Raw genomic sequence first — 144179 nt, forward strand, 5'->3', positions numbered from 1 at the left:
CTATTAGGTATTCGAGGGTTTTGTTGTTTTGGTTAGGGCAACATTAATCTCCACTACTAATATCTCTTTTTATTGTCTTTTTATGCTCTTAAGGGGGTTTGAACTACAACAGTGATTTCAAAACTTTCAAAAATCTTGTAAAAATTACAGTGGGTGAATATTGGTCTCTGAAGTCTGTCCTATAAATTTGAGGTCAAAAATTAACAGAACATGCCCTGGACAAAAATAACAAAAGTTGGGGCAGAGGGGTCACTTTGCACTACAACTCTAATCTAGGTGTGGGTTCTGTACTAATAGTTATTTTTACTGGTATCTATGGGTAATAACATGCTTCTGTGCCAAAAATCATAAAGAGTTACCTAATGATTATTCAGTTATGATTTTCTAAAGTTTAATGCCAAAAAGACACTTATAACTAACTTGCTATTTAAAAAATATCAAACAATAGAACCTGTATTTTTCCTAGGTTTCTCTTAGCACAAGAATAGTTATTCCTAAGGTAGGGGTGTTTTCTCTTTAGGATTATTTTCTTATGACTTTTCAAAGTTTTCTCTGTTTTTCATGAATAATTGTGAGTGCAATTTCCTTTCACTGGACTATGGTTCAATAGATTTTTCTTGTGAACTACATAACTTAGGCATGCTAGGAAAAATATTGTTGCCCCCTGGTTTCCCTTTTTATTCCCCTTTTTCAATTTTCCTAAGTTTGAGCATAAACAAGTTTTAGTGAATAAACCTTCCTTAACCTAGTATACTGGGGTGTTTATTAATTTTAAACAGTGTAACTACTAGGTTAGTGTCTCCACTATTTTTCTTAACCCTGGTCTAACCATATTTCTATTTTCCCCTCTAATATTAAGTTTTGGGCAGTTTTCTTATTTAATTCAAAACTCTAGAAAATATTACAGGAACTATGGGGTTTATTATTTTTGCCTGATAGTTTATATTTCACAAAGTCTGGCAAAATTGGTTTGACTAATTTTGGATGATTATTCTTCAAGTTATGCATTTATTAAGTTCTCTATAATATTTAAAAAAAGTAAATTCGAAATGGAACAAGAATACAGATTTGCGCTGAAGCCCCTAGGTTTTCTCCCCCTTTTCTCTCACAAAACAGCCCTCGGTCTACTATTTGCATGAGTCACTAACCTTGCACAAAACTGAAAGTCGCCTAGAGGGGGGGTGAATAGGGCGAAACTGAAATTTACAAATATAAACACAACTACAAGCCGGGTTAGCGTTAGAAATATAAACGAGTCCGCGAGAGAGGGCGCACAACAAATCCCAAGCGAATAAGCAAGTGAGACACGGAGATTTGTTTTACCGAGGTTCGGTTCTTGCAAACCTACTCCCCGTTGAGGAGGCCACAAAGGCCGGGTCTCTTTCAACCCTTCCCTCTCTCAAACGGTCCCACGGACCGAGTGAGCTTCTCTTCTCAAATCAAAGCCGGGAACAAAACTTCCCCGCAAGGGCCACCACACAATTGGTGCCTCTTGCCTTGATTACAATGAAGTTGTAATCTCAAGAACAAGTGAGAAAGAAAAGAAGCAATCCAAGCGCAAGAGCTCAAATGAACACGGCAAATCACTCTCTCTAATCACTAAAGCCTTTCGTGGAATTGGAGAGGATTTGATCTCTTTTGGTGTGTCTAGAATTGAATGCTAGAGCTCTTGTAGTAGTTGGGAAGTGGAAAACTTGGATGCAATGAATGGTGGGGTGGTTGGGGTATTTATAGCCCCAACCACCAAATGTGGCCGTTGGGAATCCTGTCTGTTCGATGGCGCACCGGACAGTCCGGTGCACACCGGACAGTCCGGTGCCCCATGCCACGTCATCACTGCCGTTGGATTCTGACCGTTGGAGCTTCTGACTTGTGGGCCCGCCTGGGTGTCCGGTGCACACCGGACAGGTACTGTTTGCTGTCCGGTGTGCCAGCATGGGCGATTCTGACTTCTTCGCGCGCAGAGGGCGCATTAAATGCGCGGCAGAGAGCCGTTGGCGCGGAGATGACCGTTGCTCCGGAGTCGCACCGGACAGTCCGGTGCACACCGGACAGTCCGGTGAATTTTAGCGGACTAGCCGTTGGCGCTTCCCGAAGCTGGCGAGTTCCTGAGGCCGACCTCCCTTGGCGCACCGGACACTGTCCGGTGTACACCGGACAGTCCGGTGAATTATAGCCGAGTCGCCCTGGAAATTCCCGAAGGTGGCGAGTTTGAGTTTGAGTCCCCCTGGTGCACCGGACATGTCCGGTGGCACACCGGACAGTCCGGTGCGCCAGACCAGGGGTGCCTTCGGTTGCCCCTTTGCTCCTTTGTTGAATCCAAAACTTGGTCTTTTTATTGGCTGAGTGTGAACCTTCTACACCTGTATAATCTATACACTTGGGCAAACTAGTTAGTCCAATTATTTGTGTTGGGCAATTCAACCACCAAAATTAATTAGGGACTAGGTGTAAGCCTAATTCCCTTTCAATCTCCCCCTTTTTGGTGATTGATGCCAACACAAACCAAAGCAAATATAGAAGTGCATAATTGAACTAGTTTACATAACGTAAGTGTAAAGGTTGCTTGGAATTTAGCCAATATTATTACTTACAAGATATGCATGGATTGTTTCTTATTTATAACATTTTGGACCACGCTTTCACCACATGTTTTGTTTTTGCAAACTCTTTTGTAAATCATTTTCAAAGTTCTTTTGCAAATAGTCAAAGGTAAATGAATAAGATTTTTGCAAAGCATTTTCAAGATTTGAAATTTTTCTCCTTCTGTTTCAAATGCTTTTCCTTTGACTAAACAAAACTCCCCCTAAATTAAATCCTCCTCTTAGTGTTCAAGAGGATTTTGATATATCGTTTTGAAATACTACCTTCTCCCCCTTTTGAACACAATAGGATACCAATTGAAAAATACTTTTGGAAAGTACTAAGTTTTTGAAATTGGTGGTGGTGCGGTCCTTTTGCTTTGGGCTCATTTCTCCCCCTTTTTGGCATGAATCGCCAAAAAACGGAATCATTAGAGCCCTCGAAGTGCTTTCTTCCCCTTTGGTAATGAATAAATGAGTTAAGATTATACCAAAGACGAAGTCCTTTTGCTTGGTGCTCATGTTTTCTCCCCCTAGAACGGAGAGTTGCTTGGAGCGACGGCGAAGGATGAGTTACGTAGTGGAAGCCTTTGTCTTCGCCGAAGACTCCAATTCCCTTTCAATATACCTATGACTTGGTTTGAAATAGACTTGAAAACACATTAGTCATAGCATATAAAAGAGACAGGATTAAAGGTATATAAAAGAGCAATGTGTGCAATCTAGCAAAAGAAATTGCGTGAATCAAGAATATTGAGCTCATGCCTAAGTTTGTTAAAAGATTGTTCATCAAGAGGCTTGGTAAAGATATCGGCTAATTGATCTTTAGTATTAATGTATGAAATCTCGATATCTCCCTTTTGTTGGTGATCCCTCAAAAAGTGATACCGAATGGCTATGTGCTTAGTGCGGCTATGCTCGACGGGATTGTCGGCCATTTTGATTGCACTCTCATTGTCACATAGCAAAGGGACTTTGGTTAATTTGTAACCGTAGTCCCGCAGGGTTTGCCTCATCCAAAGCAATTGCGCGCAACAATGGCCTGCGGCAATGTACTCGGCTTCGGCGGTGGAAAGAGCGACCGAATTTTGCTTCTTTGAAGCCCAAGACACCAAGGATCTTCCCAAGAACTGGCAAGTCCCCGATGTGCTCTTCCTATTGATTTTGCACCCCGCCCAATCGGCATCCGAATATCCAATCAAATCAAATGTGGATCCCCTAGGATACCAAAGCCCAAACTTAGGAGTATAAGCCAAATATCTCAAGATTCATTTTACGGCCGTAAGGTGAGCTTCCTTAGGGTCGGCTTGGAATCTTGCACACATGCATACGGAAAGCATAATATCCGGTCGAGATGCACATAAGTAGAGTAAAGAACCTATCATCGACCGGTATACCTTTTGATCTACGGACTTACCTCCCGTGTCGAGGTCGAGATGCCCATTGGTTCCCATGGGTGTCTTGATGGGCTTGGCATCCTTCAATCCAAACTTGGTTAAGATGTCTTGAGTGTATTTCGTTTGGCTAATGAAGGTGCCTTCTTGGAGTTGCTTTACTTGGAATCCTAGAAAATACTTCAACTCCCCCATCATCGACATCTCGAATTTCTGTGTCATGATCCTACTAAACTCTTCACATGTAGACTCGTTAGTAGACCCAAATATAATATCATCAACATAAATTTGGCATACAAACAAGTCATTTTCAAGAGTTTTAGTAAAGAGTGTAGGATCGGCTTTTCCGACTTTGAATCCATTTGCAATAAGAAAATCTCTAAGGCATTCATACCATGCTCTTGGGGCTTGCTTGAGCCCATAAAGCGCCTTAGAGAGCCTATAGACATGGTTAGGGTACTCACTGTCTTCAAAGCCGGGAGGTTGCTCAACATAGACCTCTTCCTTGATTGGTCCATTGAGGAAGGCACTTTTCACGTCCATTTGATAAAGCTTAAAGCCATGGTAAGTAGCATAGGCCAATAATATGCGAATTGACTCAAGCCTAGCTACGGGTGCATAGGTTTCACCGAAATCCAAACCTTCGACTTGTGAATATCCCTTGGCCACGAGTCGAGCTTTGTTCCTTGTCACCACACCATGCTCATCTTGCTTGTTGCGGAAGACCCATTTGGTTCCTACAACATTTTGGTTAGGACGTGGAACTAAATGCCATACCTCGTTCCTCGTGAAATTGTTGAGCTCCTCTTGCATTGCCACCACCCAATCCGAATCTTGGAGAGCTTCCTCTATCCTGTGTGGCTCAATAGAGGAAACAAAAGAGTAATGTTCACAAAAATGAGCAACCCGAGATCGAGTAGTTACCCCCTTATGAATGTCGCCGAGGATGGTGTCGACGGGGTGATCTCGTTGTATTGCTTGGTGGACTCTTGGGTGTGGCGGCCTTGGTTCTTCCTCATCCTCCTTTTCTTGATCAATTGCATCTCCCCCTTGATCATTGCCATCATCTTGAGGTGGCTCATTTGATTGATCTTCTTCTTCATCAACTTGAGCTTCATCCTCATTTTGAGTTGGTGGAGATGCTTGCATGGAGGAGGATGGTTGATCTTGTGCAATTGGAGGCTCTTCGGATTCCTTAGGACACACATCCCCAATGGACATGTTCCTTAGCGCTATGCATGGAGCCTGTTCTTCACCTATCTCATCAAGATCAACTTGCTCTACTTGAGAGCCGTTAGTTTCGTCAAACACAACGTCACATGAGACTTCAACTAGTCTAGTGGACTTGTTAAAGACCCTATATGCCCTTGTGTTTGAGTCATAACCAAGTAAAAAACCTTCTACAGTTTTAGGAGCAAATTTAGATTTTCTACCTCTTTTAACAAGAATAAAGCATTTGCTACCAAAAACTCTAAAGTATGAAATATTGGGCTTTTTACCAGTTAGGAGTTCATATGATGTCTTCTTGAGGATTCGGTGAAGATATAACCGGTTGATGGCGTAGCAAGCGGTGTTGACCGCCTCCGCCTAAAACCGATCCGAAGTCTTGTATTCATCAAGCATGGTTCTTGCCATGTCCAAAAGAGTTCTATTCTTCCTCTCCACTACACCATTTTGTTGAGGCGTGTAGGGAGAAGAGAACTCATGCTTGATGCCCTCCTCCTCAAGAAAGCCTTCAATTTGAGAGTTCTTGAACTCCGTCCCGTTGTCGCTTCTTATTTTCTTGATCCTTAAGCCGAACTCATTTTGAGCCCGTCTCAAGAATCCCTTTAAGGTCTCTTGGGTTTGAGATTTTTCCTGTAAAAAGAATACCCAAGTGAAGCGAGAATAATCATCCACTATTACAAGACAATACTTACTCCCGCCGATGCTTATGTAAGCAATCGGGCCGAATAGATCCATGTGGAGTAGCTCAAGCGGCCTGTCGGTCGTCATGATGTTCTTGTGTGGATGATGGACTCCAACTTGCTTCCCTGCCTGGCATGCGCTACAAATCCTGTCTTTCTCAAAATGAACATTTGTTAATCCTAAAATGTGCTCTCCCTTTAGAAGCTTATGAAGATTCTTCATCCCAACATGGGCTAGTCGGCGGTGCCAGAGCCAACCCATGTTAGTCTTAGCAATTAAGCATGTGTCGAGCTCAGCTCTATCAAAATCTACTAAGTAAAGCTGACCCTCTAACACACCCTTAAATGCTATTGAATCATCACTTCTTCTAAAGACAGTGACACCTACATCACTAAAAAGACAGTTGTAGCCCATTTGACATAATTGGGAAACAGAAAGCAAGTTGTAATCTAAAGAGTCTACAAGAAAAACATTGGAAATAGAGTGGTCAGGAGATATAGCAACTTTACCCAATCCTTTGATCAAACCTTGATTTCCACCCCCGAATGTGATAGCTCGTTGGGGATCTTGGTTTTTCTCATATGAGGAGAACATCTCTTTCTCCCCTGTCATGTGGTTTGTGCACCCGCTGTCGAGTATCCAACTTGAGCCCCCGGATGCATAAACCTACAAAACAATTTTAGTTCTTGACTTTAGGTACCCAAACTGTTTTGGGTCCTTTGGCATTAGAAACAAGAACTTTGGGTACCCAAACACAAGTCTTTGACCCCTTGTGTTTGCCCCCAACAAACTTGGCAACGACCTTGCCGGATTTGTTAGTCAAAACATATGATGCATCAAAAGTCTTAAATGAAATGGCATGATCATTTGATGCATTAGGATTTTTCTTTCTAGGCAACTTGGCGCGGGTTGGTTGCCTAGAGCTAGATGTCTCACCCTTATACATAAAAGCATGATTAGGGCCAGAGTGAGACTTCCTAGAATGAATTTTCCTAATTTTGTCCTCGGGATAACCGGCAGGGTATAAAATGTAACCCTCGTTATCCTGAGGCATGGGAGCCTTGCCCTTAACAAAATTAGACAATCTTTTAGGAGGGGCACTAATTTTGACATTGTCTCCCCTTTGGAAGCCAATGCCATCCTTAATGCCAGGGCGTCTCCCATTATAAAGCATGCTACGAGCAAATTTAAATTTCTCATTTTCTAAGTTGTGCTCGGCAATTTTAGCATCTAGTTTTGCTATATGATCATTTTGTTGTTTAATTAAAGCCATATGATCCTGAGTAGCATGAATATCAACATCTCTACATCTAGTACAAATAGATACATGCTCAACAATAGATGTAGAGGGTTTGCAAGAATTAAGCTCAACAATCTTAGCATGAAGAATATCATTTTTATCTCTAATATCGGAAATTGTAACTTTGCAAACATCAAAATCTTTAGCCTTAGCAATTAAATCTTCATTCTCTAATCTAAGGCTAGCAAGAGAAACATTCAATTCATCAATCTTAGCAAGCAAGTCAACATTATCATCTCTAAGATTGGGAATTGAAACATTACAAACATGTGAATCAACCTTAGCATTTAAAATAGCATTTTCATTTCTAAGGTTGTCAATCATCTCACGACAAGTGCTTAGCTCACTAGATAGTTTTTGACATTTTTCTACTTCTAGAGCATAAGCATTTTTAACCTTAACATGTTTCTTGTTTTCTTTAATTAGACAATCCTCTTGGGCATCCAAAAGGTCATCCTTTTCATGAATAGCACTAACTAATTCATTTAATTTCTCTTTTTGAGCTATGTTAAGGTTGGCAAAAAGGGAACGCAAATTATCCTCCTCATCACTAGCATTATCATCACTAGAAGATTCATATTTAGTGGAGGAGTTGGATTTAACCTTCTTCTTTTTGCCGTCCTTTGCCATGAGGCACTTGTGGCCGACGTTGGGGAAGAGGAGTCCCTTGGTGACGGCGATGTTGGCGGCGTCCTCGTCGTCGAAGGAGTCGCTTGAGCTTTCGTCGGAATCCCATTCCCGACAAACATGGGCATCGCCGCCCTTCTTCTTGTAGTACCTTTTCTTCTCCTTTCTTCTCCCCTTCTTGTCGTCGCCGCGGTCACTGTCACTAGATATAGGACATTTAGCAATAAAATGACCGGGCTTACCACACTTGTAGCAAACCTTCTTGGAGCGGGACTTGTAGTCCTTCCCCCTCCTTTGCTTGAGGATTTGGCGGAAGCTCTTGATGACTAGCGCCATTTCCTCATTGTCGAGCTTGGAGGCGTCTATTGGTTGTCTACTTGGTGTAGACTCCTCCTTCTTCTCCTCCGTTGCCTTGAATGCAACGGGTTGGGCTTCGGATGGGTCGCCAAGCTCGTTGATTTTCCTCGAGCCTTCTATCATGCACTCAAAACTTACAAAATGCCCGATAACTTCCTCGGGGGTCATTTTAGTATATCTAGGATTACCACGAATCAATTGAACTTGAGTGGGATTAAGAAAAATGAGAGATCTTAAAATAACATTTACCACTTCGTGGTCATCCCACTTCTTGCTCCCGAGGTTGCGCACTTGGTTCACCAAAGTCTTGAGCCGGTTGTACATGTGTTGTGGCTCCTCCCCTTTGCGAAGCCGGAACCGACCGAGCTCCCCCTCGATCGTTTCCCGCTTGGTGATCTTGGTGAGCTCATCTCCTTCGTGCGCGGTTTTGAGCACATCCCAAATCTCCTTAGCGCTTTTCAACCCTTGTACTTTGTTATACTCCTCTCTGCTTAGAGAGGCGAGGAGTATTGTCGTTGCTTGTGAGTTGAAGTGCTCGATTTGGGCCACCTCATCCTCATCATAGTTCTCATCCCCTACCGACGGTACCTGTGCACCAAACTCAACAACATCCCATATACTTTTGTGGAGCGAGATTAGATGAAATCGCATTAAATCGCTCCACCTAGCGTAATCTTTACCATCAAAAGTTGGTGGTTTGCCTAATGGGACGGAAAGTAAAGGAGTATGTTTGGAAATGCGAGGGTAGCATAGGGGAATCTTACTATACTTCTTGCCCTCTTGGCGCTTAGAAGTGACGGAGGGCGCGTCGGAGTAGGAGGTTGATGTTGATGAAGTGTCGGTCTCGTAGTAGACCACCTTCCTCATTCTTTTGTGCTTGTCCCCTCTCCGATGCGGCTTGTGAGAAGAAGATTTTTCCTTCTTCTCTTTGTGGTGAGAAGAGGAAGACTTTTTCTCCTTCCGTTTGGAGGAGTCCTTCTTCTTCTCCTTCCTCTTGGTGTGGGACTCTTCCGATGAAGTGCTCCCTTGGCTTGTAGTGGGCTTTTCGCCGGTCTCCATCTCCTTCTTGGCGTGATCTCCCGACATCACTTCGAGCGGTTAGGCTCTAATGAAGCACCGGGCTCTGATACCAATTGAAAGTCGCCTAGAGGGGGGGTGAATAGGGCGAAACTGAAATCTACAAATATAAACACAACTACAAGCCGGGTTAGCGTTAGAAATATAAACGAGTCCGCGAGAGAGGGCGCACAACAAATCCCAAGCGAATAAGCAAGTGAGACACGGAGATTTGTTTTACCGAGGTTCGGTTCTTGCAAACCTACTCCCCATTGAGGAGGCCACAAAGGCCGGGTCTCTTTCAACCCTTCCCTCTCTCAAACGGTCCCACGGACCGAGTGAGCTTCTCTTCTCAAATCAAAGCCGGGAACAAAACTTCCCCGCAAGGGCCACCACACAATTGGTGCCTCTTGCCTTGATTACAATGAAGTTGTAATCTCAAGAACAAGTGAGAAAGAAAAGAAGCAATCCAAGCGCAAGAGCTCAAATGAACACGGCAAATCACTCTCTCTAATCACTAAAGCCTTTCGTGGAATTGGAGAGGATTTGATCTCTTTTGGTGTGTCTAGAATTGAATGCTAGAGCTCTTGTAGTAGTTGGGAAGTGGAAAACTTGGATGCAATGAATGGTGGGGTGGTTGGGGTATTTATAGCCCCAACCACCAAATGTGGCCGTTGGGAATCCTGTCTGTTTGATGGCGCACCGGACAGTCCGGTGCACACCGGACAGTCCGGTGCCCCATGCCACGTCATCACTGCCGTTGGATTCTGACCGTTGGAGCTTCTGACTTGTGGGCCCGCCTGGGTGTCCGGTGCACACCGGACAGGTACTGTTTGCTGTCCGGTGTGCCAGCATGGGCGATTCTGACTTCTTCGCGCGCAGAGGGCGCATTAAATGCACGGCAGAGAGCCGTTGGCGCGGAGATGACCGTTGCTCCGGAGTCGCACCGGACAGTCCGGTGCACACCGGACAGTCCGGTGAATTTTAGCGGACTAGCCGTTGGCGCTTCCCGAAGCTGGCGAGTTCCTGAGGCCGACCTCCCTTGGCGCACCGGACACTGTCCGGTGTACACCGGACAGTCCGGTGAATTATAGCCGAGTCGCTCTGGAAATTCCCGAAGGTGGCGAGTTTGAGTTTGAGTCCCCCTGGTGCACCGGACATGTCCGGTGGCACACCGGACAGTCCGGTGCGCCAGACCAGGGGTGCCTTCGGTTGCCCCTTTGCTCCTTTGTTGAATCCAAAACTTGGTCTTTTTATTGGCTGAGTGTGAACCTTTTACACCTGTATAATCTATACACTTGGGCAAACTAGTTAGTCCAATTATTTGTGTTGGGCAATTCAACCACCAAAATTAATTAGGGACTAGGTGTAAGCCTAATTCCCTTTCAAAAACCCCCTGAACTTAATCTAAATCTAACCTGCGATCCCTAGCTAGCTGAAACAGTACCCGTGGTAAAAATCACGGCGGCGAGGCTTACCGGCGGCAGTAGAGCTCCGGCGGGGTGGTCAGTGGCGTCGGGGAGGTCACGGCGGTCACGTCGGTGTGCGGGTCGGTGTGTGAGGTGGTCGGAGCTGCCCTGGCCATGAGCGCAGGCGGTGGAGGTCGTCGGTGGCTCCTGCTCCGACCAAACCACGGCGGTAGGGTTCAATTAAAGTGCACGAGGAGCTCCACGGGGTGATGTAGAGGCCATGCGCGCAACGAATTGAGAAATGGTGCAGAGGGTTACCCGGTCCACGTGCTCCGGCGGGTTCACGAACTCCAGCGAGCGCGATTACACTATTCCGGTGGGGCTGGTCCTCGGCTCAAGCTCGGGCAAGCTTCATGGCCTCCCGGGAAAGCTATCCGAGGGCTTGGATCGAGCGGAGGTGGGCGGGAAAGGGGTTGGCCATGGTGGTTGCCCTCGGGCGGCTCTGGCGGAACGCGGGGAGGTCGCCGGAGCTGCGGGCGAGCTCGGGAGAGTTAGGCGTGGTACAGAGGAGGCAACGGGGAAGATGGTCGTGCACTAGAATGGGCTTTATAGCCGCGGCGCGGGTGTGGGCACGGGGCGGCCGAGGGCGCATGGGGGTTCGCGTGCGGGCGTGCTCTGGACGCGCCCCCAAGTGTCAGCCCACGTCGAACACGTGGGGGTTTACTTCTGCCAGGGTTCAACGGCCGATTTGATCGACTTAGCGTGCAGATCTTAGCAAAATCCCCGTGTACAGTCTCTTCTCTACACCAAATCCTACCTTTCGATGTGAGTTCCAAGCAAAGATATGGTCGGGGTAGAGAGATATGGGGGTGAGAAGTTGGCTCTATCCGAGCTGTCCACACCGAGACAAAAGCCATGCCAAGTCGTGTCAAATGGCTTAGGGTTGGGTTCAAACTTTTCCAGGGTGTTCTAGGTGTCTTTGGGCGCCATTTTGTCAATTGGGCCATAAGGTTTTGAGGTTGGGAACAAGGTGAACATGTTTGATCTTTGAAAGAGGGTCAGTTTTGAACTTGAGAAAAACATGATTTTTCTTTTATGTTCTTCTCTTTGGTGACCTTTTTGGGGGTTTTCTGGAATCTTTTTGGGGTCACTCTCTTTTCATTTTTTGTAGGGTATTAAGTGTACTACAACTTTTATAACTAGTCCAAGTCAAGACAATGTGATTTACATAGACTTTTTGCCATAATCCCCTCTAGGGCTCCATTTGCCTATAAGGGATTTGAATTAGGGTTTGAGTAATTCTCTTCTCTTTAGTGCATGATAAGGCCAAGGCATGACTTCTAAGATGGGTTACACCTACTTAGGACCTTGATCCCCAAGTTTGGTGTCTTTTGCTCAAACTAAACCACATGTGATGATGGGTTCAATAGTGTAGTCTTGAGTGAAAACCCTAAGTAACACCTGGGGTGTTACAGCCCTCCCCCCTTAAAGGAATCTCGTCCCGAGATTTTTTGTAGGGTCCTTCAGAGGGGGTACCAAAAAGGTGTGCTAGGGTGTTGCATTTTCATCTATCCAAGTTTCTCTAGTTAACTGCTCTTCGAATGTCATTCTCTTTGCAACTTCAGAAGGAAGCCCTTTTAAAACCATTTTCCAAGTTTACATTACCTTTAACATCTAAGTTTTTCTTATATTTAGTTTCAAAGGGCAAGTGGGGTGGGGTTTTGGATTACGTACCGATTCCTTTGGGCAGAAAGTCGGGGAAGCAAGAACGTAGAAAATCCTCAGTCTCCCACGTAGCCTCTTCCACTGAATGGTGACTCCACTGAACCTTATACATTCTGATCAACCTTGCCCATGTTGATCTCTCCTTTTGATCCAATACCTTGACGGGGTGCTCTTGATAGGATAAGTCTGGTTCTATCTCCAATTCTGGTTCAGGTAGTACTTCCGTGGGTAAGCGGACACACTTTCGCAGCTGAGATACGTGGAACACGTCATGAACTGCTGACATATGGGGTGGAAACTTCAATTGATATGCCACAGGTCCACAAATCTCTATGATGTCATAGGGCCCAATGAAACGAGGAGCTAACTTGCCTTTGAGTCCAAATCTCTGAACACCTTTGGTGGGTGACACCTTAAGATAGACATGGTCTCCCACTTCAAACTGTAAAGGCTTCCTCCTCTTGTCATGATAGCACTTTTGCCTGGCCTGAGCAGCTTCTAAGTTCTTCTTAATGACTCTGACTTTCTCCTCTGCTTCAAGTACCAGGTTAGGTCCAAATATTTCCCTCTCTCCCGCTTGAGACCAATTCAGCGGTGTCCTACACCTTCTCCCATACAAGGCCTCAAAAGGTGCCATCTTTAGGCTGGACTGGTAACTGTTATTATAGGAGAACTCTGCCAACGAAAGACACTTGTCCCAATCCTTACCATAGTGTAGCACACATGCCCTCAACATGTCTTCCAAAATCTAATTTACTCTTTCTGTCTGACCATCTGTTTGAGGTTGGTATGCTGAGCTTCTTATTACATGGGTCCCAAGTGATTCTTGCAATTGCTCCCAGAAACGTGCCACGAATGGTGCTCCCCTGTCAGATACAATAGTCCTTGGTATTCTGTGCAAGCGAACTATCTGGTCGATATAAATTTCTGCATACTTCTCCGCCCTGTGGGTGGTATGCACTGGCAAGAAATGAGCCGTCTTAGTCAATCTATCCACAATGACCCAAATAGGATCGTGGTGTCGGGAGGTATTGGGCAATCCCACAATGAAATCCATGCAAATATCCTCCCATTTCTAAGACGGTATGGGAAGGGGCTGTAAGGTGCCTGCTACCTTTAAATGACTGGCCTTGACTCTCTGGCAAGTGTCGCATTCAGATATATACTTAGCAATTTCCCTCTTCATTCTGGTCCACCAGTACAAAGACCTGAGATCATGATACATCTTGTTACTGCCGGGGTGCATGGAAAATTTGGAAAGGTGAGCTTCATCCAATATTTTCTTTCTGAGCTCGGGGTTCTTGGGAACAACCAATCGGTCTCCAAACCATAGAATCCCTTTGCTGTCCTGACGGAAGCATTTGTATTTATCCACCTTCTGTTCTATCATTTCCTTAATGACTTGGATACCCTTGTCACCAATCTGTGCCATGAATATTTGCTCATGTAAGGTGGGCTCCACTGAAATATAACTTAAAGCACCGGAGGAAACAACTTCTATGTTCAGTCTGCACAACTCATCACATAGGGTGGTGATTTTTGTATCCATATTCATACAATTGCACTGGGCTTTCCTGCTTAAGGCATCTGCTACAACATTGGCTTTGCTAGTATGGTAATGCACCTCCAAATCATAGTCCTTGATTAATTCTAACCATCTTCTCTGCCTCATATTAAGATCAGCCTGAGTGGAGATATATTTGAGACTCTTATGATCAGTGTAAATATTACAATGAGCTCCCATCAAGTAATGTCTCCAAATCTTGAGAGCGTGAACCACGGCTGCTAACTCCAGATCATGTGTGGGGTAGTTTTTCTCATGGGGTATGAGTGCTCGGGAGGCATAAGCAATGACTCTGTTGTCTTGCATCAAGACACATCCCAATCCAGTACCGGAAGCATCGCAATATACCTCAAAGGGTTTGGTGTTGTCAGGCTGAGCTAGCACGGGTGCTGTTGTCAAATGTTGCCTTAGTGTATGAAAGGCATCCTCACACTTCTGGCTCCATTCATACTTGACTCCTTTCTTCAACAATTCAGTCATTGGCTTGGCAATCCTGGAGAAATCCAGAATAAATCATCGATAATACCCTACCAATCCCAGAAAACTCCGAATTTGCCGTACAATGGTAGGAGGTTTCCAATTCATCACTTCTTGTACCTTCTCAGGATCAACTGATACTCCATCCTGAGAAATGGTGTGACCCAGAAATTTAATCTCCCTCAGCCAGAATTCACATTTGGACAATTTAGCATACAACTGATGGTCGTGCAGTCTCTGAAGTACGGTATGCAAATGTTTAGTATGCTCGGCTTCATTCTTGGAATACACCAGAATGTCATCAATGAAGACCACCACAAACTTGTCCAGCTCTGGCATAAAGACTAAATTCATCAAATACATGAAGTAAGCCGGGGCATTGGTCAGCCCAAAAGACATCACCAAATACTCATAAAGCCCATATCTGGTAGAGAAAGCCATCTTGGGAATATCGCTAGCCCTGATCTTGATCTGATGGTAGCCCGAGCGAAGGTCTATCTTGGAGAATACTTTGGCTCCCACCAACTGATCAAACAATACATCAATGCGGGGCAATGGATACTTGTTCTTGATGGTCACCGCATTGAGAGGGCGATAATCAACACATAATCTCAAACTCTCATCTTTCTTCTTCACAAATAAGGCGGGACATCCCCATGGTGAAGTACTTGGGCGAATAAACCCCTTGTCCAACAACTCTTGCAGCTGCTTTTTCAACTCCGCCAATTCTGCTGGAGGCATCCTATAGGGTCTCTTGGATATGGGGGCAGTTCCGGGTTGTAATTCAATTGCGAACTCTATATCTCTGTCGGGTGGCATTCCTGGTAATTCATCCGGCGAAACATCTGGGTAGTCACAGACCACTGGGATTTTCTCAACAGGCGACTCTATCATAGTGAAAGAACAGGATCGGGTACAACCCTGATCGGGCAAATATAACGTGGTTTCACCACAAGTAGGCGAGTGCACCTCAATGGCCCTAGCTGCAATATCAATTACTTCTTGATGTCTTGTTAACCAGTCAGTTCCCAATATGATATCCACGCTATCCATACCCAAAATGAGGAGGGTGGTTTTAATTATCAGACTACCAAACTTTATAGGCACATGCATGTTGATTTGATAGGTGGCAACCCTGCCTCATGGTGTTGAAATGGTAACACCCCCATTGGTGTGGTGAAAAGGTAACTGGCACTTGGCACTAAATTTGGCACTGATAAAACTGTGTGATGCACCAAAATCAAAAAGAATAATTGCAGGATAATTCAAAACTGAAAAGATACCAGTCATGACGGGTGCTCCCTCCGGAATGTCAGCCATGGTAGTGAAGTTTAGCCTGCCTTGCCTTACTTGCACCTTCTGCCTCTTGCCTTGATTCTGATTGGAATTCTGCCCCTGCCTCTGTTGGTTTCTAGGTCAATTCTTGGCATAGTGCCCTGTGTTACCACAAGTAAAACACTTATTGTCATTGGCCTGACGGTACTGCTGCTGCTGTGGCTGATTGTTCCTCTGAATTGGGGGCTGAGAGCGGTTGGGTGCCTGCTGCTGCTGATGTGGTCGGATCACCCAACGTCCTTGCTGCTGCTGAGGTCCCCTGTTCTGAGTGTCAGATACAATCCGGAAGCGCTGTGGCTGAGCTGATGATCCTGCCACAGGGGTTTTCCTCTTCTTTTCTGCCTGACGGGCGGTGATACAATCCTCCTGAGAAATGGCCATGTTGACTAACTCATTGTAACTGTTGGCCCTGACGGTGTTGAGACGGTCGCGGAGCTTAGTGCTGAGCCCCCTCCTGAACCCGTCCCTCTTCTTCTCATCAGTATTTGCATGATATCCGGCATACTGGCACAGGTCGTTAAAGGCCTGAGCATACTGTAACACTGTCTGATTCCCCTGAGTAAGTGCCAAAAACTCATTGAGCTTGCGATCCATAATGCCTGCTGGTATATGATGCCCCCTGAAAGCTGCTTTGAACTCTCTCCATTCCACCTCATGGTCAACTGGCTGCATAGCAAGGAAGTGGTCCCACCATGTCCGCGCGGGTCCGCGAAGCTGCTGGGTGGCGAACCTGACCTTAGTCACATCTGAACAAACTCCGTTGAGTAGTGGGAATTTGGATTCCACTACCCTAAGCGATACATCAGCATCCAGCGGATCCTCTGCCCAAGTGAACAACGAAGGCTGCGGAGGAACTCCTGATACATGGCTGCTGCTGGATGACGCTGATGATCACCACCACCATAATGCTGGGGTGGCGGCTGACGCTGAGCCAACTATCGCAGAATCTCGTTCTGTTGAGCCATCAGTTCTTGCAGGGTAGGAGGCGGTGGCGGAGGAATGCGTTCATTCTGTCCACGACGCGCTCTTCCTACCATCTGAAAAACCAAGAATGCTCTCAATATCACATTTCTGATGTCAGGGTTCATACGTGGCAAAAGATTTGAAAGGGTAAAACCAATAATTCCTTGCATAATTCATAAAATGATTCCACATGGCATAAAACTTTCCTTCATAAATTAAAACTGACATCATTCATCATCCATACTTCCAAAAGAGTTTGCTAAGGTTACATCAGTGGCCCAAAAGACTCAACTCTGTCTAGCCTAGTACCCCAAGGGTGCAAAAGCTAAGCTAGCCTCGAGGAGTTCTACCGCCACACACTGCTAACCCTATCCCGGCGACCTAGTGAGCAAACGAGGTAACGCTCGACTCGGGGGAAGGTGGTCTCCCTGAGCCAGCAGAGTCCAAATTGGAGGCAGGCTCCGGCTCCTCTCCTCCCTTGATGTCGACATCCTCGTTGGCCTCCATGTCCTGGATCTCCTGGTGGTGCATATCCAAATGTTGGTTAGCTTCCGCAAGTTGTTGCTGAGTGTTGATGAGCTGATCCTCGAGAACATCAATGGTGTTCTCCCTGGTTCCCACTAGCTCCTCAAGCTCCTGGATCTCGTTGGACATCTGTTCCACCTATAGGTCCTTTTCCACCATCTCAGTGGACAGGTCTACCACAAGTTCCTCTCTGTTATCCAAGGTAATCTTGGTAGCTTCCAACAATGCCATCAGATGAGACATTGCCTCTCCTCTCCTCACCTGCAGACGATATAGAGCATCCATGCATCGCACCGTTAAGTGCGCAGTCTGCCCTGGGTAAAGAGCCCATATATCCTTGGCATGCTCCACTCAGTCCTTCCGCATTGGGTCGTCCTCCTTTTCAGCGGGGAGCAAGCCAATGGGGTGAGTAGACAGCTCCAAGGGGTGAAAACCACAAAAGGTAGTTAGCCCGTGGAGAGCAATCGCCTCGATAGTATCCTCAGCCCGGTATCCGAAAGACTCGGAGTCCAACGAACGCCAGCCTAGCTGTAAGGGATGAGGCTCTAGGGTCATCCTCACCCTACAGCAGGGCACTCAGTGCTTCTCAAACAGCTGCACCGTGTACTGGGGAGGCGTCGTATAACCGGCTCCCTTAAGCACCTCCCACAAGATACGGGGAAAACCCTCTCGTGCAAGTCCGTCCGTGTGGGACTGTGCGTTCCCTCCTTCCGAGGATCCGTGAGAAGTCATCTGTGTATGGTTAAGCGTAAGTATAAAAAAAAGAATTAAAAATAAAAAGGGATCAAAACTCGGCCTCTCTATGGCTACGACAATGTCACTGAGGGTACTTAATTTGTCATTATCATGTATTAAAAATTCTTACCTAATTATTAATAGTTTAGTAAGGATGCATGCATGTTCGTCCTAAACGACCTCACTTCAACCTAGAGGGAATAGGGAAGAACTCCCATCCCTCATAGTAGCCTGTAGGGCTTACTCAGATAGCCACCTAGCTACCCCTCTATCATCCTAAGGCTTCACGTCCTAGGTCTATCCTTATCGTCCTGACGATCTATCCAACATTTGTTTCTATCAAGTTTTACTTTTGAAAAGGATGGTATTTATAGTTTATTGATTCCTCTGTGGTGGTATGAGCTCCGATACCAGCTGTGGCGGAACCGCCTGAATTATTCCAACTTAAGTGCCTAAGTCCTGCCCTAGAGGCTAGACCACACTTAAATAGGAATAACCCGTCAGTCCCTCGGATCTAGTCCGACGAGGCCACTAACAGGATCAGTACCACATACTCACTCGATGATGAGGCACAGAGCAAATACAATAAAGCATAAAGCCATACATTAAGGAGTATCAAATTTATTACATCATCATCATCGGAGTTTTAGCAAAAGTAGTGATCATTGTTCGGAATGCAGCGGAATAAAACTAACGATAAATGGAGGGATGGGGAAGCCTGTCTCATGACTCCTCATGCTCCTCCTCAGCCGAGGTAGGGTGCCACTCAACTGTCCAACCCGGTGGCAAGATGGACGGCCAAGTCACTCCAGCAACCATGTCCTCCAGAGAACCTGTAAAAATTATGCCACAAGCAAGGCTGAGTATATTAATACTCAGCTAGACTTACCCGGTGTGAGGAGTCTACTCCTCTACCTCTAGACAAGCAGCTGTTTGGCTGAGGGGTTTGCTTGCCAAAAGCACTAGCTAAGTCTAAAAATCAAGTTTTAGCTTTTTCAAGTTTTAGTGTGACTCTCTTAAGACTAAATGTGTACCTATCTAATCATACATGGTATCAAACATTTAGCAATCAACAACTTTTGCCAAGTCATCACATTTCCACTTGTTACTCAATGTAGCGGCATGGATCAAGCAGTCTCATTAGCTGCGAGAAGCAGACAATTCAAATCGAGTTTCAACCTTGCAAGGTAAACCTAAACACACGACGTGGCGAGGCACTCCGTCCCCACACATATCAACCGTCCCCATCAATTCCCTGGCAACAGATCAGGGCTCACCGCCTTGGCGTACAATTCCTCACTGACCCCAACTGCCGTCGTGCAGTGACCGCACTTGTACCCACCATAACCGAAATGGGAGACCACGTCTCAAGTTGCGTGAGGGGTAAAGTCTGCGGGCAGGTTCACTCAGGTACTAGGCTTACCGATTTACCATATTTCTCGTCATATGTTTAGTACGTTCAAACGCTTGACACACGGTACCACACCTTAATCCTTATTCAAATTTCCATCTCGTAGACAACGTATCCCCATGGATCGTTGTCCACAGACCATCATCATTATGACATACAAATAGATACAACCAATTCCTAACCTCGCGCGAGTGCTAGAAAAATCACTCGACTTCTACCGAGATCCCTAATTAGCAAAGCAGCTACTCGACCTAGCATACTAGTATCCATCTTAAAAGGAATCCTGAGTTCATGCAACTACGGTTTCAGGCAACTCCTACACTTAAGTGCACAGTACAAACCTACAAACATTAAGTGCAGTAAAATAGCATATATAACGGTTATGCATAAAACCGGGGCTTGCCTTCCAAAGCTGGGGCAGGCAGATCCTCGATGGCAGGTTCTGGTGCTGGATCTTGGGCTACCTCCTGAGCATCTCCTTGCTTCGGCACGAGGATGTACTCTCCGTCCGCGAGGTTGCAATCTATCGAATGCAATGAATAAGAATATGTATGCTATGATATGCAGGATTTAGTAACCATTATGCTTAGTGAAGAAAAACTAAGTTAGTTGATAACTTAGGGTTTCCTTGTTATCAGAAGCTCTTAGTGGTTTATGCTTATCAATTTAGGTCTGAGGTTTTTCTTAGAGGTAAACTTAGTGGATTAAGATTTGGATTGCCCTGTAAAGGTTCTATTAGGTATTCGAGGGTTTTATTGTTTTGGTTAGGGCAACATTAATCTCCACTACTAATATCTCTTTTTATTGTCTTTTTATGCTCTTAAGGGGGTTTGAACTACAACAGTGATTTCAAAAATTTCAAAAATCTTGTAAAAATTACAGTGGGTGAATATTGGTCTCTGAAGTTTGTCCTATAAATTTGAGGTCAAAAATTAACAGAACATGCCCTGGACAAAAATAACAAAAGTTGGGATAGAGGGTCACTTTGCACTACAACTCTGATCTAGGTGTGGGTTCTGTACTAAGAGTTATTTTTGCTGGTATCTATGGGTAATAACATGCTTCTGTGCCAAAAATCATAAAGAGTTACCTAGTGATTATTTAGTTATGATTTTCTAAAGTTTAATGCCAAAAAGACACTTATAACTAACTTGCTATTTGAAAAATATCAAACAACAGAACTTGTATTTTTCCTAGGTTCCTCTTAGCACAAGGATAGTCATTCCTAAGGTAGGGGTGTTTTATTTTTAGGATTATTTTCTTATGACTTTTCAAAGTTTTCTCTGTTTTTCATGAATAATTGTGAGTGCAATTTCCTTTCACTGGACTATGGTTCAATAGATTTTTCTTGTGAACTACATAACTTAGGCATGCTAGGAAAAATATGGTTGCCCCCTCGTTTCCCTTTTTAATCCCCTATTTTAATTTTCCTAAGTTTGAGCATAAACAAGTTTTAGTGAATAAACCTTCCTTAACCTTGTATACTGGGTGTTTATTAATTTTGAACAGTGTAACTACTAGGTTAGTGTCTCCACTATTTTTCTTAACCCTGGTCTAACAATATTCCTATTTTTCCCTCTAATATTAAGTTTTGGGCAGTTTTCTTATTTAATTCAAAACTCTAGAAAATATTACAGGAACTATAGGGTTTATTATTTTTGCCTGATAGTTTATATTTCACAAAGCCTGGCAAAATTGGTTTGACTAATTTTGGATGATTATTCTTCAAGTTATGCATTTATTAAGTTCTCTCCAATATTTAAAAGAAAAGTAAATTCGAAATGGAAAAGAAATACAGATTTGCGCTGAAGCCCCTGGGTTTTCTCCCCCTTTTCTCTCACAAAACAGCCCTCGGTCTACTATTTGCATGAGTCACTGACCTTGCACAAAACCCCCTGGACTTAATCTAAATCTAACCCGCGATCCCTGGCTAGCTAAAACAGTACCCGTGGTAAAAATCACGGCGGCGAGGCTTACCGGCGGCAGTAGAGCTCCGGCGGGGTGGTCAGTGGCGTCGGGGAGGTCACGGTGGTCACGTCGGTGTGCGGGTCGGTGTCTGAGGTGGTCGGAGCTGCCCTGGCCACGATCGCAGGCGGCGGAGGTCGTCGGCGGCTCCTGCTCCGGCCAAACCACGGTGGTAGGGTTCAATTAAAGTGCACGAGGAGCTCCACGGGGTGATGTAGAGGCCATGCGCGCAACGAATTGAGAAATGGTGCAGAGGGTTACCCGGTCCACGTGCTCCGGCGGGTTCATGAACTCCGGCGAGCGCGATTACACTATTCCGGTGGGCTGGTCCTCGGCTCAAGCTCGGGCAAGCTTCACGGCCTCCCGGGAAAGCTATCCGAGGGCTTAGATCGAGTGGAGGTGGGAGGGAAAGGGATTGGCCACGGTGGTTGCCCTCGGGCGGCTCTAGCGGAACGCGGGGAGGTCGCCGGAGCTGCGAGCGAGCTCGGGAGAGTTAGACGTGGTACAGAGGAGGCAATGGGGAAGATGGTGAAAGGGAAATGTGCCTTTGGGTCATTTCTAAGTATTTTGGTGATTTAGTGTCCAACACAAGTGCCTAAGTGTAAAATGGTGGACAAAGTACAAATCAAGGATAAAGGTTTGTTTCTCAGACTTAGTACATTGTTTTAGAGACTAATGTACTGTGTCTAAGTGCTGGAAACAGGAAAAATCGAATTGGAAATGAGATGGCTTTGCTCAGCCAAGAATCTGCTCAGTCTGGGAGCACCAGACTGTCCGGTGGTGCACCGGACAATGTCCGGTGCGCCAGGCTGGCTCGAGCAAACTGGCCGCTCTCGGGAATTCACCGGCGACGTACGACTATAATTCACCGGACTATCCGGTGTGCACCGGACTGTCCGGTGAGCCAACGGTCGGCCGGGCCAACGGTCGGCCGCGCGATCTGCGCAGGACACGTGGCCAAGTTAACGGCTAGAAGGGGGCACCGGACTGTCCGGTGTGCACCGGACATGTCCGGTGCGCCAACGGCTCCAAGTCTGCCAACGGTCGACTTCGCCATTTAAGGAAAGAAATCTGGCACCGGACTGTCCGGTGCGCCAGACGACAGAAGGCAAGAATTGCCTTCCCAGATTGCTCTCAACGGCTCCTAGCTGCCTTGGGGCTATAAAAGGGACCCCTAGGCGCATGGAGGAGTACACCAAGCATTCCTACAACATTCCTAAGCACCAAGACATCGATTCCGCGCCTTTGATTCTTTGCGATAGCAATTAGAGCTCTAGTTGAGTAGTGAACTCTTTGAGTTGTGTTGTGAGCTCTCTTTGCGACTTGTGTGCGTGGTGTTGCTGTGATTTCTTGTCTTGAGTGCGTTGCTAATCCCTCCCTTGCTTCGTGCTTCTTTGTGAATTTCAAGTGTAAGGGCGAGAGGCTCCAAGTTGTGGAGATTCCTCGCAAACGGGATTGAGAAAAAGCAAGCAAAACACCGTGGTATTCAAGTGGGTCTTTGGACCGCTTGAGAGGGGTTGATTGCAACCCTCGTCCGTTGGGACGCCACAACGTGGAGTAGGCAAGCGTTGGTCTTGGCCGAACCACGGGATAACCACCGTGCCATCTCTGTGATTGATTTCTTGTGGTTATTGTGTTTTAACTCCTCTCTAGCCACTTGTCAATTATTGTGCTAACGATTAACCAAGTTTTGTGGCTTAAGTTTTCAAGTTTCACAGGATCACCTATTCACCCCCCTCTAGGTGCTCTCAATTGGTATCAGAGCCGTTCTCTTCAAGAAAGGGACTAACCGCCCGAAGAGATGGATCCTAAGGGGAAGGGAATCGTGATCAACGACAAGGAGAAGGAGTCCTTCGTCAACGAGCCAAAGGATGACAAGTCCAACGACTCGGGCTCGGGCCACAGACGCAAAGATGGGAAGAAGAAGAAGAAGACAAGACGCATCAAGGAGATCGTCTACTACAACGACAGCGATGAGTCTACTTCCTCCCAAAAGGACGACGACCACAACAACTACGAGAGAAGGAAACCGGTCAATTCGAACTTTTCTTTTGACTACTCTCGTATTCCTCAAAGTGCAAATGCTCATTTATTATCTATTCCACTTGGTAAACCTCCTCATTTTGATGGAGAGGACTACGGATTTTGGAGTCACAAAATGCGTAGTCACTTGTTTTCTCTCCATCCTAGTATATGGGAGATTGTAGAGAGTGGAATGCACTTTGATAGTTCGGATAGTCCCATTTTCATTAATGAGCAAATTCATAAGAATGCACAAGCTACTACTGTTCTTCTAGCTTCATTGTGCAGGGATGAATATCACAAAGTGAGTGGCTTGGATAACGCCAAGCAGATCTGGGACACCCTCAAGATTTCACATGAGGGGAACGACGTCACCTTGCTCACCAAGATGGAGTTGGTGGAAGGCGAGCTTGGACGATTCGCGATGATAAGGGGCGAGGAGCCGACACAAACATACAACCGGCTCAAGACCCTTATCAACAAAATAAGGAGCTACGGAAGCACGCGATGGACGGACCACGACGTCGTCCGATTGATGCTAAGGTCCTTTACCGTTCTTGATCCTCATTTGGTGAATAACATTCGTGAGAATCCCAGGTACACCAAAATGTCACCCGAAGAAGTCCTTGGAAAATTCGTAAGCGGGCGAATGATGATCAAGGAAGCGAGGTACGTGGACGACACTCTAAACGGTCCAATCAATGAGCCTCAACCCGTTGCTCTCAAGGCAACAAGGAGCAAGGAGGCGTTACCCAGCAAGGTAGCACAAATTGAGGCCGCCAGACTTAATGATGAAGAGATGGCCCTCATCATCAAGAGATTCAAGACGACGCTTAAGGGTCGCAAGGGACAGCCAAGCAAGACCAAAGCCAAGGGGAAGCGCTCATGCTTCAAATGCGGTAAGATTGGTCATTTCATTGCTAACTGTCCCGATAATGAAAGTGACCAGGAACAAGGGAGCAAGAGGGAAAAGAAGAAAAATTACAAGAAGGCCAAGGGCGAGGCACATCTAGGAAAGGAGTGGGACTCGGATTGCTCCTCCTCCGACTCCGACAATGAAGGACTCGCCGCCACCGCCTTCAACAAGTCATCCCTCTTCCCCAACAAGCGTCACACATGCCTTATGGCAAGGGAGAAGAAGGTATGTAGTCGAAACTCTACTTATGCTTCTTCAAGTGAGGACGAATCTAGTGATGAGGATGAAATAGATTATTCATGTTTATTTAAGGGCCTAGATAGAACCAAGGTAGATAAAATTAATGAATTAATTGATGCCTTGAATGATAAGAATAGGCTTTTAGAAAAACAAGAAGATTTGTTGTATGAAGAACATGACAAATTTGTAGAAGCACAAAAATCTCATGCTTTAGAAGTTAAAAGAAATGAAATGCTTTCTTGTGAATTATCTTCTTGCCATGAGACGATTTCTAGCTTAAGGAGCATTAATGATGATTTGAATGCTAAGATAGAAATAGCTAGTAAATCAACAACTTGTGTAGAAAATGTTGGTATTTGCAATAGATGTAAAGACTTTGATATTGATGCTTGTAGTGAACACATAGCTTCTATTGCAAAGTTAAATGATGAAATGGCTAGTCTTAATGCCCAACTTAAGGCTAGCAAAAGTGATTTTGATAAACTAAAATTTGCTAGGGATGCCTACACGATTGGTAGACACCCCTCAATTAAGGATGGGCTTGGCTTCAAGAAGGAAGCCAAGAACTTAACAAGCCATAAGGCTCCCATCTCCGCTAAGGAGAAAGGGAAGGCCCCTATGGCGAGTAATGCCAAAAAGAACCATGCCTTCATGTACCATGATAGAAAATTTTCTAGAAATGTTCATGATGATAGGAGTTGTAATGCTTATAATGCCTTTAACTCTCATGCCATGTTTGCTTCTAGTTCTTCCTATATGCATGGTAGAAATATGTTTAGAAAAAATGTTGTTCATCATATACCTAGGAGAAATGTTGTCAATATTTCTAGGAAAGTTAATGAACCTTCTACAATTTATCATGCTTGTGATGCTTCATTTGCAATTTGTAGAAAGGATAGAAAGGTGATTGCTAGGAAATTAGGGGCAAAATGCAAGGGAGATAAAACCTGCATTTGGGTCCCTAAGACAATTGTGACTAACCTTGTAGGACCCAACAAGAGTTGGGTACCTAAGTCCCAAGCCTAAATTTGCCTTGCAGGTTTATGCATCCGGGGGTTCAAGCTGGATTATCGACAGCGGATGCACAAACCATATGACGAGGGAGAAGAAGATGTTCACCTCCTATGTCAAGAATAAGGATTCCCAAGATTCAATCATATTCGGTGATGGGAACCAAGGCAAGGTGAAAGGTTTAGGCAAGATTGCAATATCCAATGAGCACTCTATCTCTAATGTGTTTTTAGTTGAGTCTCGTGGATATAATTTACTATCTGTCAGTCAATTATGTAATATGGGATATAATTGTCTATTTACAAATGTAGATGTATCTGTCTTTAGAAGAAGTGATGGTTCACTAGCTTTTAAGGGTGTATTAGACGACAAACTTTACTTAGTTGACTTTGCAAAAGAAGAGGCCGGTCTAGATGCATGCTTAATTGCTAAGACTAGCATGGGCTGACTGTGGCATCGTCGCTTAGCTCATGTGGGGATGAAGAACCTTCACAAGCTTCTAAAGGGAGAACACGTGATAGGTTTAACTAACGTGCAATTCGAAAAAGATAGACCTTGTGCAGCTTGTCAAGCAGGTAAACAAGTGGGAGGAGCACATCACAGCAAGAATGTGATGACCACTTCAAGACCTCTGGAGCTGCTGCATATGGACCTCTTCGGACCCGTCGCCTATCTGAGCATAGGAGGAAGTAAGTATGGTCTAGTTATTGTTGATGACTTTTCCCGCTTCACTTGGGTGTTCTTTTTGCAGAATAAGTCTGAAACCCAAGGGACCCTCAAGCGCTTCCTCAGGAGAGCTCAAAATGAGTTTGAGCTCAAGGTGAAGAAGATAAGGAGCGACAACGGGTCCGAATTCAAGAATCTTCAAGTGGAGGAGTTTCTTGAGGAGGAGGGGATCAAGCACGAGTTCTCCGCTCCCTACACACCTCAGCAAAATGGTGTGGTAGAGAGGAAGAACAGGACGCTCATCAATATGGCGAGGACGATGCTTGGAGAGTTCAAGACCCCCGAGCGTTTTTGGTCAGAAGCTGTGAACACGGCTTGCCACGCCATCAACAGGGTCTACCTTCACCGCCTCCTCAAGAAGACGTCGTATGAGCTTCTAACCGGTAACAAACCCAATGTATCTTACTTTCGTGTATTTGGGAGCAAATGCTACATTCTAGTGAAGAAGGGTAGAAATTCTAAGTTTGCTCCCAAAGCTGTAGAAGGGTTTTTGTTAGGTTATGACTCAAATACAAAGGCGTATAGGGTCTTCAACAAATCATCGGGTTTGGTTGAAGTCTCTAGCGACGTTGTATTTGATGAGACTAATGGCTCTCCAAGAGAGCAAGTTTTTGATCTTGATGATGTAGATGAAGAAGATGTTCCGACGGCCGCTATACGAACCATGGCGATTGGTGATGTACGACCACAGGAACAAAAGGAGCAAGATCAACCTTCTTCCTCAACTATGGTGCATCCCCCAACTCAAGACGATGAACAGGTTCATCAACAGGAGGCGTGTGATCAAGGGGGAGCACAAGATGATCATGTGATGGAGGAAGAAACGCAACCGGCACCTCCAACCAAGTTCGAGCGATGATTCAAAGGGATCATCCCGTCGATCAAATTCTGGGTGATATTAGCAAGGGAGTAACTACTCGATCTCGATTAGTTAATTTTTGTGAGCATTACTCCTTTGTCTCTTCTATTGAGCCTTTTAGGGTAGAAGAGGCCTTGCTGGATCCGGACTGGGTGTTGGCCATGCAAGAGGAGCTCAACAACTTCAAGAGAAATGAAGTTTGGACGCTGGTGCCTCGTCCTAAGCAAAATGTTGTGGGAACCAAGTGGGTGTTCCGCAACAAACAAGACGAGCACGGGGTGGTGACAAGGAACAAGGCTCGACTTGTGGCAAAAGGTTATGCCCAAGTCGCAGGTTTGGACTTTGAGGAGACTTTTGCTCCTGTGGCTAGGCTAGAGTCCATTCGTATTTTGCTAGCATATGCCGCTCACCATTCTTTCAGGTTGTTCCAAATGGATGTGAAGAGCGCTTTCCTCAACGGGCCAATCAAGGAGGAGGTGTACGTGGAGCAACCTCCTGGCTTCGAGGATGAACGGTACCCCGACCACGTGTGTAAGCTCTCTAAGGCGCTCTATGGACTTAAGCAAGCCCCAAGAGCATGGTATGAATGCCTTAGAGATTTCTTAATCGCTAATGCTTTCAAGGTTGGGAAAGCCGATCCAACTCTGTTCACTAAGACTTGTGATGGTGATCTTTTTGTATGCCAAATTTATGTCGATGACATAATATTTGGTTCTACTAATAAAAAGTCTTGTGAAGAGTTTAGCAGGGTAATGACGCAGAAATTCGAGATGTCGATGATGGGCGAGTTGAACTACTTCCTTGGGTTCCAAGTGAAGCAACTCAAGGAGGGCACCTTCATCTCTCAAACGAAGTACACGCAAGACTTGCTAAAGCGGTTTGGGATGAAGGACGCCAAGCCCGCAAAGACTCCGATGGGAACCAACGGACACACCGACCTCAACAAAGGAGGTAAGTCCGTTGATCAAAAAGCATACCGGTCAATGATAGGATCGTTACTTTACTTATGTGCTAGTAGACCGGATATTATGCTTAGCGTATGCATGTGTGCTAGATTTCAATCCGATCCTAAGGAGTGTCACTTAGTGGCGGTGAAGCGAATTCTTAGATATTTAGTTGCTACGCCTTGCTTCGGGATTTGGTATCCAAAGGGGTCTACCTTTGACTTAATCGGATATTCAGATTCCGACTATGCTGGATGTAAGGTCGATAGGAAGAGTACATCGGGGACGTGCCAATTCTTAGGAAGGTCCCTGGTGTCATGGAACTCTAAGAAACAAACTTCTGTTGCCCTATCCACCGCTGAGGCCGAGTATGTTGCCGCAGGACAGTGTTGCGCGCAACTACTTTGGATGAGGCAAACCCTCAGGGACTTTGGCTACAATCTGAGCAAAGTCCCACTCCTATGTGACAATGAGAGTGCTATCCGCATGGCGGAAAATCCTGTTGAGCACAGCCGCACAAAGCACATAGACATCCGGCATCACTTTTTGAGAGACCACCAGCAAAAGGGAGATATCGAAGTGTTTCATGTTAGCACCGAGAACCAGCTAGCCGATATCTTTACCAAACCTCTAGATGAGAAGACCTTTTGTAGGTTGCGTAGCGAGCTAAATGTCTTAGATTCGCGGAACTTGGATTGATTTATAGCATACATGTGTTTATGCCCTTGATCATGTTCCTTATGCATTTTGTTGCTTAATAATGGTGCTCAAGTTGTACAAACACTCCCTGGACCTCACAAGTCCGTTGCAAAGTGATGCACATGTTTAGGGGGAGATGTGTTACAACTTGACCCTTTGAGACTAACCATGTGATTGAGTTTGCTTGTTTTAGTCTCAAAGGAGGTTTGAAAGGGAAAAGGTGGACTTGGACCATGAAAGACTTCCACTGCACTCCAATGAGAGGGTAACTTATTCCAAGTTCATCTCATGTACTCTTATTGCCTTTATATTCTTATTGAAGATTTTGGTGAGGCAATGGGGTTCTAGGGCCCAAATTGATCCTATTTTGGTGCTTGATGCCAAAGGGGGAGAAAATAAAGGCCAAAGCAATAAATGGATCAGCTACCACTTGAGAATTTTGAAAATAGTAGAATAGAGTTTGTGGTTTGTCAAAACTCTTTTATTGTCTCTTTTCTCAAAAGTTGGCTTCTTGTGGGGAGAAATGTTGATTATTGGTAAAAGGGAAGTTTTTGAAATCTTGAATCAATTTCTCTTGGAATGACTCTCTTTATGTCTTAACATGTGTGTTTAACTTAGAAATTTGAGTTTGAATTTGCAAAATCAAACCAAGTGGTGGCAAAGAGTGATCCATATATGTCAAATTTGAATCAAAACAATTTGAGTTCTTATTTGGATTGATTTTGTAGTTGTTCTACTTGCTTTATATTGTGTTGGCATAAATCACCAAAAAGGGGGAGATTGAAAGGGAAATGTGCCTTTGGGTCATTTCTAAGTATTTTGGTGATTTAGTGTCCAACACAAGTGCCTAAGTGTAAAATGGTGGACAAAGTACAAATCAAGGATAAAGGTATGTTTCTCAAACTTAGTACATTGTTTTAGAGACTAATGTATTGTGTCTAAGTGCTGGAAACAGGAAATATCGAATTGGAAATGAGCTGGCTTTGCTCAGCCAAGAATCTGCTCAGTTTGAGAGCACCGGACTGTCCGGTGGTGCACCGGACAGTGTCCGGTGCGCTAGGCTGGCTCGAGCAAACTGGCCGCTCTCGGGAATTCACCGGCGACGTACGGCTATAATTCACCGGACTGTCCGGTGTGCACCGGACTGTCCGGTGAGCCAACGATCGGCCGGGCCAACGGTCGGCCGCGCGATCTGCGCAGGACACGTGGCCAAGTTAACGACTAGAATGGGGCACCGGACTGTCCGGTGTGCACCGGACATGTCCGGTGCGCCAACGGCTCCAAGTCTGCCAACGGTCGACTTCGCCATTTAAGGAAAGAAATCTGGCACCGGACTGTCCGGTGCGCCAGACGACAGAAGGCAAGAATTGCCTTTCCAGATTGCTCTCAACGGCTCCTAGCTGCCTTGGGGCTATAAAAGGGACCCCTAGGCGCATGGAGGAGTACACCAAGCATTCCTACAACATTCCTAAGCACCAAGACATTGATTTCGCGCCTTTGATTCTTTGCGATAGCAATTAGAGCTCTAGTTGAGTAGTGAACTCTTTGAGTTGTGTTGTGAGCTCTCTTTGCGACTTGTGTGCGTGGTGTTGCTGTGATTTCTTGTCTTGAGTGCGTTGCTAATCCCTCCCTTGCTCCGTGCTTCTTTGTGAATTTCAAGTGTAAGGGCGAGAGGCTCCAAGTTGTGGAGATTCCTCGCAAACGGGATTGAGAAAAAGCAAGCAAAACACCGTGGTATTCAAGTGGGTCTTTGGACCGCTTGAGAGGGGTTGATTGCAACCCTCGTCCGTTGGGACGCCACAACGTGGAGTAGGCAAGCGTTGGTCTTGGCCGAACCACGGGATAATCACCGTGCCATCTCTGTGATTGATTTCTTGTGGTTATTGTGTTTTGACTCCTCTCTAGCCACTTGGCAATTATTGTGCTAACGATTAACCAAGTTTTGTGGCTTAAGTTTTCAAGTTTCACAGGATCACCTATTCACCCCCCCTCTAGGTGCTCTCAGATGGTCGTGCACTAGGGTGGGCTTTGTAGCCGCGGCGCGGGTGTGGGCACGGGGCGACCGAGGGCGCGTGGGGGTTCACGTGCGGGCGTGCTCTGGACGCGCCCCGAGTGTCAGCCCATGTCGAACACGTGGGGGTTTACTTCTGCCAAGGTTCAACGGCTGATTTGGTCGACTTAGCGTGCAGATCTTAGCAAAACCCCCATGTACGGTCTCTTCTCTGCACCAAATCCTACCTTTTCGATGTGAGTTCCAAGCAAAGATATGGTCGGGGTAGAGAGATATGGGGGTGAGAAGTTGGCTCTATCCGAGCTGTCCACACCGAGACAAAAGCCATGCCAAGTTGTGTCAAATGGCTTAGGGTTGGGTTCAAACTTTTCCAGGGTGTTCTAGGGGTCTTTGGGCGCCATTTTGTCAATTGGGCCATAAGGTTTTGAGGTTGGGAACAAGGTGAACATGTTTGATCTTTGAAAGAGGGTCGGTTTTGAACTTGAGAAAAACCTGTTTTTTCTTTTATGTTCTTCTCTTTGGTGACCTTTTTGGGGTTTTTCTGAAATCTTTTTAGGGTCACTCTCTTTCCATTTTTTGTAGGGTATTAAGTGTACAACTTTTATAACTAGTCCAAGTCAAGACAATGTGATTTACACAAACTTTTTACCATAATCCCCTCTAGGGCTCCATTTGCCTATAAGGGATTTGAATTAGGGTTTGAGTCATTCTCTTCTCTTTAGTGCATGATAAGGCCAAGGCATGACTTCTAAGATGGGTTACACCTACTTAGGATCTTGATCCCCAAGTTTGGTGTCTTTTGCTCAAACTAAACCACATGTGATGATGGGTTCAATAGTCTAGTCTTGAGTGAAAACCCTAAGTAACACCTGGGGTGTTACATAGATCTTGCCCCTCAGGAGGGGTAAAGATCATAGGATTGTCATAGGGTTGGCAGGCCACCCCAGGATGGATCTAGACGACGTAGAGTCGAATAGGGATGGAGGTGGATATGCGGAAGGCTACAACTAGAACTACGCTACATCTACTCCTAGGATAGGAAAAGTAAATAAAATAATTGGTTCGATTGGATTGTGTTCGGGGGTTCTCAATCGTCTGTACCCCTTTATATTTATAGAGGAGGAGGTCTGGACCTGTTCCTAAGAGATAGCCAACAACTCCCACGTGATTAGATGGATAACCACGCACGTGATAAGGATAATCACCCGAGTTAATCTAATCTCGGGGCACTCGGACTGTTCGAGCCCAAGGGCCGGATCGTTCGCTCATTTTGGTGCTCAACATATGCCCCCCTGTCTTTTGGTGGAGCTTGGCAAACCAAAAGCACTAGCGAAAACCTCGAAAACAATTGACTTCATGAGCTACTTTGTTCCCGAAGTAAGGACTCAGCTCGATGCAAGTCATCGGCTCTTGCGATCAGATAATATAAGTACTTGATGAAACTTTAATGCACAGAGGTCGTTTCGAATTGCATCCTCTTCGGCCATGTTTTCCTGATCAACCTGTCAATAGGCAAAACTTGTGGTGCCCCCAGCCCAAATAAGCAAACGGATTGGGCCAGTAAAACGAATTCATCGCCGTACCACCCCACACATGAGTAGGACAACACATCGGCAATGGATAGAACGGGAAGCACCATGCTATCCCCGGAGGAGGCTGACTAGGCGATCTTAGTTGTGCTACCTTTTAGGTCGTTTTAGTCGGCTTTTGCTTTCGCACAAATCGCCTTTTTGACTTCGTTGGTTTTATTGGCCGGTTGTGTGGAACGGCCTTCTTCATATATTTGGCAAGCAACTGGTCAAAAGTAGGGCCGACTCTACTGAGTCATCCAGACGTCTTAGCAGTGTTTTGCTTCCTAACACTTGTTTTGGAACGTTGTGGTCCGATGGTCTGAGGTTGCTGCTTCTGACCTTCTGCAGACTGTCCGACCATCATAGCCGGACTGTCCGCTCCTATCTCGGATTGTCCGACCTTAGTACCCGGACCATCCGTCGTACGCAGGACAGGCGACCGTGATCGGGTGTCCGATCGTGCTTGCCCCCCGAGCATCCATCCTACCCTTTGGATGGGGACATAAACTTAGCGCGATGATTAGAAAGGATTCATTGGCCGTACCAGACACTGAGAGCAAAGATGTCTATTGAACTATAAAGCTTGCTCCCAAGGACAAACATAATAATAGCCAACTCAATTATGCATAAGTTCGAGTATTGGTTGTACTAAAAATGAATCATTTACTTGAAGTTATTTTGTCAATATTGATTATGCAGTTTGCAATTAAACAATAACCGAATAGTGATAAGCAAATATTATAAGCATGTTCATCTCATGAATAAACATGACCGAAGCAAATTGTAGCAAGAATCATTACTACCAATAACTGAAATACTTCGGCTTTATGTAAGCAGCAGCATATCACAACTATCCATATGCATAATAATTCAGTTGCACTCCTCCATAATATAAAGACGCATATGGAGCAAAATGATGCCATAAAGGATAACCGAACATACCTTGGGACGACATATATGGCATAGCTGAAGAATATGGACGATGCAATGACCAATAGCTTTGTTGAGCTGGGGCAAACCTTTCACCCAAATGTCTTGTACTTGCTTTCTTTCTTGTGTTTGCCTTTGCTCCACTTCTTCCAAAAGCATCATCCTTACCTGGATCTTGAGAACTCCCATTAGATGTCCACGTCATGCCTCCCATCTCCAGCTCTTGTGCACTGAGTTTTTCTAGCCTCTTGTGCCAGATTGATAACCCGAGTGGGCTTCTCGGTTGTTTGGGCACATTGGGCTTCTCAAGTTCAGATTTAGTGCCTGGACTATCACTAGCTGATTTCTCTATTGTTTGGGTACTGCTAGCTGAAGTATCTAATACTTCCTCCGGCTCTGTAATGCATGAATTTAGATCTGAACTTTTGCCTTTTCTATTATCCTTCTTCGCTACATAAACTTGCTTGACCATTTGATCCTTATTTTGAGCTCTAGACCGATTCTTATAAATAAAACGGTCTTTGTCGTATGATCGTTCCTCAAAATCAGAATTAAAATGAGATGAATATTCTATGTTATGTGGTCTAAAATATGAAGAACAATAAGCATTTGAATCATACCAGACCCAAGATGGATAAGGATGAAAGTACGAAGGAGCTGAACCATATTGCATTAGTATTGGCGGCCCAAAAGGAGGATATGTTGCTGATGCATGAAACTCTTCTCCTCCCCAATCCTGATTTCTAGATTTACGCTTCGGAGGTGATTTTGATGGCTTCAAAGGTGCTCTAGATGGCTTAGCAATGCCAGTTTGATCAACATCCTTTGCCTTAATTTGCTCATGATATTTAGCCAGAAGTTGCTCAAAAGTAACCTTTGCCTTTTACCCTTTTGTTTATCATGACCTTCACCTCCAAATCATTTACATTTTGGCATACCTGGTGCACCATGCCCCATGGCGCATCCGGTCTTATTAGCCTTTCTTTTGCCCGGAGCCTTCCGAGTAACCACCACATGTGTTAGATGTGGTGCACGAGGGTCACCAATGATAATATTTTTCCTTTGTCTTTATCGGTCGAATATGGCCGAACCAAGACTTTCTTGTCCACTGGTCCTAATGTGTCGACAGGGACAGATTGTCTGTCAATCTTCATTTTTTGAAATGTCAAACGGCCTTCATCTACAGCCGATTGTATTTGTCGACGGAAGATATTACAATCATTAGTGTTATGAAGAAAGGAACCATACCATTTACAATATACACACTTTTTCAATTCCTCTAGCGGAGGAATTGTGTGCGACAATTTAATGTTGTCATTCTTAAAAAGTTCATCAAATATTTTATCACACTTAGCAACATTAAATGTGAACTTAACTTTCCCTTTTTGTGCCGAATGCAGGGGAGAGCGAGCAGCAGATTTGGCCTTAGCAGGCCAAACAAGCTTAGTGACCTGTATTTTTTCTGGCTTTGCAGGGGCTGAAAGGCATTCCGCCTCATTCACGGGTGATGGCATGCTGCGACTATGGTGCGCTTCAGGTGTGGTGGGGCATGAAGATTGTGCCTGACGCGAAGTGTTCTGGTCCATGTATGTACACCCGGACAGTCCGATCTTGGTGATCGAACGAGCCGTAGAGGGACCAGACGGTCTAGTATTGTATCTGGACCGTCCGGTCGTGCAGGGCTTTGCCTGCGAGGCTTGTGGTAGGCTCGGTGCGACTCTGGACTGTCTGACGTAAGGTGTCGGATGGTCTGTGATCGTGTGTGGATTGTCCGGCCGTGCCCAGAGCCGATCTACCATGCAGTAAGGCTGGTGACAACATTTTCCTCGGATATGAATTCATCGACATACCATAATATAGTTGGGACTGAGAAGCCTCATTTGTCGCCGATGTTTTTGACGCAGTTATTTTAGTGACCAATTTATGTGACAAAAAATCTAGTGTATGAGTATTTTCTAATGCATGCGTCATATTCTCTATAGCCTCCATTATAATTTTAATCTGATTATCAAAAGAAATTTTAATAGATTGAATATCGGCTAATGGCGTGGTGTTACTTACAATGGGGAGCTGATGCAGCAAGGCTGACAGTGAATCGTACTTTACTTCCCTCTTCTTGACGACCTTCTGGTGGTGATCTACCTTGAAGTGCGAGAAGTACCACTTTTTCGCCACCTTGCTTATCTGAGTCTGTTGTCATTGGAATTTCCTCATCCAGCCTTTTCATGTGGTCTTCTAATTTCTTATCCTCATCGGCCGGCATGTTAGTCAGCCTTGTGTTAATGTCTAGGACGAAATTGTTGTGATCTTTGGGATTGGCTGTCGGTGTTTTGGGTCCGACCTCACACCCGGGGTTGCCCCTCAAGGTGTTTTAGGAGTAGGACGGTGTCGCCGACTGTAGCTAAATGGTTCGTGCCCGATGCACGAAGAACAATGGACAATGTTTACAGGTTCGGGCCGCTTTGAGATGCGTAACACCCTACGTCCTGGCGAGTATGCTTTGTGTAATGGGTTACAAGGTAGCTCTCACAAAGAGTTGAGGTGGGTGGTGGAGTAATGGGATCGATCGTTCTGAAGGGGTGCCCCCTAGGCCTTATATATTCGACCGTGAGGCAATACATGTGGATATGCACCTAAAAGACAGTGAACCGTTTTTGTCTATCTTCCTATGATTCTACCGACTTATCCTCGCCTGGTTACGTCGTACGGGGCTCCAGCGCGGGAAAGTCGGATCTTCTGTTGCGGCCGTTTGCTCAACGTTGTGGGGCCATCCGGGCTTGCACCAACCCGACCTTATGTCGATCTGCTTCTCTGGTCGCTCCTCCCCAGGCCCATGAAGGAGTGACCTTACAATTTATTGGGCCCTTGGGCCTTTCATGAGGTCTTTTATCCTTCCAGTGGACCCGGGGGATATCTGTCCCCCACAAGCCCCCGATCTTCGGGCTGATTTTGAGATAATCAGCCCAAAGATCCTAGGTCCAGCTTGCAGTCTTTGTTTATGACGAGAAGTGCTTTCCAAGCAGTTTGGCAAAAATGATTTTTTACCGTCTCCTCCTGCTTTGATTACTCGTGGACTGGAGCCTTGTTTCATGCTTGTGCCTTAGAAGTCGGCATTTCATATTGTAGGACCCTGAACTTCATTGGGTGCACCGGAGGTGCCCCTAATGGGTGTAGCCCCCGAGCTTCGAGTGGATTTTGGAAAATAATCCACTCGAAGGTCTTCATCAGAAATCTTGCCTTCAGTTTTGTCTTATGCCTTGGAAACTGGCGTTGCTTTCTCTCGAAATGGTGATTTATTGGGTGCACCGGAGGTGCACCCAATGGGTGTAACCCCCGAGCTTCGAGTGGGTTTTTGAAGATAATCCGCTCAAAGGTCTTCATTTCATGTCTTTTTACTGAGAGTAACCCTTTCTTTTTCCGAATGCCTTAGAGGTCAGCATTATGTCATCAATATTATGCTTTAGAGGTCAGCATACATTTTGTCTTTTGCAGTCGAGTTCGCGATCCGCCCATATCTTGCTAGGTGGTGTAATTTACTTGCTCTGCGACTGATTGGACATTTGATGGATGTTCTCTGGCTAGTTTTCACGTCGCTTCTGTCGGTCAGATTTTGTACCTCATCGGCTATATTTCGCTTTCCTCTGATCCTTACTGATATCTCATTTTTGTCTTGAGGTATTCATTGCATGCCCTGCACGGATGTGACAGTTTTGAAAAATATACTGATAATTCCTGGGCGTCCCCCCAATGGGTGTGGGCAAGGGACGGCTTGGTACGCTGAGTGTTTTAGCCGACTGCTTCTGAGTAGTAATGTGATGTGACGGCGGGTGTAATCATATCAGCCGCGTTGTTGACTGGAGTCCCAATGGGTGTTGCGTTGCGTGAAACGGCGTCAGCCGCCTGACGTGTCTTCAGACGGGTTGAAGTGTGTATTGAATGCTTCGCGACTGTTCAGTGACCGTGGTTGGAGTTGAGCGGTTGCCTTCTTCTTCTATAAATAGTGCCTTTGCCTCTCTGGTTTTTTCACATCTCTTGCTGTTCTATGCTGCTTGCTTTCTTCCTCTCCTTGCATTTCCACCATGGGCAAGAACAACAAACGCAAGCGCGAGCCGACTCCTCCATCAGAGGACTTTGGCGACTCGGAATACTCAGAGGAGGAGTTCTCCTCTAAGTCCGAGGGGTCTCCGGCTCCCGTCTCTCCCCCAGCGTCGTCCGATGACTCGGACGACTCTCAGGGGATTGCCGCGGAGGTCTGGACTTACATCCGGGCCGTCGAGCACTCCGGGCTCGAGGGCTCGGATGAGTCGGAGTACTCCTCGAACGAGGAGGACTCATCCGAGGAGGACGGCGAAGGTGACGACGACGACGACGACGACGACAACGGAGGCGACGGCAGCGATGACGGTGACGGCGGCAGCAGGGGCAGCAACGGCGGCAGTAGGAGCGGCAACGGCGGCAGCAGGGGCGGCGACGGCGGCAGCAGTAGGGGCAGCGGCGGCGGCGGCGGCAGCAAGGGCAGCAACAAGGCCAGTGGCTAAATGCCACTGGTTTTTAGATATTAGTATAGATTAGAAGTAGTATAGTGAAATAATGTAGTAATATTAGTAGTGTAGAGTAGTATAGTGTAGCGTAGTAGTAGTAGTAGGGGAGTATCAACTCATAATGAGTTGATTTGTAAGTATTGTTACTTCCCTTAATGAAAAATGACTTTGTCTCCTCCTGCGCCAATTACTTTGCTTCATAGTAAATTGATCTCTTGTTTTGTGAAGTTGATTCATTCGGAATAGTATCTAAATAACTCGGGCATCATATCGCCGCCTCAGGGGTGATGGCCGAGCTATTATTGTCGACCTTTATGCATTTGAAATAGAGTCCGAGTGACGACGAAATCATGTCAGCGCCGGAATGACTGTTGACCACGTCGACGATCTTAGAGGTGACAGCCGAGTGACTCGTGATGACGCCAGCGTTTTTTAGAGATAGCCGCCGAGCGACTGAGGACATCGTCGGCGCTTTAGAGATAGCCGCCGAGCGACTGAAGACATCGTCGGCACTTTAGAGATAAATGCCGAACGACTGGAGGTAACGTTAGCGTTTTAGAAATAACAGCCGAGTTAGAACGGGTTGTGTCGGCCACTTTGAGGATAATAGCCGAGTGATGATGTGGCCCGCCGGGGTTTTAGATGTAACCGCCAAGCGACTGAGGACATCGTCGGCGCTTTAGAGATAGCCGCCGAGCGACTGGTGATAACATCGGCGTTTTAGAAATAACAGACGAGTTAGAACGGGTTGTGTCGGCCACTTTGAGGATAATAGCCGAGTGATGATGTGGCCCGCCGGGGTTTTAGAAGTTACCGCCGAGTGACAACGTGGCACGCCGGTGTTTTTAGAAGTAACTGCCGGGTGCTGACTGGGCGCTTTTGGAAACGGTATCTGACTTCGGGAATATCCCGTATGCACTGCGCTTTTCAGCCGCCTCTGCTTTCCGTGCCCTAGTTCTTGCTTTCCTGCCTCCAGATCCTCTCTACAATTCAGCTCCCGCTTTGTTCGCCAGTAGAGTTGAGATGGCGCCCAAGCGAAAGGCCTCGAGTTCATCCGCTGTGGTGATTCCCCCCATCGATCCCAACAGCCAGTTGCCTTTCGCAGGTAACCATATGTCTGTTGTTTCCGAGCCTGACCTTCTCCACCTCGTATCCATCGGGGTCCTTCCCCCGAGGGAGCTTTGTTCTTAACAGATTTGCCGTGGGGTCACTGTCCCGACAGAGGATACCCATGAATCCGTAATTTATGTTCCTTTTCTTCTCCGCGGTCTCGGTCTTCCCATTTCTCCCTTTTTCCGCGGCCTTCTTGATTTCTATCGTCTTAATTTGACCCATCTGAATCCCAATTCCATTCTGCAAGTTTCCATTTATGTTCATCTGTGCGAAGCTTTTCTTGGCGTCCTGCCACATTTTGGATTGTGGAAGTATCAGTATCACTGTCGCCCTGGAATGGCCGGGGGCAGCATCAGCTGGTTGGGGGTGCTAGTTTAGAGATGCGCCGTGGGAGGAATTCTGATTATCTTGAAATCCCTCTCAAGGACAGTATTAAGGGATGGCGCTTGGAGTGGTTTATCGTTGAAACCCACGGAAATTCTCTCCCCCCTCGCTCGGGGAGACAGCCGGACGTTCGTACTCCGAGTTGGACCGAGTCCCCCATAGATCAGGAGGTGGCTGAGGCTGGGGCTTTGCTAGCTGAAGTTGGACTGCTGAAGGAGAGGGGTCTGACTGCAGAGGCTACGGTTGCTGATTTTGTTTTCAAGAACATTCAGCCGTTGAAGGACAGGGCTTACCCGGCTTATCTGTACCGAGGCCTAGCTGACTCAACTCGGGTTACCAACAGAAAAATTCCCTCCATAGACTTGGTGAACCGACTTGAAATGATTCTTAGAGGCAAGGTATCAAATGTTGGTGCTCCAGTGGCATACTCGGCCTGGAACCTGCCTCCTTCCAAAGCCTTCACTCATTTTGTTTCGAATCCACCTGTTGCTGATGGCAGTTTGGGCCTTAGAGTGCGACCCTCTGCTGAAGAAGTTAACGCTTTGGTTGCCTCGCTCGGGGAAATTCCTGATGAAGAGCGGCAAGTCCATTTTGAGGTACCTTTGGATCCTAGTGACGCAGAAATAAGTGCTATGCTTGATTTGCTGGCTGAGGACTCTTCTGATGTTGCTCCTGCTGGGACGTTGGTGGTGGCACCTCCCCTAGAAACTGATACAACCTTGGATATTCAGAAGCCCGTCAGTGCTCGCCCGAGACGCCCTTCCCGAGCCAATCAACTTGATCCTCCTGCTGAAGAGCAGAAAAAGAAAAAGAGACGTCTCCGGCGAGTATCTAGTTTGGATCGGGATGTTGGTCCTTCGGTTCCTGCTGCTGAAGAAGTGCTTGTTCCTGAATTTACTGATGCTGACCCCAATGGGGGTGCTCCACCTGCTGCTGACCCCAATGGAGGTGCTCCACCTGTTGCTGACCCCAATGGGTGTGCTCCATCTGCTGCTGACCCCATGGGTGTGTTGTCTGTGTTGCCGATGAAAATGACGGGGAGGAAGAAGATGAGGTCCCTTTGACTCGGAAGAACAGTCGGCAGTATGTCGCCAGTGGGGAAAGTAGTGGAGTTCCTTCTCCTGCTCTATCTGCCCTCATTGGTCTACAAGAGTTGTCCCTGGCAAACTTTGATCAGACTCTTGAAGATATGGTTCCAGAAGACCTGCTGTCAGAGCCAGCGGATGATGGTGTGATGGAGGTTTGTGCTGATGTGCTCGACGCCGGGTTGGGATCATCCCGGGCAGCGTCCCGCGCCTCATCAACCTTAGAGCGCGGTCTCGAGGGTCAGGAAACTGACTTGGATCGTCTTGCTCCCATGGAAGTAATTGAGGGACCCTCAGCCTTAGAGGCGGCTACTGCGGAGAACTTGGTCCTCAAGGATGGTGTTGACACTTGCCCAGCCCCCGAGGATGTTGCCGGGGATGACTCGGCTCGGGTGGGAAACGCAAGCCACTACCCAGCCCCCGAGGGTACTGCCGGAGATGATCCGGCTCAAGTGGGTAGCGCAAACTATAGCCCAGCCCCCGAGGGTGTCCGAGCGGGGTCTCTCTCTTGTACTTCCATGGATGTTCACGCAGGATCTTCTCCGCGCTCTGGTTGCATGGTGGTAGCCCAAGCTTTGGGCCAGGGAGTCGCTTTAGAGGCTAGCGCTCCCGTTGACCAAGTTTTGGGCTCTGTTGATGGTACCGAGTTGGTCCCTGCTAGTTCATTGCAAGCTGCTTTGGGTGGCGACCTTACGCCAGGTCGTCAATTGATTTCTCACGATTTGGGAGTCCCTTCGTTCTTCTCCAATCTCTAGGTATTGTGGTATATTCTGGCCTGACTTTTACACCATACGAACTGCTGCCAACACGCTCATATGTTCTCCATATCAGGCATTGGTGGACGGAATGGCTAGTCAGCTGAGGTTGCAAGGTGCTTCTGTTCCAGAAGGAGCTTCATCTCTGGCACGTTGGAATCCGGTGTGGCTCCAACATCGTGTCTCTGATTTGGAGGCGACGAATGCTGCTTAATACTCTTTTGCTTCTCTTTGTCTACCTTATTGAACTGCTTTACATTTTGACTCTTTTTGCTTGATTGTCTCTCGCTAGATATGGCTCGGCAGATTTCCATTCTTGAAGAAAAACATTCTCAAGGTCAGGCTGAACTGGTCCAGCGGTGTTCTGATTTTGAGGAAAAGTATTCTCAAAGCCAGACTGAATTGGTCCAGGTCTCTGCTGCTCTAAATGACGCTAAAATGCTGAATTCTGCTCTTCGCGCTCAGCTTGATTATGAAAAGGTGACTTATGAAATTGTGCCTTGTATTACTGTGTTCTTATTGCCCGCTTGATGTTTGAAGGAGTTGATTCTTGTTTACAGGAAGAAAAAGTGCCCTTGTCGCTTCTCGCGACAATCTTGACAGACTGTATCGTGATTCTAGCAACTCGTTGACCATCCTGGAGAGAAGTCATCGCTTTACCATGGAGGAGTTAGACAATCATCGTTGTAAGCTGCAGGAATCCACGGATGATGTGATCCGTCTCAGGCAGTTGATATCGGCTAAGGATGCTGCTATCAAAGAACTTCGTGCTTCCAAAAAATCCATCGCTCAGGAGCTAGAGACCGCTCAATTGGCTGCCAAAGTTGCTGAAGAAACTTCCATTACTCTGAGAGCTCAGCGTGACAGAGCCATGGATACAGCCATTCGCGCGGGGCGAATTTTGATGAGGAGACCCGGCGTGGTTGTTCCTGAAGACATAAGGGCTGACGTGAACGCTGCTCCTGATTCCTCAAGTCGCCCTTCTTCGTCGGTTGCTCCTGAGAAAGATATTGCGAAATAGAGAAACATTTTGCGTGCTTTGAGCGCGCGGTTAGCATGATCGAATATTTGTTAGAGGACACCGGTTCAGCATTCGAATGATATTGTTACTCTCTTATTGTTTCGGAATTCGACAGTACGTAAATTTGCAGTAGTAAAGTGCTATGTGATGGTTTTGGAACTTGCTTATGGGATATAGAAGTCACCCCTATATGAGTATTCGTAAGCACGCGAAATCGTCTTAAGTCATTGCTGACTTGAATCGATCGCTTTTGTTAGTAGGGCATAGTGGTCACCCCGAGTTAAGTAAACGCGAGCACGTTGTACCGCCTTAAGTCGTTGCCGACTTAAGCCGATTGCCCCGTTGGCAGGGCATAGTGGTCACCCCGGGTTTAGTAAGCGTGAGCATGTTGCACCGCCTTAAGCCATTGCTGACTTAAGCCGATTGCTCCGTTAGCAGGGCATAGTGGTCACCCCGGGTTTAGTAAGCGTGAGCATGTTGCACCGCCTTAAGCCATTGCCGACTTAAGCCGATTGCTCCGTTAGCAGGGCATAGTGGTCACCCCGAGTTAAGTAAGTGCGAGCATGTTGGACCGCCTTAAGCCATTGCCGACTTAAGCCGATTGCTTCGTTAGTAGGGCATAGTGGTCACCCCGAGTTAAGTAAGTGTGAGCATGTTGCACCGCCTTAAGCCATTGCCGACTTAAGCCGATTGCTCCGTTAGCAGGGCATAGTGGTCACCCCGAGTTTAAGTAAGCGCGAGCATGTTGCACCGCCTTAAGTCGTTGCCGACTTAAGCCGATTGCTCCGTTAGCAGGGCATAGTGGTCACCCCGAGTTTAGTAAGCGCGAGCATGTTGCACCGCCTTAAGTCGTTGCCGACTTAAGCCGATTGCTCCGTTAGGTAGGGCATAGTGGTCACCCCGAGTTAAGTAAGAATGCAAGTCAATCGTGGACAAACTGAGTATCTTTGAAGCCTTTTTTATTGATGACATATTTCCCATTTTACAGAGTACATCGTCATCCCGATAGCTTTTGAAATACAGCTAGGGATAAAACTTCCTGAGGTGTTCTATATTCCAAGAGTTCCCAATTTCTGTGTCGTCCATTTGAGTGAGACGATATGATCCCGGCCGAGTGACTTCTGCTACTATGAATGGTCCTTCCCATAAGGGCGATAAGTTGTGTCGTCCCTCCCCCGTTAGAATTCGGCGGAGGACGAGATCTCCTACTGAAAAGGATCATTGTCGCACGGCCTTGTCGTGATAGCGTCTCAGGGTCTGTTGGTACCGTGCCGATTGAATTACTGCGTTTAGCCGCTCTTCTTCGAGTACATCAACATCTTCCAGCCTAGTTGCTTCGGCCTCTGCTATGCTTTCAAAGATCAGCCTCGGCGCCCCAAACTTGAGATCAGCAGGTAGTACTGCCTCTGACCTGTAGACCATGAAGAAAGGAGTGTTTCCATGCAGAGCTCGACTAGGTTGGGTTCTTAGGCTCCAAACGACGTAAGGCAATTCCCTTATCCACTTTCCTGCGAACTTCTCATTTTTGTCGAAGACTTTTTTCCTGAGTGCCTCCAATATCATCCCGTTAGCTCGTTCAACCTGCCCGTTGGCTCTCGGGTGTGCTACCAAAGCATACTTGATCTGAATGCTTTTTTGCTCGCAAAAATCGAAGAACTCTGAACTTGTGAAGTTAGACCCCAAGTCGGTTATGATACTATTCGGTATTCCAAACCTGAATATTATGTCTTGTATGAATTCCACGGCTTTAGCTGAGGTTAAAGAAGCAATGGGTTTGAACTCTATCCATTTAGTGAATTTGTCGATTGCTACCAACACGTGAGTGTATCCTCCTTGAGCTTTCTTGAAAGGTCCAATCATATCTAGCCCCCAGCATGCAAAGGGCCAAGTCACCGGTATGGTCTGCAGTTGCTGTGCTGGTAGATGTTGTTGTTTCGACAAGTACTGGCAAGCTTCACACCTCTGAACTAACTCGGCGGCATCACTTTTTGCCGTTGGCCAATAGAATCCCGACCTGAAGACCTTCCCGACTAGTGTCCTGGACGCTGCATGTATTCCACATTGTCCAGCATGAACCTCCTCCAGAAGTTGCATCTCGGTAGACGATAGAATGCATTTCATGAAGATGCCTGACGCGCCCCTTCTGTATAGTGTCTCCCCAATGAGTGTGTAGTGAGCCGACTGTCTGGCGATACGCTCGGCTGCATTTTTATCGTCTGGCTCCTCTTCATTCTTTATATATCTGATGATCGGCCTTCTCCAGTCATCAGAGCTTGACTCTGGTTGATTCACGATATTACACTCTTCTGCCTGATCCATTGAGATGCTTGGTTGTGGTATTTCTTGTACAAAGACTCCGGGTGGGACCTGAGTTCGACTGGATCCTAGCTTGGACAATACATTGGCTGCCGTGTTTCGATCTCTTTCTACATGATGAAATTCCAGGCCTTCAAATTTATCTTCTAGTTTTCGGACGGCAGTGCAATATTTTCCCATTGAATCATTCGAACAGTCCCATTCTTTGTTTATCTGGCTTATGACTACCAAAGAATCTCCGTATACCATTAGTCTCTTGATGCCTAATGATATGGCGATGTTTAGTCCATGGATTAGAGCTTCATACTCGGCTGCATTGTTGGAGGCTGGAAATAACAACTGGAGGGCATACTTGAGGTGCTCGCCTCTAGGTGCGATGAAGAGAATTCCCGCGCCTGCCCCCTGCAGCTTCAGCGAGCCATCAAAATACATTCGCCATACTTCTGCAGTTTCTGGGTTTTCTGGTACTTGTTGTTCAGTCCATTCTGATACAAAGTCAACCAATGCTTGGGTTTTAATGGAAGTGCGAGGTCGAAATTCGATGTCATGAGATCCCATTTCGCAGGCCCACTTGGCTATTCGGCCAATGGCTTCCTTGTGGTGTAGACGGCCAACCAGCCTCCTGGATCCTGCTTAGTTTCATATTTGTCGACATTGGATACCGTGAAGTTAGGGGGCCACTGAATGGCCCTAAGGCGTGGAGTAAGGGCTGTCACTCCACACGTGTCCTCCTGTCGTCGAGGATGATGTCTGTCCCGGGGAGGGGAGTAATCGTTGTGGTTCCTCGACCGACCCCGGGTAGTACCGCCAGTCGAAGCCGTTGCTGACTCGGTTCTGGTTGCCTGACTCTGAGCTGGGACGCCGTGATCCCTGTCGTACTCCTCCCGACGGCGGATCTCGTTCTCATGCCGTCGTTCACGCGAAGCGTTGATGGAGCTTCGCGCGTCCCGGCGACTGTTGATGGCGTGTTGTAGATCGTTCGGCGGGTGAGCGAGCGGTAGAAGATGGTTGGCTGCCTGGGTGAACAGTCGTCGATAGCCCTCGGCGTCGGGAGTCCAAGAAAGTCCATCAGCTATCCGAGCTAGTACCCCTCCGACTTCACTCGGCGTGTTCATGGCTCGGGCGAAGTCGGGATTCAGGTTGCGCCCGAAGAGTGGATTTTCCCGACGCTGCCTTGCGTCCTCCTCGGCTTGCTCCTGAGCTCGTCGGTGGTCACGTCGGCGGGAATTCCTTCGTTCTCTGAAGACGCGTTCCTCCGGAGTTTCTCCTATCTCCGAGACCTCGTCCCGCGAAACAGGTTGTTCCGGATCCCGTTCTCCGGCCTCATGATGTCGCCGAATGTTTCAGCGCCGGTTTCTCCGCCGGCGGGATTCCCGCTGAGGTGGTTCTTCTCCAGGTGCGGTCGGCTCGTCGTCGGAGACGGGGGGCGACTCCACTCTCCCGATGAAGAGGATGTCGAGGTAGAATGGTGCGGCGGTCGTGGCGATCTTCTTCCCGTTCTCCTTTGAGGGCGGAGGAACGAAAAGAACGACTTGCTTCCTCCCGGTCTCTTTCTTCCTTGCGATCTGTGTCCATTCTTTCGTCGGGGAAGTAGACAATGGAGTTCTCGGGGTCAGCGGGCTCTCGGCCCCTGGCTTGCCGAGGGCGATCTTTTTTCGGAGCGCTGGAGGTCGCGCTTTTTCCTTCCTCACCCTGATATTCTCGGAGCGTGTTGGAGTGGACTTCTTCTTTGGCAGATCGGCGATGCGGTGTAGAGTTCCCTCTTCATCTGCTATGGATGAGATCGTTCCAAAGCAGAATACGGATCCGGGACGGAGGGTGATCTTGCGGTGGAAGGTGACAGCCATTGAGCTAGCTTGGATCGGCGACACACCCCCTACCTGGCGCGCCAGCTGTCGGTGTTTTGGGTCCGACCGCACACCCGGGGTTGCCCCTCAAGGTGTTTTAGGAGTAGGACGGTGTTGCCGACTGTAGCTAAATGGTTCGTGCCCGATGCACGAAGAACAATGGACAATGTTTACAGGTTCGGGCCGCTTTGAGATGCGTAACACCCTACGTCCTGGCGAGTATGCTTTGTGTAATGGGTTACAAGGTAGCTCTCACAAAGAGTTGAGGTGGGTGGCGGAGTAATGGGATCGATCGTTCTGAAGGGGTGCCCCTTAGGCCTTATATATTCGACCGTGAGGCAATACATGTGGATATGCACCTAAAAGACAGTGAACCGTTTTTGTCTATCTTCCTATGATTCTGCCGACTTATCCTCGCCTGGTTACGTCGTACGGGGCTCCAGCGCGGGAAAGTCGGATCTTCTGTTGCGGCCGTTTGCTCAACGCTGTGGGGCCATCCGGGCTTGCACCAACCCGGCCTTATGTCGATCTGCTTCTCTGGTCGCTCCTCCCCAGGCCCATGAAGGAGTGACCTTACGATTTATTGGGCCCTTGGGCCTTTCGTGAGGTCTTTTATCCTTCCAGTGGACCCGGGGGATATCTGTCCCCCACATTAGCCATTGCGACCGATCTGATAGGTCTGATTTAATAGATCTGATCTAACGGATCGGATTTGATAGATCCGATTTTTCGTTCCCCAGCGGAGTCGCCAAAAGTATGTTGGTGCCTTTTTGATCACCAAACACTATAATGAACCGCCTGGCGGTACTTGGCACCTTTAGATGATGTAGGGTAAAATAAAGTGGTTATCCTAAATGTGGGACAATACCTCTATGATGGTCACCACCTATTTGGGACCAAACAGCAATGAACCCTAGGGCCTTCTCGTGATGAGCAATACCTTGGGTTCGGCTCCGCGAGGTGAACAGTGGTGGCGGTCTGCGACGGGTCGCCGAGTCGTCTGTAGTGCTCGCTGCGGAGGCGCGGACGGTCCGTGACTCTAGGCCGAACGGTCTGCAACCTGGCGGCAGAAGCGGCGCCTTCACTGCGCGCAGTCCGGACGGTCCGAGCTCTGGGTCGTACGGTCCGCGATGGCGCAGGGTCGTCTTCTTCTCCTGGTATGACCTAGATCTCGTCCCCTGGGGGAGAGACCTTAGGGTGCTCCGGGTCAGCAGGTCACCCGGGGCGTCTCCAGATGACGCAGAGTCGCCTAGAAATTAAGAGATCAATTCGAGGAAGAGATCTTGATTGAAGTAGACGAAGTAGATCTTGCCCCTCAGGAGGGGTAAAGATCATAGGGTTGTCCTGGGGTCGGCAGACCACCTCAGGATTGATGTAGACGACGTAGAGTCGAATAGGGGTGGAGGTGGATATGCAGAAGGCTACAACTAGAAGTACGCTACATCTACTCCTAGGATAGGAAAAATAAATAAAGTAATTGATTCGATTGGATTGTGTTCGGGGGTTCTCGATCGGCCATACCCCTTTATATTTATAGGGGAGGAGGTCTGGACCTGTTCCTAAGAGATAGCCAACAATTCACACGTGATTAGATGGATAACCACGCACGAGATAAGGATAATCACCCGAGTTAATCTAATCACGGGGCACGCGGACTGTTCGGGCCCAAGGGCCGGACTGTTTGGGCCCAAGGGCCGGACCGTCCGCTCATTTTGGTGCTTAACAATATCTTAATCAAACATAGACTATTTAACTCATATGAGTCAGAGACATAAAAAAACATGAAGTATTTAATATTTTAATCTTTAGTTTATTACGTACTATTATTTTTAATAAAACCAACTAAAACTCTCATGGTAGTGCATAAACAGACTAACTATAGGCGAGCGAATTGCTATAAAACATCAAAGAGCGGTTAGTGCTCGGTGGTGGATTAGATTAGATTAGAAAAGACAATACATCATGAAACATCGTTACCTTTTAGTAAAACTAATATGGTATCATTTTTATTTATTCTTTATATATTAGACGACTATTTATTCTTTATATATTGGACGACCTGTGAGAGTGAGACCCTACAAGATATCTGAGCTTCATGTGTTCATCCATATCTTCTAAAACTTTTCCCCATCAATAGTTCCATTTAGGGATCCACAGTTGCATGTAGGGGTGGTGATATTATTGGGGTTTTCATCTTCCAAAAGTCCTCACAAATACAGCTAACTATTTGTTTTTAGCATACTATTAAGTATTACAGGAGCTTCGTTACTAGGAAAGCTTCGACATAATTCAAGGGAAGTACGACGAAGCAAGCTTCGTCACGATGAAGCAGGAAGGCAACGAAGAGAGAAGGTGTCGTTTAAGTTATTAAATACAAATGACAATGTTGTCTATGTGACATTGTAAACCTTGTATATAATTGTTAAGGGTATCAATGTAATAATGTACGAAGTTGTGCGATTGCCAATAAATAGATGAACAGTACCCCCGTATTGTTCACGCTGGATTGTAATCGCACTCGCACCATTACCTTCAAGCAAACCGAAGGTATCGATGTAATACTAACTTTGATAATATCAATACATTCATTATGAAGTAAATATGTGATATAATATAACATTCGTAATTATGTTTTTAGATCTATGAATGATGAGGACTTATCATTTATGACCTTTGTCTATGATTCATTATACCCAGATTATTCCAGCTTAAGTGTCTAAGTCTCGCCTTAGAGGCAACGACACACTTAAACGGAATAAACTATCAATCCCTTAGATCTAGCCCGATAAAGCCACTTACTAAGGATCGATTACCACTAGCTCACTCGAAGGTGAGGCACAGAGAAATACAATAAAGCATAACACCACAAAATTAAGAAGTATCAAAAGTGATTACATTATCAGAGTTTCAAAAGCAGTAACCATAGTTTTAAATGCAGCGGAAATAACTAACAGAGAAAACCGAGTAACATGGCGAAGCCTGGCCACACTACTCCTCCTGGTCCTCTCCTGCGGAAGCAATAACCCACTCGACCGTCTATCCCGGTGGCAAGGATGAAGGCCAAGTCACACCAGCAACCATTCATCCAAAGGAGTACCTGTAAATTCCACTTATTACTCAATGCAGTACAATGGATCAAGCAGTCTCATTAGCTGCGAGAAGTAGACGATTCGAATCGAGTTTTAACCTTGCAAGGTAAACCTAAACACACGACATGTCAGGGCACTCCGTCCCCACACATGTCAACCGTCTCCATCGATTCCCTGGCAATAGAACAGGGCTCACGGCCTTGGCATACAATGCTCCAATGACCCCGACCGCCGTCGTGCAGTGACTGCGCTTGTACCCACCATATCTAGAATGGGAGACTCCGTCTCAGGTCCAATGAGGAGTAAAGTCTGCGGGCAGGTTCAATCAGGTACTAGGCTTATCGGTTACCATATTTCTCGACATGTGTTTAGTACGTTCAAATGCTTGACACAGGTATCCGCACATTAATCCTTATTCCAATTTCGTCTCGTAGACAACGCATCCCCATGGATCCGTGTCCACAAACCATCATCATTCCGTTATCAAAATGGATACAACCAATTCTTACCTCGCGCGAGTGCTAGAAAAATCACTCAACTTCTACTGAGATCCTAAGTTAGCATAGGAGCTACTCGACTTAGCATACTAGTATCAATCTCAAAAGGAATCCTGAGTTCATGCAACTAGGGTTTCAAGCAATTCCTACACTTAAGTGCACTGTACAAGCCTACAAACATTAAGTGCAGTAAAATTGCATATATAACGGTTATGCATAAAACTGGTGCTTGCCTAGATTCCAACACACGTTAGTGTTCGCTAGATGACACTCGCTTGGCGAGCATCTCCTATCTTGGCCTTTGTTCGATCCATCCATCTTCAAGTTGTCGACCGACTTTGCCTTGTGGTCGGCTCCACTTTACATCCTTCATTGCACACGATCAACATCTCTTGGTCCTAAATGAGATGCAAGATGCGTATGTATGAACAAGATGGAAAATAGCACAAGACACTCCAAGGCACACGGTAGCGAACTAAACATTAAATCGTAAGACACCGAAAACAACCACACGATAGCATTAGCTATCTACACGTCATCGGGCACACGTAATCAATACCACTGGAAAGACGACGACATTTCCTATAATTAACCAACACAAACACAACATCACACGTACAAGCATTTACCACATTCACTTTAATCATTTATTAGTTACTCTATTATTAAACTACTTAAGCACACGTACATTCACTGCGACTTCTAAACGTCATACAGACAAACTTAGTTTAATAGGGAATAATCACTAAATCGGGTTCTACTATCGTTCACAATATTCTAATACAAGAACAAACTCAAGAGAACACGCAGAAGGTGGTAGCCTAATCATAATGTCTTTTATACTAGCCTAATGAGGTTGGTTATTTAGTAATATTAGATTAGCAGCGCAAGTATTAACTACTTCACAGTATTAACGTTGATCGAGGCTAATTCACTTACTAGACTTCAATAATTCAATTTACTACCGCACTAGTTACTTATATATCTCCAATCATATAATCTACTAATATAGGGATCATGAGATAACACTATCATTGTTACTTGTGTTAAACCAAAACCAAAACGAGGAAGCAGTCGACTCAAGACAAACACAACAGAGTAGAGCAATCCACTACAATCAACAAGTTTTAGGACAACAACATAGAAGTTACTTATTTTAATCATAACTCACAATATATTCATCCAAAAATAGTGATCGAATACTTTTTGGAAAGTTTAAGAAATGCTCTTCAACTTTGGTATTGTCATCACAATATGACTAGACACTTAGCAAGGTTAAATCGTGATAAATGACAGCTCTGTCCATATTTGGACAGATTGAGACTAGCGACTTCAAAAATTCATAACCAAAGATTTATGCATCCAAAACAAATGATCCAAGACTTTATAGAAAGCTAATGAAATTGTCTACAAATCATTTATGAACATCTCAGGTTGATTTCATATGTATCAAGGGTAAAAGACACTATGAAGGCCTTGCTGTCCAGGTTTGGACAGATTCCGGCTCCATACTTCAATCAGCTAAAACTTGATCTTTAGACCACCAAAAAGGGTGATCCAAGACTTTTCAGAAAGATTAGAAAACACACTATACAACTATTATAATCAACAAGAAGTAGTTCAATTTTTAATCAACCCAAACAATACAGTTTTCGAAATTTGTCCAGATAGTGGACAAAACACGACATTCATTTTGTAAAATTCATAATTCTTCAACTATTAGGACTACAATAATAAAATTTTAACACAAGCAAGATAAGAAAGTTATCTACAACTTTCTTATGATCATCAAGAACTGATTCTAATATTAACTTAAGCAAACATTGCAACCTTCGAAATCTGTACATAAATTGGACAGATTCAGGTACTAGACTTGTGAAAAGCATAACTTTCTTAAGTTACCAGCTTTTAGGGATTTTAGATGAAGCCAATGACTGCTCAAGTACTATTTTAATGCACATAGGATCACGAGGAGTATTTGCAGGCATACGTTCGAAGGTTCCTACGTCTCAGAGCTCAGGCGCCAACGGTGCCAATTGAGATTGTTATTGAAGCCATGATCAAGGGACTTCGTCTAGGACCAACAACACAATATTTTGCCAGAAAGCCCCCACAAACCCTGGAGAAGCTTCTACAGAAGATGGATGAGTACATCAGAGCCGATAATGATTTCCGACAAAGAAGGGAAGAAGCTTACATATATTCTGAGATGACCAGGGGCTTCAGAGGAAGACTCCACCCAAGGCATGTTAGGACGATACACAATCCCAGCTAAAGTGAAGACAGAGGCAATCACAACCAAGGGCTTCAACATAGCTCCCAATGAACCGGGACGCAGCAAAGCTCCTTCAGACCACCAGGCCCAAGAGGCAGAGGGGGACGAAGCTTCGGAGGAAGATTTAATTCACAATCAAGAAGGTTGTTCTGTTTGTTCTGTGGAGAGGATAAGGGGCACACAACTAGAACCTGCCAAGTTACAATACAGAAGCAAAAGGAGATAGCTGAGGCCGAAGCACGACAAAATCAACCGAAACAAGTCCTGCATACTGCTTCGTGTTATTCCCCATACATTCCAGAGTATGTGGGCAATCAACAGCCATTTTCACAGTTTTAGTAGCTTCAGCAAACCACTCTCCAGCTGCATGGGCCTTGCCACAACCACTGGTCATGGCTCCAACTTCGTCCCAAACCAACAGCCTGAAGGGCAGCGCCAAGTTCAGCAACAACGTGATGCAAGAGAAGGATCCAAAGCTCGGACAATTAATAGCATTGTTCCAGAGTCGAGACACATTTACTGAAGCCATAGAGGGGCTAGGTTAAAAACTTTCATATACACCTATTGTAATTTTTATTTCTCTCGATTTCATGTTCTTGTCTTAGAGACAATTTGAGACGGTACAACCTTCGACATGTTTTTAATAAATCTGTGGTTACACCATCGAGGGTAACAGTAAGGGTGAAAATCTCTAAAGTCGTTCCTACGGAGATGCAGAGCTAAAATACCACCTAAGTAAAAGGTGAAGAAGCTCCAAAGTAATTTCTAAGGGGATACAGAGCTTAGCTCCAAAGTCGTTCCTACGGGAATGTATAGCTAAAATACCACCTAAGTAAAAGGTGAAGAAGCTCCAAAGTCATTCCTACAGGGATGCAGAGCTTAAATGCCACCTAAGTAAAAGGTGAAGAGACTCTGTTGGGGACTTGTTCTCAAATGCTAAGAGTTAAGAACAAGGCAACATAAAAAGTGTTAAATATTAAAGTCCTTCGTCTTTCAAGACATTATGTCCCTTCGGATATAATGAATTCCAGACGAAGGTTGTGAAGGAAAAACCTTCGTAAGCACCATAAATGATAAGGAAGAATTTATATACGAAATACGAAAATAATATAAACATTATCATCAACTTATTTTTATTCGCATTATCATATTCAAAATAACAAATTATAAATGTACCTTCGGTTTGATGAAAAGTAAGGGTACAGGCGTGATGCAAAAAGTGAATGCCAAGTCAGCGTGAACAGTACGAGAGTACTGTTCATCTATTTATAGGCAAGGGACGCAGCCCATGTAGAATTACATTCATGCCCTTTACATTTATCAATAACTCTATAGTAATTCTTTGGGGACTAATTTGCCTTTTCATCTTTAAGTCGGTTCCCCTTCTCTGCTGTCATGCCGAAGCTTTTCTGCGCACAGCTTCGTGATTTCCTTATCCTTCGTCATAATCATCTTTCGACTCGCTCAGGCTTCGTCCTGACCATGCTCTTGTATACTCATGACCCGATTCCGAAGGTACCTGTTCACATATTTCACTTGGAAAACATTGTCAACTCATGTTTTTGAGGACCTTCGGAAGCTGAAGGCCCCCAACAGTAGCCCCTCGCAATATTAATTTATTAGTGATAAATTCATATTGCGATATGGACGAAGGCCTTAAGTCGAAGGTCCGAAAAAACACCTTCCCTTTGCTAGAATAGCAACAATCATCGACAAGCGGGACCCTCCAGTTTTTAACGCACTAGGTGTATAAATAAGGGTTCACCACGAGTTCATTTGGCACGCTTTCTTGCCATCTGCTCCTGCTCACTCGACTTTTAGCCCTTGCGCAATAACACTTGCTTGGCTTTTTAAATTTTTAAGCTTCGATTTCGAGAGCACTTTCTCAACATTTTCGAAGATGTCTGAAGATAAGAAAGTTGTTGCTGAATCGAAGCTGAGCCTTTCTGAGGAGATGCATCTCGGTTTTCTTCAATCAATAGCAAAGACAAATACAGAGAAGATTACTAAGGAGATTTTAGAGGGTTTATCTGAAGACACTGGTGACAGTAACAGTTATGATGTGGATAGTGGTGGTGAAGATTCCGAAGATCGACCTTGGCGACCAAGCCATGCGGTTTTTGGGAAATCAAGTATTAAACAGAGCCATCTTGTCAATATGAGGGGTAGATATTTTCGAGACTTGTCTATTGTGAGGGCTGACGAAGGAGAGAAAACTTGTCCGACTCCCGAAGAGAATGAAGTCGTGATATTCCGAAGCTTCTTAAAGGCTGGACTGCGGTTTCCCTTGAGCAGTTTTGTTGTGGAAGTACTGAAGATATTTGAAATTTGCCTTCATCAAATTACTCCCGAAGCAATCATAAGGATGGGCATCTTCGTCTAGGCCGTGAGGAGCCAAGGTTTAGAACCAAATGCAAAAAGTTTCTGCAACATACATGAGCTATTGTATGAGACAAAACCCTGGGGTAAAGAGCAGTACCACAACAATTTTGGCTGCTACAGCTTCGGTGCCCGATCTAGGTCAAGCTGTCTCGTGCCAACCTTTCGAAAGAGATGGCCCGGCGACTGGATGACGGAATGGTTTTATGTGAAGAATGATTTGAAAACATGGGAAGATATTAAAGATATCATTATGCGCCCTATCTGGCAACGCTTCGGCCTCCGGAGGCCGAAAGTGGAAATGGATGAAGCAGCCGAAGAATGCAGAGAGCCTTTGGCGCAGTTTGCTCTTTTATTGGGACAAGGGATTTAATGCAAGAACACATTGCCTTCAGAGTATGGCCACTTGCAGAAAAGTGGGAAATGCCGAAGGAAACAGTCAAGGAACCTGACGAAGGTGGGCTAGTTAGGCTAAAATATACATTCAAATACGGAGATAAGTTCGTTGAGCCAGATGATGACTGGCTGAAAAGTATTGAGGCCATAAGTGATGAACTGCTTGGATCACACTCGAAGGCCGGAGATACTGCACTATCAGCGGCCTTCGGAGGTCGAAAGAAGAAAAGACTCAACCGAGTATTTGATGCAATTGGGTTTGTCTACCCCGACTACCGTTACCCAGCACGAGGTCAGAAAAGGAAAAATACTGCTTCAGCGAAGGAAGTTGCTTCAGCCGCTCCTAGTGAGCCAGGGCCGGAGAGGAAAAAGATAAAGGTTCTTACGCACCGGCCACGCTATATTGAACCGGCCACAGTGCCTGAATATGTCGGTGAAACCTCTTCGGCCACCGAAGCCAAGGAGCCGAGCCCCCTACCGAATGTTGAAGAGCCAGTCATAATGCCGAAAATGAAGAAAATAGAAGAACCGAAGGCTACAGAAACAAGGATATATGAAATTTTAAATCCTTCAGCAAAAATTGAAGCACCAAAAAGCCAAAAGGGTCCAGCAATGACCCCCAAAAGAAAAAGGATGGTTAATGTGCTGGATGTTTTGGAGACGATAAAGTCTTCAAGCACGACTCCGAAGAAAATTGTTGAAACTTCCGAAGTGCATATTGAAGCCTTTGGTGCCGAAGCTTCAAAGCACCAATCTGAGTCTGAAGCTGGGCCTTCAGAGCCCACCAAGGTGAAATCCTTGGAAGCCGAAGAAACAGAAATAGCAGAAGAAATTTTGGCTGAAGAAACTGGCACTGCCGCCCCCGAAGCATCTTCCGAAGCCTTCGATTATATTTTACGACATGCTTCGGGGAAAAAGTTGACTGAAAAAGAAAAGCAAGAGGCCCAATTTTACGCCAAAAAACTGAAATATCCAAAGGGGCGTTGATATTCAACGGCAGCGGAGAAGAAGACTTCTTGTATTGTCTCCCTGACAGCAAGGAGATTTCTGTCTGTCGGGAGATGAGCAAGAGCTTCGGATTCCCAACACTAGAAGACGGGCTCTCGGTGTTGTCGAAAAACGAGCTGGTCGACAGCTTGGCGTACAATAGCTTAAAGGTGCAAAAATGAGGTCTTTGTATTATTTATTGAAACCAAAATTTTTCATCTGTTTAGACTTATTGAAACCAAACTTTTTGCAGGGCCTCATACTTAGCAATGCCCTCAGGGCTCAAAAATATGCTAAAGACGAAGGGTGTGTTATGGCCCTGAGCAACCTTCGTTCCGAAGTAATTGAACTATGGAACGAAGGTCTCGAAAAAGATAAAATATTATATTCATTGGTAAATAGAATAAAAGAAGACAAAGCTACTTTCAAAGCTCAAGCTGAGGCTCAGAAGCGTGAAATTGAAGATCTTCGAAAACAACTAGCCAGAGCTAAAGAGGAGCGCACACTTGAAGAAACAAAACGAGAATCCAGTGAACAATGGGCAAATCATTTGGAGAAAAATGTTGAAGAGCTTCGTGCATCTAAGAAAAGATGCTATGAAAAATCTATGGAATGTGTTAAGACAATAAAAACCAGCTTCGCCAGCGTTGGCGCATTTTCAAGTGAGGAAAACTTCATAAGGGGTGACCCCGAAGGCCCAATTGGATGGATCAGCCACGAAGCTGAAGCTTTTGAAGAAATTTTAAATAGTCGAGGAGACATATGCGCCTTTTCGGGTGCCAGGGGGATTGCTACCATTTTGGAGAGGAAAGGCTGTGACCATGTGAAATTCTTAGCACAATCCGAAGCCGCCTTATCCTCTGAAGATATAAAAGACCCTTCGGCCGAAGCGAGCTTGGTCGGTGGAAAGTTTTTCACCGACATCTGGGACAATGGCGGTCGAGAAATGGCCCAGGAAATTATTCGAAAAAGCGAGAAAGGAATTCATGACGCTAGAAAAGTAGCAGAGGCCGCTGAAAAAAGTGCGGATCCCGAAGGGCAAATAGGTATTGACTAGTGGTTTTCGGCTTTTTGTTGTAATTTTTGATTTCGGACTTGTTTACGTTTTGTAATAAAGTCGTACTTTCTCCTCCCTCAGAGCCTACCGAGCCATCGGCGGACCCCCACACGAAGGGGGACGATGAAATTAGAAAAATGGCCGAAGCCATCATGGATAAAGTTGTTGATTAGCTACTAAACGAAGCTGCAGAAGTAGTTCTAAGGGAAGATTAGATGCTACTGTAAAAACATTTAGAATGTAATGTTTGTTGAGAAACATGTGTAATATTTTGTAACTTTGAATGTAATATATTAGCTTTTTATGGTTCTATTCTTTACGATGCATGAAACTGCATATACATACCGTTTTTGAGCCTTCGGCGAAAAAACACCTTCTCTTCTTTTCATGCTTCGTAAATAATATCCGTGTTCTCATAAAATCAGTAACCAATCCTCATAAAATCAATAATCAATAGATCTTTTCATTTCAGAGTTTGACGAAGGTATAATTCCTCAATAGCTATTTTTTGTGCCATGTCACTATTTCTTCGAAACAATCTTCGAATATCAATACTGAGACCCCTTTCTTGCGTTGTTGATGCAATATGATGTATGATGTTATGCTTATGCAAATGATGTAATGATGTGATGTTATGCAAAATGATATTTGCCGAAGATCGACGTTTTTTCACTGCAAGCCTCCCTTAGGAGCTTCTTCGCCTTTTACTTCAGTGGAATCAGCGTTTATTTTTCGCTGTAAGCCTCCCTTAGGAGCTTCTTCGCCTTTTACTTTCAGCGGAATCAGCGTTTATTTTCCGCTGTAAGCCTCCCTTAGGAGCTTCTTCGCCTTTTACTTTCAACGGAATCAGCGTTTATTTTTCGCTGTAAGCTCTGCATTCCCTTCGGAACGACTTTTGAGCAGAAAACTTACGCTGCGCTCCCTTAGGAACGACTTTTTGCTGCTTCGAAGAAATTATACTGGGTTCCTTAGAACAAATTTTTATTAATTCGAAGGTCCTCCTTGCCACCATAGATTCTTATGCTTCGGCAATTTAAGCCTATGGAGAAGATATATTTTCATTATGGTAAAAAGCGAAACTGTTACAAGAGATTGAAAACGACAAAAAGCACTTAATCTTCCCATAATTGTTCCTTATTAAAAAGAAAATAATATTGAATGCGAAAAGCTGCTGTCGGGGTAGGATATTTATCAGTAAATATGCTTCGACTCTGGCACAGTACTATTGACTGTGCGAGCTTCGGACTCTTCTCTGAAGTCCCGTTGGAGGTGAGTGTGCTGACTCCCTTCTGGCTGCTGGCCTCGTTGCGTTGGTGGTGGAGGTGGAGGCTGTTGCCAAGATGCCTGAGGTTGGCTTGCCGAAGCAACAAAAGCTGCAGGGTGGTTGCCTACATACTCTGGAATGTAAGGCGAAGGGTACGAAGCAGTATGCATGACTTGCTTCGGCTGACTCTGTTGTGCTGCAGCTTCTGCTATCTCTTTTTGCTTCTGGATGGTAACATGGCACATCCTGGTGGTGTGGCCCTTGTCCTCACCATAGAACAGTCAATAAATTTTCCTGGGCTGATCCCCAAACCTTCCTCCGAAGCCCCTGGCGCCTCTGCCCCTTGGAGCTGGCGGCCGGAAAGAGCTTTGCTGCTGCCCCGAAGCTTGCGAGGAATACTGTGGCCTCTATTGTTGGCTTCCTCTGTCATCACTCTGAGTAGAGTTGTGAATTGACCTGACGTGCCTCGGGTGGATTCTTCCTCTGAAGCCCCTGGTCATTTCAGAGAACCTGTATGCTTCTTCCCTTCTTTGGCGGAAGTCATTGTCAGCTCGAATATACTCATCCATCTTCTGGAGCAGCTTCTCCAAAGTTTGAGGGGGTTACCTGGCAAAATATTGAGCTGAAGGTCCCGGTCGAAGCCCCTTAATCATGGCCTCAATGACAATTTCATTGGGCACCGTTGGTGCTTGTGCCCTCATACGCAAGAACCTTCGGACATACGCTTGAAGGTATTCTTCGTGGTCCTGGGTGCACTAGAACAAAGCTTGAGCAGTGACCGGCTTCGTTTGAAATCCTTGGAAACTGGTTATCAGCATGTCCTTCAGTTTCTGCCATGAGGTGATTGTCCCTGGCCGAAGAGAGGAGTACCAGGTTTGCGCAACACTCCTGACAGCCATGACGAAAGACTTTGCCATGGCTGCAGTATTGCCACCATACGAAGATATGGTTGCTTCATAACTCATCAAGAATTGCTTCGGGTCTGAATGTCCGTCGTACATGGGGAGCTGGGGTGGCTTGTAATATTGGGGCCAAGGTGTAGCCTGCAGTTCTGTTGACAGAGGAGAGGTATCATCAAAAGCAAAATTTCCATGATGGAAATCTTCATACCAGTCGTCCTCATTGTAGAATCCCTCCTGATGAAGCTCTCTGTGCGGAGGCCTTCGGTTCTGCTCATCTTGAGCAAGATGACGAACTTCTTTAGAGGCTTCGTCTATCTGCCTTTGTAGGTCAGCTAGACGAGCCATCTTTTCCTTCTTCCGTTGGACCTGCTGATGGAGCATCTCCAAGTTTTGGATTTCTTGATCCAAGTCGTCTTCCTGAGGCGTTGGGCTGGTGGCCTTCCTCTTCTGGCTTCGGGCCTCCCGAAGAGAGAGAGTCTCCCGGTTGGTATCCAGTGATTGCAGAGCTGCAGCCCCTGTTGCTGAAGCTTTCTTCGGCGGCATGACGAAGGTTGCTTCTTGCCGAAGGTGTTCAAAACTCAAAAAAATGGAAGTGAGTTCACCGGAGGTGGGCGCCAATGTTGGGGACTTGTTCTCAAATGCTAAGTGTTAAGAACAAGGCAACATAAAAAGTGTTAAATATTAAAGTCCTTCGTCTTTCAAGACATTATGTCCCTTCGTATATAATGAATTCCAGACGAAGGTTGTGAAGGAAAAACCTTCATAAGCACCATAAATGATAGGAAAAGGAAGAATTTATATATGAAATACGAAAAATAATATAAACATTATCATCAACTTATTTTTATTTGCATTATCATATTCAAAATAACAAATTATAAATGTACCTTCGGTTTAATGAAAAGTAAGGGTACAGGCATGATGCAAAAAGCGAATGCCAAGCCAGCGTGAACAGTACGGGAGTACTGTTCATCTATTTATAGGCAAGGGGCGCAGCCCATGTAGAATTACATTCATGCCCTTTACATTTATCAATAACTCTATAGTAATTCTTTGGGGACTAATTTGCCTTTTCATCTTTAAGTCAGTTCCCCTTCTCTGCTGTCATGCTGAAGCTTTTCTGCGCACAGCTTCATGATTTCCTTATCCTTCGTCATAATCATCTTTCGTCTCGCTCAGGCTTCGTCCAGACCATGCTCTTGTATACTCGTGACTCGATTCCGAAGGTACCTGTTCACATATTTCACTTGGAAAACATTGTCAAATCATGTTTTTGAGGACCTTCGGAAGCCGAAGGCCCCCAATAGACTCCAAAGTCGTTCCTAAGGGGATGCAGAGTCTTACTATTACGAAGTATTTTTTTATTTTTGTTGCATCATATCATCGCATCATCCTGCATCATAACACTGTATCATTCATCATCTTGCATCATTCAAAACAGTGGAAAAGAAGGGAAGTTGATCCTTCGCCAACAATGGTTAACCTATGAAGCTAAGGATGCTGCAACTTTACCCGTTGTTATCAAACGGTAAAGAATTCCTCATACAAGATATACAGCAAGGACTTTGGGACTAATATTGTTACTTCGGCAACATTATTCCTTATGCAAGACCTATGGCAAGACCGTCGAGTTTGATAAATGCCGCTTCGGCGAAAAAGGGATTTTTCTTTATGAAGCGTGAAAAGAAGGGAAGGTGTTTTTTCACCTTTGGCTCAAAACGGTACGTATGACAATTTCACGCTACACAAAGAAATATATTACATCATGATACACATAGTTTGCAATTGTTCATTACATAAAAAATAGCATACACAATTCTGCAGATGTTTTTATACATAGTATAGTCATCCTCCTTCAGAATTCTTTCAGTAGCTTCGTTTAGATGTCTATTTACAGCTTCATCAATTGCTGCATTCGCTACTCTGATTTCATCAAGAGTACCCTTCAGGGCTGGATCAACGTCAGGGTTGTATGGCTCTGGAGGAGGAGACTGTTCAGCTACACCAAAATATAAGCTTTTGTCAAACACGAAACTAATATACTTACTAAGCTAAAATATGAAAAACGTACTATGGCGGAACCACCCAGATTATTCTAGCTTAAGTGCTCAAGTCTCGCCTTGAAGGCAACGACACACTTAAATCGAAATAACTTGTCAATTCCTCGGATCTCGTCCGATAAAGCCACTCACCAAGGATCGAGTACCATTAGATCACACGATGATGAGACTCAGAGAGAATGCAATAAATATGAACCACAATTTAAAGTACTTAAATTATTACATAATCAGAGTTTTGATCAAAGATAACATTGTTCTTAACGTTGCAGCTGATGATAATTAACGTTAGTAAAGGGAAATAGGGTAAGGCCTGGCCCAATACTCCTCATGATCCTCTCCTACCGAGGCGGCATCCCACTCGATCGTCCAACCCGGTGGTAGGGTGGCTGGCCAAGTCACACCATCAACCATGTCTTGTAGTGAACCTATAAAAAATGATGCCACAAGCAAGGCTGAGTATACTAATACTCAGGTAGACTTACTCGGTATGAGGAGTCTACTCCTCTACCTCTAGACCATGAAGTTGTTTGGCTGAGAGGTTTGGTTTGCCAAAAGCACTAGCTAAGTCTAAAACAAGTTTTAACTTTTCAAGTTCTATAATATTCTTTAAAACTAGGTTTGCTCCTTTCTAAGTGAGAGCACCTAGAGGGGGGGTGAATAGGTGATCCTGTGAAACTTGAAACTTAATCCACAAAAACTTGATTAGGCATTAGTACAATGATGCCAAGTGGCTAGAGAGGAGTCTCAACAAAACACAATAACCACAAGAGATCAATCACAGAGATGGCACAGTGGTTTATCCCGTGGTTCGGCCAAGACCAACGCTTGCCTACTCCACGTTGTGGCGTCCCAACGGACGAGGGTTGCAATCAACCCCTCTCAAGCGGTCCAAAGACCCACTTGAATACCACGGTGTTTTGCTTGCTTTACTATATCCCGTTTGCGAGGAATCTCCACACTTTGGAGCCTCTCGCCCTTACACTTGAAATTCACAAAGAAGCACGGAGTAAGGGAGGGATGAGCAACTCACACAAGACACAAAGATCACAGCAAATACGCACACACAAGACCCAGACTTGAGCTCAAGAGACTATCACAAGTTTCACACTAGAACGGAGCTCAAATCACTAAGAATGTCGAACAAGTGCGCAAGAATGGAGTGTGAGTGATCAACAATGCTCAAAGGATGCTTGGTGTTCTCCTCCATGCGCCTAGGGGTCCCTTTTTTAGCCCCAAGGCAGCTAGGAGCCGTTGGATGCATTCCAGGAAGGCAATTCTTGCCTTCTGTCGCCTGGCGCACCGGACAGTCCGGTGCACCACCGGACACTGTCCGGTGCGGATTTCCTTCCTTATTTGGTGAAGCCGACCGTTGGCAGCCTTGGAGCCGTTGGCGCACCGGACACTGTCCGGTGCACACCGGACAGTCCGGTGCCCCCTACTAGCCGTTGGCTCGGCCACGTGTCCCGCGTGAATCGCGCGGCCGACCGTTGGCTCACCGGACAGTCCGGTGAATTATAGTCGTACGCCGTTAATTATTTCCCGAGAACAGCAAGTTCGCCTGAGCCAGCCTGGCGCACCGGACACTGTCCGGTGCACCACCGAACAGTCCGGTGCACCCAGACTGAGCAGACTTTGGCTGAACAAAGCCATCTCTTTTCCAATTTGATTTCTCCTGTTTCCAGCACTTAGACACAATACATCAGTCCATAAAACAATGTACTAAGTCTAGAAACATACCTTTTTACTTGATTTGTACTTTGTCCACCATTTGACACTTAGGCACTTGTGTTGGACACTAAATCACCAAAACACTTAGAAATGGCCCAAGGGCACATTTCCCTTTCAATCTCCCCCTTTTTGGTGATTTATGCCAACACAACATAAAGCAAGTAGAACAAGTACAAAATCAATTTAAATAAGAACTCAAATTTGTTTTGAATCAGATTTGGCATATATGGATCATTCTTTGTCACCACTTGGTTTGTTTTTGCAAATCAAACTCAATTTCCTATCTCTAAGTCAAACACACATGTTGAAACATAAAGAGAGATATTTCACGAGAAATTGATCAAGGATTCAAAAACTCCCCCTTTTCCCATAATTAAGCCTTCTCCCCGCAAGAGACCAATTTTTGACAATAAGATGCAAACAAGAGTATTTTGACAAACAAAAAACTCTAACTCTACTTTTTCAAAAATGCTCAAGTCAAGTGGTAGCTGATCCATTTATTACTTTGGCCTTATTTTCTCCCCCTTTGGCATCAAGCACCAAAACAGGATCAATTTTGGCCCTTTAACCCCATTGCCTCACCAAAATCGTCAACTAAGAGTAAAAAAGGCAATAAGAGTATAAAGATGAACTTGGAAAAAGTTACTCTTTCATCGGAGTGCAGTGGAAGTCTTGCATGGTCCAAGTCCACCTTTTCCCTTTCAAACCTCCTTTGAGACTAAATTAAGCAAACTCAAGCACACAGTTAGTCTCAAAGGGTCAAGTTGTAGCACATCTCCCCCTAAATTTGTGCATCACTTGCAAATGGACTTGTAAGGTCCGGGGAGTGCTTGTACAACTTGAGCACCATAAGTAAACAACAAAATGCATAGGGAACATGATCAAAGGCATAAACACATGTATGCTATAAATCAATCCAAGTTCTGCGAATCTAAGACATTTAGCTCACTACACAACTTGCAAAAGGTCTGCTCATCTAAAGGCTTGGTAAAGATATCGGCTAGCTGGTTCTCGGAGCTAACATGAAACACTTCGATATCTCCCTTTTGCTGGTGGTCTCTCAAAAAGTGATGCCGGATGTCTATGTGCTTTGTGCGGCTGTGTTCAACAGGATTATCCGCCATGCGGATAGCACTCTCATTATCACATAGGAGTGGGACTTTGCTCAAATTGTAGCCAAAGTCCCTGAGGGTTTTCTCATCCAAAGTAGTTGCGCACAACACTGTCCTGCGGCAACATACTCGGCCTCAGCGGTGGATAGAGCAACGGAAGTTTGTTTCTTAGAACTCCATAACACCAGGGACCTTCCTAAGAATTGGCATGTCCCCAATGTACTCTTCCTATCGACCTTACATCCAGCATAATCAGAGTCTGAATATCCAATTAAGTCAAAGGTAGACCCCTTTGGATACCAGATCTCGAAGCAAGGCGTAGCGACTAAATATCTAAGAATTCGCTTCACAGCCACTAAGTGACACTCCCTTGGATCGGATTGAAATCTAGCACACATGCATACACTAAGCATAATATCCGGTCTACTAGCACATAAATAAAGTAAAGACCCTATCATAGACCGGTATGCCTTTTGATCGACGGACTTACCTCCTTTGTTGAGGTCGGTGTGTCCGTCGGTTCCCATTGGTGTCTTTGCGGGCTTGGCGTCCTTCATCCCAAACCTCTTGATCAAATCTTGTGTGTACTTCGTTTGGGAGATGAAGGTCCCATCCTTGAGTTGCTTTACTTGGAACCCAAGGAAGTAGCTTAACTCGCCCATCATCGACATCTCGAACTTTTGAGTCATCACCCTGCTAAACTCTTCACAAGACTTTTGATTAGTAGAACCAAATATTATGTCATCGACATAAATTTGGCATACAAAAAGATCACCATCACATGTCTTAGTGAAAAGAGTTGGATCGGCTTTCCCGACCTTGAAAGCATTAGCAATTAGAAAGTCTCTAAGGCATTCATACCATGCTCTTGGGGCTTGCTTAAGTCCATAGAGCGCCTTAGAGAGCTTACACACGTGGTCGGGGTACCGTTCATCCTTGAAGCCAGGGGGTTGCTCTACGTACACCTCCTCCTTGATTGGCCCGTTGAGGAAAGCGCTCTTCACATCCATTTGGAACAACCTGAAAGAATGGTGAGCGGCATATGCTAGCAAGATACGAATGGACTCTAGCCTAGCTACAGGAGCAAAAGTCTCCTCAAAGTCCAAACCTGCGACTTGGGCATAACCTTTTGCCACAAGTCGAGCCTTGTTCCTTGTCACCACCCCGTGCTCGTCTTGTTTGTTGCGGAACACCCATTTGGTTCCCACAACATTTTGCTTGGGACGAGGCACATATGTCCAAACTTCATTCCTCTTGAAGTTGTTGAGCTCCTCTTGCATGGCCAACACCTAGTCCGGATCTAGCAAGGCCTCTTCTACCCTGAAAGGCTCAATAGAAGAGACGAAGGAGTAATGCTCACAAAAATTAACTAATCGAGACCGAGTAGTTACTCCCTTGCTAATGTCACCCAAAATCTGGTCGACGGGATGATCCCTTTGAATCATCGCTCGAACTTGGGTTGAAGGTGCCTGTTGTGCTTCTTCCTCCATTACTTGATCATCTTGTGCTCCCCCTTGATCACTTGCCTCCTCTTGATGAACCTGTTCATTATCTTGAGTTGGGGGCTGCACCATTGTTGAGGAAGAAGGTTGATCTTACTCCTTTTGTTCCTGTGGCCGCACATCTCCAATCGCCATGGTGCGTATTGCGGCAGGTTGAACATCTTCTTCATCTACATCATCAAAATCAACAACTTGCTCTCTTGGAGAGCCATTAGTCTCATCAAATACAACGTCGCTAGAGACTTCAACCAAACCCGATGATTTGTTGAAGACTCCATATGCCTTTGTATTTGAGTCATAACCTAACAAAAACCCTTCTACCGCTTTGGGAGCAAATTTGGAATTCCTACCCTTCTTTACTAGAATGTAGCATTTACTCCCAAAAACTCGGAAATACGAAACATTGGGTTTGTTACCAGTTAGTAGCTCATACGAAGTCTTCTTGAGGAGGCGATGAAGATACACCCGGTTGATGGCGTGGCAAGCCGTGTTCACGGCTTCCGACCAAAAGCGCTCGAGGGTCTTGAACTCTCCAAGCATTGTCCTCGCCATATCGATTAGCGTCCTGTTCTTCCTCTCTACCACACCATTTTGTTGTGGTGTGTAGGTAGCGGAGAACTCGTGCTTGATCCCTTCCTCCTCAAGATACTCCTCCACTTGAAGGTTCTTGAACTCGGACCCATTGTCGCTCTGTATCTTCTTCACCTTGAGCTCAAACTCGTTTTGAGCTCTCCTTAGGAAGCGCTTGAGGGTCCCTTGGGTTTCAGATTTATCCTGCAAAAAGAATACCCAAGTGAAGCGGGAAAAGTCATCAACAATAACTAGACCATACTTACTTCCTCCTATGCTCAGATAGGCGACGGGTCCGAAGAGGTCCATATGTAGCAGCTCCAGGGGTCTTGATGTGGTCATCACATTTTTGCTGTGATGCGCTCCTCCCACTTGTTTACCTGCTTGACAAGCTGCATAAGGTCTATCTTTTTCGAAATGCACGTTAGTTAACCCTATCACGTGTTCTCCCTTTAGAAGCTTGTGAAGGTTCTTCATCCCCACATGTGCTAAGCGGCGATGCCACAGCCAGCCCATGCTAGTCTTAGCAATTAAGCATGCATCTAGACCGACCTCCTCTTTTGCAAAATCAACTAAATAAAGTTTGTCGTCTAATACACCCTTAAAAGCTAATGACCCATCACTTCTTCTAAAGACAGACACATCTACATTAGTGAATAGACAATTATATCCCATATTGCATAATTGACTAACAGATAACAAATTATATCCAAGAGACTCAACTAAAAACACATTAGAAATAGAGTGCTCGGATGAAATAGCAATCTTCCCTAACCCTTTTACCTTGCCTTGATTCCCATCACCAAATATTATTGAATCTTGGGAATCCTTGTTTTTTACGTAGGAGGTGAACATCTTCTTCTCCCCCATCATATGGTTTGTGCATCCGCTGTCGATAATCTAGCTTGAACCCCCGGATGCATAAACCTGCAAGGCAAATTTAGGCTTGGGTCTTAGGTACCCAACTCTTGTTGGGTCCTACAAGGTTAGTCACAATTGTCTTAGGGACCCAAATGCAAGTTTTATCTCCCTTGCATCTTGCCCCTAACTTCCTAGCAATCACCTTCTTATTCTTTCTACAAATGGCAAATGACGCATTGCAAACATGATATATTGTAGAAGGTTCATCAACTTTCCTAGGAACATTATCAACATTTCTCCTAGGCATATGAACAACATATCTCCTAGACATATCTCTACCATGCATATAGGTAGAACTAGAAGCAAACATGGCATGAGAGTCAAAAGCATCATAAGCATTACAACTCCTATAAGACTGTCTTCTATCATGGTACATAAAAGCATGGTTCTTTTTAGCACTACTAGCCATAGGGGCCTTCCCTTTCTCCTTGGCGGAGATGAGAGCCTTATGGCTTGTTAAGTCCTTGGCTTCCCTCTTGAAGCCAAGTCCATCCTTAATTGAGGGGTGTCTACCAATCGTGTAGACATCCCTTGCAAATTTTAGCTTGTCAAATTCATTCTTGCTAGTCTTAAGTTGGTCATTAAGACTAGCCAATTCATCATTCAATTTGGAAATTGAAGCTAGGTGTTCACTACAAGCATCAATGTCAAAATCTTTACACATATTGCAAATCATAACATATTCTACACAAGAGTTAGATTTACTAGCTATTTCTAGCTTAGCATTCAAATCATCATTTATGCTCCTTAAGCTAGAAATTGTCTCATGGCAAGAAGATAGTTCACAAGAAATCATTTCATTTCTTTTAACTTCTAAAGCATGAGATTTTTGTGCCTCTACAAATTTGTCATGCTCTTCATATAAAAGGTCCTCTTGTTTCTCTAAAAGTCTATCCTTTTCATTCAAGGCATCAATCAATTCATTAATCTTATCTATTTTAGTTCTATCCAATCCCTTGAACAAACTAGAGTAATCTATTTCTTCATCACTGGATTCATCATCACTAGAAGAATCATAAGTGGCATTGTTTCGAGTACATACCTTCTTCTCCTTCGCCATGAGGCATGTGTGGCGCTCGTTGGGGAAGAGGGATGACTTGTTGAAGGCGGTGGCGGCAAGTCCTTCATTGTCGGAGTCGGATGATGAACAATCCGAGTCCCACTCCTTGCCAAGGTGTGCCTCGCCCTTAGCCTTTTTGTATGCCTTCTTCTTCTCCCTCTTGTTCCCCTGTTCCTGGTCACTATTATTATCGGGGCAGTTAGCGATAAAATGACCAATCTTACCACACTTGAAGCATGAGTGCTTCCCCTTTGTCTTGGTCTTGCTTGGCTGCCCCTTGTGACCCTTTAGCGCCGTCTTGAAGCGCTTGATGATGAGAGCCATCTCTTCATCATTTAGCCCTACCGCCTCAACTTGTGCCACCTTGCTATGTAGCGCCTCCTTGCTTCTTGTTGCCTTGAGAGCAAAGGGTTGAGGCTCATTGATTGGACCATTCAATGCGTCGTCCACGTATCTCGCCTCCTTGATCATCATTCGCCCGCTCACGAACTTCCCAAGAACTTCTTCGGGCGACATCTTGGTGTACCTAGGATTTTCATGAATATTGTTCACCAGATGTGGATCAAGTACAGTAAAGGACCTTAGCATTAGGCGAACGACGTCGTGGTCCGTCCATCGCGTGCTTCTGTAGCTCCTTATTTTGTTGATGAGGGTCTTGAGCCGGTTGTATGTTTGGGTTGGCTCCTCGCCCCTTATCATTGCAAATCTCTCGAGCTCGCCCTCTACTAACTCCATCTTGGTGAGCAAGGTGATGTCGTTCCCCTCATGAGAGATCTTGAGGGTGTCCCAGATCTTCTTGGCATTGTCCAAGCCGCTCACCTTATGATACTCGTCCCTGCACAAAGAGGCTAACAACACAGTAGTAGCTTGTGCATTTTTATGAATCTGTACATTAATAAATACAGGACTATCCGAGCTATCAAATTTCATTCCATTCTCAACAATCTCCCATATACTTGGATGGAGAGAGAACAGGTGACTACGCATTTTGTGACTCCAAAATCCATAGTCCTCCCCATCAAAGTGTGGAGGTTTGCCAAGAGGGATGGAAAGCAAATGTGCATTTGAGCTATGCGGAATACGAGAGTAATCGAAAGAAAAGTTCGAATTAACCGTCTTTCTTTTGTCATAGTCGTTGTCATCGTTGTCCTTTTGGGAAGAAGAGGACTCATCGCTGTCGTCGTAGTAGACGATCTCCTTGATGCGCCTTGTCTTCTTCTTCTTCCCATCTCTTCGTTTGTGGCTCGAGCCTGAGTCGGTAAGCTTGTCATCTTTTGGCTCGTTGACGAAGGACTCCTCCTTATCATTGATCACGATTCCCTTGCCCTTAGGATCCATCTCTTCGGGCGATTAGTCCCTTACTTGAAGAGAACGGCTCTGATACCAATTGAGAGCACCTAGAGGGGGGGGTGAATAGGTGATCCTGTGAAACTTGAAACTTAATCCACAAAAACTTGATTAGGCGTTAGCACAATGATGCCAAGTGGCTAGAGAGGAGTCTCAACAAAACACAATAACCACAAGAGATCAATCACAGAGATGGCACAGTGTTTTATCCCGTGGTTCGGCCAAGACCAACGCTTGCCTACTCCACGTTGTGGCGTCCCAATGGACGAGGGTTGCAATCAACCCCTCTCAAGTGGTCCAAAGACCCACTTGAATACCACGGTGTTTTGCTTGCTTTACTATATCCCGTTTGCGAGGAATCTCCACACTTTGGAGCCTCTCGCCCTTACACTTGAAATTCACAAAGAAGCACGGAGTAAGGGAGGGATGAGAAACTCACACAAGACACAAAGATCACAGCAAATACGCACACACAAGACCCAAACTTGAGCTCAAGAGACTATCACAAGTTTCACACTAGAACGGAGCTCAAATCACTAAGAATGTCGAACATGTCCGCAAGAATGGAGTGTGAGTGATCAACAATGCTCAAAGGATGCTTGGTGTTCTCCTCCATGCGCCTAGGGGTCCCTTTTATAGCCCCAAGGCAGCTAGGAGCCGTTGGATGCATTCTAGGAAGGCAATTCTTTCCTTCTGTCGCCTGGCGCACCGGACAGTCCGGTGCACCACCGGACACTGTCCGGTGCGGATTTCCTTCCTTATTTGGCGAAGCCGATCGTTGGTAGCCTTGGAGCCGTTGGCGCACCGGACACTGTCCAGTGCACACCGGACAGTCCGGTGCCCCCTACTAGCCGTTGGCTCGACCATGTGTCCCGCGTGAATCACGCGGCCGACCGTTGGCTCACCGGACAGTCCGGTGCACACCGGACAGTCCGGTGAATTATAGTCGTACGCCGTTAATTATTTCCCGAGAACAGCAAGTTCGCCTGAGCCAGCCTGGCGCACCGGACACTGTCCGGTGCACCCAGACTGAGCAGACTTTGGCTGAACAAAGCCATCTCTTTTCCAATTTGATTTCTCCTGTTTCCAGCACTTAGACACAATACATCAGTCCATAAAACAATGTACTAAGTCTAGAAACATACCTTTTTACTTGATTTGTACTTTGTCCACCATTTGACACTTAGGCACTTGTGTTGGACACTAAATCACCAAAACACTTAGAAATGGCCCAAGGGCACATTTCCCTTTCACTAAGCATACATGGTAACAACCATTTAGTGCAATCAACACATTTTCTCAAGAAACCTCATTTCACTTCTTACTCGATGTAGCAGCATGGATCAAGCAGTCTCATTAGCTGCGAGAAGGAGACGATTCGAATCGAATTTTAACCTTGCAAGGGAAACCTAAACACACAACATGTAGGAGCACTCTATCCCCACACACATCAACTGTCCCCATCGATCCCCCGTTCACGGCCAAGGCTCACCGCCTTGGCATGCAATGCCCCACTGACCCCGGCTACCGTCGTGCAGTGGCTGCACTTGCACCGACCATAACTAGCATGGGAGACCACGTCTCAGGACAAGTGAGGAGGAAAGTCCGTGCCCGGCTTCACTCAGGTACTATGCTTACCGGTTACCATATTTCCCGACATGTGTTTAATACGTTCAAACACTTGACACACAGTACCACACATTAATCCTTATTCCAATTTCCGTCTCGTAGACAGGGCATACCCATGGATTCGTGTCCACAGACAAATCATAATCCTGGTATCAAGTGGATACACCCAATTCCTGACCTCGCGCGAGTGCTAGAAAAATCACTCAACTTCTAGTGAGATCCTGAATTAGTATATAGAAGCTACTCAACCTAGCATACTAGTATCCATATCAATAGGAAACTGAGTTCATGCAACTAGAGTTTCAAGCAATTCCTACACTTAAGTGCACAATACAAGCCTACAAACAATTAAGTGTAGTAAAATAGCATATATAAACGGTTATGCATAAAACCGGAGCTTGCCTTTAGATGCGGGTGTGGCGGAAAGTTCCCCAGCGATAGGCTCAGGAGCTGGTTCCTGGGCTTCTTCCTACTGAGCCTCTTGCTCTTGGATCAACACGTACTCACCGTCCGCGAGATTGCAATCTAATGAATGCAATGCATAAGAATGTGTAATACCCTGATTTTGGGGGTATAAAATTTCTTCTCTAAATGCCTACCAAATTCAGGTGTTACCTCTTGTTTCTCTCTAGACTCCCTCTCTCTCTCTTCCTTTTGATTAGAATTATGTTAATTAGGTGAGGGATCAACTATTTATTTTTATCAAAACCAATGTGAGTCATAAAATGTTGCATCATGCTGAGCCTAAAATATTCTTTTGTTTCATGCACATGTTTGAATTAGTTTGAATTTGAATTTGATTTGAATCCCGTAAGAGAAAATAAAAGGAAAATCCATTAGAAATTCCAGAAAATAGATAACTTCATTTCAACCCGTTCAGCCTAGTCCGGCCTAGCTAGCCACCAGCGTGCGTGCCCGTGTAACACCTTGAATTTGGGGGTATAAAATTTCTTCTCTAAATTCCTACCAAATTCAGGTGTTACCTCTTGTCTCTCTCTAGACTTCTTCTATCTTCCTTTTGATTAGAGTTATGTTAATTAGGTGAGGGATTAACTATTTATTTTGTTAAAACCTATGTGAGTCATGAAATGTTGCATCATGCAGAGCCTAAATTATTCTTTTGTTTGATGCACATGTTTAAATTGGTTTGAATTTGATTTGAAATCCATAGAGAAAATAAAAAGAAAAGCAATTAGAAATTCGGAGAAAATAGAAAAACGGAATTCGGCCCATTAAGCCAGCCCCGCCTAGCCAGGCTGCACGCCTGCGTCGCCTGACAGGTGGGTCCCACCTGTCAGCGACAACCCGTGCCCACGCACTCTTTCCCTCTCTCCCTCCCTCTACTCGGTGGGGTCGACCTGTCGGCGCCGTTTCCCTTGCGTGCGCGCACCCACTGCCTCTCTGCTCTGCGGGTCCGCCTCGTCAGCGCCACAAACCATTCGCCCGTGCGATCGCTCTCTCTCGCTGTGTGGTGGGCCAGCCCTGTCAGCTCCGTCTTCTCCGCAACCGTCGTTGACCCGCGTCCGTGTGTTCGCTGTGGAGATCGCCCACGTGTGCTAGCTCCCTTTTGAGCCCCACCCGCACCCGCTCTCTCTCCCTTGCCTCATGTTGCGCACTCTCACGCTCTCTCGCGCTCTGCCATCGCCGCCCAGAGCTCCATCCCGAGGTGAAGAACTCGCACCCGTGTCCATTTTATCTTAATTTCGCCCTGCTTTAGCTATTTTCAGCCTCACCAAAGTTTGGCCGCGCCGGTTCGCCGCGCTCGCACGAAGACCGGTCGATTTAGCCTCGCGTCGTGCCCCTGCGTCGGTCAGTGGAGTTTCCCTTACCCTGCCGAAGCCAAGTCCAGGCCTTAGCACGCCCGAGACCCTCTGCCCGTGGCCAGGATTCCTCGCTGGAATCATTCCGAGCCGCCCGGAACAGCTTCCTCCACCGTTATCCCATCTCCGGTCCTGTTCTCACGGCCGGAGTCCCACCAATGAGTTCGTCGGACCTTCCTAGCCCGTTCCAGCCCTCACCGGCGACCCCAGATCCCCTGGCCTCCGCGTCTACCTTGTCTTCGACGACTTCGCCACCGTGGAGAGGTAACGCCGGTCACCGAGGTACAAACCTCCGCGCACCCCATCGCAACCATCTGTCCCAGATCCGACAGTTTGGATCTACGGAAATCAGCCATGTCTGCGCGCTCTGCCCCTAGGCCCTGCCTGTCAGTGCATGCGCCCCCTGGCTCTGGGCCCAACTGGTCAGTCCGTTCTCGCTTCCCAGTCGTTGACCGCCCTGGCCTGCTTGTCAGCGCTCGCCCGCGCTCGCGCTCGCGCTCAGATCTAATCATGGTCGTTCGTTCGGGATCGTGCGGTCGAGATCAGCCGATACCCCTTCGCGCGTTAGATTTTCTACAAAGCCCCTCGAGTTTCTGAGATTCAACCCGTTGTCCCTTAGTTTTGCGTGCAGTGTAACACCCTAGTGTTACTCAGGGTTTTTCCCTCAGTACCCAACTGGTGACCATTATCACATGTGATTTTAATTGGACAAGAGACACCCAAATTTAAGGAACTAAAAACCCAAGTTAAGTCTCTTCATCTCGAGAACCATACTTTAACACCATCATATACCTCAAGTGGGGAAAATATTCAAAACTCTAAAACCACCCTAATTGAGCCATTGGGAACCAACAAGGAATCTAATGAAAAGGATATGAAAAACATAAAATCAGGTTTTGGACCAAATAACAAGTTTGTAGCACACTAAATAATCTACAAAACATAGTAAGAAAGTCTACCAAAAAGGAGCTTGTAACATCCTCAAATCAGCCATTTAAGTAGAAACTTCAAATAAAATTTAGAAAATTCAGAATTCTAGAATATGACCTCTTCATAAAGATCGATCATGTTCTCTAATTTCCAAAACTCAAATATGCATGGTCCAAATATCAAAGTGGCGTAAAATTACCTTGAACACGCCCTAGCAAAGTTTGAAACAAATCTCAGCCGTTTGACAAGATCTTGGCATGGATTTACCTCAGGACGCAGCAGCCAGACACTCAAGACTTGGTGACGCGACAACTCTCTGTACACGACCGAAAACCTCTCGACTTCCACATGAAAACGACAAAGCAACGTCGGGAGAACATATATTGTATAGTGATCTTGCCCATATATGCGAAGATATGGAGCCTATGAACGCTTAAACGCGGGCAGAAGCAAAGCGCCACGTGCTCGGTGCCTTGCGAGGCCGACCGAGCGCATATTGGCCGCGGCAGCGCGCGCCCCCCGCGCGCGGTCGTCCCACCCTGTGCGCTTGCACCTTGCCCCCGCCTATAAGTGCCGCAAGGCCTTAGCCGTGTTCCCTCGCACACCCAAACCCCGCTCGAGCCAGTGGTCACCGGAGTTCACCGCGAGAGGCAAGCGCCACCGCCCGCCACTACTGCTCGAGCACGGCCGATGTAGCCAGCCTCTTCCGTAGACCCCTAGCCTCGCCCAAGCCCTTGGACAGCTTCCCTGAGAGGCCATGAAGCTTTTCCAAGCTTGAGCCAAGACCCTGCCCCGCCGGAGCAGCGAGCGCAACCTCGTCGGACTTCGGCCGCCCGCCACCGCACGTAGACCGGGCTACCAAGTGAGCCATTTGCAAATTCCTTGCGCCTACAACCTCCCAGACTTATCGTGAAGCTCCCCAACTCACTGTATTGAACTATTCCGTCGTGGTTAGGCCGAATCACTTGCCGCCGACGAGCTCCCCCGCCTGCGCGCGAGGTCCGACCATCTCCGACACCGACTCACACACCGACGTGACCGCCGTGACCTCCCCGACGTCATCGACCACTTCACTGGAGCTAAATCGCCGACGTTAAATCTCGCCGACGTGATCTTTGCCTCGGTCACTGTTCTGTCCAGCCAGGGACCGCGGGATAGATTTAGGATAACCCTAGGGGGTTTTCTGCAATGTCAGTGACTCAGTTGAATAGTAGACCGAGGACTAGTCTGTAAGGAAAAAAGGGAAAATACACCAAGGACCCAAGTGCAAGATGCTTTTTCCTTTCCCTTTTTGAATATTAAGTTATTTAAATTTGCAGTAACCTTGATAAATGTATAACTTGAGGATTGTTCATCCAAAATTTGTCAAACCAATTTTGCTAGGCTTTGCATAATGTAATCTGTCAAATAAAAATAGTAAACCCCATGTTTTCTGTACTAATTTTTAGAGTTTTGAATTAAATTAGAAAACTGCCCAAACCATAATAATACAGAGAAAAATAGAAATACTTCTATGCTGGACTTGAGAAAAATTGTGGAGACACTCACCTAGTAGATACATCGTTTAAAAATAATAAACACCACAATATACAAGACTAAGTCAGATACATCCATTAAAAACTATTTCTACCCAAACTTTAGGAAAATGAAAAAAGGATAGAAAATGGAAACTAGAGGGTGACCATATTTTTCCTAGTATGCCTAAGTGATATAGATCATAGGAAAATATATGGAACCCTGGTCTAGTGCTAATCTAAGGTTATAGTTTTATTTAGGCATTAAGAAGTCAATAAAGGTCATGATTAAAAATATAAGGGCACATGCAATAATGGCAAAAAAATTCAGTAGACCCCTGACCACTAATATACCACTGCAAAAATGATAAACACCCCAAACCATCACAGTGAGTTAAACAAATAGAACTTGGATTTGGCCAATATTTCAAATAAATCAAAAGAAAGGCTAAAAATGGGAAACAATGAGCAACCCAATTTTTACCCAAGTACTTATGATCTACCAAAGATAAATATAAGACTAAGGTAAAAATATGATGTAATACACCTCACCCCCTACCCCATGAAAAAGACCATATATTCTAAGAAATTTTACAACCCCTTCCTTATGAGCAAAGTTAACCAACTTAAAGAATGATTGCTCTTGCGCAAAGAAGAAGAGAGGAAAAATTGAGAAATCTGTTGTTAGACATTTTTCAAATATAGTAGTATTAGAAACCACCACTAAGCCCTAAAGCTTTGGAAAATCCCCATAAAATAACTAGTAGGTATATTTGGCTAAAATTTGGCATAAGGTCATAATATTATACCTAGATACCAGCAAAAATAACCCTTAAGATAAAACCCACACCTAGAAGAGAGTTGTAGTTCAAGCACCCCCTCTGCCCTAAATTTTTAATATTTTTGTGCAGAGAAAACCAGTCCAATTCTAGGCCTCAATTTTTGAGACTGAAATATATACACCAGTGAGAGGCCACTGTAATTTTTACAGAATTTTTGGAAATTTTTGAAACTATGTTGTAGTTCAAACCTACTCTAAAAAGCATAAGTAGGAAAGGGAAAAAGAGAGAATTAATAGAAGTGACAAATCTTAACCATAATAACTTCAGCAAAGACCTTGTTAAAATTTTCACTAAGACATTAATGGGTAGTGGAGTACTAAATTAATCCAACCTCCAGATCTTGGCCACACCCAATTCTAAATGGGGAAGTATACCACTAAAACCTCCAGTACCACTAAAACCTCCAGTAGTAAGATTAAGCTTTATCTTATTGATTTAAACACTTCACCATGCATCATAATTACTAAATTACATATCATGGCATACATGTATCTTATTCATTGCATTTATTAGAGTGCAACCTCGCTGACAGAGAGTACGTGCTCATTCCTGAGCAAGGAGCTGTCCAAGAGGAAGTCCAGGAGCCAGCCCAAGAGCCTGCCACCGAGGATCTTCCCGCAGCTTCAGCTTTTGAAGGCAAGCCCCGGTTTTATGCATAACCATTGTACATACTACTTTACTACACTTAATGTTTGTAGGTTTGTAATGTGCACTTAAGTATAGGAGTTGCTTGAAACCCTTAGTTGCATGAACTCAGGATTCCTTTTTGAGATGGATACTAGTATGCTAGGTCAAGTAGCTGCTTTGCTAATTAGGGATCTCGGTAGAAGTCGAGTGATTTTTCTAGCACTCGCGCGAGGTCAGGAATTGATTGTATTCATCTTGTTAACGGGATCTATGATGGTCTATGGACTTGGATCCAGGGTGGATGCCTTGTGTGTAAGACGAAAATGGAATTAAGGATTAATGTGTGGATACATGTGTCAAGCGTTTGAAAGTACTAAACACATGTCGGGAAATATGGTAACCGGTAAGCCTAGTACCTGAGTGAAGCCGGGCGCGGACTTTATCCCTCACTTGTCCTGAGACTGGGTCTCCCATGCTAGCTATGGTGGGTGCAAGTGAAGCCACTGCACGGTGGCAGCCGGGGTCAGTGGGGCATTGCATACCAAGGCGGTGAGCCCTGGCCGTGAACGGGGAATCGATAGGGATGATTGATATGTGTGGGGACGGAGTGCCCCTACATGTCGTGTGTTTAGGTTTACCTTGCAAGGTTAAAACTCGATTCGAATCGTCTGCTTCTCGCAGCTGATGAGACTGCTTGACCCCTTGTGCTGCATCGAGTAAAAAGTGAAATGAGGTTTTACTTGAGATAACATGTTGATTGTACTAAATGATTGTTACCATGTCTACTTAGAGAAGAGCAAACCTAGCTTAATTAAATATGCTAGAACTGGAAAAGCTAAAATTGTTTTTAGACTCAGCTAGTGCTTTTGGCAAACCAAACCCCTCAGCCAAACAACTTCATGGTCTAGAGGTAGAGGAGTAGACTCCTCACACCGGGTAAGTCTAGCTGAGTATTAGTATACTCAGCCTTGCTTGTGGCATATTTTTTTTCAGATACGCTACACGATATGGTTGATGGTGTGACTTGGCCTTCCACCCTACCACCGGGTTGGACGGTCGAGTGGGATGCTACCTCGATAGGAGAGGACCAGGAGGAGTAGTGCGCTAGGCCTTGCCCTATTCCTCAGTATCGACATTATCGATTATCCGCTGCAGTTTAATTACGAACTTGTTATCTTTTATTAAAACTCCGATTTATGTAATAACTCTAGTACCTTAATTTGTGGTTTCATGTTTATTGTATTCTCTCTGTGCCTCACCTTCGTGTGAGCTAGTGGTATTCGATCCTTGGTAAGTGGCTTTATCAGACTAGATCTGAGGGACTGACATGTTATTCCGATTTAAGTGTGTTGCTGCCTCTAAGGCATGACTCAGGCACTTAAGCTGGATTAATTCGGGTGGTTCTGCCACAACTGGTATCGGAGCGAGTACAATTACAGAGGAATCAATAAGTCATGAATGCCAACTTTTCAAAAGTAAAATTTGCTTAGAAACCAGTGTTGGATCGTTAGGACTAGAACGCTAGACCTAGGACGTAAGGCCTTAAGAATAGTTGGGAAAGTAGGTGGCTATATAAGTAGGCCATATAGGCCAACCTTAGAATAGTAGGGATGCCCTAGAAGCACCCCTTTGATCGATGAGAAGACGTTCTTTGCCGCATGCATGCATTATAAAACATGAAGAAATTAGAAGCTAAGGAAAAAATGCATCTAATTATGAACTTAACAAGCATTGTTAATAATGAATAACGAAATGGGTTGGAGTAGATAAATCTAATTTAACCCACCTTCTTTTAACAACCCGGGCACACGTTTCTCCTTACCACTACCATGACACTTACATCTAACCCTCTTTTCACAGATGACTTCACCCACCCCCATCAATGGAGGAGAGACTCGTTTCAATTTTGACTACCTTCCCCACGAGGGTTTTCCCTCCATCTTGTGGGAGGTGCTCTGCTCCGCCGGTTACCCTACACCCCCTCTGTATACGGTGTAGCTATACGAGGAGCATCGGGTGCCACGTTGCAGGGTTTGGCTAACCCTGGAGTCTCACCCTCTTCAGCCGGGATGGTGTTCTCTTGACTCCGAGACTGTCGTGTTCAGGACGGACGACACCACTCAGGCCGCAGCGCTAAAAGCCCTGACAACCTTATGCGGATATCATCCCCTGGAGATGATGATGCACCCACTGGGACTCTTCCCCGCTGAGAAAAGGGATGACCCCATGTGGTGCAACCGAGTGAGTCACGTGAAGGACGTGTGGGCTATGCATCCCGACCAAGTTGGGAGGATCACTGTTCAGTGTATGAGTGTAATACCTAAATAGTGAGAGTAATAGAATGTACAATACTTGGGAAATATAGAAGGTTCATTCGACTAGTTGTATTGTTATTCTCATTTTTGCATATTTCAAATCATGGGGTTACTTTGACTACCAACAATTACATTAAATAAAGAAATTTGTGCGTCATGTTGGAGTTCATTTGTTTGTGCATTGACAATACTAATAACAGTAATACAAATACATTAATGATGAGAATTATGGTTAAACCTAATTTAGAATTCTAGAATTTGGAAATAAATTGGAAAAAGAAAAGAGGAGAAAGAAAGGAAAACCTATATGCAATGTGAAGAAAAATATATAAATAAGTACAAAATTCATACTGGCATTTTTGATTTGTACATTTAATCTAAGTACAGAAATCCACAACAGAATTCAGATTCAAATTTGAGTTAAAAAATAATAAAAACAAAACAAAACAAGAAAACGGAAAAGAATAAAAAAGAAGAGATGCACTTCGGCTGGGCCGAAACCTAGCTACAGCGGCCCATCTGAATTGCCTTCTCGCGCGCACGCCAGCCCAGCGTCTGCAGCGTGGCGCGTCTCGGCATCCAGGCACTGCCATAGGGGGCCCGCTCGTCAGCCGATTGGTTCATCCTCTGCCGACGTCCGTGGATGGAGCTGAGGATCGTGGCGAGCGGTAGTTTTGGATTCGGTTGAATCCTTCCGATTCCGCGTATAAAACCTGTCGCGGTCTGCTCAGCCAACTACCGGCCGCAAATTCGCCACCACTTAGCGCAGTTGGAGCCCTAATTGACCGCCGTGAGTACCGTGGGGGAAAAATCAGGGCAGCCCATGCATCGTCATTGCGGCTCACGGTGGGGTAGCTGGAGGAGCTCGCCTGGGTGCGCCGTGTGTAATCGAGACCTTCACGGGCGGAATTGGTGGTCTGAGCACGACGAATTCCTCACTGGAGTTCTTTCTTCGAGCACTTCCGCGGGCCGCCGTGGCCGCCTCGCCCAGATCATCTTCTCCGTGTAGTATCCGTCTAAGTTGAATCGTGGTTTTCCCCTCGTAGAGTAGCGCTGAATCGTTTGGTGAATGGCGTGCGGGGGTGAGGAGTCGGGAGCGCCGGCAATGGCGCTGCGGCGGTGCTGCGCCGCCGGGTTTGGGCAGACGCGAACGGTGGATCTAGGAATGGAAATCGGGATTAAACGAACCACATCACATTTTGTGGGATGAATCCTGGACGTCGATTGAGGGATGGATGGCGCTGTCGCTTTGGGGTGCTCCACCGTTTATCCCTAATCCAACCGCTGCGAGCCGCGTACCGATTCAGATGAAGAACGAGTTAATCTATGCTGTCCAGAACTAATCCAACGGACAGAGGCGGCCGATACCCCCTTCGCTGGCCACGTTTTGCACATAAGAGCCTCTGTTGTTATAAAATAAACCCGCCGTCCACCCGAGGGAAGCCTGACTCTTAGGGATTGTTATGAATCAGACCCCGGACTTCTCTGTTTTCATGAGCGCGATCCAACCAGAAAGTTAACCAAGAAATATACTTAAGAAATGAGTTTTTAATATAAAAACAATTCCTAGAACTTCTTTAAATCATAGAAAATTCATATGAAGTCCAAATTGATCCATTCCAGTTCCTATAATTTTGTAATAATGTTGTTTATCACATAATGTCTATGTTATGACATGAAAGCCATATTAAAATTAATATCCTAATTAATGTTTTATCCAACACTTAAAACTTTATAAATTCATAACTTCTTCGTTTTAATTTCGATTTGACTCGTTTCAGTTGCGTTAGTTTCGTATAAGTATTTACTACGCATTAACAACATTGATTATACTATGTCTCATTCTTTTATAATTAGACTTTATTTAACTTATGTTGGTTAGTCTTATTAATCTACTTATCATTATAATATACTAGAATATGATATAAGGTCAATTTATAATTAAGATTAAAAGTTGAGATAATTATTTATAGAATAACCTCTCATACGATTCATATTAACCAATTTATAATATAATTTAATATTTTAATCACACACATCTTCTATAAAATCATAACTCCTTAATCGTAACTCCGATTTTAGTAGTTCTCGTTCCCACGATCTCGTAGCAACGCGTAGATCATTATTATTGAGTATGTTCTTATGTTTGGTGTGATGTTAATTTTGTTTGTACCATGTGTGTTTGTATTGCTACGACTAGCAGTGCGGTCACAAGGATCTAAAGAATTACCCTGGTAACTGGAATCTCAAGTGCCAGGCAAGTTGTGCCCTTGATCCACTTTTGTTACCCAATAATGTTATTTATTATCACTTATTCACGCTTAGGTTTAATTTTGATGGGACCCAATAGGTCACCCTAGTCTGTTTATCCATTTTACCTTGTTTACCCCTGAATCATTTGGGTAGTTTTTGCTATTGCTTTATATGGTTTTGGGTTAATATTTCATTATATCCATGTTCCAATTATTTTGTTATTTTATTTATGTTCATGTCAAGATCATTAATTTTAATTGGAACATGGAGCTTAACTTGAGAAACACGTGCCACCACAAGGGTGGAATGGGACGCCCTTGGCTGACTAATTAGGAAAGCTAGTGGAAGACTACCTTACCCGAAAGGGGCAAGGGCAGTAGGGGAGTTGCATGCAGGGAGGTTCTCGGGTTGATTTTGCTGCGATGGCGGTCACACGAGAGATTCTTGCAAGTGCTCTTCCCATAAACTGTAGCGGGTTTTTGGAAGCTAGTGGAACTTTGTAAAGGCCTCGTAGTGGATCCCTAGCCATTCACCTCGGAAGTGTCTAAGGGCCTTGCAAACCCTAGCGACATGGGATACACGACTTGTGGGTACAGGGTACAACCTCTACAGAGTGTAAAACTGGTATACTAGCCGAGCTCACGGTCATGAGCAGCTCAGGACTCTCGCATAATTAAATATGGAACCTAAACTCAATTTGTCATTTGCATTTGCATGAGATTTATTATTAATTTTGTTCTCTTATTTATTATGGTTTGGTATTCACTTACATTTAGTAACTGCTAATAAAATTTGACCAACTTATAAAAGCAATGTTCAGCTTCAACCTTTATTTTGTTGATCAGCCTTACACTTCACATGAACTCCCACCTTTGGTGAGATCATGCCACATTATTACCCACAACTTGTTGAGCGATGAACATGTGTGAGCTCACCCTTGCTGTCTCACACCCCCCACAAGAGATGATCAGGTGGTTCAAGAGGCCACACAACGAGGATTCGATTCGATCTAGGTGACGTCTCGCAGTTGACTTTTTGGCGCCAAGGATGGATTTTAGATCCTTTTATATTTATCTTTTATTTTTGTAAGACTTTCGCTATGTAATAATTACTCTGATTATTGTGACATTTATCTCTATACACTCTGTTATTATATATGTTGTCCTATTTGGCGCATGTATGAGATGCACCCGGCTTTGTTCCTTAAATCCGGGTGTGACAATGAGCGCACTGTATCTCGCCTACAGGCCCTGCAGAGCGACGCCATGGCACACCTCACTGATCTCGCTCAGACTACTAAGATCACTCTCAACAGTCGAGAGGACTTCGTGGTCGACTTGTCTTCAGAATTGATGGAAAAGACCTACAGGTGGAACAGTTGAGCCAGCGCATCACGACTCTAGAGCAGTAGGTGGAAATCCGGGATAACACCTTCGATATCCTGGAGATCCAGCTCCATGATGTGTAGTTGGAACTTGAAGAAGCCAACGACCACCTAGAGATGCACCACCATGACATGGAGGCAAAAGAGGCAGGCAGCGAGGGAGAGGAGGATCCCGAGGAATTAGAGCCAGCTCCCGGTCCGAATGTGACTCCCTCCAGAGTGCCCCTTCACCTGCATCTAGTGTTGCCGCTACCACTCAGGGTTGATGGGTTTGTTTGACATATTAGGAGGACAGGAACCCACACGAGCTTAGTTTTGGTATCAGATGTTGGACTAGGCTTATGGGTGAATCCCCCTAAAATGTTGTAACCCAGGGAAGACTTTAGTGAGCAATGAAATGAATGCATTCATGTTATCCTCGTTTGGTTCAATATTATGTTATGTCATTTTTCTCCATATGATATAAAGAATATTGCTCGGAATCGTGAATCGAGGTAACAATGGCGAAAATTTCTGTTTTCATATGGCAGCTAGGCAGTGTCGCGGGCAGAACGAGCAGGTTCCCTCGCTACCTCCTCTAGCTCCCACGATACAAGAGCTAATGGCTCAGCAGAATGAGATTCTGTGACAGCTGGTGCAGCGCCAGCCCCACCCTCAGCAGTATGGTGGAGGCCAGCAGCAACGTCCTCCGGCCGCGGCAACGTACCAGAAGTTCTTGAGCACGCAACCCCCTTTGTTCACCAAGGCAGAGGACCCACTGGACGCCGATGTGTGGCTAAGGGTTGTGGAGTCCAAGTTCCCACTCCTCACGGGAACTTGCCCTGATGACGCAAAGACCCGCTTCGCCGCACAGCAGCTTCGTGGACCTGCTAGGACATGGTGGGACCATTTCCGCGCCATGTTACCCGCTGACCATGTGGTGGCATGGGAAGAGTTCAAGACGACTTTCAGGGGACACCATATTCCAGCATGGATTTTGGATCGCAAGCTCAATGAGTTCTTGGCATTGACTCAGGGAACCCGCACTGTGTTGTAGTATGCCCAGGCCTTCAAGGACCTGTGCCAATATGCGGGTTATCATGCAGATTCAGATGAGAAGAAGAGAGACCGTTTCCGCAGAGGACTCAACACCAAGCTTCATGAGCGCCTCAACACTGTTCGTGCGGACAGCTTCAATGAACTGGTCAACCTTGCCATATCACATGAAGACTATATTGTAGCTCACCGGGCAGAGAAGAAGAGGAAGGCACCAATGTCAGGATCTTCAGCTGCACCCCAGAGGTTCCAGATTGTCTTCAACAATCAGAGCAGAGGATTCCAGCATCAAGCAGGAAGATGGGTCATCAGGCCGCCGCAGCAATAGCAAGCACCCAACTGTTTCCCCGTTCCCGCTCCAAGGAATAATCAGCCTCAGCAGCAGCAGCAGTTCCACCAAGGGAATGGAAACAAATGCTTCACGTGTGGCAATACAGGCCACTATGCCAAGAATTGCCCGCGGAATCAGCCAAGGCAGATGCCAGCACCCAACCAAGACAAAGGGAGGAAGCAGAAAGTGCAAGTCAGGCAAGGAAAGCTCAACTTCACTACTCTAGAGGAGCTACCTGAAGGAGCGCCCATCGTGACTAGTACTTTTACCGTTTTTAATCAACCAGCGTCGATTCTGTTTGACTCTGGTGCATCGCATAGCTTCATTAGCCAGAAGTTCAGTGTCAAATGTCAACTGCCTTTCTATCATACCCAAGGGTCTTTCATGATAGCAACGCCTGGGTGCAAAATTGCAACAAACCAACTAAACCGCATTATACCTATCCAGCTGGGAAGCAAGGTGTGCAAGACCACCCTCCTCATTTTGGGGATGGATAATGTGGATATCATTTTGGGCACTGATTGGATGACCCAGCACCAAGTAGTGCTAGATGTCGCCAACCACATCGTCGAAGTCCATTCCCCTACCTGTGGAAAGTTCACCTTATATCTGCCCAGCCAAGAAACCACTCGGTCATGTACTTTTTCCATGATAGAGCTACCCTTGAAGAAGATTCCAGTTGTCTGCGAGTATGCAGATGTTTTTCCTGACGAGTTGCTAGGAATGCCGCCGGATCGGGATATCGAATTCGCCATTGAATTGCAACTAGGAACGCCGCCTATCTCCAAGAGGCCCTACCAAATGCCACCCGCCGAGCTGGCAGAATTGAAGAAATGGCTGCAAGAATTGCTGGACAAGGGTTTCATCCGCCCAAGTACTTCACCTTGGGGATGTCCGGCCTTGTTCGTGAAGAAGAAGGATGAAAGCTTGAGATTATGCATAGATTACCGCCAACTCAATGCGGTGACTGTCAAAAACAAGTATCCTTTGCCTTGTATTGATGTTCTTTTCGACCAATTGGTTGGAGCTAAGGTGTTTTCCAAAATAGACCTTCGCTTCGGCTATCATCAGATCAAGATACGAGCTAGTGATATTCCAAAGACTGCCTTCTCAACTAGATATGGGTTGTATGAGTATCTGGTGATGTCGTTTGGGTTAACGAATGCACCCGCATACTTCATGTACCTAATGAATTCAGTCTTCATGCCTAAACTGGACAAAATTGTGGTGGTCTTCATCGATGATAGCTTGGTGTACTCAAGAAACGAGGAAGAGCATGTTGGTCATTTTCATGTAGTGCCCAAACGTCTAAGAGAACACCGCCTTTATACCAATTTGTCAAAGTGTGATTTCTGGCTAAAGGAGATTAAATTCTTGGGTCACACTATCTCTCAAAAAGGAATAGCAGTTGATCCAGATAAGGTGCCAGAAGTAATGAACTGGAAGCCACCCACAACTGTTCGCCAGATTCAGAGTTTTCTGAGATTGGCCGGGTATTATCGACGATTCATTCCAAACTTCTCCCAAATTGCGAAGCCCATGACAGAATTGTTAAAGAAGGGAGCAAAATTTGAATGGGGTCAGAAGTGTGAAGATGCCTTTCACACCTTGAGGCAACATCTGACCACAACACCTGTGTTAGCGCAGCCTGACAACAACAAGCTGTTTGATGTGTATTGTGATGCCTCTGGCACTGGACTGGGATGTGTTTTGATGCAAGACAACCGAGTCATTGCCTATGCATCTAGGGCACTCAGACCTCATGAGCAATATTATCCTACTCATGATTTAGAGTTCGCAGTCGTGGTTCATGCATTGAAAATATGGAGGCACTACTTGATGGGAACCCACTGCAACATCTATACAGATCATAAGAGCCTCAAGTACATCTTTACTCAGGTTGATCTCAACATGAGGCAGAGAAGATGGTTAGAATTGATCAAGGACTACGACTTGGAAGTACACTACCACCCGGGGAAAGCCAAAGTGGTAGCTGATGCCTTGAGTCGAAAGTCACAATGCAACTGTATGGTGATGGATTCTCGCATCAATACTCTGTGTGATGAGTTGAGTAAGATGAGGATCGAAGTGATTCCTTCTGGTACCTTGTCTCACATCTCCGTCGAGCCAACCTTGTTAGGTCAAATTATTATGGCCCAACTCGGTGACATGGGAGTGCAAATCATCAAAGAGAATCTTAATCAGAAAGTGGAGAAGTATAAGTGCTTTCGCCAAGATAGCAAGGGGATACTATGGTTTGAAGACAGGTTGATGGTTCCTAAAAATAGAGACCTCAAGAAGAGACACTTGGATGAGGCTCACCTCTCCAAATTCTCCAAGCACCCGAGAAGCACCAAGATGTACCATGATTTGAAGCCCCTGTATTGGTGGACCAGGATGAAAAGGGAGATAGCCAAGTATGTATCGGAATGTGACACCTGTCAGAGGATAAAGGCAAGCCACTTAAAGTCAGCTGGTGCCTTACAACCCCTATCGATACCTTCATGGAAATGGGATGACATCAGCATGGATTTCATTGTGGGTCTGCCCAACACCTCTCGACATCATGATTCAATCTGGGTCACTGTGGACCGATTGACGAAAGTGGCACATTTTCTTCCAGTGCACACCACTGATAAGGCTCATAAGTATGCAGAGTTGTACATTGACCGAATTGTGTGTTTGCACGAATTACCCCAGACAATTGTCTCTGACTGAGGAGCCCAATTCGTAGCTAGATTTTGGGAGCAATTGCAAGAGTCTTTGGGAACCAAGCTGGTAAGAAGTTCAGCTTACCACCCCCAGACTGATGGTCAGACCGAAAGGGTAAATCAGATTCTTGAAGATATGCTAAGGGCTTGTGCAATCGATTACGACAAGAACTGGGATAAGTGCCTCTCTTTGGCAGAGTTTGCTTATAACAACAGTTATCAATCCAGTCTGAAGATGGCACCTTTTGAAGCCTTATATGGAAGGAGGTGTCAAACACCCCTCAACTGGTCACAGCCCGGTGAAAGAGAAATCTTTGGGCCCGACCTGGTGTCGGAAGCCAAAAGAAAAGTCAAAATGATCCGAAGGAACCTAGAAGCTGCTGAGGCTAGGCAAAAGAGTTACCACGACAAGAGAAGGAAACCCCTACAGTTTGAAGTGGGAGATTTCGTATATATGAAAGTGAAAGTGCATTCATCCCTTTTGTGAGTTTTGGTGATTTGGATAACAACACATTTAAAGGTCTAACGAGTTTGCTAAGTGTTGAACAGGAAATTTAGTATGATGAACATACTTGAATAGTGTATAATGATCAGGAACAAAGGTTCAACACGAGGTTAAATAACCAATGAGACAATGCAAATGGATATAATATGATCTCTATATTGGTTTGAATATATGGACAAGACCTGAGAAATCACTACATACATATGATCAGAATAGAGGATGAAGTGATTAAGAGGATTGGTCAAGCCAAAGTGAATAAAATATGAGGAATCGTGAATTGGCTTGACCATATTTACTATCAGTCCATATATGCTTCTATGAGAATCAAACTATTGCTTGATTGATCTTAACGGTTATATCTAGAAGACATTCAAGCAAGGTTCACAATATTGAAGAAATGATTCTCTCAATGGATGCTCAATATGATGTGACTCAAGAATGGCTTGATAGGGTGAAGATAGCAAGGAAAGAGCTTCGAGGAACTAAGCGAAGGTGAAGGCCAAGCGACGGCTTGTGGACCGAGGTACCATGGCTAAGGTGAAGAAGAGAGTACTTGCACTAAGTCGATGAACTAATCAGCTATGAAGAGTTATAACATGTTGATGCATCAGTACGGTGACTTGAAGCCATGATTTGAACTCATATATGGTGATATGGTACAAGTCACAGGGTTTGATTTGTGTTTGCTTCAAAAGGTGAGACAAAGATGTTTGTGATCCTTATGAAGCAACGCCATGGAGAAATCACACATGAGACACCAATGACTCAAGGAGTTTACTTAATTATATTTTATTTAACTTGAGTATAGGAATCGTTGTACTATCAAGGGGGATCTAAAAAGAAGGTTGGTGTTTGCCAAAGCTCAAGCCTCTATATTCAAAAGCTATTTTTTGAAAATACAAAATCTCTTTAAAATTCTATGGTTGACCGTGGTTAGGTTTGAAAACCTGGAGTGTTCTTGTTGAAAAGCAGCTAAGCTTCTTCAGCTGCAGCTGAGCTTTTCAGCTGAACTAAACTTCAACTGAGTTGAGCTTCTTCAGCTGAGCTTTCTCAACTCCAGTTGAACTTCAACTTCAACTGGGGTCCAGGCAAGTTCAACCGGGGTCCAGGCAGGTTCAACCGGGGTCTAGGGCAAGTTCAACCGGGGTCCAGAGAGGTTCAACCGGGGTCCAGGAAAAGTTCAATCGGGGTCCTGAGATGTTCAACCGAGGTCCAAGGAAAGTTCAACCGGGTTTTTTTCCAAGACCTCATTGGTCAAAACCGGTTGAACCGGCCCTAGGGGCAGTTCAACCGGTGTCAGGGTCACCTGACCGGTTTGACCTCCTGACTGGTAGACTGACTGTTAGTTTGACCACCAGGCGGTTGAACCGGCCCTAGGGGCAGTTCAACCGGTGTCAGGACCTGTTTTTGCAGTCTGACCTGCAGTCTGACTGACTGTCAGTCTGCCCCAGGCGGTTGAACCAGTCTTAGGGGCGGTTCAACCGGTCCTCCACAGCCAAAATCAGCCCAACGACTAGTTTTGAAGCCCCACCTATATATACTCACTCCTACCTCTCTCCCCACATAAGAGCACGACCCAAACTCCATTTCTAACTTGAAGAACACCTCCCACTCTCTCTCACACATCTCTTGCCTCTCCCATTTTAAATCTTTGGAGAGAAATCTTTGAGTGAGTTTGAGATCTGCGGTTTTTGTGCTTCATCTCCAAATCTCTCTTGCTCTTCTTCATTCGAGCTTTGGTACTACATCGAGTTCTTTGTGGATTCATTACTCTTGGAGCTTCTAGCTCCTAGATGACTAGGTGTCTCTTGTGAGTCTCCAAATCTTGTGGAAGACCACAAGAAAGTTTGTATTACCTGCTCGTTTGAGCAAAGATTATTGTGTGGGCTTGACCTTTGTGGTCGGCGAAGGGAGGATTAGGGTTGAAAGAGACCTGGCTCTTTGTGGGCGCCTCAACGAGGAAGTAGGGCACCTTTTGTGGTGTGACCAAACCTCAGGATAAATCTTGTGTCTCTTGTATTCTTGTTCATTGTATTTGTTCGTGTTCTTCGTTCTCTCACCCTTCCATGGAAGATTTGTTTATATCTTTTTGGTGTGTGGATTTTGAGAAGTGCCCTTCTCAGATCTACTACTTTCAACCCTGTGGATCATTTAGAACATCTCATTTCCAAAGTTAACTAGTTTTACCCAGTTTGTTTCTAATTTTTGTTGAAAAAGTTTTAACTTGCCTATTCACCCCCCTCTAGGCAACTTTCAATTGGTATCAGAGCCTAATCCTCGTTCTAACGCTTAACCGCGTGAGGAAAAGATCATGTCGGGGGGACTAAGAAACGATAGTGCTTCTAAGCTTGAAAAAGTTGAGGTTGCCTCGACTTCATCTTTTGGTGTAGATGTTGATCCTAGGGCAATAGACCTTGCCATGAGAATCGCCGAAAGGATGTTCCTCAAAATGAAGGAAGATGAGGCGAAGAACAAGATTGAAGAAGAAGAAGATGATCGATGGAGACCAAACGATGAATCCACATCTTCACAAGGTTCGTCTTTCAAATCCACTTCTCATATGTGCTTTTTCGCTAATGGGAGTTACAGTGAAAGCGAAAGTGAGGATGAGGAGGAGCAAGAAAGTGATAGTGAAGATGAGGATGATCTCCAACAATTCTTCGCTCAACTAAGCAAGAAAAATCGGATGAGCTTGCTTAAACTCATGAAAAGAGCGGAAGAACAAAAAGAAATGCTTCATAAGCAAGAAGACTTCCTCATCAAAAAAATCGAAGACTTAAAGAAGTTGACCAAAGAGCATGAGAAGCTAAAGTGCTCTCATGATGATTTGGTCCAAAGGTATGAAGACATTTAAATTGAGCAAATTAGAGTTGTTAATCATTCATCATATATTGCTCAATTAGAAAATAAAAATGTTATGCTCAAGAACACGATAGAAAAGTTAAATACTAAAAATCTAGCTTTGCAAGAAAAACATGATATGCTTGTGTGCTCTCATAATAAATTTATGGATTCACATATCATGTTAGAAATGTCTCATGAGGTCGTGTTAACTAATTTGAAATCATACCAACCTCACTTATGCACATGTACTCAAATAGAAACTATATTATCATGTACTAACAAATGTTGCTCTCAAGAAAGCCAATCTTCCATTGAGCTAGAATTTTCAGGAACAAGTAATGTTTCCTATGCAAAAGAAAATAATGAGCTCAAGGAAGAAAATGAGAGGCTAAGAAGGAGCTTGACTCAATTGAAGGGAAAGTGTCATGCTCAACCTTCTCAAGATAATAGTGATAATATGGTGAAAAAGCTTGAGAAGGGGACCATCGTATCATGCAAAAAACCCCTTCAAAAGAATACCAATCTTTCCAAGAAGAACATGAGCAAGACTCAAGGTGAGAAAATTAATGCTCATATGATTTGCTCTAACAATGTACCTATGTGCTTCAACAAAGAAAGATCAAAGAGAAGCGATAGGAGGTGCTATGGATGCAAGAAGGGCCATGAAATTGATTCATGCCCCCACATGAAGAACCAAAACCTTGCACGATCAAGAAAGATGACCATCAAAAAGGATGAAAGCAAAAGACAAATGCATTGCAAGGACAAGCACCACATTTGTTACAATTGCCGTGAAAAGGGTCATCTATTCAAAGTTTGTCCAAAGGGTAAAAATCTTAAGCCTAACTTGGTAATACATTCAAATATGCTTAGACTCTTGTGCTAGAAAGGTGATGAGTTCACCACATTCTAGGACCAAGGCTATTTGGGTGCCTAAGTCCTTATTGACTAACCTTGGTGGACCCATCCAAAAATGGGTACCAAAATGTATTTAATAAGTTTTGCAGGTACCCAGAGATGATATGAAGCTTTGGGGTGCTTAAGCGGTTTTGTCGGGGACCATAATTAGGGGTACCCTCAAGGCTCCTAATTCTCAGCTGGTAACCCCCATCAGCACAAAGCTGCAAAGGCCTGATGGGTGCGACTAAGCCAGGGATCGGTCCATTCGAGGGACTCGATCACGCCTCGCCCGAGCCTAGCCTCGGGCAAGGGCAGCCGACCCCGGAGGATCTCCGTCTCGCCCGAGGCCCCCCTCCAGCGACGAACAAACTTTCGGCTCACCCGAGGCCCAGTCTTCGCCAAGAAGCAACCCTGGCCAAATCGCCACGCCAACCGACCAAATCGCAGGGGCATTTAATGCAAAGGCGGCCTGACACCTTTATCCTGACGCACGTCCTCCAGTCGACAGAGCCGAAGTGACCGCAGTCACTTCGCCGCTCCACTGACCGGCCTGACAGAAGGACAGCGCCGCCTGCGCCGCTCCGACTGCTGTGCCACTCGACAGAGTGAGGCTGACAGGCAGTCAGGCCCGGCCTCAGGCACCATAGGAAACTCCGCTCCGCCCGACCCAGGGCTCGGACTCGGGCTCAGCCCTGGAAGACGGCGAACTCCGCTCCGCCCGACCCAGGGCTCGGACTTGGGCTCAGCCCCGGAAGACGGCGAACTCCGATCCGCTCGACCCCAGGGCTCGAACTTGGGCTCAGCCCCGGAAGACTGCGAACTCCGGTCCGCCCGACCCCAGGGCTCGGACTCGGGCTCAGCCCCGGAAGACGACGAACTCCGCTTCGCCCGACCCCAGGGCTCGGACTCAGCCCTGGCCTCAGCCGACGGTCTCCGCCTCGCCCGACCCAGGGGCTCGGACTCGACCTCGGCCACGGAAGACAGACTCGACCTCGACTTCGGAGGAGCCTCGACATCGCCCAACCTAGGGCGCGGACTGACCGCGTCAACAGGAGGCATCATCATTACCCTACCCCAAGCTGACTCAGGCTACGGGGAACAAGACCGGCGTCCCATCTGGCTCGCTCCGCCAGACAAGTAATGATGGCACCCCGCACGCTCTATGACGACGACGGCTCTCAGCCCCCTTACGGAAGCAAGAGGACGTCAGCAAGGACTCAACAGCCCCGACACCTGTCCTTCCGCCAGCTCCAGCGCTCCTCCGACGGCCACGACACCACACGAACTGGGTGCCAAAACCTCTCCGGCTGCCACGATGGCATGTACTTAGGGCACTAGCTCTCCTCCGCTAGACACGTTAGCACTCTGCTACACCTCCATTGTACACCTGGATCCTCTTCTTGCGCCTATAAAAGGAATGACCAGGGCCCTCTTACAGAGGGTTGGCCGCGCGGGGAAGAGGACGGGATAGGCGGTCGCGTGAGGCCGCTCGCTCCCTCTCCCGCGTGGACGCTTGTAACCCCCTACTGCAAGCGCACCCGACCTGGGCGCGGGACAAACATGAAGGCCGCGAGATTTCCACCTCCCTCTCTCTCCGGCTGCCTTTCCCCCCTTCGCGCTCCATCTCGCGCCGACCCATCTAGGCTGGGGCACGCGGTGACATTTCACTCGTCGGTCCAGGGACCCCCCGGTCTCGAAACGTCGACAGTTGGCGCGCCAGGTAGGGGCCTGCTGCGTGTTGACGAACAGCTTCCCGTCAAGCTCCAGATGGGCAGTCTCCAGCAACCTTTCTAGCCCGGGACGGTGCTCCGTTTCGGGAGTCTTGAGTTCATGTCCCTCGATGGCAGCTACGACATGATACTCCTTCCCCCGCCGTGCGACAGCGACAATGGCAGCCGACAGCCCGCCCGCCGGCGGCGGAATCGACGACGTCTTCCCCGCGTGGTGGAAGAACAACATTCGAGCTCACCCCGCCCTCTCCCCCGCTGACGGAGGAGGAGGCAGGGCAACCAAGGCCGAGCAGGAGGCGGCACCTTGTTGGCTGTCGAGCAAGTCGACGGCGCCGACGCCCCAACGGGGGGCACGTCGGGCATCGACCTCGCGTTTGAGACGAAGACAAGCGCCGTCTCCCCGCAACGTGCCAATTCCAAGCAAATGGACGATGCCAGCATGCTCGCGAAAGGCTTGCTGGGCGTCACCCTCGTACCTGAGACGACGATGCTGTCAGTCCCTGACATGACTTCATCACCGCCCGTCGACCAAGAGGTACCGACCGATTCCCATCTCACGCCTCTTGGATTCAGCCTCGACCCGCCAAGCGGCTTCGCTTTGGCGGACACTCTCGTAGAGGCGAGTCCGAACCCTCTGGGGTATCGTATGCGGTCACCCTGGGACCGGCTGACGGACGTCTCGACCTACGGGCCCTTGGGGTCTGAGGAAGATGACGAGCCCGACTTCTGTTGAGACTTCTCCGGACTTGGTAACCCCAGTGCCATGCGGGACTTCATGACCGCATGCGACTACTGCCTTTCCGATTGTTCCGACGGTAGCCGCAGCCTCGGCGACGAGGACTGCGGCCCAAGTCGTGAATGTTTCCACGTCGATCTAGGGGTCCCTCCGAAGGCAACCATCTTGGTATGCCGGAGAACGGTGATCTCCCTAGGCCTGTGCCTCGCGTTGACATCCTACGGGAGCTAGCTGTGGTCCCCATTCCGGCGGGGGGGGGGGGGGGGGGGGTCATGACCCACAGCTCGAGCAAATCCGCGGGGTGCCGGCCAGGCTCGACGAGGGAGCAGGAGCACTTGAGCCGATCCGCCGGGACGTCGGGCAGGAATGGGCGGGCCAACCTCCGACCGGAGAAATGCGTCATCTACCCCAGGGTATCCAGCACCGCATCGCCGACGATGTCAGGGTAAGGCCGCCACCCGCTTCCAGTGGGGTCGGCCAGAACCTGGCTGCAGCGGCAATGCTTCTCCGCGCGATGCCGGAGCCATCAACCACCGAGGGGCGGCGAATCCAGGGAGAGCTCAAGAATCTCCTGGAGGGCGCCGCGGTCCGATTGGTTGAAAGCTCTGCCTCCCGAAGGCAGGGGTACCCCTCGGAACATCGCGCCGCGACTTCCCGATTCATGAGGGAAGCCTTGGTCCACACCGGGCGCACGCGCAACACAGCGCCTGCGGCCCCGGGTCGCCTCGGCAACGAGCACCATCACCGCGACCGTCGGGCCCACCTCGACGAGAGGGTGCGCCGAGGGTACCACCCCAGGCGTGGGGGACGCTACGACAGCGGGGAGGATCAGAGTCCCTTGCCCGAACCACCCGTTCCGCAGGCTTTCAGCCGCGCCATACGACGAGCGCCGTTCCCGACCCGGTTCCGAACCCCGACTACTATCACAAAGTACTCGGGGGAGACGAGACCGGAACTGTGGCTCGCAGACTACCGGCTGGCCTGCCAACTGGGTGGAACGGACGATGACAACCTCATCATCCGCAACCTCCCCCTGTTCCTCTCCGACACCGCTCGCGCCTGGTTGGAGCACCTGCCTCCGGGGCAGATCTCCAACTGGGACGACCTGGTCCAAGCCTTCGCCGGCAATTTCTAGGGCACGTACGTGCGCCCTGGAAACTCCTAGGACCTCCGAAGCTGCCGACAGCAACCGGGAGAATCTCTCCGGGACTACATTCGGCGATTCTCGAAGCAGCGCACCGAGCTGCCCAATATCACCGATTCAGATGTCATCGGCACGTTCCTCGCCGGCACCACTTGCCGCGACCTAGTCAGCAAGCTGGGTCGAAAGACCCCCACCAGGGCAAGCGAGCTGATGGACATCGCCACCAAGTTCGCCTCTGGCCAGGAGGCGGTTGAGGCTATCTTCCGGAAGGACAAGCAGCCCCAGGGCCGCCCACCGGAAGATGCCCCTGAGGCGTCAACTCAGCGCGGCGCCAAGAAGAAAGGCAAGAAGAAGTCGCAAGCGAAACGCGACGCCGCCGACGCGGACCTTGTCGCCGCCGCCGAGCACAAGAACCCTCGGAAACCCCCCGGAGGTGCCAACCTCTTCGACAAGATGCTCAAGGAGCCGTGCCCCTATCATCAGGGGCCCGTCAAGCACACCCTTGAGGAGTGCGCTATGCTTCGGCGCCACTTCCACAGGGCCAGGCCACTCGCAGAGGGTGGCAGGGCTCGCGACGACGACAAGAAGGAAGATCACCAGGCAGGAGAGTTCCTCGAGGTCCGCGACTGCTTCATAATCTACGGTGGGCAAGCGGCAAACGCCTCGGCTCGGCACCGCAAGCAAGAGCGTCAGGAGGTCTGTTCGGTGAAGGTGGCGGCGCCAGTCTACCTAGACTGGTCCGACAAGCCCATCACCTTCGACCAAACCGACCACCCCGACCACGTGCCGAGCCCGGTGAAATACCCGCTCGTTGTCGACCCCGTCATCGGCGACGTCAGGCTCACCAAGGTCCTCATGGACGGAGGCAGCAGCCTCAACATCATCTATGCCGAGACCCTCGGGCTCCTGCGTGTTGATCTATCCTTGGTCCGGGCAGGCGCCGCGCCTTTCCACGGGATCATCCCCGGGAAGCGCGTCCAGCCCCTCGGACAACTCGACCTTCCCGTCTGCTTCGGGACACCCTCCAACTTCCGAAGGGAGACCCTCACGTTCGAGGTGGTCGGGTTCTGAGGAACCTACCACACAGTACTGGGGAGGCCATGCTACGTGAAGTTCATGGCCGTCCCCAACTACACCTACCTCAAGCTCAAGATGCCGGGCCCCAATGGGATCATCACCGTCGGCCCCACGTACCGACACGCGCTCGAATGCAACGTTGAGTGCGTGGAGTACGCCGAGGCCCTCGCTGAGTCCGAGGCCCTCATCGCCGACCTGGAGAGCCTCTCGAAGGAGGTGCCAGACGTGAAGCGCCACGCCGGCAACTTCGAGCCAGCGGAGACGGTTAAGTCCGTCCCCCTCGACCCCAACAGCGACGCCTCCAAGCAGATCCGGATCGGCTCCGAGCTTGATCCCAAATAGGAAGCAGTGCTCGTCGACTTTCTCCGCGCGAACGCCGACGTTTTCGCGTGGAGTCCCTCGGACATGCCTGGCATACCGAGGGATGTCGCCGAGCACTCGCTGGATATCCAAGCTGAAGCCCGACCCGTCAAGCAGCCTCTGCGCCGATTCGACGAAGAAAAGCGCAGAGCCATAGGCGAGGAGATCCACAAGCTAATGGCGGCAGGGTTCATCAAAGAGGTATTCCATCCCGAATGGCTTGCCAACCCTGTGCTTGTGAGAAAGAAAGGAGGGAAATGGCGGATGTGTGTAGGCTACACTGGTCTAAACAAAGCATGTCCGAAGGTTCCCTACCCTCTGCCTCGCATCGATCAAATCGTGGATTCCACTGCTGGGTGCGAAACCCTGTCTTTCCCCGATGCCTACTCAGGGTATCACCAAATCAGGATGAAGGAGTCCGACCAGCTATCGACTTCTTTCATCACGCCCTTCGGCATGTACTGCTATGTCACCATGTCGTTCGGCTTGAGGAATGCGGGTGCGACGTACCAGTGGTGCATGAACCATGTGTTCGGCGAACACATTGGCCAGACGGTCGAGGCCTACGTCAATGACATCGTAGTCAAGACGAGGAAAGCCTCCGACCTCCTTTCCGACCTTGAAGTGACATTCCGATGTCTCAAGGCGAAAGGCGTGAAGCTCAATCCCGAAAAGTGTGTCTTTGGGGTACCCCGAGGCATGCTCTTGGGGTTCATCGTCTCCGAGCGGGGCATCGAAGCCAACCCGGAGAAGATCGCAGCCATCACCAGCATGGGGCCCATCAAGGACTTGAAAGGCGTACAAAGAGTCATGGGATGTCTCGCGGCTCTAAGCCGCTTCATCTCACGCCTCGACGAAAAAGGCCTGCCTCTGTACCACCTCTTAAGGAAGGCCGAGTGCTTCACTTGGACCCCTGAGGCCGAGGAAGCCCTCGGGAACCTGAAGGTGCTCCTCACGAATGCGCCCATCCTGGTGCCCCCCGCTACCGGAGAAGCCCTCTTGATCTACGTCGCTGCGACCACTCAGGTGGTTAGCGCCGCGATTGTGGTTGAGAGACGAGAAGAGGGGCATACATTGCCCGTCCAGAGGCCGGTCTACTTCATCAGCGAGGTACCGTCCAAGACCAAAATCCGCTACCCACAAGTTCAGAAGCTGCTGTACGCGGTGATCCTGACGCGGCGGAAGTTGCGACACTACTTCGAGTCTCACCCGGTAACTGTGGTGTCATCCTTCCCCCTGAGGGAGATCATCCAGTGCCGAGAGGCCTCGGGTAGAATCGCGAAGTGGGCGGTGGAAATCATGGGCGAAACAATCTCGTTCGCCCCTCGGAAGGCCATCAAGTCCCAAGTCTTGGCGGACTTCGTGGCTGAATGGGTCGACACCCAGCTCCCAACAGCTCCGATCCAACCAGAACTCTGGACCATGTTCTTCGATGGGTCGCTGATGAAGACAGGAGCCAGCGCAGGCCTACTCTTCATCCCGCCCCTCGGAAAGCATCTACGCTACGTGCTACGCCTCCACTTCCCGGCGTCCAACAATGTGGCTGAGTACGAGGCTCTGGTCAACGGGTTGCACATCGCCATCGAGCTAGGGGTCCGACGCCTCGACGCTCGCGGTGACTCGCAACTCGTCATCGACCAAGTCATGAAGAACTCCCACTGCCGCGACCCGAAGATGGAGGCCTACTGCGATGAGGTTCGGCGCCTGGAAGACAAGTTCTACGGGCTCGAGCTCAACCACATCGCCCGGCGCTACAACGAGACTGCGGGCGAGCTGGCTAAAATAGCCTCAGGGCGAACAACGGTTCCCCCGGACGTCTTCTCCCGAGACCTGCATCAACCCTCCTTCAAGATCGACGACACGCCCGAGACCGAGGCACCCTCGGCCCAGCCCGAGGTACCCTCGGCTCAGCCCGAGGCACCCTCGGCTCGGCCCGAGGCACCCTTAGCTCGGCACGAGGCACCCTCGGTTCAACCCGAGGTACCCTCGGCTCCCGAGGGTGAGGCACTGCGCGTCGAGGAGGAGCGAAGTGGGGTCACGCCTAATCGAAACTGGCAGACCCCGTACTTGCGATATCTCCACCGAGGAGAGCTACCCCTCGACCGAGCCGAAGCTCGGCGGTTGGCGCGACGCGCCAAGTCGTTCGTCTTGCTGGGGGATGGGAAGGAGCTCTACCACCGCAACCCCTCAGGCATCCTCCAGCGATGCATTTCCATCGCCGAAGGTCAGGAGCTCCTACAAGAGACACACTCGGGGGCTTGCGGCCATCACGCAGCACCTCGAGCCCTTGTTGGAAACGCCTTCCGACAAGGTTTCTACTGGCCGACGGCGGTGGTCGACGCCACTAGAATTGTCCGCACCTACGAAGGGTGTCAGTTCTACACGAGGCAGACCCACCTGCCCGCTCAGGCTCTGCAGACGATACCCATCACCTGGCCTTTTGCTGTGTGGGGTCTGGACCTCGTCGGCCCCTTGCAGAAGGCACCCGGGGGCTACACGCACCTGTTGGTCGCCATCGACAAATTCTCCAAGTGGATCGAGGTCCGACCCCTAAACAGCATCAGGTCCGGACAGGCGGTGGCGTTCTTCACCAACAACATCCATCGTTTTGGGGTCCCGAACTCCATCATCACCGACAACGGCACCCAGTTCACCGGCAGAAAGTTCCTGGACTTCTGCGAGGATCACCACATCCGGGTGGACTGGGCCGCCGTGGCTCACCCCATGACGAATGGGCAAGTAGAGCGTGCCAACGGCATGATTCTACAAGGACTCAAGCCTCGGATCTACAACGACCTCAACAAGTTCGGCAAGCGATGGATGAAGGAACTCCCCTCGGTGGTCTGGAGCCTGAGGACAACGCCGAGCCGAGCCACGGGCTTCACGCTGTTCTTTCTAGTCTATGGGGCCGAGGCCATCTTGCCCACAGACTTAGAATACGGTTCCCCGAGGACGAGGGCCTATGCCGACCAAAGCAACCAAGCTAGTCGAGAAGACTCGCTGGACCAGCTGGAAGAGGCTCGGGACATGGCCTTACTGCACTCGGCGCGGTACCAGCAGTCCCTGCGACGCTACCACGCCCAAGGGGTCCGGTCCCGAGACCTCCAGGTGGGCGACCTGGTGCTTCGGCTGCGACAGGACGCCCGAGGGCGGCACAAGCTCACGCCTCCCTGGGAAGGGCCGTTCGTCATCGCCAAAGTTCTGAAGCCCGGAACGTACAAGCTGGCCAACAGTCAAGGCGAGGTCTACAGCAACGCTTGGAACATCCAACAGCTACGTCGCTTCTACCCTTAAGATGCTTTCAAGTTGTTCATATACCTCGCTCCCACGCAAAGTTTAGTCATCAAGGAAGGGTCAGCCTTGCCTCGGCAAAGCCCGACCCTCCCTCGGGGGCTAAAAGGGGGGAACCCCCTCTGCGTCGAAATTTTCCTCGAAAAAAGATCCTTTCTGCCAGAATGTCTTTCGTGCTTTTCGACTACTTCGAAAGTGGATCCTGAAAACGACGGAGTACACGTAAGCAGCCAAGGCTGACCGAGCCGAGGGACTCCTACGCCTCTGGGATACGGATACCTCACTCGTCACCTTCTGCGATAAGTAACTCGCGTTCGGATAAGCGATTCCGCGGACCGAACAAGTCTTCACGCTCGAAAGCTCCTCTACCGAAGCGATTCTTCGGGCCTTCTCCACTGCGTCGGTGGCAGAACCCTATGGACGGGCAAGAGTGCGCGTAAGCGGCAAGGCCGACCGAGCCGAGGGATTCCTATGCCTCCGGGATACGGATACCTCACTCATCACCTTCCGTCAAAAGCAACTCTCGCTCGCACAGACAATTCTGTTACTGACGAAAAAGTCCAGATACTCGAAACAAGAGGAAAAGAAGCGCAGCTTTACAACACGGCGAGGGTGTGTTTGGGCCTCGGCGGCCGCAGAAAACACACACTACAAGATAATCCGATCCTGCAGGTTCGGATTTTGACAGTTGAAGGGAGCAGCAGCACCCTAGGCGTCGACTACACCTTCGGCAAGGTCCGACCTAGCCTCAGACGGCGACGCGGTCCGAGGATCTCCACTCTGAAGGACGACATCATCATCACGCCCGGGCCATCGCCGCCAGGGTCTTCTCCAAGAATCCGGCTCGAGCAGGCGGCTCGGCTGGTCACCCCGAGGCCTCGGCCAGCTGTCCCCTGAAGACATCAGCCCGGCCCGAGGCCTGGGCAGATCGACTCCGGCGTCGGTCCCGCTAACGGATGACCCGGCCAGGCTCCGGCCGACCAAGTCTTCTTTTCGAGCCAACTCTGCCTCTGTCCGTGCTGACACCGCTACCCCTGGCTTCGGCTCATCGAAGAGCGGCCGAGGGGTTCCTTTAACTAAGCAAGAGAAGCCTCGGATAGCAAGGCCGACCGAGCCGAGGGACTCCTACGCCTCCGGGATACGGATACCTCACTCGTCACCTTTGCACGGGGCGACTCACGCTTGGTGAAGCGGTTCCGACAACCAACAGGCGAGTCTTAGTGCTCGAAAATGAGGAAAAAACACGGCTCCGCGCCAAAAATACATACACGTTCAGGCCCCGACAACCACAATGAACAAAAGACCGGCATTCAAGGTGCCATTACAAGCGGAACCCCGGTTCCACCTCCGCAGGTACAAACAACCCCACACGATTGGGGGGCCTGCGGAGCAACAGAAGACCAACGAACGGCACGTCGTCACCCGCTCCAGCAGCAGCGACGACGACGACTTCTGCTCCGGGGGGCCGAACAGCAGCAACGATGACCTCAGGGCGGATGCTGCTGCCATGAGGCCCTCGCCTATGCCCAAACTCGTGAGGCAAGGACGGGCAGAAGGCCGTAGAGTTGGAGGTCTGTCCGTGGGCGGCCCCGACTATCTCGTCGGCGGAAGAACCTCTTCCAGCTGCCGTGGAGGAAGGCGGCGCCGGGAGCGGCTCCGAAGCCACTCGGGTCAGAGAGCCAGGAACGCGGCAGCTGCCAGCGCCACGAACGGCGAACGCCCTTCCCCTCCATCACTAAGGGAAGGAGCGGGTCGCCGCCCACGCAGGGGCCGACCCCAACTCGGCACACTCCCCTCCCCAGCACTGATGGTGAAAATCCTTGGGGCTGAGGGAGGGGCAGAGGCCGCAGCCCGGCTTGCTTTCCCCCGCCATCGAACTAGAGGTCACCGTCTTGGGTGACCGCCGGCGGAGGGGTGCAGCCGGGCTGCATGATGAAAATCCTTGAAGCCGAACGATGGCTGAAAGGTACCAACTTCCACAAAGTTGCGTTCCTCCAACGACAAGGCGGAAGGATTGCGGGTGCCCCCCATCCGGGGGCTCGGAAGGTGAAAAGACACGATGCATAAGGGAGCGCGAAGACATGGTCGCCTTTCAAGGGGGCCGCCCTCCTTTTAAAGGCGACTCTCCCTACTTGCGTCCCAGCCGTCGTGGGCTGAGTCTTCTCCAACACGCTCCAAGGTCCTCCCCCTACGGCGCGGGGGCTGGGTCCCACGCGTCATGCAAGCTGGCCCAGAGCAGAAGAAGCCAAACCGCCGCGCGCGGTGCATGCAACCGCCCAGCGATTACGAGCATCCCTCCACCTTCGCCCAGACCAGCGGGCAAAAGGGTGGGCAGCCATGCAGGCGGCATGCAACCGCACCAAGTGGGTGCGCCCCTCCGACTTCCAACGCACCCAGCATGGGGGCCCACGCCCACGCGTCACGCAACCGGCGCGCCGGTAGCTACGTGCAAGCAACTGCACCGCCACTCGCACCACTACCACGCCTCCTCGACTGCGGAACCGGTACCGCGACTCGAGGCGACCCTGCGTACGACCCAGCAGTGCCAGCCTGGCGCGACGGTCAATACGGCCAAAACTGGGCCGGTAGTAATGGCGGTGGCAGGCGGGTAGGAGCAGCGGTCACGTCGTCAGCCAAGCTTACGTCCCATCCAGGGACAGCGAGAGAAACCTCTCTCACGGCGTGAAGATGGCGCGCCCGTGTTCCGTTCCTCGAACGGCTCGCGCACGCGCAACGGCCGCCCCGCGAACTACTCGCCCCGTCGCATTAACTCCGCGGCGGGACAGGCGGCGCCTCTGGCAGGGGAAGCGAGCGACGCTTCACCTTCGCCATAATGACTGCGTCAAAAAAGGTACGCCACTTCATTCGATTTCGTATCCTTTTCCTTTTCCTCTTTCTCTCTCTTACAACAGGGACCGGGAAAGGGGGATACCCCGAAAAGGATCCTTCTCCGTGAAGGAAACAGGCTCCGAGCCTCCCTACTGATCAAAGGTTCGAAGGTTGGCCCCTCGGAGGGGTTTAACAGCCGCCTCAGAGCGCGTGGGCCCACACCCACTACTGGTCAGAGGTTCGAAGGCCGGCCCCTCGGAAGGGTTCAACGGCCGCCTCAGGCTACTCGGGCTCCGCGCCCACTACTGATCAGGGGTTCGTAGGCTGGCCCTCGAAGGGTTCACATCCGCCTCAGACACGGAGCGAGGGATGACCATGGGTACGTTCGATACATAACCAAGGCTCGGGCTACGCTCCCGAGGTACCCTAGGACATTTCCGAGACCAGCGGGAACGATCTTGTAACGGAATCCCATCAGAGGGAGGCATCGAGCCCTCGGACCCCGTCGACAGGGGACCGGGTCCAGCAGATCACCCGCAGGTACTTTTGGGCGCGCCTCCGGGCCTCTAGCCGACCCCTAACAAATGGGGCACGGGCGTCCACTCGGATTACCCGCCAACAGCTCACCAGAGACACAATGTTCGGCGCCCTTCGAGGGCAACATGGCGCTTCCCCCCTCCTCCTTGCGGAAAGGCGACGCAGGGGCGTATGTGAAAAAGTCGAGTCTGTCCCTGACCGTCCTCTCGCCCTGTGCAGAGGCTCGAGGGCTTCTCTCGCAAACCCAGCTCCGGCCAAACCGTTGACAGCGTCAACATACCAGCCCGAGAACTTGGGACCCGACCGTGCACCCGGGCTACGGCCAGCTCGCATGAGGGAACAACCAGACCAGCCTAAGCATTGCGCGAGGCATTAAGACCTCGGAGGAGTCAAACCACTCCTCCGAGGCCTCGGGGGCTACACCCGGCGGGTGCGCTCGCGCGCACCCACCGGAACAAAACGCAACCGAGAAAGGCTGGTCCCTTGCAAAAAAGTGCGACAAAAGCCTCCAAGCGAGTGTTAACACTCCCTTCGAGGCTCGAGGGCTACTGTCGGGGACCATAATTAGGGGTACCCTCAAGGCTCCTAATTCTCAGCTGGTAACCCCCATCAGCACAAAGCTGCAAAGGCCTGATGGGTGCGACTAAGCCAGGGATCGGTCCATTCGAGGGACTCGATCACGCCTCGCCCGAGCCCAGCCTCGGGCAAGGGCAGCCAACCCCGGAGGATCTCCATCTCGCCTGAGGCCCCCCTCCAGCGACAGACAAACTTCCGGCTCGCCCGAGGCCCAGTCTTCGCCAAGAAGCAACCCTGGCCAAATCGCCACGCCAACCGACCAAATCGCAGGGGCATTTAATGCAAAGGCGGCCTGACACCTTTATCCTGACGCACGTCCTCCAGTCGACAGAGCTAAAGTGACCGCAGTCACTTCGCCGCTCCACTGACCGGCCTGACAGAAGGACAGCGCCGCCTGCGCCGCTCCGACTGTTGTGCCACTCGACAGAGTGAGGCTGACAGGCAGTCAGGCCCGGCCTCAGGCACCATAGGAAACTCCGCTCCGCCCGACCCAGGGCTCGGACTCGGGCTCAGCCTCGGAAGACGGCGAACTCCGCTCCGCCCGACCCAGGGCTCGGACTTGGGCTTAGCCCCGGAAGACGGCGAACTCCGATCCGCCCGACCCCAGGGCTCGGACTTGGGCTCAGCCCCGGAAGACGGCGAACTCCGATCCGCCCGACCCCAGGGCTCGGACTCGGGCTCAGCCCTAGAAGACGACGAACTCCGCTTCGCCCGACCCCAGGGCTCGGACTCAGCCTTGGCCTCAGCCGACGGTCTCCGCCTCGCCCGACCCAGGGGCTCGGACTCGACCTCGGCCACGGAAGACAGACTCGACCTCGACTTCAGAGGAGCCTCCACATCGCCCAACCTAGGGCGCGGACCGACCACGTCAACAGGAGGCGTCATCATTACCCTACCCCAAGCTGACTCAGGCTACGGGGAACAAGATCAGCGTCCCATCTGGCTCGCTCCGCCAGACAAGTAATGATGGCACCCCGCACGCTCTATGACGACGGCGGCTCTCAGCCCCCTTACAGAAGCAAGAGGACGTCAGCAAGGACTCAACAGCCCCGACAGCTGTCCTTCCGCCAGGCTCCAGCGCTCCTCCGACGGCCACGACACCACATGAACTGGGTGCCAAAACCTCTCCGGCTGCCACGATGGCATGTACTTAGGGCGCTAGCTCTCCTCCGCTAGACACGTTAGAACTCTGCTACACCCCCATTGTACACCTGGATCCTCTCCTTGCGCCTATAAAAGGAAGGACCAGGGCCCTCTTACAGAGGGTTGGCCGCGCGGGGAAGAGGACGGGACAGGCGCTCGCGTGAGGCCGCTCGCTCCCTCTCCCGCGTGGATGCTTGTAACCCCCTACTGCAAGCGCACCCGACCTGGGCGCGGGACAAACACGAAGGCCACGGGATTTCCACCTCCCTCTCTCTCCGGCTGCCTTTTCCCCCCTTCGTGCTCCGTCTTGCGCCGACCCATCTGGGCTGGGGCACGCGACGACATTTCACTCGTCGGTCCAGGGACCCCCCGGTCTCGAAACGCCGACAGGTTTAACTCAATTTTTGTCTCAAGCTATCAATCTTACATTGTCTATCCTTTACGATTGACCCAAATATGAATTGAGTTGTTATATCACTAACTTCAAATTCATCTCTAGAAAGAACTTGTGTTGTAGGGAATAAGGATTAACCTTTGTGGGAATCAAGCAAAAGGCCTACAACTAAGGGATATCCAAAGGATGGTAATAGTTAATTCTTAAGTGCACATTGCTTTTAATTAGTATATTCCTTTGTGTCTTTTGTAGCCACATAGGAAAAATGAAGCACTTGAGAATGAACTTAAAAGGTTTTACGTTGCCTTTGAAAAGATCCAATTATATGGTAGATTACAAGTTTATATTTTTATATTGTGACAATCTACAATCTTTAAATTGGTTGTATGTATCTTGTGTCATATTTCAAATTAATTATCGTATTATTGCCATGACCTAGACATAAAGAGGATTATCCCATGTTCTTAAATGAATAGAGTGCTAAGTAAGAAATTCAAATTCTCACAACACTTACCAAAAGGGGAATTCTCTACATGACTAGAGTTGTGAGACAAATGTTTCTATCTAAGTGTTTATGTAGTCTCACAACATGAGAATGTGTTTCTCAAATGGAATGTGTCATTCAACATTCAATGAAGATCAAACCAATACTATGTGATGTATTCCTTCTTGTTTAAGTTGGTTTTGAGTCTTCTAAATTAATCACTCAGCATGCTATGAATTAAACTTGCCATGTAAACTTAATTAAATAATCATGCTATTTTCACCATGTTTAAAATCAGCGTTATGCATGATGTTTGTAAGGGTAATTTAGTTCATATCATGAGGTTTCCTTATTTTAGTGACCTTCTTGTCATTCATATACTAGAGGTTTCTAAATAGGAAACTATTGCTTGTGTTTCTAATGCAATCTCCTTCGAGCTATTTCACGGAAATTCATAAGTAGAGATTGTGCTCTTTCATTTGTTAAAATCACAAGCATTAAAGGTTAATCTTCACCTAAAAGAAAGATTAGGAATGCTCAAGGCAAAGGTATGGAACTAGTTGTTTCATTTGGCATGTGACCAATAATAGTTCCTTTCAAGTGACATTCTTTCAATTGGTAATAATTTATTCTATGGAAAGAAATGTCAATATGAAGGTTAAATTCCTTTTGGCTTAAATTTGTAAATTGGTGCATATTGGTAATTCACTCCTCCATGTGCATTAACTTAAAAGGAATTTAACTTATGCCTTTATGCCTCATAAATAATGATTTGTTTGCAATTCATATCTAAAGATCACCATTCATTAAATACTTCCATGTACTACTAATATCTCTTTTCAAAGTTCTTTTTTCAAATAGTATTAAAAGAAAAAGAGATACAAGCTAAAGAAGGAACTCTCCGCAAATGATGAAAAGAAGAATACTACTATGACACCACCACAGATAGTAAGATCTTTCAAATTGGTATAACAAATGGTACGCTCTACTTGGTGGTAAGTATTCTTAAGGATAAGTTAATTCATTGCAAATTTATCATGCCTTGACCATGATATGTAATGTACTCCTCATGAGACTCTTAACTGAATTGAAAGTGCATGTGGCAAGTCATTGAAATACTTAATGCACATATCTACTTAAATTTGACAAACCAATTTTGCTAGGCTCTGCATAATGTAATCTGTCAAATAAAAATAGTAAACCCCATGTTTTCTGTACTAATTTTAGAGTTTTGAATTAAATTAGAAAACTGCCCAAACCTTAATAATACAGAGACAAATAGAAATACTTCTATGCTGGACTTGAGAAAAATTGTGGAGACACTCACCTAGTAGATAAATCGTTTAAAAATAATAAACACCACAATATACAAGACTAAGTCAGATACATCCATTAAAAACTATTTCTGACCAAGTTTTAGGAAAATGAAAAAAGGGTTAGAACATGGAAACCAGAGGGTGACCATATTTTTCCTAGTATGCCTAAGTGATATAGATCATAGGAAAATATATGGAACTCTGGTCTAGTGCTAATCTAAGGTTATAGTTTTATTTAGGCATTAAGAAGTCAATAAAGGCCATGATTAAAAATATAAGGGCACATGCAATAATGGCAAGAAAAATTCAGTAGACCCCTGACACTAATATACCACTGCAAAAATGGTAAACACCCCAAACCATCACAGTAAGTGAGTTAAACATATAGAACTTGGATTTGACCAATATTTCAAATAAATCAAAAGAAAGTCTAAAAATGGGAAACAGTGAGCAACACAATTTTTACCCAAGTACTTATGATGTAAACTACTAGAGATAAATATAAGACTAAGGTAAAAATATGATGTAATACACCTCACCCCCTACCCCATGAAAAAGACCATATATTCCAAGAAATTTTACAACCCCTTCCCTATGAGCAAAGTTAACCAACTTAAAGAATGATTTCTCTTGCGCAAAGAAGAAGGGAGGAAAAATTGAGAAATCTGTTGTTGGACATTTTTCATATATAGTAGTAGTAGTAAGCACCACTAAGCCCTAAAGCTTTGAAAAATCCCCATAAAATAACTAGTAGGTATATTTGGCTAAAATTTGGCATAAGGTCATAATATTATACCTAGATACCAGCAAAAATAACCCTTAAGATAAAACCCACACCTAGAAGAGAGTTATAGTTCAAGCAATCCCTCTGCCCTAAATTTTAATATTTTTGTGCAGAGAAAACCAGTCCAATTCTAGGCCTCAATTTTTGAGACTGAAATATATACACCAGTGAGAGGCCACTGTAATTTTTACAGATTTTTTGCAAATTTTTGAAACTATGTTGTAGTTCAAACCTACTCTAAAAAGCACAAGTAGGAAAGGGAAAAAGAGAGAATTAATAGAAGTGATAAATCTTAACCATAATAACTTCAGCAAAGACCTTGTTAAAATTTTCACTAAGACATTAATGGGTAGTGGAGTACTAAATTAATCCAACCTCCAGATCTTGGCCACACCCAATTCTAAATGGTGAAGTATACCACTAAAACCTCCAGTACCACTAAAACCTCCAGTAGTAAGATTAAGCTTTATCTTATTGACTTAAAAACTTCACCATGCATCATAATTACTAAATTACATATCATGGCATACATGTATCTTATTCATTGCATTTATTAGAGTGCAACCTCGCTGACGGAGAGTACGTGCTCATTCCCGAGCAAGGAGCTGTGCAAGAGGAAGTCCAGGAGCCAGCCCAAGAGCCTGCCACCGAGGATCTTTCCGCAGCTTCAGCTTTTGAAGGCAAGCCCTGGTTTTATGCATAACCATTATATATACTACTTTACTACACTTAATGTTTGTAGGTTTGTAATGTGCACTTAAGTGTAGGAGTTGTTTGAAACCCTTAGTTGCATGAACTCAGGATTCCTTTTTGAGATGGATACTAGTATGCTAGGTCAAGTACCTGCTTTGCTAATTAGGGATCTCGGTAGAAGTCGAGTGATTTTTGAGGGCAGCGTGGTCCTCGGCGTGGCCCTCGGCGCGGCCCCTCGTGGCTTGCCCAGCGCGTTCCCGCGCGCACAGCCCCAGCGTGCGCCACAATCAAATTTCAGTTTAATTAGTTTTGAATTTAGTTTAATGAAAGTGTTGCGTCGTGCGCTTCGTCGCGCGACGAGTTGGATTAATTCTGGTTATTTAGCATGCTACGTCGCGCGCTTCGTCGCGCGGCGATTTATTTAATTTCAAACCTTGTTAACATGCTGTCGTGCGCTTCGTCGCACGGCGAATTAGTTTAATTTCAGATTCTATTAATGTGTTGCGTCGCGCGCCTCGTCGCACAACGATTCGTCTTAATTTCAGATTATTTAAGGTGTGGCGTTGCGCGTCCAGTTGCGTGATGTTTCATTTTAAATTCAGTTTGGATGATGTATGCCGTCGTGCGTTTCGTCGCGCGACGCTTGACGTTATCTTTATAGTTAATGCAAGTGTCTCGTTGCGCGCTCCGTCGCATGACGAGTCATTTATTTTTAAATTCAATTTAAGTGTTGTGTCCCGTGTTTCGCCGTGCGACAACCTTTTTAATTTTACTCTGATTTGCTTATGATGATTAAATACGGAACATGACTTTATCCTATTCATAGCACGATGGCCAAATTAATATTATTCTGTTTAGACGAGTACTCTGATTTATAATCGCGTAACGTTATCGCTTTTCGACCGTAGCCTCGACTGTTACTCTTTCTTTCTCGCTTAGTCGTAGGTGTGAGCCCTGCGCCGAGCTTCTGCTTATTTATTACATTCTATTGTATGGTGTACTGTTCTTTCGTATTAAATGTGTGGAATATATGTTTGAACTCGTATAGATAACGATCAGTTGGTGGAGTCCGAAGGAGTTACAGGTGAAGACCCTGAGCAGCAGTCGGTTGGTGAAGGCAAGTGTCCCTTGACCCATATATGTCCTACTCATTCTTATAATTCACTCCCCGCATTTACACAGTTTATACCTAAGGATTGACTAGCTTTTGTTTATCTTGTCCTTGTTTACCTATTCTGGTTGGGTTATTTTGGTTTAGCCATATGCTAGTGCTTCACATTAATCAATGAACATGATGAGATTATCTATGATATGATGTTTTCCCTTTTGATCATGATGATATACTTGTGGCCCTTAAGGGGACTCGAGCTGTTTCTTGAGTGCCTCTCCGTAAGGACTGGTTCGTTGGATGACCGCTCGGGAAAACAGTGCAACCATGAGGGTGGAATGGGACGCCCTTAGCTGAATAATTAGAGGAACTGGGGTGTAGTTCGCTTCGCCATCGTGCCGTTAACGGGGCTCGGTGTATGCGGCTCGCTCTGCCAAGGTTGGTTCGCCCCTTAGGGAGGAGTGCGGTGCATTTAGGAAACCTAACGGACGGCTATAGCCCCAGGAAATGTGGCGGAACCACCCGAATTATTCCAACTTAAGTGCCTAGTCACGCCCCAGGGGCCGCAACACACTTAAATCGGAATAACCCGTCAGTCCCTCAGATCTAGTCTGATAGAGCCAGTTAACCAGGATCAAATTCCACAATCTCACTCGAAGGTGAGTCACAGAAGAAATACAATAAAACAGGAAACCTCAAATTAAGTACTGAATTATTACATAGATCGGAGTTTTTCGAGTAGCAAATAAGAGTTCACGAAATAAAATGCAGCGGATAATCGATGTCGTCGATATTGAGGAAATGGGCAAGGCCTAGCCCACTACTCCTCGTGCTCCTCTCCTGCCGGAGCAACATCCCACTCGACCGTCCAACCCGGTGGGAGGGTGGTAGGCCAAGTCACACCATCAACCATATCCTGAATCGTACCTGCAAAAATTATGCCACAAGCAAGGTTGAGTATACTAATACTCAGCTAGACTTACTCGGTGTGAGGAATCTACTCCTCTACCTCTAGACTATGCAGCTGTTTGGCTGAGGGGTTTGGTTTGCCAAAAGCACTAGATGTTTCTAAAATCAATTCTTAGCTTTTCAAATTCTAGTATTATTGTTTTAGCTACGTTTGCTCCTTCTATGCACACATGGTAACAAGCATTTAGTTCAATCAACAGATTGTCTCATGTAACCTCATTTCACTTCTTACTTGATGTAGTACAAGGGGTCAAGCAGTCTCATTAGCTGCGAGAAGCAGACGATTCGAATCGAGTTTTATCCTTGCAAGGTAAACCTAAACACACGACATGTCAGGGCACTCCGTCCCCAAACATGTCAACTGTCCCCATCGATTCCCCGTTCGCGTCCAGGCCTCACCGCCTTGGCATACAATGCTCCACTGACCCCGGCTGCCGCCGTGCAGTGACCGCACTTGTACCCACCATAGCTAGCATGGGAGACCCAGTCTCAGGTCGTGTGAGGGATAAAGTCCGCGCCCAGCTTCACTCAGGTACTAGGTTTACCGGTTACCATATTTCCTAACATGTGCTTAGTACGTTCAAAAGCTTGACTCAGGTATCCACACATTAATCCTTAATTCCTTTTCCCGTCTCATGGTCAAGGCATCCTCCCTGGATCCAAGTCCATAGACTAACATAGATCCCGTTATCAAGATGAATACAATCAATTCCTGACCTCGCGCGAGTGCTAGAAAAATCACTCGACTCTTACCGAGATCCTGATTAGCAAAGCATCTACTCGACCTAGCATACTAGTATTCATCTCAAAAAGGAATCCTAAGTTCATGCAACTAGAGGTTTCAAGCAACTCCTACACTTAAGTGCACATTACAACCCTACAAACATTAAGTGTAGTAAAGTAGCATATAATAATACAGTTATGCATATAAACCGGGTCTTGCCTTCAATAGCTCGGGCTGCGGGGAGATCCTCGATAGCAGCCTCGGGAGCTTGCTCCTGGTCCTCCTCTTGGACAGTTCCTTGCTCGGGGATGAGCACGTACTCTCTGTCGGCGAGATTACAATCTAATGAATGCAATGCGTAAGATATATGCATGATAAGATATGTGCTTTAGTAATTTAAACTTTTGATGGTGTATGATCTACTTGAGTTAGATAGAGCTAAATCTTGCTTATACGAGATTTTTGGTGGTATACCTGGTAAATTGGATCAAACTTAGCTAAGTTAAGTGGTAGGTTTATTTTTGGGGTTCCACTGAATTCTTTTTAAGGTCTTTAGTAAGAATTGCCAAGAATTCAAGTTGGCTTATTGGAGTGAGGTTTATCTTTCCTCCTTTTCCCTTGATCTTCTTTAGGGTTTTAGGGTGGGTTTGAACTACAAGTCACCTTAATAAATTTCCAAACATTCTGTAAAAATTACAGTGGCTTATTACTGGTGTATGATTCTCTGTCTCAAAATTTAAGGTTTTAGAAGTGAATAGTTTTCTCTGGACAAAATTGCCAAATTTTAGGGCAGAAGGGGTGATTTGAACTACAACTATCATTCAATAGTAGGTAATTCTCTAGGACTTATTTTTGCTGGCATTTAGATGCTATAACATGACTTGGTACAAATTTCTAGCCATTAATACTCATTAGTTATTTTACTAGGATTTTCTAAAGTTTCTAGCCAAAGGGGTGCTTTCTACTACCACTATATTTGAAAAATATCAAACAACAGATTTCTGGTTTTTCTTAGCTTCTTCTTTGCGCAAGAGCAATCATTCTGAAGTTTGGCATCTTTTTGCTTAAGGGAAGTGGTGGTAAGCATTAATTGGATTAAATGGCCTTTTTTATAAAATATTGGCAATAGGTATTATTTTGCATCCTTCCAATGGGTTTATATTTTTCTCTGGTGGCCTATCTCATTATTGATCTAGCAAAATTTTATTTGCCCATTATTGCATTATTTTGGGTTACTCATGACTTATTTGGAATATGACTCATTATCATATTATATTTATTTACCTTACTTAAAATGATGGGCTTGGATGTTCATTATTTTTGCAGTGGGGTTTTGGTGGTTACAAGTCCACTGGATTTTTATTATCAATTTTGGGTCTAGTTTTGTAATTCTAATAATTGATTTCTAGTTGGAATAATGCTAAATAAAACATTTCACTTTGAATCTGATCTGGACTAGAGGTTCCTTTATTTTTCCTAGGTTCTTTGTTACTTAAGCAAACTAGGAAAAATAATTTCATCCACTGGTCATTAATTTCTAGGGCCTTCTTGATTTTTCTAAGGTTTGGGCAGAAATGGCTTTTAATGGATATCTACACTAAATTTTTCAATACTGGGGTTCTCACTATTTTTAAACAGTGTTTAAATGGTTTGAACATCTACAAATTTTCTTAGGTTCAGCACAGAAACATAACTAATTTTCCTTAATTAAACAAGGTTCGGTCAGTTTCTTTATTTAATTTTAAACTCTAAAAATTAGAACATAAAGCATAGGGTTCAATATTTTTAATTGATAGTTTATAATATTTAGAATTTAGCAAAATTGGTTTGACAATTTTTGGTTAAGTATTCATCAAGTTATGAATTTTCTAAGTTCTCTGTTCATTAAAAAGATTAAACAGAAATGATTAAATGGAAAACTACTTTGCAACGGGATCCCTGGCGGGTGTTTTAAGTTTTCCATACAGACTAGTCCCTAGGCTACTATTCAATTGAGTCACTGATATCTCAGAAAACCCCCTGGATTCTTCTAATCCTAACCCGAGGTCCTTCCCCCAATTTAAACAGTACCCGTGGCGGAAGAAAGGGCGGAGGGGCTTACCGGCGGCGAGACTGCTCCGGTGAGGTGGCCGAGGGTGTAGGGGAGGTTCTGAGGGTCACGGCGATGTGCGGGTCGCCGTCGGGGATGGTCGGAGTCGGCCGGTCCGCGTGCGCAGGCGGGGGAGCTCGTCGGCGGCGAGGAGTCCAGCCTATCTAGGACACAATTGACCAATCAAACGGGTCAGAGAGCTTCACCAGGAATCAAGGAAGGTGTGTGCGCGAGGAATTGAAGAATGGCTCACCGGAGTGCCCAGTCTACGCGCGCAGGCGGGCGGCCGAAGTCCGGTGAGGTCGATCTTTGCCTTCCGGTGAAGTTCTGCCGGGTCCGAGGACTTGGAAAGCTTCACAAGCTAATTGCGAAGCTAACCGAAGCGCTGGCGCGACTTGGGGGTGACTAGAGTGGGCTGGCCACGGTGGCCGAGGCTCTGGCGGCAATGGCGGGCGGAAAGGAGCTCGCCGGAGCTAAGGAGGGGCGTCTGGTCGGCGATGGTGAGCACGGGGTGAAGTGAGGCGCGCCCAAGGAGGCTTTATAGGCGCGGGCGAGCACGGCCGAGGGCGGGGCTCTGACAAGCGCTCGGGGCATGCGCGGCGAACGCCAGTGCGCGCTCTAGCGTCTGGCACAGCGTCGAGAACGAGGTAGCGCAGAGAGAGGTCGAGTTCAAGCGCGTATTGTCCCCAAATCTTTGAGATTATGGCCATGATCCCGTTGAGTGATCTCTTCCTCTCAGGTTCCTTTGTCGTTTGTGTGTGGAGGCTAGCAGGTTTGGCTGACTGGATTAAGAGATAGAGAGGGGAGAAATCTGGTTTGTCTCACTACCGCACACAGGGGGAAGATCTCTGGTTTGACGTGTCCAAGGCACGCGTCCCGATGCCATCTTCTGGCACAAGACAGAGAGGTTAGTTATGCACGTTTTTGTCAATGGGGCCATTAGGATTTGAGTTAGGGATCAAGGTGAACATGCTTTATCTTTGGCTCAAGGTCTGAAATTCAGAATTCTGAATTTCAGAATTCCCTAATGAAATCCCACTTGAGAAGCTTGTTTAGAGTTTTATTTAAATTGTTTTGGCCAAGCTTCCATAATCTTTGTTGTTGCTTATTTAGTATACTTTAATGTTTATAATTGGCCCAAGCCATGATTCTATATTTTCATACCCTTTTCCCCTTTCTCTTGAATTTTGTTTATAGGGCTCAATTAGGGTTTTTATTGGGGTTGCAACATTTTGCCCTTTTGAAAACCCATTTTTTTTGAACATGATACTTTTAAGTATAAGCTTAGTGGATCCTTTATTCTTAAGTCAATTTGATGCTCATGCTCAATTTGGTTCACATAAAATGATGGTTCTAGGGTTAGCACTTGAGAGAAACCCTAGGTGACACTGGGGTGTCACAGCCTTCCCCCCTTAAAGGAATCTCGTCCCAAGATTCAGGTCAGAGTCCTTCCGGGGTGAAGCGAAGGGTGAGACTTATAGGAAGTGGGTGTTTATTGTTATTATTAGGGCAAACTGCTCTTCGAATGTCATTCTCTTTGCAACTTCAGAAGGAAGTCCTTTTTAAATTTTGTTCCATGATTACTTCATTCTCATTTAAGATCATATTTCTGAATTTTAGATTCGAAGGGCAGGAGGAGGGGTTGGGTGTGATTACGTACCAGTTTCCTTAGGTAGGCAATCGGGGAAGTTGGATCTCAAGAATTCCTCGGTCTCCCAAGTAGCTTCTTCCTCTAAGTGATTATTCCACTGGACCTTGTACATTTTGATCGATTTAGCTCGAGTTGATCTTTATTTTCAATCCAGAATCTTGGAAGGGTACTCTTGGTACGATAGATCTGGCTCTATCTCCAATTCTGGCTCTGCTATGATCTCGGTCGGCAATCGAACACACTTCTTCAGCTGAGATACATGGAACACACTGTGAATGGCAGACATTTTTGAAGGTAACTTCAGCTTATATGCCACGGGTCCACAGGCTTCTATGATCTCATAAGGTCCAATGTAACGAGGGGCTAGCTTGCCTTTGATTCCAAACCTCTGCACTCCCTTGGTGGGTGATACCTTGAGGTACACGAAATCTCCCACCTTGAAATGGAGAGGTTTCCTTCTTTTATCATGGTAACTCTTCTGCCTGGCCTGAGCAACTTCTAGATTTTTCCTGATTAGTTTGACCTTCCTTTCGGCTTCAGTCACTAAGTCAAGTCCGAAAACTTCTCTTTCTCGAGGCTGAGACCAATTGAGTGGTGTCCTACACCTTCTTCCATAGAGGGCTTCAAAAGGTGCCATCCTTAGGCTGGATTGATAACTGTTGTTATAAGCAAACTCTGCCAAGGAGAGGTGCTTATCCCAGTTCTTGCCACAATCGATTGCACAAGCTCTCAGCATATCCTCCAGAATTTGGTTTACCCTTTCAGTCTGACCATCAGTCTGTGGGTGGTAAGCTGAACTTCTGATTAGCTTGGTTCCCAAAGACTCCTGCAGTTGTTCCCAAAATCTGGCAACAAATTGGGCTCCTCGGTCAGAAACAATGGCCCGAGGTAATCCGTGCAAACACACGATCCTGTCAATGTACAACTCTGCATACTTTTGAGCCTTATCAGTGGTGTGCACAGGGAGAAAATGTGCCACTTTCGTCAGTCGGTCCACAATAACCCAAATCGAATCATGATGACGAGAGGTGTTGGGCAGACCCACGATGAAATCCATGCTGATGTCATCCCATTTCCACGAAGGTATAGATAGGGGTTGCAAAGCTCCAGCTGATTTCAAGTGGCTTGCCTTTATCCTCTGACAGGTGTCACATTCCGATACATACTGGGCTATCTCCCTCTTCATTCTGGTCCACCAATACAAAGGCTTCAGATCATGGTACATTTTGGTGCTTCCCGGATGCATAGAGAATTTGGAGAGATGAGCCTTGTCCAAGATTTTCTTCTTGAGGTCCCTGTTTTTAGGAATCACCAATCTGCTTTTGAACCATAATACACCCTTTTCATCTTGGCGGAAGCATTTATACTTTTCAACCTTCTGATGGAGATTCTCCTTGATAATCTGCACTCCCTTGTCACTGAGCTGGGCCATGATGATCTGGTCTTGCAAAGCTGGCTTGACAGAAATGTGAGACAAAGCACTAGAAGGAATCACTTCAATTTGCATCTTTCTCAACTCATCACACAAGGTGTTAATACGAGAATCCATCAGAATACAATTGCATTGCAACTTCCGACTCAAGGCATCTGCTACCACATTGGCTTTCCCTGGGTGATAATGTACCTCCAGGTCATAATCCTTTATTAGCTCTAGCCATCTTCTCTGCCTCATGTTGAGATCAGCCTGAGTAAAGATGTACTTAAGGCTCTTATGATTAGTGAAGATGTTGCAGTGGGTTCCCATTAAATAGTGCCTCCACATTTTTAATGCATGAACCACTGCTACCAACTCGAGGTCATGAGTGGGGTAATTTTGCTCATGAGGCCTGAGTGCTCTTGAGGCGTAAGCAATGACTCGGTTGTCTTGCATTAAGACACATCCTAGTCCAGTGCCAGAGGCATCACAATACACATCAAAAGGCTTGCTGTTGTCGGGTTGCGCTAACACTGGTGCTGTGGTCAGATGCTTCCTTAATGCATGGAAGGCATCTTCGCACTTCTGACTCCAAACAAACTTGGCTTCTTTCTTCAGCAGCTCAGTTATAGGCTTCACAATTCGAGAGAAATCCGGAATAAATCTTCGGTAATAACCAGCTAATCCCAGAAAACTCCGAATCTGACGGACAGTCGTTGGTGGCTTCCAGTTCATCACCTCTTGCACCTTATCAGGATCAACAACCATTCCTGCCTGAGAGATAGTGTGACCCAAGAATTTGATTTCCTTTAGCCAAAAATCACACTTGGACAACTTGGCATAAAGGTGGTGCTCTCGCAGACGTTGAAGCACTACATGCAAATGCCCGACATGTTCTTCTTCGTTCTTAGAGTACACCAAGATATCATCGATGAACACCACTACGAATTTGTCCAATTCAGGCATGAAAACAGAATTCATCAGATACATGAAATATGCTGGTGCATTAGTCAGCCCGAAAGACATCACCAAGAATTCATATAGCCCATATCTGGTTGAGAATGCCGTCTTCGGAATATCGCTTGCTCGTATCTTGATCTGATGGTAGCCGGAGCGAAGGTCTATTTTGGAAAACACCTTGGCCCCGACCAACTGGTCAAAAAGGACATCAATACGAGGCAAAGGATACTTGTTCTTGATAGTTACCGCATTAAGAGGGCGGTAATCTATACACAACCTCAAGCTTTCATCCTTCTTCTTCACAAACAGTGCTGGACATCACCAAGGCGAAGTACTTGGGCGAATAAATCCCTTATCCAGCAACTCCTGCAATTGCTTCTTCAATTCTGCCAACTCAGTGGGTGGCATTCGGTAGGGCCTCTTGGAAATTGGTGTCGTTCCCGGTTGCAACTCGATGGCAAATTCAATATCCCGGTCGGGTGGCATTCCTGGCAATTCATCAGGGAAGACATCCGCATACTCACAGACCACTGGGATCTTCTTCAGAGGTAACTCCATCATAGAGAAAGCACATGACTGAGTAGAACCCTTACTGGGCAGAATTAAGGTGAAGTTCCCACAGAACGGAGAATTGATTTCCACGGTACGGCTGGCTACATCAAGCACAACTTGGTGCAGGGTCATCCAATTAGCTCCCAGAATAATGTCCACATTTTCCAAACCCAAAACAAGAAGGGGGTTTTGACAATGTGGCTTCCCAGTTGAATAGGCACACTTTGGTTTAATTGATTAGTTGAAAATTTACCCCCAGGTGTGACTATCATAAATGACCCTTTTGAGTGAGAGAATGGCAGTTCACATTTAGCACTGAACTTTTGGCTAATGAAACTATGAGATGCACCTGAATCAAATAGAATTAAAGCAGGTTGATTATAAACTGAAAAGATACCGGTCATGATAGGAGCTCCCTCAGGTACTTCCTCCAAAGTAGTGAAGTTGAGCTTCCCTTGCCTGACTTGTACCTTCTGCTTTCTTCCCTTGTCTTGACTTGGTGCTGACATCTGCCTTTGCTGGTTCCTGGGACAATTATTGGCATAGTGGCCCACATTGCCGCAAGTGAAACATTTGTTCCCATTGCCCTGGCGGAACTGCTGCTGCTGCGGAGGCTGATTGTTCCTTGGAGCGGGAGCTGGAAAGTGGTTGGGTGCCGACTGCTGCTGCTGAGGTGGCCTGATCACCCATCTGTCTGCCTGCTGCTGGAAACCCCTGCTCTGATTGTGAGAAACAATCCCGAACCTCTGGGCTTGAGCGGATGGTGCTACCATTGGTGCCTTTCTCTTCTTCTCTGCCCGATGGGCTACAATACAATCCTCCTAGGAGATGGCCAGGTTGACCAACTCATTGAAGCTATCAGCCCGGACAGTGTTGAGTCATTCCCGCAGCTTGGTGTTAAGACCCCTGCGGAAGCGATCTCTCTTCTTCTCATCAGAATCAGCATGGTAACCTGCATACTGGCATAGGTCGTTGAAGGCCTGCGCATACTGCAGTACCGTGCGGGTTCCTTGATTAAGTGACAGAAACTCGTTCAGCTTGCGATCAAGAATGCCAGCTGGGATGTGGTGCCCTCTGAAAGCAGTCTTGAATTCCTCCCAAGACACTTCACGATCAGCGGGGAGCATAGCACGGAAGTGGTCCCACCAAGTCCGAGCAGGGCCACGAAGCTGCTGCGCGGCGAAGCGAGCCTTGGTTTCATCAGGGCAGTCTCCCGTGAGGAGGGGAAATTTGGACTCAACGACACGGAGCCATATGTCGACGTCCAATGGATCCTCTGCCTTGGTGAACAAGGGTGGCTACGTGCTCAGGAATTCTTGGTAGGTTGCCGCTGTCGGAGGTCGCTGATGCTAGCCTCCACCATGCTGATGAGGGTGGGGCTAGCGCTGCAAGAGCTGTCGCAGAATCTCATTCTGCTGGGCCATCAGCTCCTGCACTGTGGGAGCTAGAGGAGGTGGCGGGGGAACCTGCTCGTTATGCCCGCGACGCTGCCTAGCTGCCATCTGAAAACAGAGATTGTCGCCATTGTTATCCCAACTCACAATTTCAAACGACAAGATATCATCTCATATGGAAGGAAAAATGCCATAATCATAATATTAGGTTCAAAATGAAGATAACATGGTTACAAACATCCCATAGATTTCGAAAGTTCACAGGGTTACATCAACCAGGGGAAAGTACCCGTAAGCCTAGTCCAAAATCTAACATTAACTAAGCTCGCATAGGTTTCTATCCGCCTAAAAGCGTCGAAGTGACCGATCAACCCTGAGCGGTGAAAGCGACACTGGATACGGGTGCGGGAGGCATCGCGGAGGTAGTCCCATTGGCACCAGGGGCTGGTCCTAGCTCCTCGAGAGCCTCTTCTCCCTCGCTTCCGGCTTCATTGGCCTCCATCTCCAAGTGGTGCATGTCCAGGTGGTCATTTGCTTCTTCGAGTTCCCTCTGCACATCGTGGAGCTGGTTCTCCAAGACATCAATAGTGTTGTCTCGGATCTCCACCGGCTGCTCCAAGGTAGTAATGCGCTGGCTCAGCCTTTCCACCTGCAGATCCTTCTCCACCAACTCGGAGGATAAATCGACCACAAAATCTTCTCGACTGTCGAGAGTGAGCTTGGTGGTTTGAGCGATGTTAGCAAGGTGTGCCATAGCGTCGCTCTAAAGGGCCTAAAGGCAGTACAACGCACTCATGCACTGAACGGTGACCCTCCCAACCAAGTCAGGATACATTGCCCACACATCCTTCACATGGCTCACGCGGTTACACCACATGGGGTTATCCTTCTTCTCAGCAGGGAAGAGTCCCAAGGGGTGCATCACCATCTCCAGGGGATGGTAGCCACAGAAAGTCGTCAGAGTCTTCATGGCTGCCGCTTTAGTGGTGTCGTCCGTCCTGAATCCAACTGTCTCGGAATCAAGAGAACGCCAACCCGGCTGAAGGGGATGAGCCTCCAAAGTCAGCCAGACCCGACAACGAGGTACCCGATGCTCCTCATACAACTGCACCGTGTACAAAGGGGGCGTAGGGTAACCGACGGAGTTAAGCACTTCCCACAAGATGGAAGGAAAACCATCGTGAGAAAGGAAGTCAGAATTGAAACGGGTGTCTCCTCCACTGGCAGGGGTGGGTGAATTCATCTGCGGAAGGGTATCAAAGGTAAAGATTATGGTGGAAGGAAAAAAATAAAAGAGCCCGGATGGTTTTTAAAGGAAGTGGGTTAGCTCAAGTTTTAATTCCCTTTTGTGTTTATAATGCATGCATGCTGGAAGTAACGTCTCCTCTCCAAATAATAGGGTGCTCTTAGGGCATCCTTAAAAAGTCTAAGTACTGGCCCACGGGGCCTACTTAATTAGCCACCTATTTCTCCCTCTATGCCTAAAGCCTTTCGTCCTAGGTCTAGCGGTCTAGTCCTGACGATCCGTAGCAGTTTCTAGGCAAGTTTTAAATTTTGAAAATGGTATTCATGGTTTATTGTTCTTTTCTGTGGTGGAATTTGCTCCGATACCAGCTGTGGCGGAACCACCCGAATTATTCCAACTTAAGTGCCTAAGTCACTCCCCAGGGGCCGCAACACACTTAAATTGGAATAACCCGTCAGTCCCTCAGATCTAGTCTGATAGAGCCACTTAACCAGGATCAAATTCCACAATCTCACTCGAAGGTGAGTCACAGAAGAAATACAAAAAAACAGGAAACCTCAAATTAAGTACTGAATTATTACATAGATCGGAGTTTTTCGAGTAGCAAATAAGAGTTCACGAAATAAAATGCAGCAGATAATCGATGTCGTCGGTATTGAGGAAATGGGCAAGGCCTAGCCCACTCCTCCTCGTGCTCCTCTCCTGCCGAAGCAACATCCCACTCGACCGTCCAACCCAGTGGCAGGGTGGTAGGCCAAGTCACACCATCAACCATATCCTGAATCGTACCTACAAAAATTATGCCACAAGCAAGGCTGAGTATACTAATACTCAGCTAGACTTACCCGGTGTGAGGAATCTACTCCTCTACCTCTAGACTATGCAGCTGTTTGGCTGAGGGGTTTGGTTTGCCAAAAGCACCGGCTGTTTCTAAAATCAATTCTTAGCTTTTCAAATTCTAGTATTATTGTTTTAGCTACGTTTGCTCCTTCTATGCACACATGGTAACAAGCATTTAGTTCAATCAACAGATTGTCTCATGTAACCTCATTTCACTTCTTACTCGATGTAGTACAAGGGGTCAAGCAGTCTCATTAGCTGCGAGAAGCAGACGATTTGAATCGAGTTTTATCCTTGCAAGGTAAACCTAAACACACGACATGTCAGGGCACTCCGTCCCCACACATGTCAACCGTCCCCATCGATTCCCCGTTCGCGTCCAGGCCTCACCGCCTTGGCATACAATGCTCCACTGACCCCGGCTGCTGCCGTGCAGTGACCGCACTTGTACCCACCATAGCTAGCATGGGAGACCCAGTCTCAGGTCGCGTGAGGGAAAAAGTCCGCGCCCAGCTTCACTCAGGTAATAGGTTTACCGGTTACCATATTTCCCGACATGTGCTTAGTACATTCAAAAGCTTGACTCAGGTATCCACACATTAATCCTTAATTCCTTTTTCCCGTCTCATGGTCAAGGCATCCTCCCTGGATCCAAGTCCATAGACTAACATAGATCCCGTTATCAAGACGAATACAATCAATTCCTGACCTCGCGCGAGTGCTAGAAAAATCACTCGACTTCTACCGAGATCCTGATTAGCAAAGCATCTACTCGACCTAGCATACTAGTATTCATCTCAAAAAGGAATCCTAAGTTCATGCAACTAGAGGTTTCAAGCAACTCCTACACTTAAGTGCACATTACAACCCTACAAACATTAAGTGTAGTAAAGTAGCATATAATAATACGGTTATGCATATAAACCGGGGCTTGCCTTCAATAGCTAGGGCTGCAGGGAGATCCTCGATAGCAGCCTCGGGAGCTTGCTCCTGGTCCTCCTCTTGGACAGTTCCTTGCTCGGGGATGAGCACGTACTCTCCGTCGGCGAGATTACAATCTAATGAATGCAATGCGTAAGATATATGCATGATAAGATATGTGCTTTAGTAATTTAAACTTTTGATGGTGTATGATCTACTTGAGTTAGATAGAGCTAAATCTTGCTTATACGAGATTTTTGGTGGTATACTTGGTAAATTGGATCAAACATAGCTAAGTTAAGTGGTAGGTTTATTTTTGGGGTTCCACTGAATTCTTTTTAAGGTCTTTAGTAAGAATTGCCAAGAATTCAAGTTGGACTTATTGGAGTGAGGTTTATCTTTCCTCCTTTTCCCTTGATCTTCTTTAGGGTTTTAGGGTGGGTTTGAACTACAAGTCACCTTAATAAATTTCCAAAAATTCTGTAAAAATTACAGTGGATTATTACTGGTGTATGATTCTCTGTCTCAAAAAGTTAAGGTTCTAGAACTGAATAGTTTTCTCTCGACAAAATTGCCAAATTTTAGGGCAGAAGGGGTGATTTGAACTACAACTATCATTCAATAGTAGGTAATTCTCTAGGAGTTATTTTTGCTGGCATTTTGCTATAGCATGACTTGGTATAAATTTCTAGCCATTAATACTCATTAGTTATTTTACTAGGATTTTCTAAAGTTTCTAGCCAAAGGGGTGCTTTCTACTACCACTATATTTGAAAAATATCAAACAACAGATTTCTGATTTTTCCTAGCTTCTTCTTTGCGCAAGAGCAATCGTTCTGAAGTTTGGCATCTTTTTGCTTAAGGGAAGTGGTGGTATGCATTATTTGGATTAAATAGCTTTTTTTATAAAATATTGGCAATAGGTATTATTTTGCATCCTTCCAATGGGTTTATATTTTTCTCTAGTGGCCTATCTCATTATTGATCTAGCAAAATTTTATTTGCCCATTATTGCATTATTTTGGGTTACTCATGACTTATTTGGAATATGACTCATTATCATATTATATTTATTTACCTTACTTAAAATGATGGTCTTGGATGTCCATTATTTTTGCAGTGGGGTTTTGGTGGTTACAAGTCCACTGGATTTTTATTATAAATTTTGGGTCTGGTTTTGTAATTCTAATAATTGATTTCTAGTTGGAATAATGCTAAATAAAATATTTCACTTTGAATCTGATCTGGACTAGAGGTTCCTTTATTTTTCCTAGGTTCTTTGTTACTTAAGCAAACTAGGAAAAATAACTTCATCCACTGGTCATTAATTTCTAGGGCCTTTCTGATTTTCCTAAGGTTTGGGCAGAAATGGCTTTTAATGGATATCTACACTAAATTTTTCAATACTGGGGTTCTCACTATTTTTAAACAGTGTTTAAATGGGGTTTGAATATCTATAAATTTTCATAGGTTCAGCACAGAAACATAACTAATTTTCCTTAATTAAACAAGGTTTGGTCAGTTTCTGTATTTAATTTTAAACTCTAAAAATTAGAACAGAAAGCATATAGTTCAGTATTTTTAATTGATAGTTCATAATATTTAGAATTTAGCAAAATTGGTTTGACAATTTTTGGTTAAGTATTCATCAAGTTATGAATGTTTTAAGTTCTCTGTTCATTAAAAAGATTAAACAGAAATGATTAAATGGAAAACTACTTTGCAACGCGGTCCCTGGCAGGTGTTTTAAGTTTTCCTTACAGACTAGTCCCTGGGCTACTATTCAATTGAGTCACTGATATCTCAGAAAACCCCCTAGATTCTTCTAATCCTAACCCGAGGTCCTTCCCCCAATTTAAACAGTACCCGCGGCGGAAGAAAGGGCGGAGGGGCTTACCGGCGGCGAGACTGCTCCGGTGAGGTGGCCGAGGGTGTAGGGGAGGTTCTGAGAGGTTTATCTTTCCTCCTTTTCCCTTGATCTTCTTTAGGGTTTTAGGGTGGGTTTGAACTACAAGTCACCTTAATAAATTTCCAAAAATTATGTAAAAATTACAGTGGATTATTACTGGTGTATGATTCTCTGTCTCAAAAAGTTAAGGTTCTAGAAGTGAATAGTTTTCTCTCGACAAAATTGCCAAATTTTAGGGCAGAAGGGGTGATTTGAACTACAACTATCATTCAATAGTAGGTAATTCTCTAGGACTTATTTTTGCTGGCATTTTGCTATAACATGACTTGGTATAAATTTCTAGCCATTAATACTCATTAGTTATTTTACTAGGATTTTCTAAAGTTTCTAGCCAAAGGGGTGCTTTCTACTACCACTATATTTGAAAAATATCAAACAACAGATTTCTGATTTTTCCTAGCTTCTTCTTTGCGCAAGAGCAATCGTTCTGAAGTTTGGCATCTTTTTGCTTAAGGGAAGTGGTGGTATGCATTATTTGGATTAAATAGCCTTTTTTATAAAATATTGGCAATAGGTATTATTTTGCATCCTTCCAATGGGTTTATATTTTTCTCTAGTGGCCTATCTCATTATTGATCTAGCAAAATTTTATTTGCCCATTATTGCATTATTTTGGGTTACTCATGACTTATTTGGAATATGACTCATTATCATATTATATTTATTTACCTTACTTAAAATGATGGTCTTGGATGTCCATTATTTTTGCAGTGGGGTTTTGGTGGTTACAAGTCCACTGGATTTTTATTATAAATTTTGGGTCTGGTTTTGTAATTCTAATAATTGATTTCTAGTTGGAATAATGCTAAATAAAACATTTCACTTTGAATCTGATCTAGACTAGAGGTTCCTTTATTTTTCCTAGGTTCTTTGTTACTTAAGCAAACTAGGAAAAATAACTTCATCCACTGGTCATTAATTTCTAGGGCCTTTCTGATTTTCCTAAGGTTTGGGCAGAAATGGCTTTTAATGGATATCTACACTAAATTTTTCAATACTGGGGTTCTCACTATTTTTATACAGTGTTTAAATGGGGTTTGAACATCTACAAATTTTCATAGGTTCAGCACAGAAACATAACTAATTTTCCTTAATTAAACAAGGTTTGGTCAGTTTCTGTATTTAATTTTAAACTATAAAAATTAGAACAGAAAGCATATAGTTCAGTATTTTTAATTGATAGTTCATAATATTTAGAATTTAGCAAAATTGGTTCGACAATTTTTGGTTAAGTATTCATCAAGTTATGAATTTTTTAAGTTCTCTATTCATTAAAAAGATTAAACAGAAATCATTAAATGGAAAACTACTTTGCAACGAGGTCCCTGGCGGGTGTTTTAAGTTTTCCTTACAGACTAGTCCCTGGGCTACTATTCAATTGAGTCACTGATATCTCAGAAAACCCCCTAGATTCTTCTAATCCTAACCCGAGGTCCTTCCCCAAATTTAAACAGTACCCGCGGCGGAAGAAAGGGCGGAGGGGCTTACCGGCGGCGAGACTGCTCCGGTGAGGTGGCCGAGGGTGTAGGGGAGGTTCTGAGGGTCACGGCGATGTGCGGGTCGCCGTCGGGGATGGTCGGAGTCGGCCGGTCCGCGTGGGCAGGCGGGGGAGCTCGTCGGCGGCGAGGAGTCCGGCCTATCCAGGGCACAATTGACCAATCAAACGGGTCAGAGAGCTTCACCAGGGATCAAGGAAGGTGTGTGCGCGAGGAATTGAAGAATGGCTCACCGGAGTGCCCAGTCTACGCGCGCAGGCGGGCGGCCGAACTCCGGTGAGGTCGATCTTCGCCTTCCGGTGAAGTTCTGTCGGGTCCGAGGACTTGGAAAGCTTCACAAGCTAATTGCGAAGCTAACCGAAGCGCTGTCGCGACATGGGGGTGACTGGAGTGGCCTGGCCACGGTGGCCGAGGCTCTAGCGGCAATGGCGGGCGGAAAGGAGCTCGTCGGAGCTAAGGAGGGGCGTCTGGCCGGCGATGGTGAGCACGAGGTGAAGTGAGGCGCGCCCGAGGAGGCTTTATAGGCGCGGGCGAGCATGACCGAGGGTGGGGCTCTGACAAGTGCTCGGGGCATGCGCGGTGAACGCCAGTGCGCGCTCTGGCGTCTGACACAGCGTCGAGCACGAGGCAGCATAGAGAGAGGTCGAGTTCAAGCGCAGATTGGCCCCAAATCTTTGAGATCTCTTCCTCTCAGGTTCCTTTGTCGTTTGTTTGTGGAGGCTAGCAGGTTTGGCTGACTGGATTAAGAGATAGAGAGGGGAGAAATCTGGTTTGTCTCACTACCGCACACAGGGGGAAGATCTCTGGTTTGACGTGTCCAAGGCACGCGTCCCGATGCCATCTTCTGGCACAAGACAGAGAGGTTAGTTATGCACGTTTTTGTCAATGGGGCCATTAGGATTTGAGTTAGGGATCAAGGTGAACACGCTTGATCTTTGGCTCAAGGTCTGAAATTCTGAATTCTGAATTTCAGAATTCCCTAATGAAATCCCACTTGAGAAGCTTGTTTAGAGTTTTATTTAAATTGTTTTGGCCAAGCTTCCATAATCTTTGTTGTTGCTTATTTAGTATACTTTAATGTTTATAATTGGCCCAAGCCATGATTATATATTTTTCATACCCTTTTCCCCTTTCTCTTGAATTTTGTTTATAGGGCTCAATTAGGGTTTTTATTGGGGTTGCAACATTTTGCCCTTTTGAAAACCCATTTGTTTTGAACATGATACTTTTAAGTATAAGCTTAGTGGATCCTTTAATCTTAAGTCAATTTGATGCTCATGCTCAATTTAGTTCACATAAAATGATGGTTCTAGGGTTAGCACTTGAGAGAAACCCTAGGTGACACTGGGGTGTCACATGAAATCTTTATAAAGGCTACATAGTGAAACCCTGCCTATTTACCTTGGTAATGTTTAAGGGTTTGATTGGCTCGAGGCAAGAGGGAATCACGGCTTGTGGGTAAAGTGCACAACCTCTGCAGAGTGTTATGAAACTGATATATCAGCAGTGCTCGCGGTTATGAGCGGGCAAGGGAGCTCCATTGATTAGAGATACTTGATCAGAGATGGTTGGTTTACAGGTGGTGATGAGGATGATGGTTTCGGTTATGACTATGGTAATGGTAAGTGGTATTCTTTCCATTTGGAAAGGGTACATTGGGTTAATAACTTGGGTTAATGCTAAAACCTGGCTTTCTACTAGTAATAATAACCTGACCAACTAAAAGCAACTGCTTGACTGAACTCCACATAAAGCTAGTCCACTACAGCCAAACGGGACATATTGCTGAGTATGTTGATGTGTACTCACCCTTGCTTTACACACCAAACCCCCCAGGTTGTCCGCGTTGCAACCACTGGTCAGGTGAAGATGAAGTCGTGGATGAGGACTTCCAGGAGTTCCAAGAGTACGATGAGTTCTAGGCGTGGGTTAGCGGCAAACCCCTAGTCGGCTGCCTGTGAATGCCGTGTGTATCTATGTTTCTTTTCCGCACTTCGATAATTGTTAAAGACTATGTGGATGTCTCGGACATCATGATGTAATCGACTGTTACCTTCTTTTATACTATTATTTGAGCACTGTGCGACGATGTCCAGTTATGTAACTGTTGTGTACGTGAATTGCTGATCCTGGCACGTACATGGTTCGCATTCGGTTTGCCTTCTAAAACCTGGTGTGACATAGGTGGTATTAGAGCCGTGCTGACTGTAGGACCTCTAACCTAGAGTAGAATGGTCGCTCTAAGGATTATAGACATATATTATCACCTTGACTCTGGTATCCCTTCAAAAGTTGGTCATATCGACCAAATCCATGTTCTACTATATATATTATACCTTGCTGAAAAAATTGTTTTATTCTAATTCCTAATTTTTTATGGTTTACTTGCTGGTCATATTAGCTCTGTTCTCACTCTTATGCTTACGGTGTCTTTTGTAGATGGCTCGTCTTAGACACACTGCACGGAAGTCAGTCATTCCTTTCTTGCCTTCTCATCTCGCGGAGCTTCCGCTTCGCCGTCCGGTGACTGGTCAGTCTAGCCATTTGGAGAGGTTGCACCACCGCCTGCACGAGGAGCAGGAGCGTCGGTGACAGGAGCTGGAGCAGCAGGGCTCTTCTTTCTAGCTTCAGCAGGAGATAGAGTCTGTGAGGAGCTGCTCCTCTGTGCCCCGCTGGAGGCGCCCCCTGCACCACTACTGGGCGTCCTGCCCACTGGAGTAGCTGTTGGAGGAGACCCCGACGATGGAGGCGACAACAGCAGCTCGAGCCACAACACCGACCTTTCAGAGGAGCAGGATCCAGAGAGATGGGTTGCTCGGCCCATCACTCGTGACGCCGCTCGCGGGTGTCACTTTCACGATGCGCTCGACACCTTGCTACGCCAGGCACTTGACCAGCGTACCTGGTCCATGGAGTATCGCTGTGTTGTCTTCCAGCATAGTCACGGGGTTTACCTGGACCGCTGGGAGATGACTTGTTTGGTGCGCCGTCCGGAGAACAGTCTCCGGGGTGCGGAGGTTTGCTCAGAGCATTACTCTATTTCTGAGCGGGACTCAGCTAAGGCGGCCATGCAAGATGCCGCACGGCGTGCGCTTTCGCACTACTGCTCAGTGCTCGGTGGGGTAGCTGATGGTCTTAACCTGAAGTATTACCCCCACCGTCCATCTGGCAGCACAGGAGGCGTGGTTGTCTCGCCTATTGGTGAGGACAATCCTAGGTTGAGCAGCATAGTCAACCTAGCCACCATGCTAAACACGGAGCTAGACCATGCATTAGATGAGCTGAGTAGGGCTCGTGCTGAGATCGCCCAGTTACGGGCTGAGCGTGCGAAGCATCGTCACCTGGAGGATGGCTCCCCCGCTCCCGTCGAGACTCAGCACCCGTACCACTCACCTCAGCGTGGACACCATGCTTATGGTAACCCCAACTGCAGGACCAAGATAAATTTAGAACCATAGATCGTCAGTGTCGTACCTTGTAATTAATGCTTAAAAATATATAAATATAGAAGTTATAGTCTTAGTCTTACTCTTAGTTAGTCTTAGTTAGACATTGTAGTTTGATTATCCTGTGCTTTTTATGTTTGTCATGATGAACTATGATGGATTTGGATCTTTGTAATGACTATCGACAGGGTGTGGGTATCCCCTACACTTTGGTTTACCTATTAAATGTTAATAAAATTAGTTATCTAGTTGGGAAGCCCTTTTATTCTACTTTCCTCTTTATCTGAGAAGCTGTTTTTGTCTGTGTTGGAAATCAGTGAAGGTGTTCATCTGTTCAGAATTGTGGAAGGATTCTATACACTTTTCTTATGCTGCAAGTTGCAAGATCGGTTCTGATGTGTGATTGCATTCTGCAGATGTCAGAAAACAGGCGCAGAGGAGGAAGGCGTGCTCAGCAGGAGTAGGCAGCACCGTAGGACGAGGCACCCCGGCAGCAGCTGCCACCATGTCTCCGATGACGATAGAGCAGATGTTCTTGATGCAGCCTCAGGCAGTTCAAGACATTGGTTAGACTCTGGCCGCCATTCAGCAGCAGCAGCATCAGCCCCCACCTCAGCCCTAGATGCCTCAGATGCCCAGAGACAAGCGTGCTGAATTCATGAGAGGTCATCCCCCAGTGTTCGCTCACTCTTCTGACCCCATGGATGCTGAAGATTGGCTGTGTACCGTGGAGTGGGAGTTACACACCTCTCAGTGCGATGACAGGGAGAAAGTTCTGTATGGTCCCCGTCTGTTGAGAGGAGCAGCTCACTCTTGGTGGGAGTCCTACCTCGCCACCTATGCCAACCCCGACACTATCACCTAGGAGGAATTCAGAGATAATTTCCGCCAGTACCATGTTCCCGCAGGTCTGATGACAGTGAAAAAGGAGGAGTTCCTGGCGCTTAAGCAAGGGCCTATGTCTTTCAGTGAGTATCGAGACAAGTTTCTGCAGCTGTCCCGCTATGCTCCTCAGGATGTCAACACAGATGCCAAGAGACAGTACCGTTTCTTGAGAGGCTTAGTCGATCCCTTGCACTATCAGCTGATGAATCATACCTTCCCCACATTTCAACATCTGATCGACAGAGCGGTCATGACAGAGAAGAAGCGCAAGGAGATGGAGGATCGCAAGCGCAAGATCAGTGGACCTCAGCCTGGAAGCAGCAACCGCCCTCGTTTCTCAAGTAACTCACCTCAGCAGTTCAAGCAGAATCAGCGTTCGCCTCAGCAGCAGTTTCAGAGGCAGTACCCCCAGCACCAGCAGCAGAATCGCTAGAACAATCAGTCAGGAGGAGGTCAGTTCCAGAGGCAGAATTAGCAGGCACCTCGCCTCCCCGCCCCAGCAACCAACCAGAGCAATCAAGTAGCCCCAGTTCAAGGCGGAAGCAGAGCATGTTTCCATTGTGGAGAACAAGGCCATTGGGTGATACAATGTTAGAAGAAGGCAGCCCAGCAGCAGTCAGGCCCCAGTGCCCCAGCAAAGCAGAATGTGCCCGAGCCTGGAGCAGGCAACCGCTCCGAGACACACTACAACCATGGAAGACTGAACCATTTGGAGGCCGAAGCAGTCCAGGAAACACCCAGCATGACAGTAGGTATGTTTCCAGTCGACTCCCATATTGCAGAAGTGTTATTTGATACTGGAGCAACACATTCATTTATCACTGCATCATGGGTAGAAGCACATATTCTTCCAGTAACTACCATGTCAACACTCATTCAAATTGACTCAACCGGTGGTAGAATTCGAGCCGATAGCATTTGCTTGAATGTAAGTGTGGAAATAAGGGGGATAGCGTTTCCCGCTAATCTCATAGTAATGGGTACTCAGGGAATAGATGTCATCCTAGGGACGAATTGGCTAGATAAATACCAAGCAATTATCAGTTGTGATAGGAGGATAATTAAGTTGGTGTCCCCACTAGGAGAAGAAGTGGTAGCCGAGTTAATCTCACCTAAGGCAAGGAAAGGGAGTTGTTATTGTAGGATTACGGGGAGGCTACACTAGCACAAAACAAAATTTTCAACCCCATAATACCAAGAACTACTGCGGTTATAGGTCATGGAATTACCACTAGACGCGCAGAGCAGCGGAAGACGTCTCGATGTAGACGAACGCGTCGAGCAGTGCCGTGCAGTCGCCGGCGTCCTTCACGTCCTCGCACGGTTCGTCCAAGTGCTCCAGATGCAGCACCTCCGAGGTATCCACACGTACAGGGAGGAAGCGCCGCGTACCGAACTGCTAGGTTCGCGACGGCGGCTTGGCGAGGGCGAGAGGTGGGCGACGGCTGTTAGTTCGCAGGTGGCGAATTAGGTTATCTCTTAACCCCGCCCCCGCCCCTCATTATATAGGCGTTATGGTGGGCTTCTGACGCCGAGGCCCATCATTAACCCTAAAGCCCAGTCTAATTTCGGATCTAATCCGAATTAGGCTTCCTTCCCCTTAAGTGTGTGACCCTATAGGTTCACGTACAAATAGACATAGCCCGAGTACTCTTACTTGGCCCAATAATTGACAGCGGCCTCTAGCAAGACATGTCAACTCCTATGTGTACGTAAAGATCATATCAGACGAACCATTGCGACATTACGTACATGTTGTTCCCTTTGTCTCACGATATTTGGTCTGGCTCTAAGCTGACCTCTCTTTCTCGATACTGTGAATTGGAATCCTTTCAATGGTTAACTCTTAACCCTAGCACGGCCATGCATTTCTTGATCCAATCACTCGAGGGGCCCAGAGATATCTCTCTCACAAAGAGAGGGACAAATTCCATCTTGACTGACCATGCCTCACAGCATGCTTCCTGACAAACCCAAAACTACCTTTATAACTACCCAGTTACGGGATAGCGTTTGATAGTCCCTAAGTAAGTCAATTCACATCTTGAGAACATGCGACAATCTCAGGTCTAAGGATACAGTATTCATGTTGCAAGAAGAGAACTATATTACAATATCTCACGTTGGGTCGGTCCAGCCTCATGTCATACATGCGCCCACATTATTAGTTTAACATCTCCATGTTCATGACTTGTGAAATGTAGTCATCAACTAATACATGTGCTAGTCATCGACTCTGACTAGGGACATCATTTAGAATAACCATATAAGTAAAGAATCTCACAAACAATTCACATAATTGCTAATCAATACAAGGTGCCTTCCATGGATATTCAATTAAGCAATATATATATCATGGATACAAAGAAATATGCTCATCTCTATGATTATCTCTAGGGCATATTTCTAACAGTTATCAGATGGCTATTGATAACAGTGAAGCAGATCCACTCGAGATTATCAAGGTTGTGTCCAAATTCTCAGATGTTATCCTAGAAGACTTACCAGGCATGCCACCTAAGCGAAAAGTTGAGTTTGCCATAGAGCTTCTTTTTGGCACTGCCCCCATTTCTAAAAGAGCCTACAGAGTATCTGGACCAGAGTTGGTTGAAATTAAGAAGTAGATCGATGAGCTGTCAGAGAAAGGTTATATAAGGCCAAGCACTTTGCCTTGGGCCGCCCCTGTCCTGTTCGTGGAGAAGAAAGATGGCACTAGGAGGATGTGCATCGATTATCGAGCTCTGAATGAGGTCACAATCAAGAACAAGTACCCCTTTCCCAGAATAGAAGATCTGTTCGACTAGCTGAGAGGAGCCAGCGTGTTTTCAAAGATAGATCTGAGGTCAGGTTATCACCAACTCAGGATTCGACCCTCAGACATCCCGAAGACGACATTCATTACCAAGTATGGGTTGTATGAGTTCACTGTTGTGTCCTTTGGTCTAATGAATGCACCAGACTTCTTCATGAATCTGATGAACATTGTATTCATGGATTATCTTGACAAGTTTGTGGTGGTATTTATTGATGATATTCTTATATATTCTTAAAGTGAAGAAGAGCATGTGAATCATTTGAAGATGGTATTGCAGAGATTGCGAGAGCACCAGTTGTATGCAAAGTTGAGTAAGTGCGAGTTCTGGATCAATGAAGTCCTGTTCTTGGGTCACATAATAAACAAAGAAGGATTGGCTGTGGATCCGAAGAAAGTGGCAGACATTCTGAACTAGAAAGCGCCAAAAGATGCCCGAGGAATCAAGAGCTTCATTGAAATGGCCGGATATTATCGGCGATTCATTGAAGGGTTTTCGAAGATCGCGAAACCAATGACAGCTTTGCTAGCCAACAAAGTTGAGTTCAAGTGGACCCAGAAATGCCAAGAAGCCTATGAAATGCTGAAAGAGAAGTTGACTACAACGCCTGTCTTAGTCTTACCTGATGTGCACAAGACCTTCTCAGTGTATTGCGACGCTTGTTACACTGGTTTGGGATGCGTGTTGATGCAAGAGGGAAGAGTTATGGCTTACTCGTCCTGACAGCTGAAGGTTCATGAGAAGAATTACCAAATCCATAACCTAGAGTTGGCAGCAATGGTTCAAGCACTGAAAACATGGAGGCACTATCTGTACGAACAGAAGTGTGATGTCTACACAGACCACAAGAGTCTAAAGTACATATTCATTCAGTTGGAGCTGAATATGAGACAACAAAGATGGTTAGAGTTGATCAAAGACTATGAATTGGAGATTCATTACCATCTAGGCAAAGCGAACGTAGTGGTAGATGCTTTGAGCAGGAAAAGTGAGGTCAATATGATGGTCGCTCATCCGATGCCTTATGAGTTGGCCAAAGAGTTTGACAGGTTGAGCCTCGGATTTCTGAACAGCTTGCAAGGAGTAACAGTTGAGTTAGAGCCCACTTTAGAGCGTGAGATCAAAGAAGCATAGAAGAATGATGAGAAGATCAGTGAAATCCGGCAACTGATTCTAGAAGGTAGAGGCAAAGATTTTCGAGAGGATGCAGAAGGTGTGATATGGTTCAAGGACTGTTTGTGTGTTCCCAATGTCCAGTCCATTCGGGAGTTGATCCTCAAGGAAGCTCGTGAGACAGCTTATTCTATACACCCTAGAAGTGAGAAGATGTATCAGGATCTAAAGAAGAAATTTTGGTGGTACGGAATGAAAAGGGAGATCCCAGAGCATGTGGCAATATGTGACAGTTGTCAAAGGATCAAGGCAGAGCATCAGAGGCCAGCTGGATTGTTGCAACCATTGCGAATTCCTCAGTGGAAATGGGATGAAATCGGAGTGGAGTTCATAGTCGGATTGCCCCGCACTCGAGCCGGCTACGATTCAATTTGGGTAGTGGTGGACCGCTTAACCAACTCAGCCCACTTCATACCTGTCAAGAATAACTACAGCAGTGCAGTGTTGGCAGAGTTGTACATGTCTCGGATCGTTTGTCTCCATGGTGTACCAAAGAAGATAGTGTCAGACAGAGGAACGCAGTTCACCTCTCATTTCTGGCAGCAGTTGTATGAAGCCTTGGGTACAGATCTGAATTTCAGTTCAGCTTACCATCCGCAGACAGATGGTCAGACTGAAAGAACTAATCAAATCCTCGAAGACATATTAAGAGCTTGTGTGTTGCAAGATCAGTCCGGATGGGACAAGAGATTGCCTTATGTAGAATTCTCCTATAACAACAGTTACCAGGACAACTTGAAGATGTCACCATTTCAGGCGCTTTATGGAAGGAGTTGTAGAACTCCGTTGCAATGGGATCAGCCTAGAGAAAAGCAAGTGTTTGGACCAGACATTTTGCTCGAAGTTGAAGAGAACATCAAGATGGTTCGGGAGAACCTGAAGATAGTGCAGTCAAGGCAGCAAAGTTATGCAGACACAAGAAGGAGAGAGCTGAGTTTTGAAGTCGGAGATTTTGTCTACCTGAAGGTATCGCCGATCAGAGGAGTAAGAAGATTCGGAGTCAAAGACAAGCTAGCACCCCGCTATGTTGGTCCATATCAGATTCTCGCAAAGCATGGAGAAGTGGCCTATCAGCTCAGTCTGCCAGAAGGTTTGTCCGTAGTGCATGATGTCTTTCATGTGTCTCAGTTGAAGAAGTGTCTGCGTGTGCCAGAGAGCAGTTGCCAGTGGAAGGTCTGGAAGTCCAAGAAGACTTGACCTACATAGAGAAGCCAGTGCAGATTCTTGAGACTGTAGACAGAGTCACCCGGAGGAAAACTATCAGAATGTGCAAAGTCAGATGGGATCACCACTCTGAGGAAGAAGCAACCTAGGTGCGTGAAGATGACCTGCTGGCTAAATATCCCGAACTCTTTGCTGGCCAACCTTGAATCTCGAGGGCGAGATTCTTTTAAGGGGGGTTGGTTGTAACGCCCTAAATTTGGGGGTAGAATTTTTTCTTCTTTTTACTCACCAAATTCAGGCATTACTCTCTTTTCTCTTCCCGTTTCGCTCCTTCTTCCCAATTTCAAAGTAGTATAGTGACCGGTGTCCGTATTGCGTGTGAACAAAAACCTAAGTTGACATGAGTGTTGCATCATGCCGAATCATATTTCTTTGGTCTGATGTCGTGTTTAATCGCGTGTTTTGCCTGGTGTCGTTTTGCATTTCGTTTCGCAATTGGATTCCGATCTGAGGTTGTGCGTGTCGTGGGTTTTTGCCCCGCGACGCGACCCAGCCCGACCCAGCCTGGCCCGCTCTGGCCCGCACGCCCTGGCGCCCTGCCTCTCCCCATACGCGCCCCCTCTCCCTTCTCTTCCTTTCTCTCATTCAATTCTCCCACGCAGCAACTCCCTCTCCTCCACCTCCCTCTCTCTTCTCCCCGTGGTGCCCTAGGATTTGAAGATGGTGATCGCCGGATTTGGATCCCCGAGGTGAGCTCCCCTCCCCTCCCCTCTCTTTCTCTCTCTCCCTCTTCCTCCCCTTCCCTCCCCTGCGCGCGCCCCTCCTCTCCCCTGCGTGCGGCCCCTGGCGCCCCTGCGCACGACCCCGCCCTTCCCCTCGTGAAAGCGCGTCCCTGCGCGCGGCTGCCTGGCACGGCGGCGTGGCCCCTCCCCGGCTCCCTGGCGAGGCGGCACGGCCCCTCCCCGGCCCCCTAGCGCGGCGGCGCGGCCCCGTCCTACCTCCTTGGCGCGGCGCGTGGCCCCGTCCCGCCCCCCCCGGCCCCGGCGGCACAGTTCCCCGTCCCCCTTGCGCGCGGCCCCTCAGGCGCGGCTCCCCGGTGCCCCTGCTCGTGGCACCCTCGCCCCCCTGCGCGGCCGGCTCCCCGGCGCCCCCTGCGCGTGGCCTTGCCCCCCGGCGCGCGTCCCCTGGCCCCCAGGCAGCGTGTTCCTCAGTGCGGCCCCCGGTGCGGCCCGTGTCCGGCGCACGGCCCCTGGCCCCCGGCAACGCGGCCCCTTGTGGCTTGCCCAACGCATTCCCGCGCGCGCAGCCCCAGCACGCGCGGCGATCAAATTTTAGTTTAATTAGTTTTGAATTTAGTTTAATGAACATGATGCGTCGCGCGCTTCGTCGCGCGACGAGTTAGATTAATTTTGGTTATTTAGCATGCTACGTCACGCGCTTCGTCGCGCGACGATTTATTTAATTTCATACCTTGTTAACATGTTGTCGCGCGCTTCGTCGCGCGACGAATTCGTCTTAATTTCAGATTATTTAAGGTGTGGCGTCGCGCGTCCAGTTGCGTGACGTTTCGTTTTAAATTCAGTTTGGATGACATATACCGTCGTGCATTTCGTCGCGCGATGCTTGACGTTATTTTTATAATTAATGCAAGTGTCTCGTTGCGCGCTCCGTCGCACGACGAGTCGTTTATTTCTCAATTCAATTTAAGTGTTGTGTCACGCGTTTCGCCGCGCGACAACCTTTTTAATTTTACTCTGATCTGCTTATGATGATTAAATATGGAACATGACTTTATCCTATGCATAGCACGATGGCCAAATTAATACTGTTCTGTTTAGACGAGTACTCTGATTTATAATCGCGTAACGTGATCGCTTTTCGACCGTAGCCTCGACCGTTACTCTTTCTTTCTCGCTTAGTCGTAGGTGTGAGTCCTACGCCGAGCTTCTGCTTATTTATTACATTCTATTGTATGGTGTGCTGTTCTTTCGTATTAAATGTGTGGAATATATGTTTGAACTCGTATAGATAATGGTCAGTTGGTGGAGTCCGAAGGAGTTGCAGGTGAAGACCCTGAGTAGCAGTCGGTTGGTGAAGGCAAGTGTCCCTTGACCCATATATGTCCTACTCATTCTTATAATTCACTCCCCGTATTTACACAGTTTATACCTAAGGATTGACTAGCTTTTGTTTATCTTGTCCTTGTTTACCTATTCTGGTTGGATTATTTTGGTTTAGCCATATGCTCGTGCTTCACATTAATCAATGAACATGATGAGATTATCTATGATACACTGTTTTTCGAGTGCCTCTTCGTAAGGACTGGTTCATTGGATGACTGCCCGGGAAAACAACGCAACCATGGGGGCGAAATGGGACGCCCTTAGCTGAATAATTAGAGGAACTGGGTGTAGTTCGCTTCGCCGTCGTGCCGTTAATGGGGCCCGGTGTATGCAGCTCGCTCTGCCAAGGTTGGTTCGCCCCTTGGGGAGGAGTGCGATGCATTTAGGAAACCTAACGGGCGGCTAAGCCCTAGGAAATCTTTGCAAAGGCTACGTAGTGAAACCCTGCCTATTCACCTTGGTAGTGTTTAAGGGTTTGATCGGCCCGAGGCAAGAGGGAATCATGGCTTGTGGGTAAAGTGCGCAATCTCTGTAGAGTGTTATGAAACTGATATATCAGCCGTGCTCGCGGTTATGAGCGGCTAAGGGAGCTCCATTGATTAGAGATACTTGATCAGAGATGTTTGGTTTACAGGTGGTGATGAGGATGATGGTTTTGGTTATGACTATGGTAATGGTAAGTGGTATTCTTTCCGTTTGGAAAGGGTACATTGGGTTAATAACTTGGGTTAATGCTAAAACCTGGCTTTCTACTAGTAATAATAACCTGACCAACTAAAAGCAACTGCTTGACTAAACTCCACATAAAGCTAGTCCACTACAGCCAAACGGGACATATTGCTGAGTATGTTGATGTGTACTCACCCTTGCTTTACACACTAAACCCCCCTAGGTTGTCCACGTTGCAACCACTGCTCAGGTGAAGATGAAGTCATGGAGGAGGACTTCTAGGAGTTCCAAGAGTATGATGAGTTCTAGGCGTGGGTTAGCGGCAAACCCCCAGTCGGCTGCCTGTGAAGGCCGTGTGTATCTACGTTTTTTTTCCACACTTTGATCATTGTTAAAGACTATGTGGATGTCTTGGACATCATGATGTAATAGACTATTACCTTCTTTTATACTATTATTTGAGCACTGTGCGATGATGTCCAGTTATTTAATTGATGTGTACGTGAATTGCTGATCCTGGCACGTACATGGTTTGCATTCGGTTTGCCTTCTAAAACCGGGTGTGACATGTGTGGGGACGGAGTGCCCCTACATGTCGTGTGTTTAGGTTTACCTTGCAAGGTTAAAACTCGATTCGATTCGTCTGCTTCTCGCAGCTAATGAGATTGCTTCACCCCTTGTACTGCATCGAGTAAAAAGTGAAATGAGGTTTTACTTGAGATAACATGTTGATTGTACTAAATGATTGTTACCATGTCTGCTTAGAGAAGAGCAAACCTAGCTTAATTAAATATGCTAGAACTGGAAAAGCTAAAATTGTTTTTAGACTCAGCTAGTGCTTTTGGCAAACCAAACCCCACAACCAAACAACTTCATGGTCTAGAGGTAGAGGAGTAGACTCTTCACACCGGGTAAGTCTAGCTGAGTATTAGTATACTCAGCCTTGTGGCATATTTTTTTAGGTACTCTATAGGATATGGTTGATGGTGTGACTTGGCCTTCCACCCTACCACCGGGTTGGACAGTCGAGTGGGATGCTACCTTGACAGGAGAGGACCAGGAGGAGTAGTGCGCTAGGCCTTGCCCTATTCCTCAGTATCGATGTTATCGATTATCCGCTGTAGTTTAATTACGAACTTGTTATATTTTATTAAAACTCTGATTTATGTAATAACTCCAGTACCTTAATTTGTGGTTTCATGTTTATTGTATTCTCTCTGTGCCTCACGTTCGTGTGAGCTAGTGGTATTCAATCCTTGGTAAGTGGCTTTATCAGACTAGATCTGAGGGACTGACATGTTATTCCGATTTATGTGTGTTGCTGCCTCTAAGGCGTGACTCAGGCACTTAAGCTGGAATAATTCGGGTGGTTCTGCTATAGCTGGTATCGGAGCAAGTACCATTACATAGGAATCAATAAGTCATGAATGCTAACTTTTCAAAAGTAAAATTTGCTTAGAAACCAGTGTTGGATCGTTAAGACTAGAACGCTAGACCTAGGACGTAAGGCCTTAAGAATAGTGGGGAAAATAGGTGGTTATATGAGTAGGCCATATAGGCCAACCTTAGAATAGTAGGGATGCCCTAGAAGCACCCCTCTGATCAATGAGAAGACGTTCTTTGCAGCATGCATGCATTATAAAACATGAAGAAATTAGAAGCTAAGGAAAAATGCATCTAATTATGAACTTAACAAGCATTGTTAATAATGAATAACAAAATGGGTTGGAGTAGATAAATCTAATTTAACCCACCTTTTAACAACCCGGGCACATATTTCTCCTTACCACTACCATGACACTTACATCTAACCCTCTTTTCACAGATGACTTCACCCACCCCCATAAATGGAGGAGGGACTCGTTTCAATTTTGACTACCTTCCCCACGAGGGTTTTCCCTCCATCTTGTGGGAGGTGCTCTGCTCCGCCGGTTACCCTACACCCCCTCTGTATACGGTGTAGCTATATGAGGAGCATCGGGTGCCACGTTGCAGGGTTTGGCTGACCCTGGAGTCTCACCCTCTACAGCCGAGATGGTGTTCTCTTGACTCCGAGACTGTTGGGTTCAGGGCAGACGACACCACTGAGGCCGCAGCGCTAAAAGCCCTGACAACCTTATGCGGATATCATCCCCTGGAGATGATGATGCACCCAGTGGGACTCTTCCCCACTAAGAAAAGGGATGACCCCATGTGGTGCAATCGAGTGAGTCACGTGAAGGACGTGTGGGCTATGCATCCCGACCAAGTTGGGAGGATCACTGTTGAGTGTATGAGTGTAATACCCAAATAGTGAGAGTAATAGAATGTACAAGAATTGGGAAATATAAAAGGTTCATTCGACTAGTTGTGTTGTTATTCTTATTTTTGCAAATTTCAAATCATGGGGTTACTTTGACTACCAACAATTACATTAAATAAAGAAATTTGTGCGTCATGTTGGAGTATATTTGTTTGTGCATTGACAATACTAATAACAGTAATACAAATACATTAATGATGAGAATTAGGGTTAAACCTAATTTAGAATTCTAGAATTTGGAAATAAATTGGAAAAAGAAAAGAGGAGAAAGAAAGGAAAAACCTATATGCAATGTGAAGAAAAATATATAAATAAGTACAAAATTCATACTGGCATTTTTGATTTGTACATTTAATCTAAGTACAAAAATTCACAACAGAATTCAGATTCAAATTTGAGTTTAAAAAAATAATAAAAAGAAAACAAAACAAGAAAACGGAAAAGAATAAAAAAGAAGGGATGCACTTCGGTTGGGCCGAAACCTAGCTACGGCGACCCATCTGAATTGCCTTCTCGCGCGCACGCCAGCCCAGCGTCTGCAGCATAGCGCGTCTGGCATCCAGGCACTACCATAGGGGGCCCGCTCGTCAGCCGATTGGTTCATCCTCTGCCAACGTCCGTGGATGGAGCTGAGGATCGTGGCGAGCGGTAGTTTCGAATTCGGTTGAATCCTTTCGATTCCGCGTATAAAACCTGTCGCGGTCTGCTCAGCCAACTACTGACCGCAAATTCGCCACCACTTAGCGCAGTTGGAGCCCTAATTGACCGCCGTGAGTACCGTGGGGGAAAAATCGGGGCAGCCCATGCATCGTCATTGCGGCTTACGGTGGGGTAGCTAGAGGAGCTCGCCTGGGTGCGCCGTGTGTAATCGAGACCTTCACGGGCGGAATTGGTGGTCGGAGCACGACGAATTCCTCATTGGAGTTCTTTCTTCGAGCACTTCTGCGGGTCACCGTGGCTGCCTCGCTCAGATCATATTCTCCGTGTAGTATCCGTCTAAGTTGAATCATGGTTTTCCCCGCGTAGAGTAGCGCTTAATCGTTTGGTGAATGGCGTGCGGGGGTGAGGAGTTGGGAGCGCCGGCAATGGCGCTGCGGCGGTGCTGCGCCACCAGGTTTGGGCAGACGGAGGCCAGTTGGGATCTAGGAATGGAAATCGGGATTAAACGAACCACATCACATTTTGTGGAATGAATCCTGGACGTCGATTGAGGGATGGATGGCGCTGTCGCTTTGGGGTGCTCCACCGTTGATCCCTAATCCAACCGCTGTGAGCCGCGTACCGATTCAGATGAAGAACGAGTTAATCTATGCTGTCCAGATCTCATCCAACGGCTAGAGGCGGCCGATACCCCCTTCGCTGGCCACATTTTGCACATAAGACCCTCTGTTGTTATAAAATAAATCCGCCGTCCACCCGAGGGAAGCCTGACTCTTAGGGATTGTTTTGAATCAGACCCCGGACTTCTCTGTTTTTATGAGCGCGATCCAACCAGAAAGTTAACCAAGAAATCTATTTAAGAAATGAGTTTTTAATATAAAAACAATTCCTAGAACTTGTTTAAATCATAGAAAATTCATATGAAGTCCAAATTGATCCATTCTAGTTCCTATAATTTTTTAATAATGTTGTTTATCACATAGTGTCTATGTTATGACATGAAAGCCATATTAAAATTAATATCCTAATTAATGTTTTATCCAACACTTAAAACTTTAGAAATTCATAACTTCTTCGTTTTAATTCCGATTTGACTCGTTTTAGTTGCGTTAGTTTCGTATAAGTATTTACTACGCAGTAACAACATTGATTATACCATGTCTCATTCTTTTATAATTAGATCTTTATTTAACTTATGTTGGTTAGTCTTATTAATCTACTTATCATTATAATCTACTAGAATATGATCTATGGTCAATTTATAATTCAGATTAAAAGTTGAGATAATTATTTATAGAATAACCTCTCATACAATTCATATTAACCAATTTATAATATAGTTTAATATTTTAATCACACAGATCTTCTATAAAATCATAACTCCTTAACCGTAACTTTGATTTTAGTAGGTCTCGTTCCCACGATCTCGTAGCAACGCGTAGATCATTATTATGCAGTATGTTCTTATGTTTGGTGTGATGTTAATTTTGATTATACTATGTCTGTTTGTATTGCTACGACTAGCAGTGCGGTCACAAGGATCTGAAGAATTACCCTGGTAACTGGAATCTCAAGTGCCAGGCAAGTTGTGCCCTTGATCCACTTTTGTTACCCAATAATGTTCTTTATTATCACTTATTCACGCTTAGGTTTAATTTTGATGGGACCCAAAAGGTCACCCTAGTCTGTTTATCCATTTTACCTTGTTTACCCCTGAATCATTTGGTTAGTTTTTGCTATTGCTTTATATGGTTTTGGGTCAATATTTCATTATATCCATGTTCCAATTATTTTGTTATTTTATTTATGTTCATGTCAAGATCATTAATTATAATTGGAACATGGAGCTTAACTTGAGAAACACGTGCCACCACAAGGGTGGAATGGGACGCCCTTGGCTGACTAATTAGGAAAGCTAGTGGAAAACTACCTTACCCGAAAGGGACAAGGGCAGTAGGGGAGTTGCATGCAGGGAGGTTCTCGGGTTGATTTTGCTGCGATGGCGGTTAGACGAGGGATTCTTGCAAGTGATCTTCCCATAAATTGTAGTGGGTTTTCGGAAGCTAGTGGAACTTTGTAAAGGCCTCGTAGTGGATCCCTAGCCATTCACCTCGGAAGTGTCTAAGGGCCTTGCAAACCCTGGCGACATGGGATACACTTCTTGTGGGTACAGGGTACAACCTCTGCAGAGTGTAAAACTGGTATATTAGCCGAGCTCACGGTCATGACCAGTTCAGGACTCTCGCATAATTAAATATGGAACCTAAACTCAATTTGTCATTTGCATTTGCATGAGATTTATTATTAATTTTGTTCTCTTATTTATTATGGTTTGGTATTCACTTACATTTAGTAATTGCTAATAAAATTTGACCAACTTATAAAAGCAATGCTCAGCTTGAACCTTTATTTTGTTGATCAGCCTTACACTTCACATGAACTCCCACCTTTGGTGAGATCATGCCACATTATTCCCCACAACTTATTGAGCGATGAACATGTGTGAGCTCACCCTTGCTGTCTCACACCCCCCACAGGAGAAGATCAGGTGGTTCAAGAGGAGCCACACAACAAGGTTTCGATTCGATCTAGGTGGCGTCTCCCAGTTGACTTTCTGGCGCCAAGGATGGATTTTAGATCCTTTTATATTTATCTTTTATTTTTGTAAGACTTCCGCTATGTAATAAATACTCTGATTATTGTGACATTTATCTCTATACACTCTGTTATTATATATGTTGTCCTCTTTGGCGCATGTATGAGATGCACCCGGCTTTGTTCCTTAAATCCGGGTGTGACAATGAGCGCACAGTATCTTGCCTACAGGCCCTACAAAACGACGCCATGGCACACCTCATTGATCTCGCTCAAACTACTAAGATCACTCTCAACAGTCGAGAGGACTTCGTGGTCGACTTGTCTTCGGAATTGGTGGAAAAGACCTACAGGTGGAACAGTTGAGGCAGCGCATCACGACTCTAGAGCAGCAGGTGGAAATCCAGGATAACACCATCGATATCATGGAGATCCAGCTCCATGATGTGCAGTTGGAACTTGAAGCAGCCAACGACCACCTAGAGATGCACCACCGGGACATGGAGGCAAACGAGGCAGATAGCGAGGGAGAGGAGGATCCCGAGGAATTAGAGCCTGCTCCCGGTCTGAATGCGACTCCCTCCGGAGTGCTCCCTTCACCTGCATCCAGTGTTGCCTCTACCACTCAGGGTTGACGGGTTATTTTGACATATTAGGAGGACAGGAACCCACGCGAGCTTAGTTTTAGTATTAGATGTTGGACTAGGCTTATGGGTGAATCCCCTAAAATGTTGTAACCCAGGGAAGACTTTTGTGAGCAATGAAATGAATGCAGTCATTGTCGGGGACCATAATTAGGGGTACCCTCAAGA

The sequence above is a fragment of the Zea mays genome, chromosome 8 (assembly GCF_902167145.1).
Source record: "Zea mays cultivar B73 chromosome 8, Zm-B73-REFERENCE-NAM-5.0, whole genome shotgun sequence".
Lineage (NCBI taxonomy): Eukaryota > Viridiplantae > Streptophyta > Magnoliopsida > Poales > Poaceae > Zea > Zea mays.